This window comes from Macaca mulatta, chromosome 17 (genome assembly GCF_049350105.2).
Source record: "Macaca mulatta isolate MMU2019108-1 chromosome 17, T2T-MMU8v2.0, whole genome shotgun sequence".
Taxonomy (NCBI): domain Eukaryota; kingdom Metazoa; phylum Chordata; class Mammalia; order Primates; family Cercopithecidae; genus Macaca; species Macaca mulatta.
In genome coordinates, this window is record NC_133422.1 from 36,460,061 (window position 1) to 36,604,239 (window position 144,179).

General features: G+C 36.7%; 1 protein-coding gene and 2 pseudogenes across 1 annotated transcript; all 3 read left to right on the top strand.

Moving 5' to 3' along the window:
* Nucleotides 1-63,926: 63,926 nt before the first annotated feature.
* On the top strand, nucleotides 63,927-73,798 carry LOC100425403 (proline-rich protein 20E-like). The gene is made up of 3 exons (XM_015121149.3): nucleotides 63,927-63,977; nucleotides 66,123-66,740; nucleotides 73,766-73,798. Exons 1-3 carry the CDS (start codon nucleotides 63,927-63,929, stop codon nucleotides 73,796-73,798), a joined length of 702 nt encoding a protein of 233 aa, XP_014976635.3.
* On the top strand, nucleotides 73,795-106,417 carry LOC100425490 (proline-rich protein 20E pseudogene; annotated as a pseudogene).
* A 474-nt stretch (nucleotides 106,418-106,891) lies between these two features.
* LOC697783 (proline-rich protein 20E pseudogene) lies at nucleotides 106,892-118,605 on the top strand (annotated as a pseudogene).
* The last annotated feature ends 25,574 nt before the right edge of the window (nucleotides 118,606-144,179 follow it).

The window sequence follows — 144,179 nt, forward strand, 5'->3', positions numbered from 1 at the left end:
TGGCACATGCCTGTAATCCCAGTTACTGGAGAGGCTGAGCCAGGAGAATCACTTGAACCCGGGAGGCGGAGATTGCAGTGAGCGAGATTGCGCCACTGCACCACTCTAGCCTGGGTGACAGACCGAGACTCTGTCTCAAAAAAACAAAACAAAACAAAACAAAACAAAACCGGAGGGTATGCTGTTTGATGTTTTCAAAAAACATAGCTATTTTTATTAAACTTGTTTTAGAAAAATATTTGATTTAGTGGAAAAAAAAGAAAAATAACCAAAAGTAGTAAAGAGAGTTTCCATGTACCTCACACTCAGTTTCCACTGTTATGAATGTCTTACATTCATAATAGTGTAAGTAAGTAAGTATGGTACCTTTGCCATAACTAATGAAACAACACAGATACCTTATTATTAACTACAGTGTTCATTTGAATTCAGAACAATATTCAAGAAAAAATGTTGCTTACTGAAGAGCATCCTGAGACCATTATTTGATTTATTATTTTTATCTTAAGAGAAATAAAACTAAATTAGATAAAATAATAAGGAGCTATATTATTTCATATAAATCAAAGGTCAGACACTTTAGAGATTGATTGATATATAGCTTGTCACAAATATCCTAGTTCTAGGTGTTTCATGATGATCCCAGGCCTCCAACCTCATAAGATGGCAGAGTGGCAAAAAAGGAATATCACTAGGCTATGTGCCTCTCTCTTCAAAAGTAAGATAAAATGTATAAGAAACACCCAGTAGCCTTTCTCTCAGTCTTAATGAACAGAGTTGTAATATATTCCTGCCTGAACAAATCGCTTGGTGAGAGAGGTGAGCCTACCATGAATAACAGCAATAGATAAACAGCAACAAGATAAAATGATGAGCTTTTGAGACTTTCAAGGCAACCTGCTTACTGAAGAACATGGCCGCTTGCCAGGTACAGTAAGTCAGGAATAAGAGCAACAACCAACAAAAAACAAGAAAGATGTATGTCTTTCTTACATCAATTTCAATTAACGTAATGTATGTTTATTTTAATGTTCAGTCCCACCAAGCTGCTGGCGGATTCACTGATTATAAAACCAGTGGCTTTCTTCTCTCCAGTTGTCATCTTGCTACAAAATGTCATCAAATAATTTTCCTGAATAAATTAGAACAAATTACTTCTATATATCTTCATATGTCACAGCAATTTTTTGGAATAAAATAGATGCCTTGACATTTACTAACATTAAATTTGCCTTAAGTTTGCCAATGTATTTTCAAATTGTTATACAGTGGTACAGACTGTGATGGTATCCTCTCTATCCATTAGCATGGTATTACGAATAGAAGGGGCTTGACACATACTAATGGATTTAAATATTAACTTGTTAATAGTCTGCAATACTTTCACGATTTACATTTGATATGTGTCCCCTCAAAAGTAGTTGCAATAAGGCTTGACATAATAAAATCTCTCTATTTTTGCCCATGTTGGAAATCTACATCTTTTCTGAATTATTCATTCCAGAATAGTCTCCACTGCTGCTATTTTCCTACACTGCATTCTTTAGTCATGTATTTTCAGACATCCTTGAAATACTTCTGCAAAAGCTTAAAATATTAAAATGATAGAGACAATTCCTAAGACAAACATAAAAATCACACTATTGGGATATAAATGATTACTTTTCAGACAAATTCTATTGTGTGTTGGCAGTTGATTATGTCATTTGCACTCTAAATTTTTTCTCAAAAAGATAATTGAAATATTTATGATTTCTAACATGAATGAGTATATACAGCATTATCTTCACAGTTTTGTTATTATTTACTTATTTCTACAAATAATACTAGGAATAAAAAACACAAAATACACAGCATAGATCATTAAGAAGAGAACATTTCCGAATGCTTATATCAGACACAATTTCTTCCCATAGAAAGTTACTACAAAATTTTAATTTTTTAGCGAATAATATTATAAAGGAGAATCTCCAATTGTAATGTAATATTTATTGCAATCTTATGAAGTGTCTGTTAATAAGTTAGGAACCATAGTGAGAAGAGGGAATGTTTTCAATACCCTGGAAATTATTTGGGATATCCTCATGAGTAAGAGCATTTATAAGGATACTTTCATGCTAAAACAATTTCAAGTATTATGCCCACATTGTTTTATTGAGGGCAGAGAGGGATAACAGAATATTGCTGACATTAATGGTACACTATTTTTAAGGTGTTTTTCTATCTCTTTTTTGTGTAATAATGCACCTAGTTCCTGCAACACATCTATAAGCAAAGTTATATTCTTGTTCACATTTTGCCTGTAAAGCCATGGAAGTGGCCGGTTGCGGTGACTCACGCCTCTAATCCCAGCACTTTGGGAGTCCAAGGCGGGCAGACCACGAGGTCAAGAGTTCGGGACCAGCCTGACCAACGTGGTGAAACCCCATCTCTAATAAAAATACAAAAATTATCCAAGTGTGATGGCATGCACTTGTACTCCCAACTACTCAGGAGGCTGAGGCAGGAGAATCACTTGAACCGGAGAGGTGGAAGTTGTAGTGAGCCAAGATAGCATCACTGCACTCCAGCCTGGGTGACAAAGTGAGACTCTGTCTCAAAAAAGGAAAAAAACAAAAACAAAAACACGCAAGCACAGTGAAATTTAATCATGCCACCCATAGTAAGCTGGTCAAAGTAGGAGCTAAGGCCTTCTCAGTCCTATACAGAGCTTTTACATGAATTAGAACAAGAAAAGCATATTTTCTTGGTTAAAGTGATTCTAAATGAAGTATTATTGCTGAATAAAATGTATGTCAAATGCAAATTTATGCCATATAAGTTATAGGAAAAGATTGAACATTAAAAAATCAAATTTAATCAAATCTATTAAGAATTCAAAGCCACTAGGAGATATATTTTCATCAAATAATTGCATATTTTCTGTTCTTGAAAAAAATGTATCATGAAATTTTCAGTGCTACTCAATATCTTTTCTATAGAAACTATCACTAGATTCTAAAGACTTTTTGTGACATTAAAACTTTTAAGTTTTTGATAAATTTATTTATTAGAATCAATGTTTTCCACAGAGACCTATACTGGCAAATTTAGATATGTTCTGAAATGCACAAAGTATTCAAATAAATATATATTCATTAATGTAGATGATATTATATCATAGAGTAATTTCTTTAGTTTGTAATACATCAATATATGACCAATACTAAATATTCAGCAGTTAAGTTCAGTTTTACAATTTTACTTGGTTGGAGAAATACATAATTATCATAAGTTTTCATTTAAATATGTAATCAACAATACTGGTAAAATTATTTATTACATCTATAATATATTTGCATATGATAGCAAATAAAATAAACTTTGAAACTTAACTTTTGATTATAGGTAAGTTGATGATGACATTCAGAGTTAAAATAAATTGTCTTTGTCAATCTTAACGTTTCATATGTGGAGAACTTGGCATCAATATCAAGAAATTATGCAAAAAAGTTGTGCACATTGTATATTTAACTGAGATTTTTAAAATAATAAAATAAAGTCAACTTCTCCACTATGAATCCAATAATGTTTTCAAAATTATGTTTAATAAATAAATAACTCCAGATACGGGATTTTTAAGAAAAAATAAAAGCAAGAAAAATTAATAAATTAATATATATGTTTGCAATTCACTCTAAAATTTTATCAAGTATTATTTGGAAACTTTTATACAAAAATCAGTAGTGTTTGAGACAGCTTTTGTGCACTGTTACCTAACAAGGTAAGATAACACAAAAATTGTAAAATTTTTCTCCTAAGATTTGTGAGGAGACACTTACTTATTTTCCCACCCTAATTTTGTTGCATCTTTGTAAAAGAGTATTATCTAAATTCTTTAGCCCAGGCTCACTTTCTATAAGTGGGCTATTAAAATAAGCATATTCTTCTTCAATTTTTTAACTTGTTTGTTTGTTTGTTTGTTTGAGACAGAGTGTCACTCTGTCGCCCAGGCTGGAGTGCAGTGGAGCAATCTCGACTCACTGTAAGCCCCGCCTCCTGGGTTCATGCCATTCTCCCGCCTCAGCCTCCCAAGTAGCTGGGACTACGGGCGCCCGCCACCACCCCCGGCTAATTTTTTTTCTATTTTTAATAGAGACAGGGTTTCACAGTGTTAGCCAGGATGGTTTTGATTTCTTGACCTTGTGATCCGCCCTCCTCGACCTCCCAAAGTGCTGGGATTACAGGCGTGACCCATTGCACCCGGCCCAGTTTTTTAAATTTTAAAAAATATTTAAAATAATATTTCGCAATAGAAATATATTTGTAATGGAAATACACAAATTTAACAATATTTGTTTATAATTCTTCATGGCTTATATTGAGCATTGTACTTACACAATCTTGTGATGTTAAGTTTTTATTGCCTAAACATTCATTCATTTTGTAATAAATTATTTTTGAATTTTATCCCTGTATTTAACATCATTTGGTACTGATATTTGCACAAATATGCAAACACTGCTGTGATTTCACCAAAGGAATAAATTCTCACTGGTGTTTATAAAGGTTCTTGGTCAATCCTCTGGGTCCGTGGCATAGTCTCACCAAAAATCAAAAGAAGTTTATTTAGATTCAAAAGTAAAATTTTTCAGGACAAACTTTGCTTCTGAATATTCATTACTATTATTAACAAGCATTTTACTTTATTCATCGCTTTTAAGCATATGTTACAAGTATGCACCAATTCTTTTTTCTATTTTTTTCCATAATCCAAATAAACATTTGGGATAAGATACAGTAATGATAATTTAGCAGCATTTTCTCCATTTGAAAGGATTTATATTGGTAAATTTTTGAAAATTCTTCGCTTACAAATATTTTGGAAATTTTTATTTTTATATGATATATTATTTTCAACAAGATTACCCAGATGTTTATTATTAAATTATATTGCTAAGCAGCTAGAAATGATATATAGTATGTTTGATTTAATGAAATATTAAGTATTTTAATCTCCTGTTTTTTGAAATTCACCATTTTTACTTGACAAAGAGATAAATAAATTCATATCCTGCATTAATAGTGATATATGTGTACTGTGTTCTGCTGACATTAATAGCCCTCATGTTTTTTACTCTCTTTCCTGGCATTCCATCTAATTTCTACAAAAATATATTAAATAATCAGTATTGTTTTATTTCAATTTCTTTTCAAATAGCTTTCTGTTTCTGTGATCTTATCGCTGTAAATTTTTTCCTACAGATGAAGAAAATTATATTATACCTTAGAACTTCAGCTTAGAATTTGTAGAATTTTAAAATATTGAGTATATAACAAGGCACTACAATTTACCAGTAACTAATTACTTTGTGAGAAATTTTCCTAAACAAAATTTAAATATCCTATACTATAATCATAAAGTATTACCTTACATATATATTTACCATTTTATGGGCTACTAGTGGCAAATGAGTATTAGTCATTATGTAGGGACTTAAATAAAATTGTGAACTCATCAATATGCTTCTAAATTTAGTATATAAATATGAAGTTAAATAAATTGAAATATAGGGCATTAAATGTAGCAAATTTTTTAAACTAATAATAGTGTAGTTTGTTACTCCTTAACAATTAATAAATCAGGTGGAAAATCAGAACCTTCATTATATACATGAGTTATTCTTGATAATTTTGATTAGTGAGATCAAATCATTTCTTCTTTTTTGATATGACACATGACTATCATTTAAATTTGTCATAGCACTTATTTTAATTTTGATCAAATAGTCATAATATACAGATTTTGTTAGAACAGATCTTTAATTGGCTACCTAAAAGTAAATTTTTTTCTAATATATACTTTACATTCTGGGGTACATCTGCAGAATGTACAGGTTTGTTACATAGGTTTACATGTGCCATGGTAGCTTGCTGCACCCAACAACCCATCATCTACACTAGAAATTTCTCCTAATGCTCTCCCTCCCTTAAACCCCCACCCACTGACAGGCCATGGTGTGTGATGTTCCCCTCCCTGTGTTCTCATTATTCAGCTCCCACTTATGAGTGAGAATATGTGGTGTTTGGTTTTGTGTTCTTGTGATAGTTTGCTCAGAAGGAATGTTTCCAGCTTCATCCATGTCCCTGCAAAGGACATGAACTCATCCTTTTTTATGGCTGCATAGTATTCCATGGTGTATATGTGCCACATTTTCTTTATCCAGTCTATCATTGATGGGCATTTAAGTTGGTTCCAAGTCTTTACTATTGTGAATAGTGCCTCAATAAACATATGTGTGATTGTGTCTTCATAATAGAATTATACGTACTCTTTTGGGTACATACCCAGTAATGGGATTGCTAGGTCAAATAGTATTTCTGATTCTAAATCCTTGAGGAATCACCACACTTTCTCCCACAATGGTTGAACTAATTTACACTCCCACCAATAGCATAAAAACGTTCCTATTTCTCCATATCCTTTCCAACATCTGTCGTTTCTTGACTTTTTAATGATTGCCATTCTGACTGGTGTGTGATGGTATCTCATTGTGGTTTTGAGTTGCATTTCTCTAATGACCAGTATTGATGAGCTTTTTTTCATATATTTGTTGGCTGCATAAATGTCCTCTTTGGAGAAGTGTCTGTTCATATCCATCGCCCACTTTTTGATGAGGTTGTTTTATTCTTGTAAATTTGTTGAAGTTATTTGTAGATTCTGCAAATTAGTCCTTTGTCAGATAAATAGACTGAAAAAATTTTCTCCCATTCTGTAGGTTGCCTGTTCACTCTGATGTTAGTTTCCTTTGCTGTGTAGGGCTCTTTAGTTTAATTAGATCCCATTTGCTAATTTTGCCTTTTGTTGGCATCGCTTGTGATGTTTTAGTCATGAAGCCTTTGGCCATGCCTGTGTCCTAAATGGTAATGCCTAGGTTTTCTTCTAGGATTTTTATGGTTTTAGGTCTTACATTTAAGTCTGTAATACATCTTGAGTTAACTTTTGCATAATGTCTAAGGAAGGGGCCCAGTTTCAGGTTTTTTGTTTGTTTGTTTGTTGCATATAGGTAGTCAGTTTTCCCAACAATAAAATACCATTTATTAAATAGGGAATCCTTTCCCCATTGCTTTTGTCAGGTTTGTCAAAGAGCAGATGGTTGTAGATGTGTGACATTATTTCAGAGGCCTCTGTTCTGTTCCATTGGTCTATACATCTCTTTTGGTAACAATACCATGATGTTTTGGTTACTGTACCCTTGTAGTATAGCTTGAAGTCAGGTAGTGTGATGCCTCCAGCTTTGTTCTTTTTGCTTAGGATTGTCTTGGCCATGCGGGATCTTTTTTTGGTTCCATATGAAATTTAAATTAGTTTTTTTTTCCAATTCTGTGAAGAAAGTCAATGGTAGCTTGATGGGGATAGCATCGAATCTATAAATTACTTTGGGCAGTATGGCCATTTTCACAATATTGATTCTTCCTATCAATGAGCATGAAATGTTTCTCCATTTCCTTGAGCAGTGGTTTCTATTTCTCCTTTAAGAGGCCCTTCACATCCCTGTAAGTTATATTCGTAGGTATTTTATTCTCTTTGTAGCAATTGCTAATGAGAGTTCACTCATGATTTGGCTCTCTGTTTGTCTGTTATTGGTGTATAGGAATTCTTGTGAATTTTGCACATTGATTTTTTATCCTGAGACTATACCAAAGTTGCTTATCAGCTTAAGAAAGTTTTGGGTTGAGACGATGGGGTTTTCTAAATATACTATCATATGATCTGCAAGCAGAGACAATTTGATGTCCTCTCTTCCTATTTGAATACCTATTGCTTTCTCTTGCCTGATTTCCCTGGCCAGAACTTCCAATACTATGTTGAATAGGCATGGTGAGAGAGGGAGGCCTTGTCTTGTGCCAGTTATCAAATGGAAGGCTTCCAGTTTTTGCCCATTTGGTATGATATTGGCTGTGGGTTTATCATAAATAGCTCTTATTATTTTGAGATATGTTCTATCAATAACTAGTTTATTGAGAGTTTTTAGCATGAAGGGGTGTTGAATTTTGTTGAAGGCCTTTTCTGGATCTACTGAGATAATAATGTGGTTTTTGTCGTTGGTTCTGTTTATGTGATGGGTTATGTTTATTGATTTGCATATGTTGAACAAGCCTTGCGTCCCAGGGATGAAGCCGATTTGATCGTGATGGATAAAGTTTTGATGTGCTGCTGGATTTGGCTTGCCAGTATTTTATTGAAGATTTTCGCATTGATATTCCTCAGGAATACTGGCCTGAAATTTTCATTTTTGTTGTGTGTCTGCCAGGTTTTGATATCAGGATGATGCTGGTCTCATAAAATGAGTTAGGTAGAATTTCCTCTTTTTTCTTTTTTCTTTTCTTTTCTTTTTTTTTTGGGGGGGGGGGCTTCTTGTTAAGTTAAAAAAGCACTTTGATCATTACATACGATTAACACAAAATGAACAATCCACCCCATGACTAGGAAAGAAGCCACTCTTCTTCTACCCTCCTATTTTGACCCTGTCCATCCCTATACATTATGCACTGTTGGCCTCCCTGGCATCTTGTAGGGATCACTGTCTGCCACTCGGGATGACGACTCTTGCCTTGGAGTTTTCAGACTTGAAAAATCCTGAGAGACACCTATGAAAGCACTGAACAGCACTGTACCATTCAAACCTGAACCAGTCTCTGACCTCAATGGCAGAGTATTAAATAAAAAAGTTTGTCCTTCCCCAAAGCTTTTAAAGGATCAATGTTTCCTTTACTTAAGTATGAAACAAAGTAAAGAAAACCCAACTAACTTGCTATAAACAAAGAAATTTGAAATTGTAGACACATCCTGAAAAAAGTCAAGAGCTCTTTTGTCCACAGGAGCCTCCTAGTAATGCCTTGTGTGACTTTCCGGAATGCTCAGGCAGGAATCTCAGATAGGAGTTTTTAAAGTCAAACTCAGCCATGGGTTTGTACCCTCAAATACCTGTGAGTTGGGTAAATGGTTTTCTTCTTGAGGTTCCCACAGCATGGGCCTGATAGACAGTGACTTTTTTTTTTTTTTTTTTTTTTTTTTTTTTTTTTTTTTTGACGGAATCTCTCTCTGTCGCTCAGGCTGGAGTGCAGTGGTGCAATCTCGGCTCACTGCAAGCTCCGCCCTCTGGGTTCAGGCCATTTTCCTGCCTCAGCCTCCCGAGTAGCTGGACTACAGGCACCGCCACCACGCCCGGCTAATTTTTTGTATTTTTAGTAGAGATGGGGTTTCACTGTGTTAGCCAGGATGGTCTCAATCTCCTGACCTTGTGATCCTCCCACCTCAGCCTCCTAAAGTGCTGGGATTACAGGCGTGAGCCACCGCACCCGGCCGACAGTGACATTCTTTACTTACCATGGGTCAGGAAGCCTGTATGGAGACTGCACAGACAAGGTCTGAGGCCAGTTTTCCCAAGGGGCTTTTAATGGCTCTGCAAGTTAAGCTTGATTCCTTAAAGAGAAACACACCCTTCCAGTTAAATCCTTGGTAAAACAACCCAGTTTTTCCAATAGTGTCCTGCTGCAAAATAAAATGAATTTTTATTGCATTGATGCAAACAACCATATTGTTATAAGTTAAAAATACTTACAACCAGTTTTTGAGTTTTAGAGAAACCGGGCAGAGAGAAACAAACATGTTCCAAACTTTGTTTACAGGAGTATACTTTACCTAGTTGTTAAAGGCTGTAGGTAGTTTAAGACAAGTTTTCCTGATTCTGAAAAATAAAATAAGTATTAGCAACGTTCTAAGCATGAATTAAGAATATTGCTTTAGTTTCCTATTAGTTTAGTTCATACTATTAACTTTTGTTCTGCTTGATATTCACAAACGTTTTAGCTTTCATGAGTCCTGTACATTTTTCTGTTTTTAGGAACCTGCATTTAAGTGTACCTGTTAAAGTTCCACAGCTGATTATAAACTATTTTTTAAAGAAGAAGATTAAAACAAGACTACAATTGTTTGTGAATGACACAATGTCCAGGGTGGTTACAGTTAAGAACATGATTGACAAATTTGGTTATTTCCATGGCTTACAATAACCCAACATAACAACCTTAACTGTGATTAATAGCACATATTCAGACACCAGAATCTTAGACACCTCATAGAGTTTTGGAACATATGTTTATATTATTCCCTAAAATTTAACTTGAAGAGTGTTAGACATCATTTTGGCAATTCTGTGTACCAAAACATGTTAAATAATCCTGTTTGCCTCTTTTCCAGGTGTTCCAGGGTCCATCTGTAGCACCCAAAGCTAGTGATCAGAAAAGATAACCTTGAGACTTAAGTTTGATTTTCAGAAGCATGTTAAATATGTTCAAAATTTACCACTTGATATTGTGACCTAGAGTTTTAGGTTACCATGAATTATTGTTTTGCCAAAATGATGAGTTACAATTTGAAAAAGCAAAACCATTCATTAATGTTTTCTATTACATAAAAATCCTGTTTAAGAAAGAAAGTTAAATTTTACCCTTGCATTAGTTTGCTATTAACGTTAACCCTAATTTTTAATAGTACTTTATAGACAGTTCTATTTAATTTTAACCAGTTTGACCATGAGGTGAGATTTTTACATACCTGTGATAATCATGGACCAGTTTTGCTAAAGAACAGATTGGCATTTTAAGAAAACCTTGTTGTGCTGTTATTTCAGTGTTTATTTTACAGACAAAAAAAATACCCTTTTGAATTTAGTTAATATGTTCACACACAGTTTCCTTTGCTAGAGTAATTTTTACAATTTCCTCACAATTTGCTTAAACTTTCCACTTTATTTTATTTCACTTAAGACAATTTTTTATTCCTAGGCAAAATGTACATTTCCATGCCTTTTTCTAATTTTTAACTAAAAACACCTTTTCTTGTATTTTTTTTTTTTACACATCTTGCATGCGAATCCATGTTCAGTAGTCTCAACTACATGTTATAATGGTAACTTTTCTCAATTTTTAACTTTAGTGTAAAACCTTGGAGGTTGTTTTAATTATGTGCTAGACGCAGATAAATTTAACTCCTTTCAGCATAGTTAGGGGAATGGTTACTTCTGTATGCCCCCAGTTGTGAATCAGGCAAATTGATAATTTGTAAAGGCTAAAGAAGCAGTTCACAACCTTAAAACATTTAGCAAACTTAGTATCTGTCCTTCATAATTTAGACGACATTTTTACAGCTTGAAGACATTTGTATTTTACCAATAATTCCTAACACTGTTTTTATTTTTAAAGATTAAATTCGTATGAACTGAAAGGTACTGCAGCTTTTACTTTTTCCTTAAAAATATTTGATTTAAGCACTTATTTTTTAGGCCAATTAATTAAAGCTCTTTATAGACATTATGTACATATTACATATATGACTACACAGACAGACAGAAGAAGATCCAACAGCTTAGGGTGGAGGCTTTTAAAGAGCAGAACTAGGAGTACAGTTTCCAGGGCCTAGTAAACAAGCATAGCCGGAAGACAAAGACAGATTTTGAGAGCGACTTATTCACCTTTAATTACAGGGGTTCCATGGGGAAAATAGAAATTTTTCCCAAAATTGAATGTAGGACACCTTTTCTCTTTTCCCAAGGAGTCCCAGGCCACCAGAAGTTATTCTAGGGTCTTTCATGAGTGGCAAGACAGTGATAAAAGTAATTAAGTTGACTGAGACAAAAAAAAAAAAAAAAAAAATTCAGGAAAACAAGATTTATAAAGAGAAAAACATAAAGACCTTTTAAATATACCCATAGCTTGGATATCCACTTTCAATTAAGCTAAGTGCTCTTTTTCAAACTCAATTTTCACTAATTAAAACTTTACAAAGAATGTAAACAGTGATTCTTACCATTTTTTCCCCAGTTCGTACCATTACCTGTTCACAAGCATGCTTAGGTTAACCAGTTTTCTCTGGGAGAAAGTGTCTGGGCTCAGGCAAGGGCAAATTTTCAACTGGACTGTAGATCTCTTTACTAGCAAAACTTGATATTTGAGGAGGAAATTGTCTGTTAGCCAGAAACTTTCCTTAGAGGACAGAACTCCTGGTATATTGTGTGGGGTTAAACAGTTAAGTTATTCCTCATGGTTAACCCAGTGGCCTCTGGGGACAGCAATGCCACCACTGTAACTACTTAGAGGCAGGCTGACCATCCTTTAGCCACCAATTTAAGTTCTTTGCTTAAGTAACCTACTGGCTATTGAGCCAGACCTCAAGCCTTAGTTAAAACTTTCTGGGCCATTTCCTGATACACAGAGACTGAATGCTTCCCCTATGGAAAGACTGAGGGCTGGTGTTTCAAGTAAGGCTTGCATTAGCTAGTTAAAGGCTTTGAGCCTTAGGTTCCCATAAAGGGGGTGATGGGCTTAGTGTTAATTGTTTGAGTTTCTCTTATGAGGTGGTAGAAAGGGTGAGCCATTTTCCTGTACCCAGGTACTCACAGTCTGCAAAATTCAGTAATGTCCATAAATCCCCTTAACTGTTAAAGGAAATGGGCTCAATCCTTTCCTCACCTGGTGCTCTGGTTCCTTCTGATAAGGTTAGGCCCAGGTACTTTACTTAAGTTTGACAGAGTTGAGCTTTAGATTTTGAGACTCTCTACTCCCTTTCAGCTAAGCAATTGAGGAGAACTTCAGTGCCATCCTAAGACTTCCTTAATTGGGGCACAGAGGACAGTGTAATTTACACACTGTAAAGTTTCACCTTGAGAGTGAAGAAAACTAGAAAGACTTTTAGACAGAGCCTGTTTCAGCAACTTTCTTTAGATATCAGGGGCTACCTGAGTAATGAACCTGTTTTTCTATGGAATTGGAGACAGGGAGTTGCATTTTATTAAAGCTTCTCTCAGTCTTTCCAAAAAGGCAGGGAGATTTTCATTTGGTTTCTGGTTCAACAAGAACAGTTTGGAGTAATTAAGAGGTTTGGTTCTGATTCTTTACAATCTTTTTAAAATGCACATCAGAAAGTGATTTATTTTCCACTCCTTTATGGGATCGCCAGGGTTCCAATTACAGTTTTTAAAGGTGCACTGTTTCTCTTTCTATTGGGAATGGGGATCCTGTCTCTCTTTTACCCTTTTTTATCTTTAGATTTTTTTCTTTCAATGATTTTAGATGGCTATAGGAGATACGATGTTTGTCTCCTAATGTTTCTGCTGCCTGTAAGGCTGCCTTGCTTTTCTGTAACAGTTACGGTTTTGCTTAAAAGTAACATAGTATCTCTCCATGTTAGATCAAACACTTGGGTTAAATTTTGGAAAGCCTCAGTATATCTATTAGGGTTATCAAAGAATTGGTCTATGTTTTCCTTTACTTGCCTAAGGTCTTGTAATGAGAAGGGAACATGTACTCTAGCCGTGTCCCTTCCATCTGGCATTTCTTTTAGAGGTTGGAGTAAGCTGGGACAGTAGGGAGCTTTGGAGATGGTGTACCTGGAGGAGCTGATGGCACAGTTGGAGAGGGCCCCTGATAAGGGAAACTGGAAGGACTGAGACACTTAGAAGGTGCCTCCAATGGTTCCTCCAAAACTTGCTCCTCTGATTTAGGGGAACTAATCTCCACAGACCTGCCTGATATGATTGCTAAGAGGGCTAAGTTGATTGTGCAACGTTTGCAAAGGTCTGAGTTGTCTCGCAGGGCAAAGAAAGACTGTGCATGTGGAACCTCAGACTATTTGCCCTTACATCTACAGAAATGATCTATTTGTTGGATAAGATTAAAGTCCCTACTGCTGGTCAGGTCTATTCATTTCTGAGACAGTAAGAAGGCCATGACCTTGTGCAAAAGAAAATGAGTTTTGGAGTGAAAAGGGTTCAAAATGCACTCCAGATGACTGCAGACCAAAGATGGTTTGCTACCTATTCTAGGAAAGAGACAAGAAAGAGGCATCCCTAAGTCTCCTTGTTCCTTTAGGTGTGACCTAGGGTGCAGAAGAAAACAGTGGGAGTGTCCCCCCCACCAACTGTTCTCCCTCCTTGGTCTCTGGGTACTGGCACCATAATGGCCACCCCATGGTTGCAGATGTGACCCTCAAACATGGTACCAGAGGAACTAATCAATGGAGTTAGTCACTCTTACCCATGTGACTTTAGTCCTCTGCCTGGTGATTACCCTTTGACCTCCTAGATTTGTGTGGCCTGCGTGGCTCCTTGAAGGATGGGTCTTGGGAGAGATTATGTAACAATTGCATTTGAGCAATGCCCCTTAATGGAAAGAGTGTACTGGACTGAGCTTTATACTCTATTATGAACTGGACTAGATAATTTATTCTTAGTTGGTGATTCTGGTTAACTTCCAGACATAAAATCCCCTTTCTATTTAGATGCCATTCTAGTTGTAAGTAGAATAGGTGCCTCAAGAGAACATAAGGGTCAAATGATTGCCTTCCTGCTAATAGAGAGAGTACTGAGACTAAAATTTGGTTTTGGAAGACATTTTTCTCCTCACTGCTGAAAGCAGAGTTATCCTGCTCACAGAAGGGTCATAAAGTTAGGTTTCTAGCAGAGGGATGTTAAAGGGAGAACTGGAAAACTAGAGATTTTTGACAAAGGGCAGATAAGGCTCCCCATTGAGAAGATTCACATATCAGTAGGTGGTGCTGTAAGCTTGGAATACCAGGCAGTAACTTTGCCTCCATACAAATGGAGAGAGAAATCTGACATGGGGCAGGCCATCCCTACAGCATGCCTCTTTGCAGAAGAAAGTTAATTTACTTCATAAAGGGACTATCCAGTCTGATTGGGCAGTTCTGGCTCCTCACATGGGAAAAGAAACAGCCTGTGTGGAGAGAGGGGCATTCACTGGAGGGAGATGTAATGTCCTACCCAACCCCAGAAAGTGCTAACATTAGGAGTTAGTTTTTGAGATCTGGATTATGAAATCCCCCTATCTGTAGAAAGTCACAAAAACAGCATTCCATGTTGCTAAGGTGGTTGCTAAGCCTGCCTAATTGAATTATTTCCCTGGGCTGTTAAAACTCCTGTAGCACTGCATACAGAGAGGGGATGGGAGACATAGTGACAATGTAAAGGAAGGGAGGAGAATCACATTTGCGATACAAAAGCTTGGTGATCCTATGGTTGACACCCAGTCAGGCAGTCAGAGGCTTGGGTCAGTCCAGGAACCTTTGGAAAACACCAGGGTGTAGCCCTGGACAGAAATCTTCAGTTGCTCCAGGATGTCTTCCAACCCCATGCGATGGCAAAGTTCTCCATGAAAGGAAACTGGTTTGGAAAGAGCCAACATTTCCAGCACCTTGAGGGCACTCGGGGATTGACTAAGTCCTCCCCAGCAAGCTTCACATCTGAATTTTTATGACCAGTGGCTAGCCTTTGTGGCTCATTAATCAGCTGATAGATGCCCCATTTTTTTTTTTTTGGTTGATGTTGTTTTTTATAGTTCTTGGAAACAATAAAAATTGAGATCAAAAAGCCTCTGAAATGCAAGTAGAGAGTCCACTCCTTTACTCACCCCTCCAATGAATTCACCTTCAAGTCCTGGAAGAGCCTCCAAAATGAAGTAGCCTCATTGTTTGGGGAAAATATCAAAGTTCTTGGTCTTAAGGCCAAGGAAATCGAGTCTCTCTCTCTCTCTCTCTCTGTCTCTCTCTCTCTCTCTCTCTCACACACACACACATACACACACACACACACACAGAGTGAAATTGGAGCAGAAGTTTAATAACAATCAAGCAGGTTGCAAGGTGGTAGTAAAAATGTCAGGGTTTTTATAAATGAGCTAGTGAGGAAGGGGAGTCTTATCTTCCTAGGGCTTGAAGATTTAGTTGGGATCAGGTGAGCAGCCTGCATACAGCAGAGTTTTTATTAGCCTTTACCCAATTCCCTGATCATCTAAGCATACTTTTAGGATGTGTTGCTCTGTGTTGCTTTGTTTTGCTTATCAGGGAGGGAGTTTCTGTGTCTGTTTTCAGACATCTTCTGGCAGCTGCAGGCATCACCATCCCCAATCCCCACTCCCCACATCTGCTTCTAGTTTCCCTATCTTACTGTGCCTAAAGAAAAATAAATGTACTTATTAAGGCCCACAGTTTTTACTGGAACCCATTGTATGAGTGAGACATTCGATGATTACCCAAGAAACTCACCCCCACCCACATCCTTCTGTGCCCAAGTTGTTTATCTGTATTTTACAATGTAATATTCTTATCTGTTCATGTGCAGCCTGAGTTTTCCCAAGATTGTTTTATTTTCTGCCTGTTGCTGTGACTTTTCAGGCTGGCTGTTTCTGCAAGTCTGTATTTTTCCAGTGATTTTTCCTTTCCTTCTACCTCACATATATGTTAAAACACACACACACACACATACATACACACACACACATATATATATATATCTCCAATCTAACTGCAATGAATAAAAATAAAAGTTAATTCCATGCACAAAACAAGAAAAAGTCATGAGGTTACCCCATATTGAGTCTGGATCTAGGCAGTGAGGATCAATTATTATGTCCTGTACTGTACACATTAGAACTTTGCTTCTTTTAGGGCAGATACTTGAAAGGTACCGGTAGTAGTTCTCAGAATTGGTGAAATAATGTTATTTAAATTAAAAGAACATTTATCATTTATTTTTCTACCTTATATCTTCTGAGTTTCATATTTTTTTCTCTCTTGGGTTTTATTTTTCTATTGTCCTCTTTCATTTGGATCTTGATTATAGTTACTGCTGTGGGTTAAATTGTGTTACCATAAAATGCTATGTTGAAGTTTTAAGCCCTGGTACCTCAGAATGTGACACTATTTGGAAATAAGTTCTTTACAGAGGAAATTAATTTAAAACTAGGTACTAGGGTAGACCCTAATTCAACAGTGCTTTTTAAGGTGGGAAATTTATTCATAGAGCTGAATAAATTTCAGCATGGAGAGAAGATAATATGAAGACACACAGGAAGAAGACGATTGTTACTGAAGTGATGTTTCTACAGACAGAAAAAAAAATCAAGAATTGTTGGCAAATATCAGAAGTTATGAGGCAAGGAAGAATGTTCTCCTAGAATTTTCATAGCATGGCTCTGACAACACCCTTATTTTGGAGTTGTAGCCCCCAGAACTGTGATACATTGCTGTTGTTGTAAGCCACCCAATTTTTGAGACTTTGTTATGGCGGTGCTAGGAAACAGGTATAATTACTAAGCTCTTTATTACACCTCATATGCTTTAAAAGAAAGATACTTTAACATTAGGTTTTTTAATGGTGATTCCTAAAGAACAGAGGTTTGAAACCTTCAGGAGCCAAATAAGTGTAGACTGTTTTACATGGCAGTATTTGGAAATGTATTAATTTATATCAGATCAAAAACATTTTGTAAATTTGGCTCAGTGCCCACACGTCAAATATTTTTATGTTTGCACTCCAATATTTCCCATTCTCTTTTTCCCTACTTCTATCCCTCAATTCAAGAGTTTCTATTTGAGCTTACCTGTGTTGTAGTACAAGAGAAAATGATGATGACGGTCATTATCCAACTAATAATCTAAAACGATCATGGCCATTATCCAACTGACTTTTCATATTTCCCAATAATTGTTGAAAAAAATCCAAAAAATAATTTTTGGCATGAGAATGCAATATGTGGTTTGTCTTCAGTGATTTTGGCTTGCTGCAATACAAAGAATTTAAAGATTTCCCTCTGGTAATACTACTGAGATTACATTATTGCATGACAGTAGGGATTTCGCAGATGCAAGTAAGGTCTTCAATCAATTAACTTTAAAATGGCAATATTACGAAGATGGACCTTACTTAATCACATGAGTCTTTTAAAAGTAGAGACCATTTTTTCTGATTGTTAGAATAAGTGGAAGTCACAGAGTTGCAAAAATTGAGAGAGTCAATCAATGTGTGGGAGGTATTCCATTACTGAGCAGGGTCCCACAGTGCACTGACCTAAAGCAGCCTGTAGTTGTTGAGAGTGATCTCTTGCCAACAACCATGAAAAATACAGAGGCTTTAGTCTTAGCTCCACAGGAGTTAAAAATTATGTAAACAACTTGAATGAGTTTAGAATCATACCATTTCCCAAAATAGCTTCCATATAAGAATGCAGCTTGACTTACCTTGACTTCTGCATTGTGAGACCATAAGCAGAAAATCAAGTTAAACCCATCTGCATTTCTGGTCTACAGAACTATGAGAGGATAATGATTGCTGTTTTATGGCACTTTATTTGTGGAAATCTGTTGGACAACAGTAGAAAACTAATATACTTATTTATTATTTCATTGAATACAATTAAATTTCACTTTTTTTTTTTGGATTGCAAAAATTTATTAAAATTGGAGACACTGTTTTAATCTTCTTGTGCCATGAGACTCCATCAGGCTGTCTACAAAGACCATTGGGAGGCTGAGGATCACTTGAGCCCAGAAATCTGAGGCTGTAGTAAGCCTCAAAGGGCCACTGCACTCCAGCTTGGGTGAGGCAAGACCCTGTCTCAAAAAATAAGACAGACTTTTAGCCACATTTCCAGACTTCAATTAAAATGCTACATGGGAATGCAGAATATCAAATTTCACTTTTAAAATAATTTCTATATGAGTTCGAGATAAGGATTTGTGGGAGAATACACACATGTTCGTATATTATTAAAACATTAAATACATAGGAGATTCTAGATGTTACATAATTTTTAACATTTCCTACAGATTGACTACAGTCTCCTGATGTCAAACACATTTTGCCTCTCTCGTTTCCACAGTTTATAGAAAGGTAGCTAAGTGAATGTTAAGAATTTACTTGTGATAATGTAAATTCTATTGAGGGCAAAATATGTAAAATATTAATATATACATGTATACATGTGTCCTTGCCAGTGATTGTTTAAGCTCAGGCTAAAATAAAAATTTCTATTTGTATTCAAGTGGCAGCATGCATTGGTAAAGTAATACTGGGTTGGAAATTAAGATACAAATAATTAGAATTAACTCTGCAACTAATTTGATTTCTGAAATTAAGGCAAATCATTTAAATGTTTTGGGCTTTTTTTTTTTCCATAGGTAAAATAAAAGCAAATTTAGTTCTATGACTATAATATTAAGGAGTGTAAACAGCTGATCAATCCAAAGAATAGTCAGATTATAAGAAAAAAGTAAGCTGACATGCAATATGGTTCAGGCAAATGCCGATTGGGTTGGTTATATTATGCTAACTGTCATAAAAACTACTTCCCAACATGTATACAAGTTCAAACACAGTAAATATTTTTCTTCATCTACCAGTAAAAGTAAAATGGTTACAAATGTAAAAGTAAAATGTTACAGAATCACATCCCTGTTACTTTGGATGAGGAGATTCAGAAAACTAGGCTACCTCTGTTTTGTAACTCCCTCAACTTCAACATGTGATTGCCAAGATGACATTATTTGTTATCCTCATTGTTTCTGAATTAAGAAAATAGCGAAGTGCAACGGGTAGTTTTTATGGGCCAGGGATGTGCATGGCACATAGCATTTCTGTTTAGTTTTTGTTAGCTAGAACTTAAACACTTGACCACATTTAATAAAAAAGACAGTGAAAATGTAGTCTTAGTTTATAAACAGGAAAAAGAGGAAATTGGATTGTAATGAACAGTAGGCAAGTTGAATCAGGCCACCTATCTATTCACTGAATATCTCCTTTTTTCCTTCTTCTTATCTAAAATACATCTTCATGTTTCTTTCAGAAGGGAGGAAACTCAGTCTCTCATCCAGTTACTGAATCCAAGTAAAAATTTAGAACCACTTGTCAATATGATGTCTTCTTCATCAAGTCGCGATACAGCTCCTTTGACTAAAGCAATGACCCTTAGACTAAATCATAGTTTACTTGCCTTACATTAAATATACAATGGGGATGAAGAAACAAGAAAACAAGGAAAACTACCAATCAAAAAACAAAAATGGCAAAACCAAAAATAACATCTATTAATTATAAAACTGTTCTAGCAGGCATTGCAAAGGCAGTTACTTTGGCAGTGGAGGAAGATCTTTGTGCAGAGTATGATTTTTTTTTCTCTGTAAATAGACCACGTTCATTGTGTTCTGGGGCCCATAGATCTACCCTCTTGGATGTACTTCCTTATTAATAATCACCCATCAACATGTCTGAAGTGAGAAGTTGGGAGTGTTCTCTCCTTGCAAAAGGGAAGATATTTGTAGCTATTTCCTCACTGCATAAATTAAGTGGTCCTATGATTGATGATATTACAGTCTTTTCAGTAATACAAATCTGTTCCACTTTGTTACAATCATTACCAAGTACTGGTAAACAGAGTACTTTTCTGGATCGTGTTTACGTCTGCTTTATTCTATTTTTTTGTTGTTTAGAATTTTGGTAAAATATATATTCTAAATATTTAAATTGTGAAATTAAATAAGTTTTGATATAGGTATACATCAATTATATTATTACAACAATTAATATCATAAATATATTACCATTCCTTCCAAGTTTCTTTGTACTTCTTTATAATCCTCCCTCTTTCTTTCATCTTCACTCCAGCCACATTGCCAAGGAATCACTGATGTGTTTCTCAAAATAGATTAGTTTTTATTTTATATAATTTTAAACAAATATAGTTATACTGTGCAGACATTTTTGTTTGATTTGTTTCATTCACCGCAATTATTTTGAGATTCATTCAAATGATTGCATATATCCATAGTAGTTCATTCTTTTTTTTATTGCTTAGTAGTATGTCATTGTATATATACAGCAAAAATTGCCTTTCTATTATCCTGTTGGTGGTTATTTAGATGGTTTTCAATTATTTCTTTTTACCAAAAGCTGCTTTAAATAGAGTATGTAGACATTGGTTGTGGACATATGTTTTTATTTCTTTTTTTAACTTTTTTTTTATACTGATGGAAGAACCCATCATCACAGTTTGTTTAAAGTTTGTGGTCACATAGTAGGTGTACATATTTATGGGGTATATGAGATATTTTGATACAGGTATACAATGTGTAATAATTACATCAGGTTAAATGAGATAGTCATTCCCTCAAGCATTTATCCTCTGTGTTACAAACAATCCAATTATACTCTTTTAGTATACTTTGAAATGCAAAGATAAATTATTATTAACTGTAATTATTAATAACTTTAATTATTTTGAAATGCAAAGATAAATTATTATTAACTGTAGTCACCTGTTGTGCTATGAAATACTAGATCTTATTCATTCTAACTAAATGTATTTTTGTACCCATTAACCATCCCTATTTCTCCAACACCTCACTACACTTCCCAGCCTCTAGTAACTATGATTCTACTCTCTAGCTCCATGAGTTCAATTGTTTTAATTTTTAGATCCAACAAATTAGTGAGAACATGTGAAGTTTGTTTTTCCATGTCTGGTTTATTTCACTTATTATAATGACTTCCAGTTCCATCCATGTTGTTGCAAATGACAGGATCTCCATCTTTTGTGTGTGGGGGGGTAAATAGTACTCCAGAGTGTATATGTACCACATTTTATTTATCCATTTTTCTGTTGAAGGACACTTTAGGTTGCTTCCAAATCATGACTACTGTAATTCGTGGTGCCATAAATATGGGAGTGCAGACACACTTCAGTATATTGATTTGCTTTCTTTGGGGTATATATTTAACAATGGGGTTTCTGGATTATATGAGATTTCTATTTTTAGGATTTTGAGAAAATTTCATACTGTCCTCCCAGTAGTTGTACTAATTTACATTCCCAACAAATGTGTACAAGAGTTCCCTTTCCTTCACATTATTTCCAGCATTCATTTTTTGCCTGTTTTTTTTTGAGGGGGAAAAAAGCTATTTAAATTTGGGTGAGATGGTATCTCATTGTAATTTTGATTTCCATTTCTCTAATGATCAATGATACACCCATTTGATATACTTGTTTGCCATTTGTATGTCTTCCTTAGAGAAATGTCTTTTGCCCATGTTTTAAGCGGATTATTACTTTTTTTTCCTTTGTGTTGTTTGAGCTCCTTATATATTCTGGTTATTAATTCCTTGCTGTTAGACAGATAGTTTGAAAGTATATTGTCTCCCATTCTGTGGGTTGTTTCTACACTTTGTTTATTCCCTTTGCTGCAAAGAAGCATTTTAACTTGATGTTATCCCATTTGTCCATTTTTGCCTTAGTTGCCTGTGTTTGTAGGGTATTACTAAAGGAGTGGTGTTGGCAATTCAAGATGTATTTCCTACTCACTTCAGTGCTTCCTTAGTAATATGAAGTTAAAACCAGGTACTTTGGTCATCTGAGTTTTAGTTCTTATGAAGGTAATTTTTGTGTAGGTAGTTGTCAAATTTAGTGTTCCTGTGGGGAGGAAGATAGGTTCAGGCTGCTATTTGGTCATCTTGCTCCACCCCCAATACTGCTTTCATTTCTCTTGTGTAAAATATGAAGAAGGTAATGGTTACAATATATGGTATGTGTGTGTTTAAAAATATTTAAGAATCCTACAGTTTATTTTCCAAAGGTGTTGCATCATTTTGCATCACTTTTTAGAAGTAGATGAAAGTTCTAGTTGCTCTCCATTCTTTACAACAATTAGCAGAGTTGGTCTTTTTAATATTAACCATTCTAATAATGGCATTATGATATTTCATTTTTGTTTAAATTTGTATTTCTCTAATGACAAATGATGTCAAATATGCTCTATTCAATTGTCATTCTTAGTCCTTTTTTTGAAGTGTCAGTGCAAATATTTTGCCCAATTTTGTAGGTTTTTCCATTTTCTTATTGCATTTTGATTTTTAAATAAAATCAAGTTTTTTTATTTGAGACCTGAATTTCAAATATTTTCATCCATTTTTTTGTATCTGAACTTGTTCTCAAAATGTCCTTTGAAAAACTGAAATTTTAACTTGAAGAAGTTAAAATTATCATTTTCCCCCCATTTTGCAGCATGCATCTTTGGTGTTACATATAAAAATACTACACCTCACCTAGTAAAACAAAGTCAGTTTTGTATGTATTTTCTTCTAGAAGTTGAACACTTGTAATGAAATTATTCTAACTGCTTAAATGCCCATTTTTATTAATTGTATCATTTGTATCATTTCTGGTTTTGTTTCTACTGATTGATTATCTCCTCATAAGGAGTTATATTTTCTTGATTTTCTGCATATCTTACAATCTCTGGTTGGATAAGAGAGATTGTGAATTTCACATTGTTGGGTCCTTGATATTTTCAAATTTTTCTAGTTATTCCAGAGTTTTGTTATGGGACATTGTTAATTTACATGAAAATTGTTTAATACTGGTTAGACTTGTTTTCATTACTTTACAACAGAGCAACTATTAGTCTATGGCAAAATTTATCTCACTATTGAACCAATATTTTTCTGAATACTCTCCCTGAGCCTTGTGAATTACAAGATTTTCCTTTACGGCTGAAAAAAATAGAAACTATCCCTGGAATTCTGTGGGCACTAGTGGTTGCTGACCTGAAACCTTTGTTTTCCATAGTTGTAGTTTGTTTCTTAACATTTTTATACCCTGATAAAGACTTAGCAGAAGCAGCTGAAGACTCGACTGGGACTTTTTACATTTCTTCAATTCTCTCTCTCTCTCTCTCTCTCTCTCTCTCTCTCTCTCTCTCTCTCTCTATCTCTGTCTCTCTAACAGCTCTTGTCTCTCCAGTACTCTCTTCTGTGAATTCTAGCTCTCCAGTCCTGTCCAATCTTCCATCAGATCTTTACTTCAACATAGGACTCCAACTGGATTCTGCTACTCGGCACTGAAGCTTGGAATACATCCCCAGACAGTAAAAAGGAAAGAAATAGAATATTCCTCATCTGTTTCTCCTTTTAAAAATAAATCTGAGGTGCTTGATATCCAATATGCAAAAAACATGGTTCTATGTACTTTGTTTATTTCATTTAATTGTTCTATGGAGAAGCTAAATCCAGTACTTGTTACCCCACCTTGGTCAGAAGCATAAATGTGCTCTTTTTCTTCTTTGACTCTTTCTCTCAACTTGGCAGTATGTACCTTTATTCTATTTAAAATTATTTGTATACCTTCCAAGCTTTCAAAAATTAAGAGTCTACTAAATGTTTTTTTCAGGGTGCAACAGGAGGTTTCTGCTTTCTAGTCTGAATGTTTCCTTGCTTTCCACCATCCACCCGCTAAACTGATATCATCTATTATAGAATATTTTACATTAGCACGTTACTTCTTGTACAAATTTCTGTATTAATGAAAATGGGCACTTTGATAAAAATTATATAAAGTCTGATTGAATATTACAAGGTGGCCATTCCTTTTTGGCATATGCGTTTGTGAAGTGATTTGGAGATACATATTTCTTCAGTTATCAGGCTCTGCTATATTCAGTACATGATTTCCTTCCATGTCTCATCGTCCCAGGTAGCTGGAATGGAAAAATAGATCAGCAGAGCACACATGGCAAGTTTATAAGCATTCAACCTGAACGTACAATATGTGGTTGCTACTCATATTTTATTCTCTTGAACTTACATGTAAATATAAAAATGTCTGGAAGTTATCTTTGTCTATATTTGTGTGACTACTCCATATTCTATATACTCTACTTATAGAGTATATTTAGAGAGTATATAGAATATATAGAGTATGTAGAATATATAGAGTATTTATAGAGTATTCACACAAATATAGACAAAAATAATAATTTTGATCATTTTACTTTCTGATCTGAAGGGCTAGCTTTGTGTTTGTAACATATGTGTTTTTGTAACATTATTTTCCAACTTTCTTTTCCAAAACAAAGACTTCTTCATCACATTTATCCTACAAATGTGATTGTATTTTCTAAGCATTCTAGGATATAAGTGTATTCGCTAGGTTTCTACAGAGAAGTACAAAATATAGGAGTTAGCTAGACAGGTGGATCTAGATAGAGGATAGATAGATAGATAGATAGATAGATAGATAGATAGATAGATATTTAATGTAAGGAATTGGCTCACACAATTATGAAGGCTGATAAATCCAAAGAACTCCAGTTGGTCAGCTAGAGATCAGGAGAATTAATGGTGTAGTTTTAGTCCAAAGGTCTGATAACCAGGAGAGCTGACAGTGCACTGCCAATCAGGGTGACTGAGTCAGACCATGGAATAGTCGACATTTATGTTCAAGTGTAGAGGCAGTGAAAAACTGATGTTCCAGCCAAAGGCAGTTAGGCAGGAATACTCAGCTTTTTTATTCTGATTGAATAAGACCCATACACATCAGAAAGGAAGGACCCTATTTTCCTCAGTCTACTAAATCAAATATTGGTCTTATTCAGAAGCACTCTCACAAAAACACCCAGTATAGTGTTTGACCAAATATCTGGTAAACTCACAGCCCCAGTCAAATTGACACATAATGTTAATTACCACAAGATGTATTATTCCATTATGGTTATGCCGTAAGTTAGTATTTTGTATTCATTAGTAAAATCAAGTTGAACCACCTTCCAGTGAAGTTATACACATTTACTTTTGTTGGGAAAATTATAAAGTGAAATGTGAAGATAAAAACAGTGATCGATATGGCACAAAGCATGTACTATGAATCAATATTTTAAAAAAATATTTTGGCTCAAATTATTGCCAATATTATTATAAACATGTGTAATGTAAATTTGTCTATGCATATGGCTTTTTTTATTCTTTAAAACTGTCACTTATAAGAGTTAGAGTCTTGGAAGAGTCTCTCAGGAAATAAATCTCTCAAAAAAATAGCAAATTATTTATGTCACAACTGTCATGATTCATAAATTCAAGTATTCTCTACTGTATTTCCTGCCCCATTTTCAGAATCAGCCATGTAAAATGATACTTAGCTGTTTGTGAGTGGTGGAGGGTGAGGGAGGGGAAAATAAACTATTGTTTTGTAATTCTACATTGATATTAAACTGAAAAACTGCAACTAAGAAACCTAAAATAGATTTAGTAAAGCAATAAATAAATTTTGGATGTCCCTTTCAAAGGATTCAAAATATAACTTACCTAAGAAAAAAATCACAAACATGCATTCCTTCAGAGAAAAAAATACAATATATTATTTTATATAAAGTGTATCAGTGGAAACGTTATTTATACCTACTATTCTCATGGACAGAACATTTGAGTTAAAAACAAAATCAATTTAAAATAATGTTATTTATTTTTGTATTTTTAATTCATTTGATTCACCATTCTGTAACCAGAATATATCACAAGTAAGAGTCACCAGAGAGGAAAACCAAGTAGAAATGCAAGAACATAAACAATATTTCTCAATATATGTTTGATAATCTATTAGCAGGAGTAGAAAGAAGAAAGGATCCAAAACATTAGCTACAATGTTCATGATCAACAATTTTTTTTACTGGTAGTACAGGGCTATATAAAAATGTTTTATATTCTGGTATTGTTTACTACTATTTCTTTCTTTTTTTCATAAATGAAATTAGTTTTTCCTTCTGTTGCTAAATCATGTGAAAATGCCAGTGAAGATTTTCATCGTATTTGGAATACAATTTATAATGATTTCATTTAAAATATAGTTCCAATGTTATAAATAATATTTACTTAGGAAGAGACAGAGGAAATATCCTTTAAGTAATAGGCAGCTTCTCCAAATCAGTTGAAAGTATGTTGCCTGTGAGGATGCCAAATATAGGTTAGAAAAATGTGTGTCATATATATTTTGTAATCCAGAGATAGATAAATCAAATACATTTTCAATATACACACAAAAAATGATAGTCATAATGGTAGAAACCAAAAAGGCCAGGCATTGTTTTCTAACTGAGCATCTTCTCCTTTAGGAACCTCATGCAGGACATTCAATATTGAGGGGCATCAGGAATTGATTGACGTAGTGATAGATAAAGGTTGTTTAGAGCAGGAAGGCTGGGTATACAATGCCCTAGCCCCAGTAAGTATATCAATCAACTCAATTACCCTAGGCTTATTTTGTGTTTCACCTGAATTTCTGGACTATTATCTCTTCTTCTGGAAACCCGACAACTTCAATTTAGACTATATTAGGATAGAAGGAAAAAGTCAGCACAGATACATTTTCTTTATTCAAATAGAAAAAAAAATGACAAAGGGCAAGACAAAGTGTTATCCCGATGTCAAGTATTTTCCAAAGTAAAATTTCTTCATAAAAAGTAGGAGGTATTTTTTAGCAGAACTGGACCCCTTGTTACTTTTTAAGTTCTATACTCATTCTACTCACATATTAAAACCAGGAGATCGAGATTCTTAAACAATGGCATGTAAATTTAGAAATAATGTTACTGGTTATCAGTCAGTAGCATTTAAATTTTAACTTCGTGAAAATGGCAAAATATTTTTAATGATATGAATATCATAAAATTGATCATGAATCTGTTTCAAAGCTGTAAAATATTTACATTAATAAATGAAGAGGTTAGCATTTTAATGCACATAATTAAAAAGGAACCCTCTTTAGGCCCAGAATTCAGTCTAAAATTCCATACCACTGAGATGCTTCTCTATTTAAAATAAACTTCAAGAGTTTGCAAATTATATTCAGGAAATATTCAGGCATTGTATAAATACATAGGGAATAAGAAAGGAAAGTTTCTTCTTCCTGATTTCTTTGAAGAACAAACACAACTTGTTGCAGTCATAATGACATCTGTGTTCTCCCAAGTAATTGAATTTTTTGACGAATTACGCATAAAGTATAACATTATTTTAATATGCTTACAAATTGAGTAATTTGTCAAATTTTGTATGACACAATGCACTCCTTGTAAAATGTAGGCTTTAAAATGTGTAGTTCAAAGTAATAAATGATGATAGTATTTTTTGTGTATATGAAAGGAAAGAAAGTTTAAAACATTAAACAACATGGAACTTATTCCCGTTGAGACAAGTTGGACTTCCAAAGCGCGCGCGCGCGCACACACACACACACACACACACACACACACACACACACATAGGAAAAAGAGTAACAAGAAAACTTTGTGCTGTCTTTTACTTTTTTCTTTATTTTGTGTAAAGGATATGAAATATCAAACCATGAAGTCAATGATCTCTCAGGGTTTGTAGAATTCACTATGAATGTATACCTTTATACACTTTTTAATATATTTAGTTTACATTATCAACTCAGAGAAGTAGGTAGAATTTCTGTTCAATTCCTTTAGTGAGCTACAAAAAAAAATCCTATAATATGGATACTTGGTATATAGTACCTGATAAGGAAGATAATGTTCCAATTTAAGATAGGACATAATGCATTCCATTCAGGATTTTCTATTTGCTTTCCTTCTTAATAAAAGGCAGTATTCTCTCACATGCTTTATGTGTATGTACTCAACATGCAGAGAGACTGTAGCATATTCTGAATGATGATACAGAAAATCAAAATTATCTGCATAGGATGCAGAATGTTTTCAAAGTTAGAAAAATCACTGCCGAGCTGCACTCTGCTCCATATGCTGTATACAGAAACAAAGCATTTATTTTCTTAGAAGCAGCCAGAAATGCCACAGAATTCAAGCAAGAAAATGCGATGTCTTTCAGGTACTTTAGAACGGTTCTTTTTCAGCACGTTAGCGGTTCCTGTAGCTAAGAAAGAAGAGAAAGCGTACATAGCATCCTTCAAATTACATTGAAGTAAAAAAAATAAAATGTTTCAAAGTTGAATTTAGGTGTGTCTGATTTTTAGGTGGTTACATTTCCTGGATCTTTTCATGATAGGCTAAATCAAGGTCACAAGAAAATTGGAGTAGATCTTACAGAAGAGTTATATAATTTCATCCCTAGATTATTATCTATGGTCAATACTTGAATGATATACCATGCGGCATAGGCAAAACAAATAGACACTTGTACCAATTACTCAGTATTACATGGATCTTTGGAATAACTTAGTTTACATGGATTTGCATACTTCAATATTTTCACAGAGGGCAGTCTGAAAGTGTTTGGACTTTAATTTTTTAGATAAAGTACTTCAACAGTTTTACATATTTTTCTTTGATACATAAAAGTACAAAGTCTTAGCAGATAATTACTAGATTAATATTTTCTAAGTGAAAAGTTTATAGATGTTTAGATGCCATTTCAAATGAACTGAAATTTACTTTTGTGTTTTAAAAATGTAAGTTAATTTTAATTCAAAATGTATGTGTTCAAAATTCGCAGATAATAAATTATTGATGTACTTTTTATTGCACATAAACGGCAATTTCTTAAAAATGATAGCACTCTACAAAAGCCTAATAGTTGTTCTTTTATGTTAGATTTAATTAGCAGACTTTCAACTCAGTGATATATAGCCACCAAATCTGTTTTCTTGCTGAATCTCCATGGGCCTCCTGGGTTCTACAGATGTACAGATTGATCTGGAGCCTTCAGGGAGAATTGCATAACAGATTGCCTCCTTTCTGGTTAAAGAATACCATGAAAACTACTGAAGTTTATGTCTTTTGACCTCATTATTGCTTTAGTTGCATTGTTAATATTCTTGATATAAACTCTAAAGCATTATATCTAAAAGAGTTACTGAAATTACTCAAATAACAGGCAGAATCTAGCTTGAAAGTGGGTCTAATAGCCCCAAAACCAAAGAGAGAAAGAAACAAATTCCTTAGTTATGTTTTTCTCACTTTCTTACTATTCATTGTCAGGTGAGAGTTAATGGTAGCTACAGACATCTATTTCTAGCTAGTAAAATAGTGTCTATCATCAAAGAAAAGTAATTGAATAAGCTAGAGACAAAAACTGTTCATTTGAAAATTTTTATTACATAATAGTATATTTGACTTATGTAAACATACAAAGTTTATTACATATATACAAATACATATATATTCACTTTGAAAAAAGGACTAATAAAATTGATTGTGTATTGTCACATTATCATTGAAAATACCTATGTGACTCTTTTTTTATCTATTTATCCTGTCTAACCTTCTGTCCTGTAAGTTTTGATTGAATTTCATGATGTTTAACAGTAAAAAATAAGGCCCATTTGTCTCAAAAAAAATCTTACAGAAACTGGGTTTCAAAGTCAAGTCTTTTTTTTTTTAATTTAGTTTTTAGTTTTAGTTTTTATTAGATTTTTAGTTTTAGTTTTTAGTTTTATTTAGTTTTATTTTTAAATGAATAGGTTCAAGGGACCCAACAAATTATAATTTACTCAACTTCTTACACCTTACTGCAAGAGAATAGGAGATACTCTCTGCTATATACGTGAGGAAAAGAGATGCAGAGCACAGATGCTGAGGTTAGGGATGGGAGTGGTGAAATGCAAAGTAGTTATTTCTGTTTACACTGCTTTGGCTCAGACTGTCTGGAATTTTAAGCAGTATCGTGTTGTACGAAAATTAGCATGGGCAGATAAAATATATGTTAAGTTCTAAAACGGCCAAATAATCTGACTAATTTATTCTGGAACCAAGACAGAATTAACAAAAGCTTTTATGACTACTTTACATTTTTCTTAGAATGTATTTTTGAGACATAAAATTTCTTATGAATTATAATTCAATCTGGACATCTTAAGAGTACTTTTTAAAAAAAATAAAACAATCATCATAGAAATGATTTTGGTTTTCTGTTCTTGTGATAGTTTGCTAAGAATGATGGTTTCCAGCTGCATCCATGTCCCTACAAAGGACACAAACTCATCCTTTTTTATGGCTGCATAGTATTCCATGGTGTATATGTGCCACATTTTCTTAATCCAGGCTGTCACTGATGGACATTTGGGTTGATTCCAAGTCTTTGCTATTGTGAATAGTGCCGCAATAAACAAAACCAAACACTGCATGTTCTCACTCATAGGTGGGAACTGAACAATGAGATCACTTGGACTCAGGAAGGGGAACATCACACACTGGGGCCTATCATGGGGAGGAGGGAGGGGGGAGGGGGGAGGGATTGCATTGGGAGTTACACCTGATGTAAATGACGAGTTGATGGGTGCTGACGAGTTGATGGGTGCAGCACACCAACATGGCACAAGTATACATATGTAACAAACCTGCACGTTATGCACATGTACCCTAGAACTTAAAGTATAATAATAATAATAATAAAAGAAATGATTTTGGTGACCTGCTGCAGTGGCTCATGCCTGTAATCCCAGAACTTTGTGGGGCCAAGGCAGGAGGATTGCTTTAGTCAGGAATTGGAGACCAGCCTGGACAACATAGTGAGACCCCCAAAATCTATAACAAGTTAAAATAAAATTAGCCATCCATGATGATATGTGTCCATAGCCCTAACTACTCAGGAGGCTGAGATGGGAGAATCAGTTGAGTATGGTAGTTTGAGGTCACATACTATATCTCCCCACCACATTCCACCCTGGGAGACAGAGTGAGTCTTTGTCTCTATTAAGAAAAAAAAAAAAATGAAATGGTTTTTAAATAATTAAAGGGACATCCTAAGTTCACCAATGTTTGTTATTACTGAAAGCACACTGTAGAAAACTCCTGTTTTAGTTAAACCTGCTATTTATTCAAATAAATACAACACAGTTTTAAGTTGCATGATTCTCACAATCTCGTTCTCTTGCTTGTACTGGCCCCTTGGTTTGCATGTCTCTTCTTTCTTTTTTAATTAAAATTTACATTTTCTTCATAGCTCAAATCAATTTCTAATTTTCATTTAATAGCTTATTCAACCAAAGTTAGACTTTGTTCTTCAAGTAACTGCCTTGTTACATTCAATTTTTTTTTTATAGGACTTAGTTTCACATTCAGATTGTAAAACACTGCAGACAATGTCTGTTTTTATAATTTCTCATTTATCTAGACCTAATATAACTCTTGATTCAGCATGTATTAATGCTCGCTGTAGATAATATTAAGTTAGGATGAATCTTTGATTAAACATAAATAATTGCTTTAATTTATTACTAATTATGCTTATTATGGAATTATTAGGCATATTTTGTATGAGGGAAGGGAGAGAAAGTGAAAAAGAAAGATATTCAGAGAAAAAGAGAAGAATAGAGAAGACTATTTTTGAAAGTATAAAAAACTTTTGAAACCAATCTTTTTTAAAAAATAATCATCAAAATGAAATGCTCATTTTTTCATGAAGATGATACAATCTTATTTAATAATTTAAGCACTATTAACAATTATAAAATGTTTTAAAGATATTTTAAATTTTTCCTATTATTAAATCGATCTCTCTCTCTTTTCATGGCTGCATAAACAAGAACAAATGTTCACCTGTTTTTACATGCACAGATATAATTGAATACACCTGAGAGCTTTCTATGCACTATTCTCATTTAGCAATGTCTGTTTTAGGTATACTTTGATATCGCAGGTTGAAGACAGGGCTGAAAGTTAGCCAGAAGAAAGTATGAAAGCCACAGGCTTATTTATAACAAACATGAATAAAAACAAAAGATGCTATTGTGGGGATAGTGGAAATAAAGTCAGAGATAAAAGGGAGTTATGGAAGGTCCAGGATTAACTTGTTAGTCATGGTATGTAAGAACTTTAGATTTTAGTTTAAGTTGGTAAGAAAACACTGGAGAAATATTTTTAGCAGAGGAGACTCATGGTTTAATATTTATTTTAAAATAAATGTTGCATATATGTGTGGAGGAGTAGACTAAAGATGTCTTAAAAAGTACTAGAAGAAGTAAACTGCTATACATCTTAATTCATATCTCAGTAATATAAAATTATAAAAATAAAAATAAAGAATTGTCCTTATGATGTCAAACACAAGGTTGTGAAACTATCTATGTTGATTAAAATTAAAATGTCTTTCAAAACTATCTATGTTGGTTAAAATTAAAATGTCTTTCATCCTTAGTAGCTTTCTTCTCTTTTATGCGCATATGTATGTAACATTTAGTTGTTTTACTTTTTCTTTTTTTCCTTTTGCCATCTCCATGTCTCTTGGAGTGAAAGACTTCCTGAAAATTTATTCTGCTCTTCATCCAGATTCCTATATTCACACCAGAAGCCTTTCTCAGGCCATGTTTTAATTTATAGACAGTTCTTGTTTTTCTTCCATGAGCCAAATAAATACATTTTCTTTACAATGTATACAATCTATAATAATAATGAGAAGTGCATGGTAAAGGGGAAGGAGAGTGGAGACAATGGGGAAGGCGGTGGAAAGTGGGAATAGAAAACCCAACCCAGCAGTCCCAACTGTAGTCTTTTCAATTTTGCTCCAGTGATTGTTCCACCCACCCTTCTCTATCTTTGGACTCAGAGTCAGGAGCACCACCTGAGTTTTCTCAGAGAGGTGTCGTATTTTAAATACTTTAAATTATAACACGTACTCTTTTATTCATATATTTAGTTTCCTTTATTCTACCTAGAATATCTACAGTGAATTTGAATCTGTGTCCCTGCTTTTTCTATTCCATGGAGTTATGGTTTTTTTCAAAGAAGTGTAGTTTTTCTAATTTCAAAAATAACACAAAAGAGACAGGGAACTGATGTGAGTGTTCAGTCCACTGATGCAAGCAGAACACTAGTTCTCATTTGCACCCTGTTTTTAAGTGTGCCTCTACTCAAATAGACTTCTAGAAACAGAATGTGTGGCAATGGTTGTGAACACAGTTTGTGATATACAGCAGTAACATATAAGAGACAGAGAAGCATTGGAAGGAAAACAAAACAATGATAGATGTATTTCATCATTTTTTAAGGTTGGAATGATCAGATAAAAAGGTTGCTACTGTAATTAATAATTTTGTATGGTTTAATGTCTTTGAATGGCATTTTTCCAGCTTTATTGACAAAAATTTTATATATTTAAGGTATACAACATGATGTTTTGGTACATATATACTTTGTGAAATGAATACAGCAATAAAATATTAACATATTATCACTCACATAGCTATCTCTTTTTTCCTTAATGAAAAGATTTAAGATCTACTCTTAGGAAATTTTAAGTATACAATACACTGTTATTAACTACAACCAAATGCTTTAATGCATCTATTGAGATGATCACAGATTTTCATCATTTATTCTGTTAATGTGGTATATCACATTTATTGATTTGCATATGTTGAACCATCCTTGCATGCCTTGAATAAACCCAGATTTATTGTGGTATATAATCTCTACAATGGGCTATTAAATTTGATTTGTTAGTATTTTCTTAAAATATTTTGTATCTGTATTCATTAGAGATTTGGGCTGCTAATTAAATCTTCTAGTATCTTTCTCTGGTTTTGATATCAGGATAGTGCTGGTGTTACAAAATAAGTTTGGAAAAATTCTCTTCTCTCAGTCTTTTGAATTACCATTTACATGGAATATCTTTTTTTTTTCTTCAATTTTTTCACTTTTAGTCTATGTGTGGCATTAAAGATAAAATGAGTCCCTTGTAAAACGCTATTATTAGATCCTGTTTTAAAAAATCCATTCTGCCACTGTTTTTTGATTGGAGAATTTAAATTTACAATAATTTAATTTTAAGTTTAATAATTATTTCAAATTTAAATCCATTTAAATTTAAAATAATTATTCATAGGTAAGAACTTGCTATTGTCTTTTTGTTAATTGTTTTGGAACTATTTTGTAGTGTCTTTGTTTCTTTCTCTCCTGCTTTTCTTTTGTGATTTGATTATAATTTGTAAGTATATGCTTTGAATCCTTTCTCTATCTTTTATGTACCTACTACATACTTTGTCTTTGTGGTTACCATGAAGACCACGTTAAAAATCTAATAGTTATGGACCAGGCATGGTGGTTCATGCCTGTAATGCCAGCACTTTGGTAGACCAAGGCAGGTGGATCACCTGAGGTCAAGAGATCGAGACCAGCCTGGCCAAAAAATTAGCTGCACATGGGGGTGGGCACCTGTAATCCCAGCTACTCTGGAGGCTGAGGCAGGAAAATCACTTGAATCTGGGAGGCTGAGGTTGCAGCGTGTCGAGGTCACACCATTGCACTCCAGCTTGGGCAACAAGAGTGTCAAACTCCATCTCAAAACAAACAAACAAACAAACAAAAACAAAATTAACCAGGCACAGTGACACATACCTGTAGTCCCAGCTATTCAGGAGGCTGAGGCAGGAGAATGGCTTGAACCAGGAGGCATAGGTTGCAGTGAGTGAGCCAAGATCGCGCCACTGCACTCCAGCCTGGCGACAGAGCAAGACTCTGGAACAAACAAAGGAATTGTGGGAGGAGGGTCACTCCTATTTCATATTTTGCCATGTGAGAACACAGAAAGAAAGCCCTCATCAGATGCTGGCCCCTTAATTTTGAACTTCTCAGTCTCAGGAAATGTAAGGAATAAATATCTGTTCTTTATAAATTATATAATTTTATATATCCTGTGATATCAGCGTTAAATTAACTAAGACACTAACTAAAGCATTTATTAAAGTAGTAAATATTTAAATAATCATATACATAAAAGAAAAAATAAAATTTAATGTTCTCAGACAAACAAAAATATCATTATAAAGCAAAGTAACTATATTTAAGATTGCCATTTAAGAGACATTTTTCAAACTTAATTGTTTAATAACTAAAAGAATCTTTAAAAAATGACTTGATAATTATACTGTTAAATTTCTTTAGCTTTATTAAGTATTTTTTCTTTTAAAAGAAGATATTTGTCAAATATTAAGGAAAGTAGCCACAATTCCAATAACTGCATTTTTTGCTTATATTTCAGTAAACATACAATTTAAGTAGAATAGAACACAATTTCATTGAGATAGACCTAAATACATGAAAATTAAATATAGCTGGGTTGATAATTATAATAGCAGAATTTTTTGTGTAATAAACACCAACAGACTCACAAAATACTATAGTTATGAAAGTTTAGTTATCAAAATTTTTGTATTTTGATATACGTGTGTGTGTCTTTAAAACAAAATACATATATTTAAAGCATATCCATATGTGTGTGATCATGTGTGTGTTTGTGCATACACATATACATATATATATACACATTAAACCTCACAACACACATAATGCTGTGAAATTTAATGATCTTTTAAAACGAAAGCATATTTTACATGGATTCCTGTATTGTTACTCATCAGAATATCCATTTTTACTCATTTGGATATGTCCTATATTAAATTAATTTTTAAGAACTGGGGATTAAACTACTAAATTGTTTTTATATAGCCAAAAAGAAATGCAGAAATACGCTGCATAGACTCCTTGATTTACAATACTGTTTACAAATAGAATGTTCCTTTGGAAGAAAGGAATCTGAATAGGGCACTCTGTAATAGATTTTCATTTGGGTGAGTTACAAAATGCCCTAGACCTTAGCAATACATCTTAATGACATAAAGAAAACTTCACATGTGTATTATTGTTATGCACACAATAGTAATTCGTTAATAATTGTGTATGAACATCTATAATGCTGATATTTTATGCAACCATGCAAATTTATGCAGTACTGTCAGAATAACAAAGCTAAATTATACAGGCAGACTACTTAACTACAATGATTAATAAGCAATTTCAGACATTTACGTTGTTTTTAAGTAAATGTTATGCAAATATGCTAGAATCAAGAAGTAAAAGCTAAGCAAACATACTAAACCTTCAAATAGCTGCTAACATAAATGTTAATCTGACACAAATACACTTGTGTTATTTATTTTACTTGTCAGACACTTTGTGACCTATGTTAAACAGAAATCACCAGTGTGCTAGGACATTACAGACAGAATAAATCTACATATTTTAGCTGCCATTATTTAAAAATTAAGAATAAAATGGAATATAATGAAATAAACCATATATTGAAATTATATCTTTCTTCTGAAACTTATTTCTACAGCTCTGAGTTATGTTTGATGTACATTAAATTGTATAATGTAAAAATCTATTGTTTGATATGTTTTAGCATCAATATACACCCATTAATTCAACATCAAAATAGTAAAGAACATATACATCACTCTCAAATTATTCTGCCCTTTGCAATCAATCTCTTCCGCCTCTCCATATACCTTCCACACCCACATTTCCTAAGAAATTGTTGTCTAATGCCACCATAGCTTAATTTGTATTATATAGAATTACAAATCAATGGAATCATACAGGTTGTACTTTATTCTGTTATTTTTCACTCTGCATAATTATTTTGAGATATAAGCATGTTGTTGTGTGCATCAATATTTTATTCCTTTTTTCTTACTGAATAATATTTCATTGTACATACTATTCAAAATTTATCTCTCTATTCATCTGTTAACAGATATTTGTGCTACTGCAGATTTACAAGCACACATGGTGTAAATAAATTTATAAGTTCTTTGTATGGCCATATGTTTTATTTCCTTCAGGTAAATACCTAGGACTGAAAAAGTATGTTATTGGGTTTCAAATATTTGGTGTTTTTATAGATTTGCAGAGGTTGATTTCTAATTGAATGTCATTGTGATGAAAGAACATACTTTAATAATAATAATTATTATTATTATTTGAGATAGAGTTTCACTCTTCTTGCCCAGCCTGGAGTGCAATGGTGTGATCTCAGCTCACCACAACTTCTCCCTCCCGGGCTCAAGTGATTCTCCTGTCTCAGCCTCCCGAGTAGCTGGGATTACAGGCATGTGCCAGCACACCCAGTTAATTTTATATTTTTAGTAGAGATGGGGTTTCTCCATGTTGGTCAGGTTGGTCTCAAACTCCTGACCTCAGGTGATCCACCAGCGTTGGCCTCCCAAAGTGCTGGGATTTTAGGTGTGAGCCACTACGCCTGGCCAAGAATTACTTTTTAGGATGTACAAAGTTTTGTTTTGTGGCCCATAATGTGGTCTGTTTTGTAAAATATTCCAAGTACACTTGCCAATAAGGTGTATTTTGATAGTGTTGAGTGGAGTGTTCTATAAATGTCAATTAGATCAAGATGGCTAATAGGACTATTTTGGTACTGCATATCACTACCGATTTCCTATATACTTCTTCTATCTATTAGTAAGAAACTGATGGAAAATTGCCTCTATAATTGAGAATTTATTTACATATGCAGTTCTATTGGTTTTTGCTTCATGTATTTTTAATTTACATTTTTAGAGACAAATCCAATTATCATGCCCTCTTGATTGACATATTTATCATTATTAAATGATCATATTTATCTACATTAATACTCTTTCCTCTGAAATCTATGTTGTCTTATTCTAATATTTTAGCTGCCATTTTTTAAAAATTAAGAATAAAATGTATTTTTAAAAATTATTGTTCACATAACATATCTTATTCCATTACTTTTATTCTATTTTATCTGTATATTTAATGTTTCTTATTTGGTAGCACATAGTTGTATATTGCTTTGTTTCTTATCCACTTGTTAATTTCTGTCATTTAATGGGATCTTTGAATAATTTATATTTAGAATGTTTATTGATATGATTTATTTTAAATTTATAACTTGCTTTTTGTGTTTTTCTCATTTATTCCTTGTTCCTCTTTTCTAATTGGTTTTGGATTAACTGAGAATGTTCAAATATTCTAATATATCTTATTTGTTAACCTATTTGTCATAACTACTTGCTTTTTAAATTTACTGGTTGCTTTTGAGTTTATAATATACTCATTTACTTTATGATCATCTTGATTCTATATTAAACTCCTTCATGTATAATATAAAATCCTTACAATATTATTTTTGTTTCTCCCCTCCTGGCCTTTGTGTTACTGTGGTTATATATTTTAATTCCACATATTTTGGTCTTCCATAATCATATTATTTATTTTAATTTAAACAGTTGTTTTAAAATACATTTAATTATTTTAAAATTCATTTTTATGGTTATTACTTATGGTGGTCCTCATTTATTTTGTAAACACACATTTCTATCTGATATTATTTTTCATTCAGCTTTAAGAGATTCTCTTAAGAATTTTTAACTGTAATTCTGATGTAATAAAATGTTTCAGCTTTTGCATGTCTCAATAAATATTTCATCTTTGAATTTGAACAATGCTTTCATTGAGTATGGAATTTTGTATTGGCAGACTTTTCTCTGTTAATTTGAAGGTGTTCTTCTGCAGTCTTTTTGTTTGCATTGTTTCCAATGAACAAATTAATTTATTTAATGTTGTTCCTCTGCATACAACATATCTTTCATCTCTGACTTTTTTAAAACTTTCACTTTGTCACTGATTTTGAGAAATTTGATTATGATGAGCTTTGATGTACTTAATATTTGTTTTTGAAGTATGATGGAGGATTATTACACTTCTTGAATCCATTGTGTATACTATTATCATCATATTTAAAAATACTTTTAGGCATTAATTTTTAAGTTTTCTGCTTCAATGCCTCCTTTTTTGTAGAGATTCAAGTAACACATGTGTTAGATCATTTAAAGTTGCTCTAATGGCTCACTGATGATGTGATTAAAAAAAATCTTATTTCCTTTTCTGTTTTATTTCAGATAGCTCATGTTGCTATTTTCATGTTTTCTAATCCTAGTAATTTATTCTTCAATTTCATTGTTTAAGAAATCAAGTATTTTTTTTAAATCTCAGATATTGTTGTTTTCATTTCAGTAGATTCACTTTGGATCCCTTTTACATTTATTTCTCAACTTAACATATTTCAGTTGTAATAATTGTTTCTATTCCTCTGTTCACTAATTCTAAAAGCTAAATATTCTTGGTGAGTTTTGAATGATTGATCTTCACCTCAGAAGTCTTCCAAGCTCTATCTCGATTTCCTCCTGTCTGTCTGACAGTCTGAAAATTCATTCAATGCAGTAACATGGGGGAAATTGTAGAGCTTACTTATTTATTTTCTATTTATCATTTATTATTCTTTTTCTGATATCTAATTTCTTGAAAACTATTGTTTTTTACATTTTTCATAATCTTTTTAGTTGCTTGATGCAGGAAGATTGAGCTGGTTTCAGTTACTCCATTGTGGCAAAAAAGGAAAGGCATGCCTTTTATGCCAAGTCTTTTATAAATTATTGAATTGAAGAGTCAAGAACAAAATAATTTTATGTAAAAATATTCAACAATATAGTTTTTATTGTTTAAAAATGTATTGATATTTACTATTGGCAACAATTTAACCATTCCTGTTGTTTAACAATGCCAAGGTATTTTTAGAAATGTGAAGATAAATGTTAATCATACTTAATTTGGCTACTTTACATTATAAAAAATCAGAAGGATGAGTAGATATAACATTACTCCAAATACCATTCCCCCAATAATATAGTGGCTTAAAACATATAAACAATTCTGTTAAGAGCTAGAGGAAATTTTGCCTAAAATTTAATAAACATCTTTTCTAGGGATATTGAAGTAATTCTAAGGCAGCTACAACTTTAGGGATGAAGATCCTGAAGGAAAGAGAATTGGAGAGAAACAAGACCAACACTGAACTTTTTAGTCTTAGAGCATTTTAAAGCCAAGATTGTTAAAAAATTGAGCAAAACCTGATTGTGAAACTGAACATTTATATTCATCAGACTCACAGTCTTAAGAAACAAAAGTTGCTATAAAAAAATCCAACAAAGAGATGTTTGTGCTAACATCCAAGTTGTTTAGTTGAAATTTCTGCACAATTATACTTAGAATTGGGAGCTGAACCAAGATTGACACTCATCCTTGGGTCAACTAAGTTTCTTACTGGATTTAGGTGATTTTCCCCTAATTTGGCTCTCTGGTATAGAGTTAGGTAAATTCTCATTAAGGGCAGATAACACTATCCTAAAGCTCAATAGTTTTTTACATCAAATAGTTGACATCTAATCAGAAATCTAACAGCCCTTCCAAGAGAGAATACCACAAAAGGAAAAAAGGAGAGAATAGAAACAGTCAGAAATGACATCTATAGTGGAGTTTTCATATATATAATTTAAAATGGTGTGATTAATACATTCCAGATGGAGATGACAAGATAGAGAATCTCATCAGAGAGCTGAAATCTATAACTAAGAATCAAATGGCCAACCTATATTTGAAATCAAGAATAGTATAATTGGAACAGCATGAAAAGAGAATTAGTGAATGAGAAGATAGGTGAATAGAAAATATACAGTCTGAAAGACAGAATTTGAGAAACGAAAGTACAGAAAAGGGTATAAGAGATGTGTGGGACATGGTGAAAGGTCTAATTTATGTGTATTTAAACTAGTAGGAGAGGAAGAGTGCAAAAATGGAACATATGCAAACTTTGAAGAGAAAATGGTTAGGAATTTCCCCCATATTTTGAAAGACTTTAAACCACATATTTAAGTAGTTCCACACATAAAAAAAAGGATGAGTAGAACGAAAATCACACCTAGGCACATCAAAACAAAACTATCGAACTCCAAAGATAAAATAAAAATATTGAGAACAGTAGAACAGATGATAGAAGGAAGTCATTATTTTTTAAAAAGCAATAATAAGACAAATTTTTTTCTTCCCAGAAATGATGTTTCCAGGGAGAAGAAACATAACAGCACACAAATGCATACATGTCATTTTCATATTATTGAGAGAAAATATACTGGGATTTATAATTCTATAACTAGGCAAATATTTTAAACTATTGAAGTTAAATAAAATATTTCCAGATCATTGGAAGAGAAAGTAGGAAAAAAATCAGAAAGAATTCATCTCAAGAAGAATCATAATATAATGTATTATGGATAGAATGTTTTATCCAGTGCAAATATTCCCACATAAAACGAGTTAAAGAGTAAATTAAAGGGAAAAAATATAAGTGTATCTAAATAAATATGAGGTACAAAGATAATACTAATGCTCTTTTATGGGACTAAAATATATAGATAACTTAAAGTCATAACAAAAAAAACCATCAGAGTACAAAAAAAAAAAAGTTTATGGAACTTCTGTTCTTATAAGACCCTTGTATTGAATAGAAATGTGGAAAAACTGCTAATAAGTTAGAATTTACATTGTTGCATTAAAATGAACTAATAAAAAGGAGAAGAATGAACAAAAAGAAGCTATGGTAAGGGAAAGTTTGTTATAAAAATGCTTAATCCAAATGTGTTCTAAAGGGGAGCTACAAAATACAGAACAGGGGAGAAAAACAGAAAACACATGCTTAAACTAAAGCTATAAGCCAAAATATTAACAATTACATAAAATGCTCATAGCATTAATTATAAATATTGTCTGGACCAAAATTTAAAGAGAACCCTAGCACATACAACTTATAATAGATACACACATAGAGAATTAGATAAGAAGTTTTAAAGTAAAATCATAGCCAAAGACATATCATCAAAAAAATCTAACAAAAATAAGTTAATTTAGCTCTATTACCAATATAGCAAGTATAATTTAAGGCAAGAATGGCATATAGGAAAAAATATGCATATGTGAAATGATTAAAAGTTTAACCCTACTATCTTATAAAACAATAATAAATCTGCATGTAACTAGCACTATGGTTCCTAAATGTATAAAGAGAAACTTGACAGATATTAGAGGAGAAATAAAATTCATAATACCAGCACTCCCAGTCACAGATTGAAAAAAAAAAACTATAAAGTTTAAAAAGATAAAATATTTGAAAAACCCAATTAAGAAAACTTGCATAAATGCCACAAATAAAACTATGCAAAAAATGAGAGAATAGACATTTTTTGCAATACCTCATGGAAAATTTAACAAAACTCATGAAAAGTAGATATAAAGAAAAGTCTCCACAAATTCCAAAAGGACAACATAATAGGAAACATTTCTCTTGACCTCAGTAACATGAGATAACTTTAAAAATGTCTATATAATTAGAAAATGCTAAAAAGTTGGCCTAATTACAAATGGAGAATTTATTATAAAACATTTTCAACTATTATAAAAATGAAATTTAACATATTAAAAAGTGTGGAAGGAAGCTAAATCTGTGCTTAAAGAAAAATCCGTAGATCCTAATGAATGTATTATAAAAGCTGAAAGATAAATACACTTCTCAATATTTAACAATATAGAGTTAGAGAACAGAGAGAGTTAGAGAACAAAGAAAATCAAGGGCAAAAAGTAAACCAAGGAAATGAAAATTCCTATGAGACAAAAAGTATAAAATATTATTCAGACTGGTTAAATATCTAAATATGTGACTTCTAAAAGTTACAGATTTGAGGAAAGCATTTTCAACTGCTCTCATTAGCAAAGGATTTCTCCTAGAATATATTAGGTCAAATTCATTAAATTGTTGATATTTACACATTTTGAAAAGAAAATACTTTCCTAGACCTCAACCTACTAACATGGCTCTCCTAAAATCAATATAAACACAAAAACAATAAAAATAGGCAGAATACATGTATAGGAACTTCACAAAAAGCTATATAAAATGATTAAGAAACATATGGAGTGTGTATAACTTTTAGTCATCTGAAAGATACAGGATGCGGAGTAACTAAAGGTCTGAACATTGCTGTTGGGAGTTTAAATTGGGAATGTCACATCGGAAACCCCCACTGTATGTCCTAAAGTTGAACATATACTTAGTGGTTTTGAATCAGAATGCAACATTCTGTGTGTGTGTCTGTGTGTGTTTGTGTGTGTGTGTGTAAAGACATTCTTAAGAATGTTCTTTCATAGCACTGCAAGACAGGAAGCAATCCAAAGCTTTTGAAAATATATATGGATAAGTAATATATGGTATATTTTAGAACAAAATAATATAAAGCAATGACAATGAACAGACAACTCCTACATGCGACAGCATAAGTAAATTGCTATATATTAAACAAAATAACTCACCCTAAAAATGATATCGTGCATAATCTTATTATTATACATTTAAAAACAAGCACAATTAATGAATAGTGCCTTAAATCACATTAAGAGTTAACTTTAAGAAGTAAGAAGTAGAGTGACTGGGAGAAAATATAGAGTAATATTGAGTCCCAGGAATATCTTATTTCTTTAAACTTGTTGATGTTCCAAAGTATATTGAATTTGAAATAAATTCATTGAGAATATATTTATAATTTTTCACTTTTTATATGTAAGTTTTATTTAGCATAAAAACTTACTTTAAAAATACTTTTCTCTCTTTTGTGTTTCCTTTTATTATTGACATCAACGTATAGTTCCCTGTCTTCCTATTTATCTTGCCTTCAATGAAAAGAATGACTTACTGCTATAGCAAACAAATTTAAATGAGTATTAATAGAATAAACCATCGAAACATTTTTCACTGAAAGGAAACAAAGCCTCTATAAAAATGCATTTAGATTTGCCTCTGTTATTACATTCCTCTAAAGTGAACATAACAATTGATGGATAAGTGGAAAAGAGAGGAAGAAGGGGAGAAATCAGAAAGGGAGAGATGAAGAAAGGAGGGAATGAAAAAGAGCAACTGATATTTAAAAAGTGGAAAAATTAATAGAATTAAGAAAAAAAAACTAAAAAATAGTAAAACCAAAAACTTTTCATTTCTTTTTTTTCACTAATATAAATAATATTTAAAATTGTGATAGTCACATACATGGCTATAATCTCTGTGTTGATTCTTTTTCAATTTTACATGCTGCCATTTGACAATGGCTTTCTTTATCAAATAAATCTTTTTCCTATCTCATACTCCATTGATAGAAACTGTATCATTTTTTTATTTTTCAGGTAAATCTCTCAGCCCACATTTCAAATTAAAATTTTTACTTCTGATAGAGTTTATTGCTTACAGAGTTTTGTATTTTTTTTTTAATTTATTTTATTTTATTTATTTATTTATTTTTTGAGACACAGTTTTGTTCTTGTCCCCCAGGCTGGAGTGCAATGGAGCGATTTCTGCTCACTGCAACCTCCGCCTCCCAGGTCAAGTGATTCTACTGCCTCAACCTCCAGAGTAGCTGGAACTACAGGAGCCCGCCACTATGCCCGGCTAATTTTTGTCTTTTTAGTAAAGACATAATGTTTTTAGTAAAGACAAAATGTTGGTCAGGCTGGTCTCAAACTCCTGAACCCAGGTGATTCACCCGCCTCCAACTCCCAAAGTGCTGGGATTAGAGGCATGAGTCACCGTGCCCAGCTGCTTACAAAGTTTTAATGACACTTTACTCAAAACTTCTTGTATCAACATGGTTAATATATAGGCTTGTTTCCCCTTCCATTTTAAAGCTGCACATTTTTGAAACTTTTTAGCAGTGTATTATCTTTGGCAATGAGTTGACTATTTCTATGAAGAATTTATATTTATCTAAAAGATTTTCAAAATCCCTAATTTATCTGTATTACTAATTAAATATATTCAAAAAGACATTTTTAGATTTTTTTGAAATATTCATGAGATTTATTGGTATGGATTTGAAAATATAAAAGGTATATATTTACTACTAGTATATAATATTTAGTAGTCATTATATTCCAATAATGATAATCACCATGATTTTAGTAGAAAAAAATCAATTTAAAAATGAAAGTCATTATAATTACAATTTAGGACAAAACCATTGCATAAAATGTGTTAAATCTTATTCATTCTAAGTCATATTTCATTTACGTTAAGAACCATATTTTGCACATTGTGCTATTTTAAATAGTGGGATGCATCTGACAATTGTTGTTGCTTTACAATCACTGTAAGACTATTAATAGTTATAACAGAGCTGTCATTACCTGCCATGTATGACCTTGGTCTTAGCTATTCATATTGTAATTACTTCAATTGAATCTTGTATATTGTCGAAACTACACATGTCAAGTTTGATAACATTTAAAATGAATTTTAAAATGTCCAACTCTGTTTTAGCATTGAAACACAAAATGTGATTGTGTATGCAGAGACACAGAAGCAGAACCCCAGGGCATAAATATGACATTAGTGAAGCAAATATTTACTGGTGAAGGAATAGTTGCAATTTTAAATTTTCTTGAAAACAAAAAGCAAAGCAATGCCTTTATGGGACATGAAAAAAGAAGACACTTTCAAGTAGAAAAGTTATCCTGTTTTATTACCCTAAAACATGAAAATGTATTTTCAGACACTGGCCATGGGAAAAAAAAATGAAGCAAAGAAAATTGTCAAATTCCCAGTAATATTTGAATAAGAGAAAAAAAATAGAGGCTACTGTAAACAATTTATGTATTGTTTAGGTTATCAGTTTGATATCTAGTATGTTATCTGACAACTTCCCAGAGACTGTACTGAACCAGCTTAACTTTCAGAAACAAGTAATAACTTTGAGGAAAATAAACATAGTCAAATAAAATATACTGATGTAATGCTTGATGTAATACAAGCATTACAACTTGAAAAAAATGAGTTTCATTGACTGCAAGAAACTTTGGACACAATAATTAAATACATATCTAAAAATACTGGATAAACAATATTCTTGATAGCATACAATACTATATTGTGTAGAAACAAAAGATTGTTGATTGTTATCGAAAAAATATAGAAGATTTAGACTATGAATGAAAGGGGAGGTTTAGATATTTCTTACTCAGTTTTTCATGTATATTTATTCTGTTTATATGTGCCCCAAATTGGTATTTTTTTAAACTCCAAGAAATTTAAAATAGTTCATTCAATAAGTATAAAATATCCATCCAAATGCATAAGTGAAAAAATACATACACTAAAACTGCTGGTGAAGCATTTATTTGTGAAATTTCACAGACATAGGAGCAGTAGCAGAAATGTAGGCTCTCCATGACCTATTGCATTTTGGAGGAGAACCTACTAATCTCACCAACCTAAATAGATATCGGAGAGCAGGAAAGACTCAGACATTACAGCTTTTCAGCTGCATAGCTAAGGAAGCATTACTCTCTCTCCCCCAAAATCAGCTCATGAAATTTTATAATATATGATATGGCATAAACATGGCTCCAGTTTTACACAAAAATTCCAGCACTCTTTGTTGAAGAAATACCAGCTTCTCTCCTGCATGATCGTAAGCCTGGCATCTATGTTTTGTGAATTATAGCAGGAAGACATGGCAATCATATCATTGGCTTTCATGAAAGAAAACAAAGCATTGGAATATAGCTTAATGTAGCTTAATTATTCCTTTCTTAAATTTTAATAAATTTATAAAAGGATCCATTTTATTATTAAATGTATGTTAGATTTGATAAACGTGGTAATTGAAGCAGTGGTCTGTATTGTTTCTCCACTGAAGAAACTTGAGTCACATGACTTCTTTTTTCAATATTTATTTATCTTAGTAATAAAAGCATTCTAAACTTGCTCTAAAAATAGTATTTAAAGAGGAATATACAGCATCCTTTTTCATTTCATATATCACTGCATGTATAAACAAACTGGTACAGGTTGAGCAGTCCTTAAGTATCTTTTGTTTATCTTTGCTTATGATGTTTCACATAAAGTGGGGATAGGGTGCCCTATTCAATAAATGATGCTGGGATAATTGGCAAGCCACATATAGAAAAATGAAACTGGATCCTCATCTCTCACCTTATACAAAAATCAACTCAAGATGAATCAGAGATTTAAACCTAAGACCTGATACTGTAAAAATCCTAGAAGATAGCATTGGAAAATCTCTTCTAGACGTTGGCTTAAGCGAATATTTCATAACCAAGAAGTTAAAAGAAAGTGATACAGAAAAATAAATAAATAAATGAGACCTAATGAAACAAAAAGCTTTTGCACAGCAAATGAAATAATCAGCAGAGTAAACAGACAACCCACAGAGCAGGAGAAAATCTTCACAAACTATGCATCTAACAAATGACTGATATCCCGAATCTACAAGAAACTCAAATAAGCAAGCAAATAAAAAAAGCCAAAAAAAAAAACCCATCAAAAAAATGGGCAAAGGAAATGAATAGACCATTGTCAAAAGAAGATATACAAACAATCAACAAACATAATAAAAAATACTCAATCTCACTATCAGAGAAATGCAAATTAAGACCACAATGAGATACTACCTTACTCCTACAAGAATGGCCACAATTTAAAAATATAAAATAATAAATGTTGGCATAGATGTGGTGAAATGGGAACATTTTTAAACTCTTTTTTTTTTTTGGAATGAAGTTTCGCTCTTGTTGCCAGGCTGGAGCGTAGTGGCATGATCTTGGCTCACTGCAGCCTCTGCCTCCCGGGTTCAAGCGATTCTCCGGCCTCAGCCTCCTGAGTAGCTGGGATTACAGGCACCTGCCACCAAGCCCAGCTAATTTTTGTGTATATAGTAGAGACAAGGTTTCACCATGTTGACCAGGCTGGTCTTGAACTTCTGACCTCAGGTGATCCACCTGCCTCGGCCTCCCAAAGTGCTTGGATTACAGGCGTGAGCCACCGTGCCCCGCCAACAATTTTAAACTTTTATACTGCTGGTGAGAATGTAAACTGGCAGAACCACTGTGGAAAACAGTATGGAGATTCCTTAAAGAACTAAAACCAGAACTACTACTTGATCTAGCAATCCCACTGCTGGGTATTTACCCAAAGGGAAAGAAGTCATTATATGAAAAAGACACTTGCACACACACATTTAGAGCAGCATAATTCACAATTGCAAAAACATGGAACCAATCTAGGCACCTATCAATTAATGAGTGGATAAAGAAAATGTGGTATATATTCACCATGGTATACTACTCAGCCATAAAACAGAACGAAATAATGGCCTTTGCAGCAACTTGGGTGGAGTTGGAGGCCATTATTCTAAGTTCTCACTTATAGTGGGAGATAAGTCATGAGGACAAAAAGGCATAAAAATGATATAATGGACTTTGGGGACTCAGAAGGGTTGAGGGTATAAGGGACAGTAGACTACACATTGGGTATGGTGTACACTGCTCGGGTGATGGGTGAACCAAAATCTCAGAAATCACTATAGAACTTATCTACGTAACCAAAAACCACCTGTTCTCCAAAAACTACCAAAATAAAAATAAAAAGATTATCTAAATTACTAATAAAATTAGCCTTAATACAAAAAAAAAAAATAAAGAATGACTAGAACCTACTATGTAATAACATTAAATGTAACATTTGTTAAATATTTTTTCAGTGTTTCCCTGCCATGTTGTTTATGAGCTTTTTATTAAAATGTTTCGTTCATTTTACCATTTTAAAGTTAATTTCTAATTGACAATTTAAAAATGCATATATTTATGGTGTACAGCATTTTGTTTTCATATATGTATACATGGTGAAATGACCAAATTAAGCCATTTAATATATGTATTATTTCACACACTTTTTGTGTGATGAGAACACAAAATATATTCAACAATTTTCAAGAATGCAATATAATGTTATTAACTCTGTATTATGTATAATAGATGTTTTATAGATCTCTTACAGATAATTTTAGTATGTTATATTAGGACTCCTAAACCTGGTGATAGAGTCTTTAAACTACTGCCATGTGATTATCGAAGGTTTTCATTTTAAAAATAAATAAAGATCTTGATATGTGTAATTAAACTTTGCCTAAGTAAATTTATTCATATTGCATTTCATTTTTATCAATGGAGCAGTATTATCTCAGGATCCAGGATTAAAGATCTTCCAGAAAATTTAGTGATATAATTTCTAGGTTTGCACCTAAACTGTAATACTTTATAAAATACTATATTCTCTTTGAAATTCCTGTAATTGCTTCAAATAAATGGTGACTGAGAATGTCTAAATACTTTTCTCAAATTATCTGTTTATACGATGCACTGTTGGCCAGATGAGAGGGCTATAAAATGTTAAAATACTTAGGCAGCCTATTCAATTTAATGTGATGCTATTCTTTTAATATTTAGTACAATATTTTAGATGTAAGCAGTTGAAATCTTCCCATATTATTCATCCTTATCTCTGTATGTTAATATTTTGGCATTCTCTGTTACTAACAAAAGTAATCTAATTTGTTCATTCACTATTGTTGGATTATTTTGGTAGATATCAATAGTTTTAAAGATTAAAAGGTAGGTGGGGGCATGGCTCCCTTTCCTCACAACTGAGATGGTGAATTAGCAAATCTACTATTAAAATTTGTCACAAATAAAAGCAGGTATTGACAGTTTTACACAGGAAATAATTATGTCACTTTTTCATATAAGCTGCATAAAACTACAGGTTTCTAAGAAATAATTTTCAGATTTTGTATTATTTATAATAATATAGGTAGGTGTGAATACTATATTTTATGACTCAAATAATCTTCTATTTAGGTGATGAAATAGAAATTCTTGTTCACAAGAGAATATGGACTTGATCAGAGTTCTAGGCTTATGGCACAACTAAAAAGGATAAAAATAGTGTTTATATTCTGACATTATCAATTTTTCAAATTTTATAGTTGTAGTTACATTTATCTGTCTCAGAGAGTAGAGAGGTTAAGTAACAGCAATTGCTTTGTTAAGGGACTTCACATAGACGTCAATAGTCAGTTTATCTTTTTTTCTTTCTTTTTTTTTTTTTAATTTGGACGGCGTCTCACACTGACTGTTACCCAGACTGGAGCGCACTGGTGTAAACGTGTCTCACTGCAGTCTCTACCTCCTGGACTTAAGGTATCCTTGCACCTCAGCCTCTCATGTAGCTGGGACCACAGGTATGTGTCACTATGCCTGGCCAATTTTTTGTGTTTTTTTTTTTTTGTTTTTTTTTTTTTTTTAGAGACAGGTCCTCACTTTGTTTCCCAGGCTGGTCTTGAACTTGTGGGCCCAAGTGATCTTCCTACCTGAGCCTCCCAAAGTGTTGGAATTACAGGCAAGAGCCACCATGCCCAGCCTACTAGCCAGTTTCATATACTTACAAAGAAATGACTTTCATCAAACAATTTTGACATTATTTGACAAAAATAATGAAAACAACATATTGGAGGAATTTGAGGCATTATGAAAACATTGTTATGTGATGCTTTCTTGCTCCTTAAATACAAACTTTAGGAAAAAGCAGGATTAATTCATAGGTATTTATTAGTTGAACTAATAAGCAATGGGAGATACATCTAGAAATCTTTTAGAAATTATATAGGAAGATCTTACCTAAAAAACAAATGAGCTACACAATTCGGAAAGTGTCACACAAACTCACCATTGATTAGAAAATATTCTGAGCATTTTAGGATAGTATTTACTTTGTTAAGTACTGAGTTCACAAATGATTTAAATAGTGTTTCCTACATTTAAATATAAGCGGATTGAAGAAGCCTTGGAAATGGTACTAGTAGCATGATTTGTGAATCTCCTTTCCTACCCGTTAAAATGAGAGAGAGAGAGAGAGAAGGAAAGTAGAGCAATTAGCCTATTAGACTCCTTAATGAAGAAATGCATAATTTACCCTGCTTGTCAAATATGAGTACATGAGATATGATAGCTACGCCATTGATAACTATAAGAGGAGAAACCAAAAAGAAATATAATAGCTTCTTTCTGGTTTATCCTCTTATAGTTATCAATGGATCTGGGTTATAGTTAATGGAGTAGGGTTTCTCCTACTCAAGAACCAGTATGGTTTCTGGTGGTTATTGAGTAGGAGAAACACTAAAAGAGCCTAAAAATACTAACTAGAAATCATGCAAGTGAAGGTGAGAACAGCAAATGAAAGTGGAATGTGGTTGTGCATGTACATAAGTGATTTCAAGAAAGATTGTGACACAAGGGTGTGTTTTACAACTAGAGAATTCTAAGCCATATAATCTTTCTATTTTAATATAAAACCTATAAGTAAAGAGAAACTGCTAATAGTAAATTCAAATTGATCAAGGCAAGGACATTACAGAAAAATAACCAAGAGCTAAGAAAAAGTTGAAGAGGGTTGGACAAGAGAATCGTTAAGAAAATAGGAGGTCATTTATTTTATTACTCTTCAAAAACAACAAGAGATGTCATTTGAAAACCATGAAGCTCCTTCGTTGAAGACGCTGGGTATTAGACCTTTGTCAGATGCATAAATTGCAAAAATGTTCTCCCAATTTATATGTTGCCTGTTCACTCTGATGATAGTTTATTTCGCTTTTCAGAGGCTCTTTAGTTTAATTAGATCATATTTGTCAATTTTTGCTTTTGCTGCAATTGCTTTTGGTGATTTCATCATGAAATCTTTGCCCGTGCCTATGTCCTGGATAGTATTGCCTAGATTTTCTTCTACAGTTTTTATACTTTTGTATTTTACATTTAAATCTTTAATCCATCTTGAGTTAATTTTTGTATAAGGTGTAAGGAAGGGGTCCAGTTGTAATTTTCTGCATATGGCTAGCCAGTTCTCTCAGCCGGCACCATTTGTTAAATAGGGAATCCTTTTCCCAATGCTTGCTTTTGTTGAGTTTGTTGAAGACTAGGTGGTTGTAGTTGTGCGGTCTTATTTAGGACTTCTCTACTGTGTTCCATTGGTCTATATGTCTGTTTCTGTACCAGTACCATGCTGTTTTGGTTACTGTAGTCTTGTAGTATAGTTTGAAGTCTGATAGCATGATGCCTCCAGCTTTGTTGTTTAGGAACTTAAACAAATTTACAAGAAAAAAAAAACAAAACACTAAAAACTGAGCAAAGGACATAAACAGATAATTCTCCAAAGAATACATTCATGCATTCGTGTGGTCAACAAATATATATTAAAAAAAAAAAAAAAAAAACTCAACATCACTGAACATTAAAGAAATGCAAATCAAAACCACAATGAGATACGATCTCATGCCAGTCAGAATGGTGATTATTTAAAAAGTCAAGAAACACAGATACTGGTAAGGCTGTGGAGAAATAGGAACATTTTTACACTGTTAGTGGGAATGTAAATTCGTTCAACCATTGTGGAAGACAGTGTGGTGATTCCTCAAGATCTAGACCCAGAAATACTACTTGATCCAGGAATCTCATTGCTGGGTAGATACCCAAAGAAATATAAATCATTATACTACAAAGATACATGCACACATATGTTCACTGCAGCACTATTCACAATAGCAAAGACATGGAATCAATCCAAATGCCTATCAATGATAGACTGGATAAAGAAAATGTGGTACATATACACCATGGAATACTATGCAGCCATAAAAAGGAACAAGATCATGTCTTTTGCAGATATATGGGTGGAGCTAGAAGCCATTATCCTCAGCAAACTAATGCCGGAACAGAAAACCAAACACCACATGTTCTCACTTAGAAGTGGGAGCTGAACGATGAGAACATGTGGACACAGGAAGGGGAACAACATACACTGAGGCCTGTCGAGCATTAGGAAAAACAGCTAATGCATGCTGGGCTTAAAAGGTTGGTTGATAGGTGCAGCAAATCACTATGGCACATGTTTACCTATATAACATACCTGCATATCCTGCACATGTACCCCAGAACTTAAAAGAAAAAGAAAAAGAAAATCCCATGAAGCTAGAAAAGTAATATGGACTCACTTCTTTCTTTAAAATGACAAGAAAACTGTTTTCACACCAAAAGTAAGCAAGAGAAAAGTATTTTGATATATTTGATATTCTGAGGTAAAGTTATCAAAGGCAAAATGAAATTAAGAACAGAATAACACCCTTACAGTTCATGAAAGAATTCCAGAAAGATGTTGATATACAACAGATTTTTAAAAGTTTGATATTTTATAATACAATAAAATTAAATTAAAAAATATAGAACCAGTAAAAAACAATAAATAAATATCACAAAAACTTATAAATCAATTGATAAGATTACAACATTCTAAAATAGAAATGTTAAAACTCAATAAAACAATAAAATAATGTGTAAAATAATTATAATAAACATAAAGACAACTCCAGAACAATTTAAGAGTAAATAAATTTAATACATGAGTTAAAAGAAACAAAACTGAATAGTAGTACAATGTTAAACATGAAAAGAAGTGAAAAAAGAAAAAAAAGTATTAAAAAGAAGTGAGAGTTTTGGTAGATAGGAAAAATGATACAACATACAAAAACATTTGAGAAAAAAACAGAAATGAATGAAATGTAACAAATATGAATAACATTACAAGAAAGGTTTACTTAAAAAAATAAAAATGAACTGTAAACTATACAGAGTCACGTCACTATATCCCTGGAAAAACAGTCAACTGAGAATGGAAAACCCTGAGACAATTTATAGTAGAAAACTTACATTTTTGAAAAAGTCTCTAAAGTATCCAGATTTAAAAAAAAAAAAGGCCGGGCGCGGTGGCTCAAGCCTGTAATCCCAGCACTTTGGGAGGCCGAGACGGGCGGATCACGAGGTCAGGAGATCGAGACCATACTGGCTAACACGGTGAAACCCTGTCTCTACTAAAAAATACAAAAAACTAGCCGGGCGAGGTGGCGGGCGCCTGTAGTCCCGGCTACTCGGGAGGCTGAGGCAGGAGAATGGCGTGAACCCGGGAGGCGGAGCTTGCAGTGAGCTGAGATCTGGCCACTGCACTCCAGCCTGGGCTACAGAGCCAGACTCCGTCTCAAAAAAAAAAAAAAATTAAGTCATTTTTCAGTGACAGTTAAATCGTCATGAGAGGTTTTGCTAGGAATTATTTATGCTTGAAGAAAATGGAGTACCCATAGTAGATACTCAAGAAAGGAAAATGTTTTTCAAAGTTTTTTTATAAAGGCGAAATTACCTTAAAACTTAACAAATGTACTTAAATATGAACACTGTCTCAGGATAGTGTTCTAACGGGTTCTTTCTGAGTAATTTGCTAAAGAAATTCAGGCAGAAAAATACCCGTAAGAATTCAACGTAAGAAATAATGGGGCCAGGTGCGGTGGCTCGCGCCTGTATTCCCAGCACTTTGTACTTTCAGAGGCTGAGGTGGGTAGATCACTTGAGGTCAGAAGTTCGAGACCAGCCTGGTCAACATGGTGAAACCCTGTCTCTATTAAAAAAATACAAAAGTTAGCCTTGCGTAGTGGCAGGCACCTATAATCCCAGCTTCTCTGGAGGCTGAGGCACGAAAATAACTTGAACCCAGGAGGCAGAGGTTGCAGTGAGTGGAGATCGTGCCACTGCACTCCAGCCTGGGGAACGAGTGAGACTCAGTCAGAATTAAGGAAGGAAGGAGGGAGGTAGGGAGGGAGGGAGGGACCAAGAAAGGCAGTCACTTATCTCTACAGTAAAGTCTAACTTATGGTTATGAGAGAAGAGCAGATTATATAATAGCTACAGGTTCTTGTAAGCGCATTCATATTACAAAGGTTGTAATGTGGAGGTACTGCACAGTGAAAACCATTTGGATAATAACATCTACCAATAAAATTATTGGAAGTTCCCACAAACTAAAACATACGTGTCTTGTGTTAAACTTGAAAATTTAAGGTTAACAGGTTTATATCATGCAAATGAGAATGTCAACATAAATTCATTTAATAAAATATTGCTGCATGGTCTTTTTCAAAAACATCATTGTCCACTGTAGACTATACCAATATTCCTATATGCTAGGTTTAAAAAATTACTGATTAAATACAAAGGGACTTCGGATCCCCAGGTTGATAAATCAGTGGTACCTTCTTGTAAATGGTAAGTTCCCAATACAACCTGAAAAGACAAACTAGAAGTGTAATGAGAAAACCAAATTATTTCATGTGTAATCTTATGAAATTCTGTCCTAAAGTATTCTGGAGACAACTGCCTACTAGGAAAGATGAACACATTTACACATTTTTCCTTTTTTTTTTTTTTTTTTTTAATTTAGAGATTTCCTGAATCTTCCCAAAAGAGCAGTCTGTGACCATTACAGATAGAAGTTGCCTTGTTGTGGGACGGTGAAAGATAAAACAATATCAAGAGTAGACTATGACTAACTTACAAGCAACAATTCAGGCACAGAAAAATGGCAAAAAAGAAAATGTTAAATATTTTATAAATACCCAGGTAATAATGGTGATTTTGATTAAGTTGATTCATCCATTCATATTATGATATGCTCGATATAGTAAAAGCTGTGACTACGGTATTTTCAGATATTTAAGAGGGTTTAAATAACAACATGAATAAAACCAAAGAAGCAAAAATTCTTATTTTCATTTACAGATAGCAGTAGTGAAATGTTTAATCACTAAATGAAAGAAATAATTTTAGAGCAATCTAAATCATCCAACATAAATCAAATACAAGAGCCAGGCGCGGAGGCTCACACCCGTAATCCCAGCATCTCTGGAGGCTGAGGCTGGCGAATCACCTGAGGTTAGGAATTCCAGACAAGCCTGGCCAAGATGGTGAAACCTCGTCTCTATTAAAAATACAAAAATTAGCCAGGTGTGGTGGTGCATGCCTGTAATCCCAGCTACTTGGGAGGCTGAGGCAGGAGAATTGCTTGAACCCGGGAGATGGAGGTTGCAGTGAGCCGAGATGGCGCCACTGCACTCCAGCCTGGGCGACTGAGTGACACTCCGTCTCAAAAACAAACGAACAAAGAAAATCAGAAACAAAAAGAAAGATGATGACATTATGATTATTAGATAACAGTTTTAGAGGATATCAAATAAAAAAATTAAACATTAGCATTTTTCTCCAGGGGAAAATGCATCTCCCATATAAATAATTAGCCTTTCCCAATTGGAGAAATCTCTAGAGATAAAAGCTAATAATTGTAAATTAAATTATAGGTTTTTTAAAAACACTACTTCTCAACACCTAATGTGATCAATAGCTATTAGCGATAGCAGTCATAAACTGGTATTGGCAATTATTTGGATTTGGAGGTTGAGGGACTGGATAGTCATGTGATGTTAAGGTACATTTGGGTAAGAAAAAGAGAAACAATACATGAAGAAGGAACAAAAGTTTTATCATTTTAATCAATTGGCCAATCTCAACCTCGTTTATATTGAGGTGACCAAATGCAATGCGACATTTAATGCAAATTTAAGCAGTAAATATTATGTATAATGCAATTTTACAAAATAAAGTTTAACTTGAATCTAATAAAGTATTTTGTTTTTACCTACCAATTTACAGAAATTACAAGAATTGGGGCAATTTAAAGATCATCAAAACAAGGCAGTTGGATACATTTACACACATCAACAAATAAGAATATTACCAACAAAAAGGAATATTGAAAATTGAACAAGTATGAATGTGTATAACAACCAAATGTGATTGCTCGTAAATTAAATCTTCATGTGAGACAATGAGAAACAAAAATCATTTGGGGGGAAAATTGTTAAATAGGAATAGTTAATGTATTATTGTTAAATTAGTCTTACCCTTGACATAATGTAATTTTCACAATATAAGAGGATATCAATTTTCTAAAGAATTATACTGAAATATTGAGGTGGTGAAAATTATGTTTTTGAAATGTTAATATTAGTTATAGATATAAATGTCTATAGTTAAATATAGGTACAAATTAGTTTTAATTATTCTATTTATTTTTAATTTTTAATTTTTGTGAGTACACAATAAGCATATATATTTATCTGGTACATAAGATGTTTTGATACAGGCATACAATGCATAATAATCACATCATGGAAAATAAGGTATTCATACCCTCAAGCATTTATCCTGTGTTTTGCAAACAATCCAATTATACTCTTTTGGTTGTTTTAGAATGTATAATTAAATTGTTACTGACTACAGTCACCTTGTTGTGCTATCAACTACTTGGTATAATTGATTCTATCTAATTTTTTGTACCCATTAACCATCCCTGCCTCCCCCAAACCACCAGCTACCCTTTTCAGCTTCTGGTAACCATTATTCTACTCTCTATCTCCACGAGTTCAATTGTTTTGATTTTTAGAACCCACAAATAAAGTAGAACATGCAATATTTGTCTTTCTGTGCCTGGCTTATTTCACTTAATATAATGACTTACAATTCCATTCAGGTTATTGCAAATAACAGGATAACATTATTTTTATGGGTAAATGATACTCCATTGTGTATTGGCACCACATTTTCTTTATCCACTCATCTGTTGATGGGCACTTAAGTTGCTTCCAAATCTTAGCTATTGTGAACAGTGCTGCAGTCAACATGAGGCGGCATGTATCTCTGATACACAGATTTCCTTTATTTTGGGTACATACTCAGCAGTGGATCCTATGATAGCTCTATTTTTAGTTTTCTCAGGAACCTCCAAACTCTTCTCCATAGTGGTTGTACCAATCTACACACTCACAAAGAGTGTATAAAAATTTCCTTTTCTCCACAACCCAGCCAGCATTTATTATTGTTTGTCTTTTGGATATAAGTCATTTTAACTAGAGGGAGATGATGTCTCATTATACTTTTGATTTGCATTTCTCTGATGATCAGTGATGTTTAGCATCTTTTCATATGCCTGTTTGCTGTTTGTCTTTTTTTGAGAAATGTCTATTCAAAACTTTAGCCCATTTTTGAGTCAGGTTATTAGCTTTTTCCTCCCATATCGTTGTTTAGGCTCCTTATATATCCTGATCATTAATCCCTTTTAGATGGATAGTTTGATAATATTTTCTCCCATTCTGTGGGTAATCTCTTCACTTTGTTAATTGTTTCCATTGTGTTACCATTACTATTGCTTTGGTTGCCTGGACATGTGGGGTATTGCTCAAGAAATTTTTGCCCAGTCTTCCAGAGAATTTCCTGAATGTTTTCTTTTGGTAATTTCATAGTTTCAGGTCTTAGATTTAGGCTTTAATTCATTTTGACCTTATTTTTTCATACAGAGAGAGTTAGAGGTCTAGTTTCAGTCTTCTGCATATAGACATCCAGTTTCCTAGTGCCCTTTATTGAAGAGTTTGTCTTTTCCCCAGTGTATATTCCTGACACCTTTGTTGAAAATGAATTCACTATATGTGTGTGGATTTGTTTCTGCATTCTCTATTCTCTTCTATTGGTCTATATGTCTATGTTTATGCCAGTACCATTCAGTTTTGGCTGCTATCACTCTGTAGTATAATTTGAAGATTTGAAGTCAGATAATGTAATTTCTCCAGGATTTTTTTTTTTTTTTGCTTAAGATGGCTTTGGTTATTCTGATTTTTTTGAGGTCCTATATAAATTTTAGGATTTCTTTTTCTATCCATGAAAAATGTCATTGGTATTTTTATAGGAATTGTATTGAATCTGTAGATTGCTTTGAGTAGAATGGACATTTTAACAATATTGATTCTTTCAGTCTATGAAGATGGAATATATTTCTATTTATTTTATGTCCTCTTAAATTTATTTCATTGGTGCTTTATAGTTTTCCTTATAGAGACCTCCACACTCTTTAGATAAGTTAATTTATATGTATTTAATTTTATTTATTTATTTATTTATTTTTTTTTTTGAGAGGGAGTCTCGCTCTGTCGCCCAGGCTGGGGTGCAGTGGCCGGATCTCAGCTCACTGCAAGCTCCGCCTCCCGGGTTTACGCCATTCTCCTGCCTCAGCCTCCCGAGTAGCTGGGACTACAGGCGCCCGCCACCTCGCCCGGCTAGTTTTTTTTTGTATTTTTTTAGTAGAGATGGGGTTTCACCGTGTTAGCCAGGATGGTCTCGATCTCCTGACCTCATGATCCGCCCGTCTCGGCCTCCCAAAGTGCTGGGATTACAGGCTTGAGCCACCGCGGATGTGTGGCTACTGTAAATGGGATTTCTTTTTTTTTTTTTTTTTTTTTTTTTTTTTTTTTTTTGAGACGGAGTCTCGCTCTGTCACCTAGGCTGGAGTGCAGTGGCCCGATCAGGGCTCACTGCAAGCTCTGCCTCCTGGGTTCACGCCATTCTCCTGCCTCAGTCTCCCGAGTAGCTGGGAATACCAGTACCTGCCACCACGCCCGGCTCATTTTTTGTATTTTTAGTAGAGATGGGGTTTCAACGTGTTAGCCGGGATGGTCTCAATCTCCTGACCTCGTGATCCACCCGCCTCGGCCTCCCAAAGTGCTGGGATTTCTTTCTTTCTTCTTTTCTTTTTTTTTTTCAAGTTTTTCATTGTATTTAGAAATGCAACTTAATTATGCATATGGATACGGCATCCCGAAACTTTATTGAATGTATTTATCAGTTCTAATAGTTTTTCGGTGGAGTCTTTAGGTTTTTCCAAATATGTGATCACATAATCTGCAAAAAAGATAGTGACTTCCAAAAAGTACAGTAGAGAAGGAGGTGGGAAAATCACTTTATGGTGGAGAAACCTAATCAACATTGCCCCAGCCAGGTGACCAGGACTAAGCCATGTTGATGGAGTATACTGTAGACAGGATGGGATGGGAATGGCACTTCTCTCTGCAATCTTCCTTACAAAAACACATAATTCCAGTCAGATCATAAGGAATACATCAGACGAATTTCAGGAGCGGACATCCTACAATATATCTGACCAGTATTCAAAGTGTCAAGGTCATCAAAAACAAGGCAAGTGTGAGAAACTGTCACAGCCAAGAGGAGCCATGACTAATTGTAATTGTAATGTGGTACCCTGGATGGGGTCTTGGGACAGAAAAGGTATGTTAGGGCAAAACCAAGGAAATCAGGACCAAACATAGGCTTTAATTAATAATGATGTATTATATTGATTAATGTATCAACAATTATTATTGCCATAATAATTATGACAAATGGACCACAATGTAAGATTGTAGGAACAGGGTAAATTTAGGGCAGATGAGAACTTTCTGTGTTTTCTCCAACTTTTCTGTGAGTCTGGAACTACTCTAAAATAAAAACGCTTATTTTTAAAAATCTATTAAGCACATCATTAGTCATCAAGGAAAGGCAGATTAGAGCCTCAATGAGACACCACTCCATAGACACCAGAGTGGCTTAGAGAAAATGAATCAACAACACCAAGAGTTGACAGGGAATGTGGAGCACCTAAAACCCTCATACATTTCAGGAAGGAATGTAAAATCTCACAATCAATTTGGAAAGCAATTTGATAACTTTTTAAAAATCTAAAAACAAATCTTGATATCTGACCCAGAAATTTCGCTACTTGTAGATACTTACCCAAGTAAAGTGAAAGCATATGTGTATGCAAAGTCTTGTACATGAGTGTTCTTAGCAGTTTTATTCACAATAGCCGCAGACTGGAAACAACCCAATCTGTGTCTGTCAGCTGGTAGTGACTGGATAAACAAACCGTGGTTTATTTGTGGAATGGAACACCACTCAGCAATGAAAATGAATGTATGACTCACGTATTCTGCAACACAGATGGACCTCAACACCATTATGTCAAGCAAGAGAAACCTGGTAGAAAGAGGACATACTGTATGCTTCCATTTATGTGAAACCCTAGAACAGGCAAAAATAATCTGCAGAGACAAGGAGTAGATCAGTGGTTCCCTGGGGCAGAGGATGGGGGAAGGGAGCTGATAGCAAAGGGACACAAGGGAACTGTTCCAGTGATGAAATTATTCTTATTTTAATTGAGGAAGTGGTTATCCATGTCTACATGTTTATCACAACTCACCAAATTGTGTGCTTCAAATGGATGTATTTTATCATGTGCAAATTGTACCTTAATAAAGTTGAATTTTTTTTAAATCAAAAGCAACAACAGAAACAAAAAATATTGAGAATCTAACTGGAATTGCATTATTTATACACCTGTGTGTGTGTGTGTGTGTGTGTGTGTGTGTGTGTCCCAGACTGGAATGCAGCCATGCAATCTCGGTTCACTGCAGTCTTGATACCCCAGGCTCAAGCAAGCCTCTCACCTCAGCTTTCCTAACGACTGGGACCACAGGCAGGCACCAGCACACATGGGTAATTAATATATATATGTAGTAGAGATGGAGTCTTGCTATGTATCCCGGGCTGGTCTCAAACTCCTGTGCTGAAGTGACCCTCTCACCTCCATGTCCCAAAGTTCTGGGATTACAGACATGAGCCACCATGCCTGGCCAGAATTTTTTAAACAGCACTATGGGAGCAGGGTGTGGTGGCTTATGCCTGTAATCCCAGTGATTTGGGTGGCCGAGGTGGGAGAATTGCTTGAGGCCAGGAGTTTGAGATTAGCCCGCGCAACATAGCAAAACCTAAACTCCACAAAAAATAAAAACAAAAACAATAATAATTAGCCCGACATGATGCCTTGCGCCTGTGGTCACAGCAACTCGGGAGGTTGAGCGGGAAGGATCGCTTGAGCTCAGGAGTTCCAGACAAGTCTGGGCACATACCTAAACCTCATCTCTACAAAAAGTACAAAAATTATCTCAGTTTGGTGGCGTGTATCTGTAGTCCAGCTACTCGGGAGGCTGAGACAGGAGAATCACTTGAACCGATTCTCCTATCTCAGTCTCCCAAGTGGCCGCAGTGACCTGAGATCACGCCACTGCACTCCAGGCTGGGCTACAGAGAGAGAACCTGTCTCTCTAAAAAACAAGCATGTAAACCAACCAACTGACCCACTGTGGGTTCCCCTCCAGCGTCCTGTGGCGTTTCCTGCTGTCTTCTTTCGCCTGTGTGTGAACCCAGAATAATAAATGCCAGTGGTGTGTGTCTCACACCCATCTCCAGCCCCATCACCATCTCTCTGAGCTCGGCTCTTTTTACAAAAGGCCACTTGACATCCTCACTTGGCAGCTCAAAAGCTCCTTCAACCCAGTGTGCACAAGCCAAGCTCTGTATCTTCCCATTCAGAGCAGGTTCTTGGTCCACCTCTGTCTGAATGAACGAGCTGCCAAGACTGCAGTCTCTTCTCCAAGGGCTGTCCACACTGGATCTCGCATTTTCTTGTAAATTTCTCTTCCACGAGGGAACTTTCTCCTCCTCTGCCTTCCAAAGTCCTAGGCTAATAGGACACTGCACCCAACCCCCGAGGGATGCAATAGCCTTCTTCCCTCTCCCAGGTTATTCTGTGCTACTGGGGTTGGCTCTCCTTCACAGCCAGGCTGGTCGTTTTGGAAATATTAACTCACTGCAGGACACCGTTCCATGGTTTTTGCTGCCTTGGAACAAGACCAGCTCCTGCGTGGCCCCTGCCTCCACCTGACACCACCTCTGGGTCTGGCCCTGGCCTCCCCTCCATTTCCAGAATGGGCCGGGCTCCCTTCCAGTCCGGGTCTCAGCACGCTTTCTTCACTCCGCTGCCTCTCTCCCTGCTTCTCCCAACCCGGTTCAGGTTGACTAATTTCAAATTTTATATTCCAGATTTCAGCCCAAATTTCCCCACTTTGGGTGTTTTCTTTGACCATACATAGATCTAATCTAATCACATCTTCCTATTAGCCAGTTTCAGGGCACCACACCACCCTTTTGGTGGCACTTAAATGTAATTATGCATTGTTTCTCAATGATTAGATTAATCAATCAACCATTGAAGTCTATAAATGGCGGCATATCAGCAGAGCCCCATTTGACAGGCAGGGGACTGCCCCAATGCACCTTCCAAGCCCAGCCAGGCCCGCCCCAGACGGCCCCCCTCTGACCACGCCTGTCTCTTACGTAATTGCCTTGCTGCCATATAAGAGGGACCGCGCTGGGCCTCCAGCAGTCCACTTTCTGCTGGGTTCTGAGCCAGAATCTGCTGCGCGCGCCCTCCCTCCCTCCCGCCCGCCCGCCTGCAGGAGGACGACCTCAGAGCCACAGCCCTGAACCTGTGGACAACTCCAGCTCCTTTGGCCTCTCTTCGTCGAAGAGTCTCCAAATTTTCAGATCTCTGGAGCGAGCTGTAGGAAGATCAGGTGTGTGTGTGGGTGTCCCTGAGGGGTGAATAGAGCTTGGATGGGTGCAGTTGGGGACAGAATCTTCATTCCCTAGAAAGGCCATGGCCACTCCCTTGACTTTTCACCCGTCTTCCTAAATCCGTTCTCTGTCCTCACCTTCCTTCCCTCTTCCCTTGAGGAGGAAGCATTCCTCCAAAAGGCCTACTTTAGTCTCCCCTCTCCCAGCTTTCCTGTAGGAACGGGGATAAATTGAACCGCCTGTAGGCCAATCCCTGCTGGCTACTAGCTTCCCCTCGGAAACACTTTACTGTGTGGAAATCTCCCACAGCCACAGCCTTCACACAGTTCTACTGGGTGGCACGTGGGCTCGGTCGGTGCCCAGGCAGCCAAGTGCTCAGAGGATTGTAGGCATTGGAGGCCCTAGAGGAGGGTGTGTGGTGGGGGTCTGCATGGCTGCCTGGAGCTTAGGAAATGAGGCTCTGTTTTAACTCTACTGATGTGTTTTTCTCCCCACCGCCTCCCGTAGATTCCTCATGGAGGAACCAAGGCGTTCAAAGCGACTTCGCTCCATGGACCCTAATCAAGGTACATCAAACGCCTGCAACTCTCTTTTTAAATTTTTCTGGATTTTTACTTTACCTTTGGTATTGACTTATAGAACTTACAGAGGCAAATGTGGCATGCTATGAAATGCAGCAGCTCCTGCTCCTTCTCAGTCTCCTACACCTTTGGGAACACCACCTCCATCTGTGTAGCCAATTCTTTCAGCATTCCCTCTCACTCTTTAAATAACATGCCTACACTACTGCTATTTCTTTTTCCTTTTAGAGTTTACTTACGGTCTTCCCTCTAGGATAGAGGAATATTTAGCTGTAGTTTACACACTGCCACCACCACCACTAATCACCCAAGCACCATGCAACACACAGCCCAGGACACACACCCTCTGTTCCTCCCCACTGCCCAGGAGCAGAGAGAATATTAGGAGGATTACTTTCCACTTCTTGCATAACTTGAATTTCCCAGGACTTAATACTTGCCTTGGGTTTTTATGGGCTTACTGATCACTAGTTCGTTACCCAATTCTTCCACAATTGTTTAAATTCAAACTCAATCAAGCATTATCTGTTTCACTTTCTCATAGCCTGCTTCAGCCTGGGCTGTTTGCTGTAAGACAGCTCCCAGCTTCCACATCATCTGGGAAATTACTTTCCCTTTTTATAATTGTATCCCATTTCCCAAATCTGGTGTCTTTTTTTTTTTTTTTTCCTTGTTTTACTGTTTCTCTGTAGTGGAGCAAGTCCTCACACTACATCTTCATCTATGATAAATCCGTACTTCCACCTTGTTCTTTTCTGTGGGAATTGGAATTTTACAACTATTGCCACATTGTTCTCCAAAACATTTGCCTTCATACACTGAGTATCCTAAAACTTTTAATCTTGTCTAGTTTGACAGATGCATAACAATAAAGCATCCATTGAAAGGAAAGTATATAAGATCTTGCTTGTCTGAAACATCTTCATTCTACCCTTCCTGATTCTTAAGTGAAACTTTGGTTGGATATGAAATTTTAGGTGGGAAATCCATTTCCCTTGAAATTTCGAGGACATTTTCTGTTATTTTCTAGATTTAACTGCTGCTTTTGAGACGTCTGATTTTTGAGACATGTTGAATCCTAGCCCTTTCCATGTGATCTTTCCTTTCTTTCTCTTTCTCCCTGTCTTTGGAATCTTTTAGAATATTTTCTTTGTCATCAGCACTCTGAAATTTTATGGTGATATGTCTCACTGACAGTATGCCTCTAATTTTCTTATAGTTTATCCTTCTTTCCACCATTTTAGATTTTTGCTTTCTTTTCTGGCAGATCTTCTCAACTTCATTCTCAAATTTCCACAGAGATTTTTGTTTCTTCTTTCATAATTGCAATTTCAAAAATCCCTATTGTCTGTGAGTATTCATTTTTAAAAGTATCCTATAATTGATTTATGGGTAAAATTCCTTCTATCTCTCTAGGAATATTAGCTATAGATATTTTTAGAAAATCTCATTTCTGGCATAAACTGTTTTCTCCAAGTTGGCTTATGTCATCTCCTCCAGCAAGACATTTTGATCATCTCCTTCCCAATACATGTTAAGATGCTTGCTTGATCTAGATACTAATCTAAACATTTCACTTTTAGTAACTCAGTTCTTGTAAGGATCTAGGGGTTGGCATGGTATTATACCAGTTTATGAAAAGGGGAACCGATGCCCAGGTAAATTAAGCTGCCTGAGAATACAGCCCAGGCATTCTGGATCCAGACCCACCTCCCTTGTGACACCCTTCAACTCCTAACTGGTCGCTCATTAGCATCATTCATTTTTTGGTGTTCTGTTTGTCTGTCCTACTGAAGTTGAACCTCAGTGAGGGCAGGAAGCATGCCATTTTTATTCCAATTCGATCTCTCTAGGGAACTGTAGACTCATTTATTCATTAGCAAAATGCAGATCATAATATTCGACTGACAAGGTTGTTGCAAGGACTTGCAATGGAAAGCTCATGGAAAGCGCTGTAGGCCCCTGGGCAGACAGAACTCCTGAGGGCTCACCTTGCAGGCCTCTGCTGACCCTCATTCTGTTCGCCGGGGTTCCCATGGGCCCTCCCTCAACCCCTCACCTCATCTCCCTTCCCTGAAGGCTTCCTGGGCAGCCCATATTCAATCTCCTTACACTCTGCTTCTCTTTTTGCCTCAGGTGGGTGTCCTACAGAGCCAGGCTGCTCTATTGTGGACCGTGAAGACTCCGTGGAAGCAGATGGGCCCGCAGAGCCAGCCCAACCTGCAAAACGGATTGCTTACGTGAAACCCTTGAGACGGGAGCCCCCAGCTTGCACAGAGTTGGCTCCTCCTACAGAGAGAGGCCAGAGGCGGGGAGGAAGCCGGCGGGTAGGGCGAGGGCGAGGGCGAGGCCGTGGCAGAGGGAGTGGGCCCCGCAGGGACGCTGGCCAGGGACAGGGGGCAGAACACTTGCTGGGACCAGACATGCACATCCAACTGCACCACCATGGAGAGCCAGGCCACCAGGGGGAACCGGAAATCAGGCAGACCTCAGCCTTCTCTTTTCCTGAAACAGCTCCTGTCCCTGGAACTGTGCAGGAAGGCCCTGGCCCTGATGTGGCCCATCCTGAGGTGGGGCGTCAGGAGCCGCCCCCTGCCTCTGAGCCTGAGGCTATCAACGGGCAGCCCATGTTGACCCTCTATCCCTGCATCGGGTTTAGGGCTCTGGGTGGCTCAGCTGTTTTACAGGTCATTCAAACCCCCAACGGCACTTATGTGCAAGGGATCCCAGTGTTCGTCGCCGACATTGTATGGTGGCGTCTATCTGTCACCCACATTGTTCCCAGCCTCCCTTTCTTCCACCTGGACTTTCCTCCACCCCCAAACTCCAGCCCCATTTCTGCTCCACTCCTCCCCTCCCATCCCAACCAAAGCTCTCACCTTGTGTTGTCAGGATGGAACCTCCACACCCTCCTCCCAAGATCCTGACAGTATTCCATCTGCTTCCAATGCCCCTCTTGTCCCTGCTTTGTACCTTCTGTCAAAGTTACACATGCATGGAGTTCCTCAATGCTTGGTAAAACAGGCCAGCAGCTCCCCTAATCTTACTGTGCTTATATTAAATGCCAATTAGAGATACTTGGGATGAAAAACAAGGTTGTTGGAATCCAAAGTTATGTTGATGGTTTGAATCACAGAATAGATAGGACTGAGGAACAAATCTGTAAAAACTGGATGTTTAGGCAAGAGAGAGATGGACAGTGCAACAGAACAGTCGTCCTGAGGACCAGAGGTCATCTAACATGGAGCTCTCCCGGGAGAGCCAGAACATTTGAATGACAACAAAATACAAGGAAATCATGGCTAATGATTTCTCCCAATGGAAGAAATATATGAATCCTGAGCAGGATACAAGAAGAACACCCACGGAGAGTATGAGGTATGGTGAAGAGAACATTGCAAAAGCTGCCTGAGAGCTGAGACCTACAAAGAAAGCAGAATCAGGGTGATGTTAGACTTTGCCTGACAGCATGGATGACTATGGAAAGCAATGGTGCAATATCCTCACAGCTTTGAGAGGGAAATGACTCTGAATCTAGTGTTCTATGAGCAATCAAAGAAATTGTTAGGGAGAGAAGGAGGCAGGCGGTGTCAGCTCAAGGGCAAGGCCACATGAAGGGAGAAATGGCATACAGAATAAGGCAGAATCCTACTCACACTGGACCTGAAGCCTGAGTTTCTCCTGAACTTAGAGTACACAACTTATAATGTGCAAGCTTCTAAACCCCCTTTCTGTATAAGGCCATTTGAATGGAACTGTTACGCACAGTGAAAGTACAAGTCATGTTTTTCAGCCGGGAAAAAACCGAACCAGACAACCTGGAAGAAGTGGGATGCAACAGGAGTCAGTAAGCAAGGAAATTAGGAAACTGTGTTATTAAGTCAAGATAAGTATGATTCTGGAAGAAAGATGGGTGACCTAGAATTAAAATTTCAGAAGACTTTGACATAGACAGGTGGGGCATGGGAAAATTCAGAAGGAGCTAGAAGTTACTGAAATTCTTTTTTAGCACCTGGAAATGATATAGTGGCTGAATTTATATTCAGCAATGAAATTCTAGACTCTGACACATTTTTAAGTCTCAATGTAGGTACCCATTGGGAACCACTAAATGAATTGGAATAGAATGTAAAATTTCAAACAGATTGAGGAAAAAGGGGATCAAAGAACATTTGATGAATCAAACAAAAGGTGTGTGGTGGTGGGAGAGGCAGGGGGAGTTAATAGAAACAAGGAGAGTGCGTGACTCACTGAAAATGCTAAATAAGGAATCAGTAAATTGATGGCAGTTTCCTTGGCTTCCTACTGGTTTTAATGGGAGTATTTTAAATGTTTCACCATTAACCAAGATGTTTGCTGTGAGTTTCTCATAGATATTTAAGTTGAGGTAGTTCTTATCTTTTCAGAGTTTGATAAAACCTGTATTGTGAATTGGATTTTCTATTTTATTAAGTAGGTTTTTATTAGCTGATTTTCACTCATTTGTAAATGTCCAAGTAAAATAAAGATAACTTTTTACATCAAAGATTTTTTTCTTGTATATTCACTCCTTTTAAATAAAACCTTCTGTTAGAGTTATTTTATGCTACAGTTCTTTTACTAAAATTTCATAAATTCCAAATATAAAATGTGTTTACTAAAACCAGAAAATTAAAGTAGAGAAATAATGTCTCATGTCTCTGTTCTCCATTCCTATTGTATCTTTCTCCATAATCACACAAGTCTATACAAACAAACATGTACATTAAGAGCATCATTTGTGGCTTGATTTTACAAACACCTGGCATGCCATCTGCCAGGGGTCATGTTGAAGTGGCTATAGGGTCCACACAGGTAACGCAGGTGTGATTAGGACCAGCACCTCAGTGGAGCTCATGCCTCTCCAGAAAAGGCACAGGCGACTTCGTATTGAAGCACTGCATGGATCACAATGAGCACTGTGCAGTGGGAGCTACTCCTTGGCTTGCCATTGGGGTCTGTCATCCCCAAGCCGAAGCACCCTAGCAGTCATCATACACACATGTGCCACTATCTTCTTGCTGTATATCTGTCTGAAAAAGGCACAGGCTTTAGGTTGTGCAGGTGATGGTCTGCTGACAGACTGCTTCCAGGATGTTTCTGCCACAAAAATACTTCATTAAACATTTGTACATGGAGTAAGACAGGGTCTCATTCAGTCACCCAGGCTGGAGTGCAGTAGTGCAATCACAGCTCACTGCAGCCTGTACCTCCTGAGCTCCAAGACCCTTTGGCACCAAGACCCTTTGGTAATTTGTCTTGGTTTGTTTGTTTGTTTGTTTATTTAGAAACAGATTCTCACTCTTTCACCCAGGCTGGAGTGCAGTGGCTTCAACTCACTGAAACCTTCGCTCCCTGGGTTGAATGTAATTTTTGTGTCTCAGTCTCCCAAGTAGCTGGGACCACAGTCCTGTGCCACCATGCCTGGCTAATTTTGTGATTTTAGTAGAGACTAATAACGCCCAACCAGTTTAAAGACATTAGGTTGTACCATTTTCCTCTAATGCATCTTTTCATACAATGCAGCCTCAGCCAAACCTCTTCTTTCAAAATAGTTTTCCCACCAGAATTTCTGTAGAATTCATATTATTTATTCAATGAATGTTTGGTAGAATTAACCAGTAAAACCATGCCTGTGGCAGCGTTCTCTTTTGGAAGATTGCATAGTACTATACTACTTCATATATAGTGTAAGGACTACAATGTTATACTTCCAGTTCCTCTCCCCTTGGGGCTTTGGTTGTTATAGATTTTATTTTTCATGTTCGGAAACCCACTACATTTTACTTACTATTTTTGTTTTAGACAATTATCTTACACACTAACGTTGGGAGGATTGAATGCATGAAGATGTGAAAAGTACTGAAAACAATGCTTAACACTGGGCAGTGTCCAATAGATGTCAGCTATTGTTAGCTGATACATGTTTCTGATCTATCCTTATCAACTAATTCACCTATTCCTTTGCCAATACCATACCATTTTGATAGCTGGGAAAGGCTCAACCCACTATTCTTCTTTTAATGGCTTTTTTCCTCTAAAACTTAATTCTCCATAAAAAATTTAAAACATTTCACCACTTTCAAGACAGAAAAAAAGAAAGCAGCATTCATTTTAACAAATGATGTTAGAACAAATTGGATAATTAAAAATATAAATATCAACCTTTACTTTGCAATCCACACAAAAATTAACAAAAATGGTTTGTTAACCTATAGGTAAAAGCAAAAACTATAAAACTTCTAGAAGAAAATATCACAAAACTCTTCATGACTTTGGAGTAGGCAAAGATTCCTTAGATGGGACACACAAAAAAAACATGAATTGTACAAGAAAGCATTGATGCATTTCATGCAACGGGCACTGTGATTTGCCACCAGACCCTTCTTCAGAAATAAAAGATTTGTGATCTCAGTTGTGAGAATTGCCACCACTAGACAGCCCTCAGCCCTTGCAGATGGACGCTAAGGGACTACCTTGGCTGAAGACACTCCCCATTCTTACCCACAGGCACACCCATCCGTCAGGAAGCTTGCATCCAGCGATGTTCATTGGGGACATTAAAACCTGGTCCTATTGCCACTACTCAGAACAGCTCTAGTAGGTCAGTTCACTGTCAGAACATCCCATGGGGTCCGCTGAGGCAGACCATTGAGACTGTGCGGTCCTGTTTCTTTCCCTCCCACATCCCTAACAGATGCACCTCACATACCTTCTGTACTCTAATTTTCAACTCAGTGTTGGTTTCCAGGGAATTCCAGCTTGAGACCTTGGGCTTTATTAAAATTAAAATCTGTTCTTTGAAAGACAATGTGAAGAAAATGAAAAGGCAAGCCATAAACAGGGAAAATATATTCACAATACATATATTAATCAAAGACCTGTATCTATAACGCACAAAGAACTCTTACAACTCAATAATAGAAAGTCAACCCAATAAGAGCCAGGCGCAGTGTCTCATGTCTATAATCTCAGCACTTTGGGAGGCCACAGTGAGCAGATTGCCTGAGGTCAGGAGTAGGAGACCAGCCTGGTCAACATGGCAAAATCCTGTCTCTAATAAAAATACAAAAATTAGCCAGGCATGGTGGTGGGCCCCTATAGTCCCAGCTACTCAGGAGGCTGAGGCAGGAGAATCATTTGAACTCAGGAGGCGGACATTGCAGTGAGCCAAGATTGTGCCACTCTCTCCTTGACTGTAATGTTTCCACTGAAAAGTCTGCTTCCAGTCCTATTGGAGCTCCATTGCATGTTATTCGTTTCTTTTCTCTTACTCCCTTGAGGATTCTTTGTTTATCTTTCAATTTTAGGAGTTTGATTATTAAATTCCTCGAGGTACTCTTCTTTGGGTTAAATCTGCTTGGTGGTCTATAACCTTCTTTTAACTAGATATAGCTATCTTTCTATAGGTTTGGGAAATTTTGTTATTATCCCTTTGAATAAACTTTCTACCCCTATCTCTTTCTCTACCTCCTCTTTAAGGCCAATAAGTCTGAGATTTACTCTTTTCAGGTTATTTTTCTATATCCTGTAAGTGTGCTACTTTCTTATTTCTTTTTCTTTTGTCTCCTCTGACAGTATTTTCAAATAGCTTGTCTTCAAGCTCACAATTTTTATTCCTGCCTCATAAATTCTGCTATTAAAAGATTCTGATGTGTCCCTCATTATGACCATTACATTTTCAAATACAAAATTTCTGCTTTATTCTTTTTATAATAGTTATTTCAAACTCTTTGTTAAATTTATCTGGTAGAGTTCTGAGTTCCTTCTCTCTGTTATCTTGAATTTCTTTGCATTTCCTCAAAACAACTATTTTGACTTTTCTGTCTGAAAGGTCACATATCTGTTTCTCTGGGATTGTTCCCTGGTGACATATTTAGTTCAGTTGGTGATGTAATGTTTTCCTTGATGGTCTTGATACTTGTAGATATTCTTCTGTATCTCGACATTGAAAAGTTAGCTATTTATTGTAGATTTTACAGTATGGGCTTGTTTGCACCTGTCCTTTGAGGAAGGCTTTCCAGATATTGAAAAGGACTTAAGAGCTGTAATCTGAGCTGTATCTGTTACATGGGGCACCCTGAGCCCAGGGTAATGCTGTGGTCCCTGAAGACTCATATAGTTACCACCGTGACAGCCTTGGACAAGATCCAGAATTTCTCTATTACCAGGCAGAGACTCTTGCCCTCTTCACTTAATATCTCCCTCTAAAATGAAGTCTCTCTATTCTGAACCACCTGAGGCTGGGAGTAGCTTGATACAAGCACTCTTGTGGTCTCTTTCCTCTTCTCAAGCAAAAGGAAGGGGTCTCCTCTAGGACTGTGCTGGGTCAGACCGGAAGCCAGTACAGCATTGAGTCTCACCCAAGGTTCCCTGTAGCTACTCTCCAGCTACTGCTCATGTTTGCTCAGGGTCCTGGGGCTCCATTATCAGCAGTTAGAAAAGACAGCCAGGCCTGCGTCCTTCCTTCAGGGCAATGAGTTCCACCAGGCCCCAGGCAGGTCTAGAGGTGCTGTCCAGAAGCCAGAGATGATCATAGTAAAAAATCTTAGGCATCAGCTTGGTGTTTTATTGTACTGCAGCTTATCTGGCACTCAAACTACAAAACATATTTCTTCCCACTCTTCCCTCCTCTTTCCAAAGGCAGAGGAGTCTCAGGCTATGGCCACCATGACAATGAGTTGTCCTGCCAGACTACCACTAATGTTCCACTGAAGTCCTGGAATCGGGGGCCCCAAGACCCGACTTAGTGCTCCACATCCCTGTGGCTGAGCTAGTACCTGACGTCCAAAACAAAGTCCACTTTACTTGTCCCTCCTGTTTTCTTAAATGGAAGTAGTCTTGCCCCCTAGCAACCACAGATAATAATGTGTGGAGTCTCATCTGAAGCCAGTAAGTCTCAGAGTCTCACTACCTGGGTATCAACTGCTGGGTATTCAGCGCCCAACACCTGTTCAGTTAGCAGGTGGTGAATCTGGCCAGGATTGGTTCTTTCCCTTCAAGGCAGTGGGTTAACTTCTGGCCCATGGTATATCTAAAATTGTTGACCAGGAAATAAGGCCTAGAAAAGAGGCTTCACAGCTCTAACTGGTGCCCTGTCTGGCTGTAGTTGAGCTAGTATCCAAGTGCAAGACAAAGTCCTCCCCAGTTTTTCCTCTCTTCTTCTCAAGCAACAGGAAGGGGTCTCTTTTGAAGCCATAAGCTGGACAGCCTGGGGTTAGGGAAGAGGTGATGCCAGAGCTCTCTTAGCCACCCAGTCTGATGTCTCAATTGGTCACATGCTCCCAGTCCACTGGCTCTGGGTCCAGTTCAGCACTAGGACTCACCTAGGAGTTGCAATCCATGTAGCCTAGACTGCAATTCAAGTTTATTTATGGCCCCAGAGCACTTTAACTTCTGGTGGCAAGGCTTGCAGGAACTCAAGTTCCAGCCACTGGGATCAGGAATTCCCCTCCTGCTGAGGCTGGTTCAAATATTCCCTTCATGTGTGGGCATCCCCTGAGTTTGGTCCAGGTTCACTATCTGCTATAACAGGGCAGCACTGAGTTCCAAGACTCACAATTGCCGCTCACCCCGTCTCCCCAGCACACAGAATTCCTCTCTGCACCACATCACCACAGCTGGGGCATGTGGGAGGACTGACATTTGTGATTCAAGGCTATGTTTGCACCTCTTCAGTGCCTCTTTCAGTAATATGAAGTAAAAACCAGGTAGTGTTAGTGCTCACCTGATTTTTGTTCTTATTTGTGTGTAGATTGTTAACTTAGTGCTCTTGTCGGAGGGATGACCGGTAGAGTCTTCTATTCTGCCATCTTGCTCTGCCCCTAAATTAGTTTTACTATACATCCTTCAGTTGGATCATTTATATTTGAAGAAATCTAAAATATACATACACAAACTCGCACACACACGTGCATATATATATATATATATATACACACACACACACACACACACACACACACCCCACATGGTAGTTATGTTTAATTAAGATTAAAAGACTTGAATCAGAGATATTTCAGCTGTTATTACTTCTGACCATCAGTATAAGAGTTTCTTAATTTGCATAGTATATATTATACATTTTTAGTCCATTGAAATGGTATTCAAGTTGTGGTTTGTAGGGAAATATTGTTCAAGCACCCTCACCTTCCTTCAATAAAGTTTAAGATCCTGTACAAATCAGAAAGTGACGCTTCAGAATGATGCCCCAGGCATGTATGTATCCCCATCCTGTCCTGTGTTTTGTCAAAAAGAATAGTCTCACATAGTTAAGTTAAAATATAAACTAAAATCGGCCTCCAGAATATTCTTACAATAATCTGAAGTAAACCTTTCGTTCAAGGTGCTTTTCAGAATGGTAAAATGACACAGCTGAGGCTTTTTCAAAATTATAGGCCATTTAAGTTGCACGCTTACTTGCTAATGTGTTTGTGTGTGTCAAATATCATTCTAGACTTGCTTCCTGTTAGTAGCAGATTTGAGTAGAGGGGGAAATAGAAGACCTTTATCCTCACTTGACTATAATTATTAAATTTTATTTATATATGACAAAAGAAAGTGATAATAGATCTTATTACAAAAATTGTTTTAGCTCAGTTTACAATATTCTTAAACTACAAATGTCATTTATTTCCTTTGCTATTTCTCCCTTCATCTCTAAATATCCTGCATTTTCAACACTTTGTGCCTAGTAAACATCCTGCAGCTTTACCTTAGTATTATAGCAACAGATTTTATTTTTAGTTAGAAAAAAAAATGTATTTAAATGATCCAGTGATGGCTTATTTTATTTGTCAAAACAAAGATTTACTTCCCTAATTGTTTCAGATATATATACCTGATAAAAATCTAGAAATAAACAGGCTAGTGAAAATGCTAATTCTATGAAATTAGAATCCATGAAATTTATTTCAATTTCTTATTTGAAAACGATCAGCACCTGAGAAAACCATGCTGCACAAAGTAGGACTATATTATTTACTGTTAAATGTAATTTAAAAACATGTAAAGTAGACTTCTTCATTACCTGTGGCTATTGTAGTAAGTAAAGTATATTAAATGGAAATTAAATCAATAGATGAAAAAAAAAAAAAACAACCACAGATATCTACGGGACGTATATATCTAAAATATAGGCTATTAACCTTTATGGTGGAAAAAAAATACTAACCCTTAAGCAAGAGCCAATTATATATCAGTATTCTGTTTTAGAAAAAGTTTATTCCATCTTTTAACTTAAATATGAAGGATGCGACTAAATCCATTCCACAGTTCAAATTTTGTGCTTTAAATAAGCAAAGTACTTGTAAGTCAATGTCATGAGCACATTTGGAATGTCTTGCCAGTGTGGTAAAGTCAACTCAGTTTGTAGAAGTCTAATCCTGATATTAATTTCATTATCCCCTGGAAAACGAATCTTACTTCTGGGAATCACATATCATTTTCAGCCAAAGTTGAGTGGCTAATAGGGTTGTGTATCATTTTTTCAGACTGAATAAATTTTTTCTTCTTAATTAATCATCTTAATGAATGCCCAGGTCTCTTCACCTTCAGTTCTGAATATGAATCAATTTCAAACACAAGCTTAATGAGAAAGAGACCAAGTAAAATTTTGCCTTGGAAAAAAAGTAATGTGCAAAGGGTCAAAATACTCAATCAGCACTGTCCTCATTAGAATCATTTGAAAAAATGAAGACTAAATACATTTTAGAGTAAAAGAAGTATATTATTTCATCCATATAGTCTGCTGTGCTTTGTGAATTCTAATTATTAACATTATTAATAGTTTGTTTATTCATGTATAGAGAAAACTATTGCTATTTCTCTTAGATTGCTTTCTGATGTGTGACAAAAGAACACTGATATTTGTGGTAAAATTTATAGCCATATTTCTATTTGTATTTCTTTGAAAATCCAACAAATTAATTACCTTTGTGCCCAAATTAATCAAATTCATCTACCACATGATTTGATCAAGAGACACGCCTACTCATCTTTCTTACTCTAATCCAAAAATTAGAACAATAGCTATTGGAAATGATTAACAATTTAAATAATACTACCTAAATATTGGCTTTTAATTCACATTACTGATGATGCAATATAATTTCACTCTTCTTGAAGGCAAGTACATAAGAGTCCATTTGCCACGCTGAAAGATTTTGGTGATGAAGATAAGGTTTCAATTGATTACAGCTTTTACAAAGATTCATGTGATTCATTAATGACAATCTTAAAACATAACTCACAATTGTTTGACTTTTCATATATTTAATTGTAAATCACAAATACGAGCTTAAACTTGATGTGTTTTTAGTTTGGCAACAAACTTAAAATAAGTATAAGTGAACCTACTGAACACTGTCACTATTGGGCACCCACTGAGGCCAAATACTCTTCAAGGGTCATACTTCATCTAAACAACAATTATTCAAATTGTTTTTATAATCATATTTTATAATCACTGTATCTATTCGGTGTTCTGAATAATTAACTCAAAAATTTTCACTTAAATGTGACAGTGATATTATAATGAAAGTAAAAATATAACCCCCAATTTGGAAATGGGAGCACCAAAATCTAGAAAACTTACGATTTGTCCACATTTATATGAATAAGAAATTGTCAAGCTGCAACATTAACTGGGCTCTAGGTTCTATAACTTGTGTTTATAATGCTGCTGCTACTGATTATGGTGTAATAATCAATTGGATGAATGTAACAACCATGAGAAAATGATGTCAATGATATTAAAAATAATAACACAAAAAGAAAAACCAAACACTGCATGTTCTCACTCCTAAGTGGGAGTTGAACAGTGAGAAAACATGGACACAGGGAGGGGAACATCACACACTGGGGCCTGTCGTGGGGTGGGGTCTGGGGGAGGGATAGCATTAGGAGAAATGCCTAATGTAAATGATTGGTTGATGGGTGCAGCAAACCAACATGGCACATGTACACATATGTAACAAACCTGCTTGTTAGGAAGGTTGTTAACAGGGTTTACATAGGTTAATTCATGTAATCCTTACAACCTCCCATTGAGGCAATTTTGCAGATAATTGGAAAACTAAATCTTGGGAAATTTAGTTAATAAATTTGCTCATGCTTTCATAGCAAGTATGTGAAATAAATTTGAATTCCTATCTAGGTTTCTTGGATACAAAGTTCATGCTCTTTCCACTATGCTATATAGTTTTCCTAAGAGCACATTGAACAAAGCACAATATCTCTAATGATATATTTGTAGAATCTCTGAATGAAATTTGAATGCTGATCATTTTTAGCCAACTACAGAAATACAGAAATTACTCTGCCAGTAAACAACATGTAACCAATTCAAGTGATACCAACGAGTTTTTAGAAATTATACACAAAAGCCTTTTCATAAAATGGTTGATTTTTCCCAATACACACATCTGGCTATCTCACAGCCTTTTTAAATAGAGAAATATAATTTTCAGAAATGTGGGTTTACAAAGCACGGTGGTCATGAACTCTTCTCCATATTTCAAAACTGGGCATCCAGACACAGAGTTCCTCTGGGCTGCTGGCCCAGTGAATCACGTCACAAATATAGTAATGGTTGAATATACTGAGTGCCAAACTAAACTCCTAATGTTCTATTTCAATCCAGCAGATTCTATTGTGGCTGATTTTGGAAGAAGGGCAAGTTGGCTTACTGCCATATTTTTCACTCAACCCTGTACTGAAGGCAAGGAGCCAGAATTTGAGAGAAATCTGTGGAGATTTTAATTTTTGCTCTTATATAATTACATATTATATTAATTGAACTCCACTTATAGTTGGAAAACTATTCAAAAAGGGATCCTGCTGCTTCTTATGTGCAGACAGGATGGAAATGATTTTACATTTGGAATAATTACTTTATGACCAGTTGAATCAATAGTCGGCAGGATATATGAGTGAGGAGGCAATTGATTCCCCAAATTTAAGTAGCAGAAAACAAGGCTAAAGGCAGTAACAGTCAATTCATCTCAAAATATTTTATAATAAGGCCAGAAATCACAAATACTAATGGTAGTTAAAAGATTACTACCTACAGTCGTCAGATCTAAATCTAAGGATAGCGTTTAAGCTCAAATAGATTCATTGGTAGTCACTGGCGTAGTTAAATAGAAGAGAAACGTGATGACAAAATGCAAATACTTGCATTGCAAGCATGGGCATAATTCATTCTGAATCAGTATATATAGTTGTCATTCTCATATACAAGATGTATTTGGTCGACAGTCACGTCTCCCAGTACCTGGTTTACTATTGACTTCAATTTAGGTAATCACAGTGCATCAAAAATAATTGGAACCACCACACAAGCAAAAGTTTAATTATTATCATATCTTGTCAATTGTTTTTAATCTACCTCAATTTTTATTTCAAACAACATAATAGAAAGTTACCTTTTTCAACTTTTACAAATGTAATGATGTCTTAAACAAAGTAGCCAATATTTTTCTAATAACCAAAGCTCAATTTGCCTGATAAGAATTAGTTTATTTCAGAAGTGATTTTAAAGATGATGAAAAAATGATGGAAAGGAAAAATAAAATTTACTGTCAGTTAGATGATTCTAGCACTGAAGAAAATATTACTAGGATTCTGCATCCTTAATAGTTATATAGTTCATGAAGGTAATTGATGTCCTCAGACAATTCCAGAAATTCACGTGAATCTAGCTCTGAGTTATTTTGTTGGATTTAATAATTTAGAAAATAGAAGTAGAAGAAAATATTTTATCAAAGAGATTTGAATTTAGGGATGTAAATTATGACGATGTGAAGTAATGCATATGTTGGTTGGCTCAATTTGGCCATAACACAATGTATACATGTTTCATGAAAAATGTACATGATAAATGTATGCAATTTTTGCCAATTAAAAGCATTACATATATATTTATATATATACAAACATACACACACACTATATATATACCGATATATGCACACACACACACAGCTATATTTATATATACCTATATATGAGCATATATATACTCACATAGATTAACATATGTAAGGTATATATATAAAGGTATTATATAATAATTACATATGATATAATTTATAATTATATAATATTAAGTAATATATACATAGATATTATATGCCTTATAAGGTATACCTTATAATACTTTTATACCTTATATGTCTTTATATAATAACTTTATATATATCTTATATATACTTCACATGTACCCTCATATGCTATAAATATATTACATAATATATACATACCTCATACATTATATAATAAATATTAAGAATATACTATATTAATATGTAATTATAATACCGTAATAATATGGTATTATATACCTAATATAAGGTATATATAAATGTATTACATAATGCATAATTATAGGTATATACAGGAAAAAAGCAACTGATATAAAAGGACTTACATAATAGCTTCTACATATAGGGAAGACCCCTGTGTTGAACACATATTATAGTAAGTATAGGTATATACACTTAAATACATATGTGTGTGTATACATATATATACACACACACGCACCTCGTATATAACTCATATATATATATTTTTCATATTTAATTAGGGTGGTAATATAAATTGAATATTAGGGTCTGAGGTGCTTCTGTTACTGACTGCTATTTTATGTAATTTAGTCTATCTGCCTATTTACCTACTTGTTTATCATTTTTCTATTTATTTATATGATTAGTTAGTTTTCAAACTTCAGGCACACCAATAAAATTTAGGCAGTTTGTTACTATTTTTGTACGAAAAATTCTAATTATTTTGAATTTGAAAGAAAATCGGGACTTAATTATCCAATTAAACCTCAAGTTTTACAAGGACTGTTTTTCAAACATATTTTGTTATAATTTGATGTAGGGTTGATAGCTAACAGGAAGAAAAAAGAGATCAAAGTATTACAAAATTCTAAGTAGGTTCAGGACTGATTTGCAGCAAAAGTTGCAAAAGTGTGTTGTTTTTAATCAACAATGAAGATATTACGATGCTGATTTTTTTTTAAGTAATAAAAACTACTAAAGTAGTTGTATTTTAACCCTTTCAGGTGAGTTTCCCTGACAGGGAGTAAGACTATCCTATTTGAAATAATGATTTCTGAATATGGTGTCATCTGAGGAATGGTGACTTTTAATTAGCACATAGAAGGAGATTTACAGAGAAATTTTGAGTTGGCAAAAGTGTTTACTAAGAAGAGAGGGTTGTTTCCAAATGGCGTTTTAAAGAAGACTAAACAAGTATGTGAAAATACATATATTACAAAAGCATCAGACTTAGCAACAGAGGTATCAAAATTCTTAAAGGTCAACTCAGGAAGAAGTAGGCAAATATGCTACTTATAAACAAGAAGTTTTGAGGATTTGAGACTAGCAATTTATGCTGGAGAGAAATAATAGCAACAGACGATGAGAAATGATAAATCACTAGAGAAATTGTTCATATTTAACATCCCAATTATGAAAGGCGTGATTATGATGCTTCTCTCATATCAGAATATACCAGAAGAAGCATGACCAAAGAAATAGATCCTTTCTGCTATGAATCTAGTATCAGTGTACTAAAATTTTAAAAATTCTCATTTCTATCTTGAGATTAGTAGAAAAACTAGAATTGCAGGGGTCAAAATTCTGTTTTTAAAATAAATAAAAATATTTTCCTACTAGCAAATAATACATTTTAGGATAATTTCAAGAAATGACAAAAATAGGCTGGGCGCGGTGGCTCAAGCCTGTAATCCCAGCCCTTTGGGAAGCCGAGACGGGCGGATCACGAGGTCGGGAGATCTAGACCATCCTGGCTAACACGGTGAAACCCCATCTCTACTAAAAATACAAAAAATTAGCCGGGCGAGGTGGCGGGCGCCTGTAGTCCCAGCTACTCGGGAGGCTGAGGCAGGAGAATGGCGTGAACCCGGCAGGCGGAGCTTGCAGTGAGTGGAGATCGCGCCACCGCACTCCAGCCTGGGCAACAGAGCGAGACTCCGTCTCAAAAAGAAAAAAAAAAAAAAAAAAAGAAAAGAAAAGAAAAAAGAAATGACAAAAATATTGAAATTCTCCAACTAACCACCAAATATGTCAATGGCCAGCACCCTGAACAAACCAGTGAAGATAAGGAAGAGATTATAACAATTAAATTTTATTGTTCATTTTACTTTGTCAATCCTTAGAATTTAATAACTCCAATAATTAAATGCTAACTGGAATGTTAGTATAGAAATCTTATATGTTAGTATGTTTATTTAAAATAATGAATGCATGTTTAAATATAAATTACTAAACATGCTATAGAATTGTATATTCATTTAAAATTATATGCCTGATATAACATAATAGTGCATTGACTTTTAGCCATGTCATCACTCTTTTTCTCTTGGAGTCTTTTATTTCCTGTAGTTTGGTTCTGTTAATTGGCAGTTTACCAACTGTCTACATTGTATTCTTTCATGAGCTCTATAAACATTTCTATTTGGAGATAGCATCATATGATATTCACTTACAAATGTGATAAAATAAATGGCTACATTGTGCAATGCATCCAGCCTACATGGGGTTTAGTAGTTTTAAAGCCAAAGTTATTTGTGTTCCACATTCTGTGAAAAGGGATGTTTCAAAATCTGAGAAGAGAGCCTACTTTAAGAAAAAATAAAATTCTTAAATGATGGTGCTAGTTTTTATGGATCCTTGAAAGGAATAATATGACATGCTTGTAAATGTTACTGAGGCAAACATGAGGCAGTCTGTGCCTGAAGAATAAAATTGAGGCATATGTTCTTTCCATCCCATCAAACCCAGGATTCTAAGGAATATATAAATCTTATGTGCAATATATAACTGTTTTTCATCCAAGCAAAGCAAGTCCTTGATTCTGCCTAGTCTAGATGTACTTTGTATCTATTTAATTTTTAGTTGGTTGGCAGGAGGAGTAGGGAAGAGGATTGTAAGGATCAGCATATAAAAACTTTTGCCTCCTGCATGTTTATTTCTTTATATAACTGATAGCTTTTAATGGAAGATTCTTGTGTTTTAGCCATCTTATGTGATTATCAATGTCATGTACGTTTCATTTGACTTTTATTAAAGTATCTGTAAGAAAAATGAAACAACTAATCATGTTTTTCCATTCTAACTATATTAATACATATAGACAATCTATAATATTTGAAGTAACTTGACTTATTATGTGACTATCAACATTATAAATTCATAGCATCTCAGTTTTGGCACAGTTTGAAGATTCTTTACATGCTTTCTTGGACTAGTGGCTTTACATTCTATACTGAAGAAACAGCTAAGATACCATGTACATATACCTCTCTCCTTTCTAGCTTATAAATTTAGCTACACCTACTGTTATCTCATCCACACCACAACCTCAACACAGACAGGGGAAAAACAGTGCAATAAACATTTTCATTTCTGTAATTGCATAAAAATCAATCTTTTTTATATGAAGAGTAGGAAACAGTATAGTGATGTCAATTAAGGAACAAAATTTTGCCATTTATTTTTAACTCAGAGAATTTCTATTATTTGGGACAGGAATTCTTGATGATCCAAAATCTTTGGCTGCTCATTTTGTTATACATATGTGTTATTTAATATATGGCTGTAACATGCATGTGTGTACATGATGTATAGATATGTGCGTGTCTTCATTTATTTTTTTATTATTATTATACTTTAAGTTCTAGGGTACATGTGCATAACGTGCAGGTGTGTTACATATGTATACATGTGCCACGTTGGTGTGCTGCACCCATTAACTCATCATTTACATTAGGTATATCTCCTAATGCTATCCCTCTCCTCTTCCCCCACCGCACAACAGGCCCCGGTGTGTGATGCTGTCTGCCCTGTGTCCAAGTATTCTCATTGTTCAGTTCCCACCTATGAGTCTTCATTTCTTATTTGGTTTACAGTATTACCACCAAAACAACAATTTAAAAAATGCTGAAGCTTCTATACTGTCTGCTTCTGAACTACTATTCACAGTTGATATCCACAAATTCTTAATAGGTTTCTTCATTATGCATAATGAAAAAATATTGATTTTTTTAAAACAAAACTTTTCCTTAGTTATTTCCACACTTTCTTTATTATTGATTTAATATTTTAATGACTTTTTATTATGAAAGGGGTCATCTCCATCTTTAAATTATTTTAACAGCTGCTAATATATTGCATTTGCTATTTGATACTTGCAGTATCTCAATAGAACAATCTTCCTTTTCGTGAGAACAGTCACTACAAAATTTCCTGCAAACTTCTTACAAAAATAATATTGAGAACAAACTGTTGTCTTCCTGATTTGATGAGAGCTATGGGTTGGATGTGGTATGTCCCTGCCAAAACTCAAGTAGAACCGTAATTACCTATGCAGCAATGCTGGGAGGTGGGGTCCAGAGCCAGGTGTTTGAGTCATGGGGCCAGATCCTTCATGAACAGATTAATGCCCTATGGCGGAATTAAAGTCTCGCTCATTCAGGAGTGAGTGCTTGCTGGCTCAGGGCTAGATTAGTTACAATGAGGGTGGGTTGTTATAAAAGCGAGCCAATTTTCCTAGATTTATGCTTGCTTCCTCTCTTACCATGTGATCTCTGTGCACATGTTCTCTTGGTTTTCTGGTTTTATAGACACAATGGAGTATTATTTAGCCACACAAAAGAGAACAAATTTGACCATGTTTTCACCCAGCACTAAGTTCTCACCAGCAGCTGGTCAGATCGAGTACTATGCTCTTGAACTTTCCCACCTGCAGGATTTTGAGCTAAAAAAAATTCCTTTATAAATTAACCTCTGATATTCTATTACAGCAATGCAAAATGGGCTAAGACAATGAGAATCTATCTTTTTATTAAACAAAGAAAGAAAAAACAACTTGCTATTTAATGTATGACTTTAGCTAAAATTGTATAGAACACTTTGAAAATTGATATTATAACTTAAATAAAATAAAATTCAATAACAAGTGTTGTGGCCTACCATATATAGATAAGCTCCCTAATTTTAATAATATCGAGATGAAAATGAAATAAAATGGTTTTGTTCATTAGTACACCCTGATTTAATAGGGTAAATACATGCAAACAAAAGTAACACAATATGTGGTGAATGTAATATCAGTTCCAATTTTTCCTGGAGTAGTTAGGAAAGAAAAGTCAAGATAAAGTGATCAATTGTTGAAAATCAAGAGAGTAGGCTGGGTGCGATGGCTCATGCTTGTAATCCCAGCACTTTGAGAGGTTGAGGCAGGCAGATCACTTGAGATCAGGAGTTCAAAAACAGCCTGGCCAACATAGTTAAACCCTGTCTCTACTACAAATACAAACAATTAGCTGTGTGTGGTGGCAGATGCCTGTAATCCCAGCTACTCAGGAGGCTGAGGCATGAGAATCACTTGAATCCAGGAGGTGGAGATTGCAGTGAGCTGAAATCACAATCATATCACTGCACTCCAGTCTGAGCAACAAGAGCAAAACTCCATCTCAAAAAAAAGAAAGGAAGAAAGAGAAAACGAATAGAAAATCTAGAGAGTATTGTTCCCTTGTAATGTCCAATTTCTATTATATAGAATATTTACTAAAATATTATGGGGAAATGGGAACAACACATTATCCATATAGTGTGATGAACTGGACCAGGTAAAGGTAATTAAAGTTTCTTTGAATTATATAGTATACACATATGTGAGTTAATATAGCTCTGGATAAAAACATGAGGACAGTAGTCTTTAATGTCTCTTTCTAATTAAAATTAAAACAAACTGATTCATCACATATGAGAGTCACATACCAAATTGCTGATCTATTGCCATTATTCTAACAAAGATGCCAGTAGTTACAATTGTGGCCTGTGATTCTGTATAAGATCTATCTGAAGTTTTGCAGGAACCAGACTGGATTAAACTGTGATTTTACAGGAACTAATGCCCTTGCATTCCATGAGTCTTTGAAAGTGGGACTAATTTTGCCATTTCTGCCAGGATTGATTGTGTTTTGAATTTACATTCTTAGCTGTGCTGGGTGAGAGTTTTGGAGGTTTTCCCTGCCTTTTCTTTCATTACAGCTTTTACTAAACAATCAGGGATCAATGTAAGATTTATATATTACACATATACTCTAAGTATGTACTTAGGGAACAAGGAAATGGTTTGGGGCAAGGGTTCTCCCCATCCATTGGACCCATTAGGAAAGGAAACTGGTTCAGGGCTCCATTTATCATTTTGTCTCCATGTGGTCCTACTATTAAGGTAGGTACATGACGTTATTTGTGGTTTCCTGCAATTAATGTCAGCCAAGAACAACATCCACCAAATATATTTTTCTGCCCTTTCCTCCTGTTTTCAGTATGTGGTAATCTGATAAATGACCATATGCACCTCTAGGGAAGGATGGGGTCAAGGAATGCTATATGTAGACCTCCAGAGTTTACAACCTTCCATTCCCTGGTAAACTGCCGGATCTAAGAACTGGCTCAAATTTGGATATCGCACAAGGAAATTTGAACTCTTTATTGAAGAATCTAATATTTGATCATGTCTTGAACTTTCTTGGCTATGTAAACAAAATAACTTTCTCATTGACCATCGATCTATGCCTTTTAGGAAAACTGTGTTCAATTAGCCATTGTTACAGATCCTTCTGTATCAATGTTCCTATCAACCATTTCTAGTTCGCAGATTAATAAGAGAATTGCATCCAACAGGTTGACAACAGTTAAGTGCCATTTTTACCACCTCTGTAAATCCATAATCCCATTATACCAATTGGCATTTAAGCCACCAAGTTCTAGTGGCACCTGTTGTGTACCACCTGGTCTCCTGAGCAGAGCCACCACTGAGTTTCTCAGAGACGTCACTGATCCCATCTCACTATTCTATTAGTTATCCATTTATGAAGGTAGTTTCCTTTGGGTCCTCCTGAAAAATGTAGTTGGCTGAGTTGTCTTTCCCAAGGAGTAAGGATATTGTAGTGTATATTCACCAATGTTTAGTAATTAGTAATTATGGGTTGAAAGTGACTTTTAGAGGTTTAACTCCCTCTCACTTTGACTTTCCCTGAACATGAACTATGCACATTAATAAAACTACTGAAGTCCTTGGGCAGAAATTCAGTTGTTTTCACTGAGAAGTTTGCCATGTACAGAAATATGAATGCTGACATAATATGGTTAAGACACCAACAAAGATAGCTATAACTTTTCAGATTTTTTACCAGTATTCTCCATTACATAGTTATCTATTGTGCTTGTATAATATTCTTTAAACATCTATCTGTATGCCGTAGGATGGTAATTTAATCATTTCTAAGTGATTCATAGTACTTCATAGCAAATACACATAACATGTTATATATTGATATTTTAATGCTAGACGACAAGATTCTTTCCATCTATCTGACAAAACAATAAATGATGAAAGACCATTGTAACTCAAGACCTATTGCACATTTGCATGAGTTTTCCTCAAAAATAAATATATCCAAAAGTAGAATATTGAATAATAGGAAATTATTATCTGACTTCAATAATTCCTATCAGATTTTTCTTAAGAATGCTTGCATCAATTTTTACTTCTACAAGTAGTGCACAGTTACTCATATTTGCTACTACTGAATTTTGATTTTTTTTAAATTTTGTGGTATTTTATTGCCTTTAAATTTGCCCATATCTAATTACCATGTGCATTACCTTTAATCATTTGCATTAAAGTTTTAATTTGAGAAATTGCCATTCATATCCTTTGTATGTGTTCATTATTTTCCCGACATTTTTTGTTGTCTTGCAGTATTTCCTTGGATTTTCTATTTATTCCTTTTATATGTTGAAAATGCAAATGTAGCATTTTATTACACATTGCTTATAAAGTCCAGAATATAGTCCTAAATAACCTGCCATACAAAGAATTAAAAAAGTAACAAAATCTCAAGAGAAAAAAAAAATCAACAGAAATTAATCCTTGATATTATACAGATAATGGGTTTTCAGACAAATATTATAAAATGAATATTATTATAACTATGATCTGTGAAATTAAGATAAGCTCATTTGGAATGAATAGAAAAAAAGGCTTTCAAAAATAACATAAATTAAAAGTATGCCATATGGAAATTATACAATGGAAAAGGAGACAATTTAAAATTAAAAAATAAACTAAATGGGCATAATAGTAGAATGGAAACCATAGAAGACAACTCAGTTAAAGACAAAACAATGGAAATTGCCAATCTGAAGAACAGATAATATTTTAAAAGAAAAATATCTTAGAACTCCAGGGACTTGAGTTTCTGATATCCAAGAGAATAACATATGTCACTGAAACATCAAATGTAGAGGAGAATAAAATTTGGACAGAGAAAAATACTTGAAGAAATAACTTCTAGATTTGGCAACACTCATAAATTTAAAGATTTACAGAAAACACTCATATAACTTCCAAAAGGATAATCTAAAAGAAAACCGCGACAAGACAAATCATTATAAAATGACTGAACACAAAAGATAAAGAAAACAATTTGAATGCATATAGAGTAAAACATAGAGCAAAACAGTGTCTACCAGGGGAAAATGGTTCAAATGACACCAAATTTCACAACAGAAATCACATAAGGCAAAGACATTTGGAAAGTATACATAAAACTCTGAAAGGAAAGAACTGTCAAATCCAAGTTTAATATCTTTAAAGATATTATTTAGGTGAAAGAAAGGGATTCTCAAATGTCAGAAAAGAATTAGAAAATTTTGCCAATAAAATTGTTCTCTAGGAAACACTACAGGCTAAAGGTAAATGATACTTGAGGGAAACGTGCATCTTCTAAAATGGAGAAGGAGTAGCAGAAATAGTGAATAGCTATGTAAGTATAAAAGACTATTATTTTCCTCTTAAGTCTTAAAAAATATATCCAGGATTGAACAATTATATATATTATATACACATACATATAAATATTATGTGCATATATATGTATATATATCCCCCAAAATATAGAATTGTCACATAACTTAGAAATTCTGTTTATGTATGTAAAACCCTGGAAAATTTAAAATTTTATCCTGCTTATAGAAATGTACATTCTATTTATATAGTAGGCAAACTACATTTTATATTTATATTGACCTATAATTGAACTTTCATTCCAGTGATCTATCCAAATGGTGTAAAAAAATTTTTTTGAATGGCAAACAAGGTTTTTTTTAAGATGCTTTATATATACACTTTATGGATACAGTAAAGTTTTATCAGTTTCTGGATATGAGATATAAATGAGCAATTTTAAATTGTGAGTCTGATTGTAAATTGGGGAGATTTCAGTGGCTTCTGTTTTAATTATATTAATAAATAACACAAGTCCCCTTTTTTTTTTGCTTCTAAACCAGTTTCTCTTTTACATGTACACAACAAGGAATAGAACGTTGCCTGCACATTTGTTGGAGGATATTCTTTTCACTCAACGATGGTTGGACTCTTCGTAAAAAGACCGAAATGTTTGCGAGCAAGAGAGACACAGAGAGAAAGAGACACAGAGAGAGAGAGAGAGAGAGAGAGAGAGAAAGAGAGAGAGAGAGAGAAAGAAAGAGAGAGAGACTTCAATCCTTTCCAATTTAACCGGTTTTATGCAATTAATTATTATTTTTTGTGCTTTACATCTAGTTTTAAGCATAAACCTAGGATATTTACCTTTAAATGCCTACCTGTTTTAAGTTATTATCAGAACAGGGAGATCTTTGTTCAGGCAGATTGTTTTGCAGGACAAAAAACTATAGTCCACTGGTGTGATTTGTTAGAAAATAATTTCATGATTTTAACAACACTGACAGAAAACAAAACATTAAAAACTTGATGGCAGTTTGCAACATTTCACTTTTGGTAAATTTGGCAGCAGCTGCCTGTTCGGGATATCAAAGCAATGCCAGTCAAAAGGCAACTTATAAAGAGAAAAAAACACAGTAACAAATGGTAAATGACGAAAATAAAACAAGTAATAAGTAACTGAGGTATACTACTCTCCATTTCTTCTCATGCTTCCATCACAGATTTTAGTCCTGTGAAATCAGTCCATTTGAAAGTCATTCACTTTCAATAAACTCAGTTGGCCATGATATTCGTGAGAATTGTGAATATAGATCAAATACATTATACTGAATTTTCTCTATATGGAGTAAGCTGGCTTTTTTTTTCTACAATAAAGTTAACCTGCTCTCTGGTACCAAATGCACTTTTATATTCGTTTTCATAAACAGCTTAAAGAACATTTGGATACTATACATATTTCTATAACGTCATAATAATTAGATTCAATGTGTTATCAGAGTGTGAATTGTTGAAGTTAATGGCATTTTAATGTTCTTTATATTCTCAGTGCGAGTCCCAATTATAGAAATTTTCCACCCTGGGACTACTAAGAATCCCCAGTTTCAGTATTTGAATGTCCCTCTAGACTCTGTCAACAGGATGCAGAGCTTTTACAAATTGTGACCCTTCAAATTTCACCCTTTTTGCTCACATGGCGAGAACATTATTGTGTCCATCAGTTGTGACCATACAGGCTTATATTGTTTTAGAAAATGATCAACATTTCCTAGAACATCAAGCTGGTTGTTTTTCTCTTCCGTTCCTTTCTTTCTTTGTATTCAGTATCAAAGGAAAAGTGGAAAGAGTAATAGCAATAACGGAATTAGGCAGAGATATAGCTTATTCATAATTACTTTCCCTTTTAATTTAACTTCCAAGTGTTTCCCAAGCATATATATTTTAAAAGCACTATTAATGCTAGTGGAGAAGGGAAGTTATTAGGATAATTAAAAGATCATAAATGTTTTCAAAGATATACTGGAAGGGAAGCAGGAAATTAAAACTACTTCAATAATGGATTATATTATTTTTCTCAGCAACTAATTCATTCTCTTCCCTGTTAGAAGATCAACATCCCCTCCCAATGTCACATGTAGGCGGAGTATCCTTCCTTACCTCATTTTCTGGCATTGTCACGTGACTTTCTGGAACCAATGTGAGCAGTAGTGACAAGGTGCTAGTTCTGAGCTGAGACTTTTAAAGGAATCTCATGTTTTTGACCCTTCTTGCCCTTTTCGCGTGTCCTGAAGGGCAACAAGTTCCAAATAAGGGCTCAAACTTCAACATTAATTTCAGAAAAACAAGTGTGGAGTAAATTCAATAGCTGAATGTCAATTGCTGATGAGTAGTATAATCTGAAAATAAACCTTTTGTGTAAATCACTGAGATTTGAGACTTATTTGTTAATGAAACAAAACTGAGTAATACTGTAGTATTATAATACATCACTGAATGTTCAGTTCTATTTAAAAGCTTGGACAACCTGAAATTATGCCTATACATTTTTGTTTGTTACTGTTGTTTTTGGTCAATATTTCAAAAGACCTTTAAGGGGCATGAGTATATGTACGGAGATAAAATAAAATAAAATAATCCTTTAGACACTAAACGCCATTTGAAAAACTGAAATAACCAAAAAATTATATCTGGTAAATTTTTTAATGGTTTATACTTGATTACAATTTGGTCTTTACTGTACAGATTAATAAAGAGTTTAAATTACGTATTTGTTTTATCAACTTGAATATATTATTATTTATTTCACAACTGGGTTATGTTACTTTGGGGAATTTGCTTTTTTTTTGATATTGACTTTAATTTTCCTCCAATTCTTTATATGACTAATTATCTTCATTATAAATTACATAATGAACACATATAAGCAACATTGATAGACAGAGCTTTTGATAGACAGAGCTTTTAATGAGATAGCAAACAAAATATCATCTGTCATGTTTCCTGAAAAAGAAGTCAATTCTAAAATTAGAATCTTCTGACTGTGATTTAAGAAGAAATGCAATAAATCTCTTAACACATCAATTAAAGTTTTACTCTTTTCTCATGTAGTTGAGAGTTTGAGAGTTTGTCTTCACTATGGAGTTTCTTCTAAACTTCAAAGTTGAGTCCTAGAAAAAAAAAAAAGAAAGAAAGAAAAGAAAACGTGCAAACATGTCTTGGAGAGCTTAAAAAACACTTCCTTTTTTAAAAAAAATGGTTTTTGCTTTCTGAATCATGGCATTGGCCAACTCAGCATTTTGATATTTAATGAAAGGCCTTTATAAGGCAATTATTGCCTTTAACTTGCCTTTCATATTAATTTTACTATAACTTTATGCTTCTCCAGAATCTCATAATGTAAATCAGTATAGTGAATATTGCTAGCATTAAAATCAAGCATATTTTTGTAGTACATTTTCACATTCTTATCAGAAACAATGCTAGTTAGTTGCATTTTTAAATCTTGTTAACCAGTTACAATCCTTTAAATGCATTTACCTGAGTAAATATATCTAATAGCTAATGACTATTCAAGCAAATATATCTCAATAAAAGTATCTGTAATTCTATTTATTTGTTCATTTGTTTTATCTCTTCTGTGTTTTTGTAACGAAGCCTATATTTCATAAAAATCCCAAGACTTTGTTTTACTTATTTTCTTTCTCTTTGTTCTTTTCTTTCTCCATGCATGTTTACTTGCATGTAGTAGTTTCAGTAGGGAGTAGTCACTAGTAATTATTAACTTCACATCCCAGCCTCCAAGGGCTGCCCAAAGGGTTAATAAACTTGTTGGTCTTTCAAAGAATAACGAACTTTAGACCATGCAGACCTCCTTGATGGCATCTAGAAGTTGGATTAGGCCAAGGGACGCAAACAGCTTTGATTATAAGGTTATCTCACTCCACAGATACCTACCTTACTCATGAAAGCCACCAAATATGTTCAAAGACAGGTAGAATTTGAGAGATTTCTGTCTCCTGCCCTCTTGTTTTGGCCAAATTGAATAAACCTCTCTCTGCTCCTAGGTGCTGAGGTGTCAGTTTTTGTTTTACTATGCATCAGGAACATTAACCTAAATTTGGGGATTCCACAATATTTTGAACCAAATACATACGTTTCCCAAAATTGTTTATTACTTCATAATTTTTCTATTCAGACAGTGATAATTGCTAAAAACTAAGGTGCCCCCAAGTGCAACATTGTTTCTAGGTCGTAAACACAATGTGAAGCAGAATAGTATCTGTTTTGCTCAATACTTTACCCCTAGTCCCTAGACACTGCTTAGTCCATAGTCATTAAAGGGTCATCAGTGGAAGGACAACAAGAAAGAAAGAAAAGAAAGAAAGAAAGAAAGAAAGAAAGAAAGAAAGAAAGAAAGAAAGAAAGAAAGAAAGAAAGAAAGAAAGAAAGAGAAAGAAAGAGAGAGAGAGAAAGAGAGAGAGAGAAAGAAAGAAAGAAAGAAAGAAAGAAAGAAAGAGAAAGAGAGAGAAAGAAAGAAAGAAAGAAGAAAGAGAAAGAAAGAAAGAAAGAAAGAAAGAAAGAAAGAAAGAAAGAAAGAAAGAAAGAAAGAAAGAAAGAAAGAAAGAAAAAGAAAGAAAGGAAGGAAGGAAGGAAGGAAGGAAGGAAGGAAGGAAGGAAGGAAGGAAGGAAGGAAGGAAGGAAGGAAGGGGAAGAAGAGGAAGGAGGAAAGAAGGGAGGCAGAAAGGTGAGGATGAACCAGGTTAGATATTGGGTTGTCAGTCAATTAATACAATCATGTCTAATACTTCTAAAAACACAGAGACAGAAAATTCACAAGTATCAACATTAGGTACTATTGCTTATTTTCTCTCTTACCTGCATGAAATTCAGAACTTTTAAAAATGTTTGGGATCTTAATTCAGATGCAAAATACACAGATTTAGCAATTATATATGAAATACCGTATAGTCTTCCATGCCATCTTCATTACCCCATCCACCTTATCCATCATATCCTCCACCTCCCACCTCTGTGTGTGCCCTTCCATCCCCTGCATTAAGAACTTACTATCTGTGGAGGGATATCCACAGGATAGAGGATTCCTTCAAAGCAGGAAGCAGTGAAGTTTGCATCAGGAATACTTCTCCCCAGTGGTACAAAAACTGGAAGGATTGTGGGATGAGTGGAGTAGGGGTGAGGGAATTTTTTTTTTTTTTTTTTTTACTTTTCAAAAAATTATACTTTAAGTTCTGGGATACATGTGCAGAATGTGCCAGTTTGTTACATAGTTATACACGTGCCATGGTGGTTTGCTGCACCCATTAACCCGTCATCTACATTAGATGTTTTTCCTAATGCTATCCCTCCCCTAACCCCCCATCCCCCAACAGGCCCCACTGTGTGATGTTCCCCTCCCTGTGTCCATGTGTTCTCATTGTTCAACTCCCACTTACGAGTGAGAACATGAAGTGTTTGGTTTTCTGTTCCTGTGTTAGTTTCCTGATAATGACGGTTTTCAGCTTCATCTATGTCCCTGCAAAAAACATGAACTCATCCTTTTTATGGCTGCATAGTATTCCATGGTGTATATGTGCCACATTTTCTTTTATAATTGAGTTGTTTGGAATTGCCAGAACATGATACTATCAAACATATGGGATTTTAGAATCTCTACTGCTCCCAATTCTATTTGCTACACATGCTATATTTATTATATTATATAATAAATTTATATATTTTTATTGATTTAAAAGGAAAAAAAAATAGCTTACATATGTTATTCTACTTTTTCATTATATCCCAGTTACCTGCCCATGACATCCCTCAATTGCTACTTCCTCAAGGAAGATACTGAAGATCATCAGGTTTTATTTAGACACTCCTACTGCAGTAAGACCACCTATTGTGTTTAGTAGCTCTAGTAGGGAACCCATGATTTTTGTGCTACTTATGGACTTGCTAAAATAATGGACATTTTGAGAACTTTGGATCATAAATCTTCATCTTTTCCACTACTAGTATGTTCATTTTCCTCAGATTTGCTCAAAATATACTTTTCTTAAATCCTTGTACCCACAATTAATCCTGATTTAAATAAGGTGATCATAAAAATTGGGGATTTATTTATTAATATTGTAAATTTAATACATATTTAATATTATGAAAACATATACATATTTCTATATAAAATCATAGCTTAATGTGCAAACTAATACTTCCCTGTCAGTAATTATACCTGTGATTTCCCAATATTCAAATCATAATAATAATTTCTCTAAGACATGATACAAAAGAAAATGATTATACATACAAGGCAGATGAACATATGCTGAGATCATTATATTCTCCTGCAGAGCTATATTTTGTCATTTGCTTGAATTAAAAAGAAGATATGAACTAGTTCTTCTATTTCACTTTCTGGTAAGCTTTTAGCATTTTCTACTTAATTCAGAAGGAATGGTCAAAAAAGTTGCAGTTTAAAGTATCTGTTATCAAGGTGTTATGTAAATGACTGGGATATTTACAACTAAATAAGAATAGATATGCTTTTTTTTCTGATTTTGATGATTCAGAATCAGGAAAAAATGCAAACCTCTGATATATTACAAGCTTTAGATTTAGAAACTCATTTGATCATATTTTTAAAATAAAAACAAAAACAAAAAGAGGACATAAAAGCAACTGGAATCTACCAAAACCTTAAGAATATAGCATTAGCTATTCTGGTAATTTAATAACAACTGAAAAAGCAGTTGTGCTTATTTTATGATTGATCTAAATCTGGTAGGTCAGTTATTAAATATATATATATATATAACATGCAGTAAAATTACCTACTGTAGGATGAATTTCAGAAAGAGAAAGAGAATCCTAAAGAATCTTAAAGTCAGTAGAATCAGAAAATGATAGTGTACTAGATTGAATAGTGTCCACTCAAGATTAACACCAACCTCAAAATCGCAATGTGATCTTATTTGTAAATGGGTCTTTGCAAATATAATTGGTTAAGATGCGGTCACACAGGATAGGGTGGTCCCTATATCCAATACTGGTGTCACCATTAGAAAGCCAGGCACACACACACACACACTGGGAAGAAGACCAAGGGAGAGAGGAGGCAGAGATTCCAGTTATTCAGCTGCAAACCAAGCAACACAAATGATTGAAGTCTTTCTTCTATTGATTTTTATAGTCTGAGGACTTACATTTAAGTCTTTAACCTATCTTGGGTTAATTTTTGCTTACGGTGATAGGCAGGTTTCCTTGTATATGGTGATAGGCAATTTCATTCTTCTACATATGGCTAGCCAGTTATCCCAGCACCATGTATTGAATAGGAATTTATTTCCCTATTGACAGAATACATTTTCTTTGTTTCAAGACACCTCATTTGTGGCAATTTGTTATGGAATCCCTAAAAAAAAGAAACAGAAATGGTCATAAGGACGTCTTCTACTGGACCAAAACGAACTGAAACTGAAGTGATATCTGAAAAGTGAAAGTTAAAAATAATGAATGAATTTACATTATTATTTTTGGTACTATAACAGTATTTTCTTTTTCAATCCTATTATTCTCTAGATAGAGGCAAGAAGATATAGATTTAGAGAACTCATATATTCTATATGGGTATATGAGATATATGCAAACATGTGTGATATATATATATTTAGCTATATAAAAATTTATGCATCAGAGTGTATGTTTGTTCAATTTCACCCTAAAGTATGAAAACGAATAGTTTGAGTCTTCTGATAAAAATGGCAAATTTATTGACTGTATTTATTAATGTTTCTTTTCACAATCTTACTAATGTAGCATCAAGAATTTTTTAATTAGTTAAAATTTTCACCAGACAATAATAAATCTGAGAGCCAATTAAAAATTTAAATATGATTTCAGAAGATGGAAATCAATAATTTTTGGTAACTGACTCAAAAAAGCAAAGAAATGTAAAATCGACTTGCCTATAAGGCCAAGATAAAGAGTCTTGAATATCATTCTCAGTAAGACTATTATTGCTGTAGATATGTGAATAAAACCTTTGAATTTTTAGGTACTGTTTTCCCAAAGGTTTAAGTGTGAAGTGCAGCTGAAAAGAAGAGGACTGGGTAGAAATCATTTAGAGACAATGACGGAATCCCAAATCCTACTTCTAGTTCAGATGGATAGGCAATTTAATTCCCCTGAAGCCTCCCCTAGGCAAAGAGTAAATGATTATTATTGAGATGAGGGTGGGCTATAAAAGGTTTGGACTAGAAATATAAGGAAGAGCTCAAGGAGGAGGGAATTGGAGGGATAAGATGTCAATAAAAACAAGGAGATTCGTTGAAATTTTCCATACTGAATAGTTAGTAACACTGGCCCCTTCCCCTGCTAACATCTCAGAATTCTCATAATTATAAGCAGATTGGAGGCATTTTATCTGAATTAAATTATTTAAAAACCTGCTTAAAAAAAACCAATACTCACTGACTTCTGAGTCTCTTTAAAGCAAACAATTCGGTTCTTGACCTTCTCTCTATCCTGAAATCTGAAAGAAGTCAAGCTCAGAACCACATTTAGAGTTTTTGAAGAATGAACAAAGGTCCAAGAATCAGCAGGCCCTTGAGAATAAATTCAAATAAAAATCAGTGACATAATTAAAGAAACAGAAATGCAATTATACCAATCTAGCTGTCAACTACATTTAATAGTATTAACAATGAGAGCACTAAATAGTAATTTAAAAAACTGATACTCTTTTTCAATGATGATAGAAGTGGAAACGTAGGTTGAAAACTAGTAAAAGAAATAATTTCTTATTTTCCATAGTTGGAATTCAATAAACAATGTCTAAATTGAAAACTCCAGGCACAAAAGTACAAACGTTATTTGACAATATGACACTAATTCTTAAGCAAATAGATACAGGAATAAGAATAAAATATACGCTTAGGGACCATGTGAAAATATTTGTTTTATTCAAATGTTGCAATATTATTTCAATAAGTGTACTCAACTTGCATTCATAAATTAAACTGTATTTTTATAAGAACAGAGAATTGAAGTATAAAGGAGGAAAATAATGGATAAGAAATAAAACACATAAAATTGTTTTGCCTTTGAAACTAATAGTGGTGTAAAGTTTAAAGATTTACTCCTAATCAGCAGAAATCTTCATAATTTAAAATGTTCCTGGCAATAGCTGTTGTTATATTTATACATATTTATATAATATTTAGTCACCTATTTCAGACTGCAAATTTTAGATAAAATGACCAAATATATCATATAATTAAAGCTAATGTTGCTTTAAAGTGGTTTAGATTCAGTAACTATAGTAATGTTCAAAATAAAATTTATAAACAATTAAAAGCATTTTCAACTTTACACACTTCACTTGCCTCAGAATTTCTGATGCCTTAATTGAAGCTCAGAATATTAAACCCCAAATGAAATTGCTCGTGATTTTATTGCACACACTAATTAAACCCCTACCTGAAAATACTTTGAAAAGCATTATCAGGCCAGGCACAGTGGCTCACTCCTGTGACCCCAGCGCTTCGGGAGGCCGAGGCGGGCAAAACGAAGTCAGGAGTTTGAGACCAGCCTGGTCAATATGGTAAAACTCTGTCTCTACTAAAAACACAAAAAATTAGCCTGGTATGGTGGCAGACACCTGTAATCTCAGTTACTTGGGAGGCTGAGGCAGGAGAATCGCTTGAACCCGGGAGGCAGAGGTTGTAGTGAGCTGAGACAGTGCCACTGTGCAACAGAGTGAGACTTTGTCTCAAAGAAAAAAATAAAAGAAAAGAAAAGCATTATTAATATTTGCAGCCCCTTGTGATAAAAGTTTTAAACTTTAATATATTCAATAAATGTATGTATGTATATAATAAAAATTTAAATATTGTAGTAGAAACTACAATCTTTATATTACAAAAGAGAATACATTAACACGTTTTGAGAAGTTACTTGTATATCAGAATTGTTTGCTGACCAATTTCCTACTGAATATTATTACATAATTAAGTTTGCAATCCAACAAGAAAAAAAAAAGTCTTTTGAAGTCTAGGATTAAATGAGTAAAGAAAGGCGGGAGAATACAGAAGATATAGAATGGAATAAAAGATCTGACGTCAAAAGTGTTTATTTACTCAAAGAATTGCAGAAAAAGCCAAGGCTATAGAAAGAAATCAAACAATCTAATGAGGTAGTTCAAAAAGATAAATTTCTCAGTTTATAGTATTTGTACAATTAGAAAAGTTGGAAGAAAAGAGAAATGGCAAAATAATATCTACATAAAAATATGTGGATAATACAACCAGTTCACAACTTTAAAATGAAGCTAAGAAATGAATGCCTTTGAGATGGAATTTTCATTAGAACATGAAGGGTAGTATTGTCCTCCTGGGCAGCTGTGTAAGAAAGTTCTATAGAAAGTCAAAGGACAAAATACAGAATAGAGATAAACTTTACAGTTTCAAGATGTAGATAATTTGATTTATGTCAGATTCTCATTATCTTCACATTACTCGGGGCATGGGGATGGCAGAAAAATGCCCCTTTTAAACTTGAGAAATATTTTTCTATAATTACTTTTCCTAATTCAAAAGGTGACACTACTTTCTGATTTTATTAAGTAGGCATAAATTTACAAAATGACTGAATATGTTTAACATGTTCTGTGGCATGACCTGACCAAATTCCAAGTTCATTTAGAAGTACTTGTGTAGATTTTGTCTGTTGAAAATGTAATAATATATACAACGATTTAGAGAATATGTTTATAATATATTAGAGAATGAGAAAATGCATCAGAAATCACCAAAAAAGTCATTATAATACAATATCTTCTGTGAATATAGTTTATATAGATTACAATTTCCTGTTCATAAATGTGACATATGAAAATAAACTACAAGTCACAAATATAACAAAATAAGCAAGCAAGAAAGGAAGCAAATATAAATGTTTGATTTGTGCATACCACAGATTTTACACAATTTCATTATCATATAAATAGCTTACATATATAATCTTCCATGCATTAATTTTGATAAACGCAACAGTAAAAATTAAGATTAATAGAGTTTTCCTTGAAAGGTTTGCTACAAGTTATATCTACAGCACTTTTCAGCATGGTTATGTTGTGCTCTGAGAAAGTTTGTATCTATTAGTGATTTACGATATCTGCTTACTGATGTTTTTATAGACTTCTAAACTGTAAAATTGCTTTTTTATATTCTTAACTTTTGATGCTTAGATTTAGATTTTGGCAAGTTATGAATCTTTACAAATGTGCTGATCTAGAAGAATAAAAGTGTATTGAACATTAAAAGATACTAATTATAAACACTTAAATACTCATAAATACTACACTAAAGCCTACAGCTGCCTGGTTATGCTTTCTTTGTTATCATTAATGCCATTACTCAAACTATTTTTACATTACCAAATTAGTCATTTATTAATTAGGTGAACATTTACCAAACAACTTCCATGATCTGGCCATTGAGTCAGGAAGACAAATATATAAAAAGATAATGCATTTCCAAATTTAGAATATTTACTACCTACTTGCAAAAACTTGTATAAGCAAACATTTGTAACAGATTATTATACGTACCATAGTAAAAGTAAGTTGGTAGTAGCATGGGAGCATATTAGTAGAATGACTACTAACATAGCCTGGAAACCAGGGAAGACTCTAAGTCTCTTGATAGATGAGGTAATGTCAAATTTACTTGGGTGTGGATGGGGGTTTTAGAAAAGAGAAACCATATGCACAAGTTCAGACACTGCAAGAGAATATGGTATGTTTCTGAAACTTGAAATAGCTGAGTGTAGAGTATTGAGTGTTAGGGTAAGTTTAACTGGAAATGTGGCTTAGACGTCTCATGAAGATAAGATTATAAATATTTGTAAGTTCTGGCTATATATTAAATATTTAGGACAAAAGAGAGATATTGAGAAGTTTTAAACAGATAATAAAGCTTTATTATAGATGCAATTAGAAGATCAATTTGAGAAAATATATTCTGGAGTTACTAAAACCAGACATTATTATTTAAGCTCAATATTGGGAATCTATACAAGAAAACTGTTTTGGGAAAGAGAATGGGTAAATTCAATCAATAATTAAGTTCAGCACTAAAAGCAAACCAATTATATGTGAAGAAACTATATTATTTTCTTAACCGTATTAGATGATACTATTCTACCATAAATTTCTAACTGGATTTCCTTATAAATGGCTTCTAACAAAACATTAACAATTGAACTCATTATCTTCCCAAATAAAATAACTGCATTTTGACTTTCCCCCTTCTACCTGTCTTCATCCTTTTCCATGCCACCACCTTAGTAGATGGCTTGAATTTATTTAAATTAAAACTTTAAGGAGTTTTTCTATAAAAATTGCAATTCAATTTTCACACTCAGGATGTTTAACACATTTCTTTACACAATATTATTTTCCAGTATGGAATTAATATTCAAACTTTCCAAGCAGTCCTAGTAATGCCCAACCAGTTTAAACCCATTTAGGTTGTACCATTTTCCTCTAATTCACCATTCCATACAATACAGTCTCAACCAAAATCCTTCTTTCAAAATTGTTGTCCCACCAGAACTTCTGTAGAATTGGTATTATTTCTTCAATGAATGTCTGGTAGAATTAACCAGTAAAGCCATGCCTGTGACAGGGTTCTCTTTTGGAAGTTTGCATAATATTATACTACTTCATGTGTAGAGTTAGGACTGCAATGATATGCTTTCAATTCCTGTCTCCTTGGGACTTTGGTTGTTATAGATTTCATTTTTCACATGTTCTAAAACCCACTATATATTACCTATTATTTTTGCTTTTGACAATCAATTATCTTACACATTAATGTTGGGTGGATTGAATGCATGAATATGTGAAAAGTACTGGGAACAATGTCTGGCACATGGCAGTGTCCAATAGATGTTAGTTATTGTTAGCTGTTATATGTTTCTGATCTATTCTCATCAACTAATTCACCTATTCCTTTGCCAATACCATACCATTTTGATAGCTAGGAAAGGCTCAACTCACTATTCTTTTTTATGGCTTTTGTCCTCCAAAACTTACTTCTCCATATAAAATTTAAAACATTTCACCACTTTCAAGAAAGGGAAAAAAAAGCAGCATTTATTTTAACAAATGATATTGGGACAAATTGGACATCCATAATTAAAAATATTAATCTCAAACTTTACTTCATAATCTACACAAAAATTAACAAAAATGGTTTGTTAACCTATCAGTAAAAGCAAAAACTATAAAACTTCTAGAAGAAAATGTTGCAAAACTCTTCATGGCTTTGGAGCTTATGAAACCCCAATAAGGATGAGAATATGCAAATAAACATAGAGCATCCTGCGGTGCCAGGGAGCAAGGAGCAGCTGCAAACCAAACCAAACGAAAAGCCACAGTGATGGGGGGTGACAAAAGGACACAGAGGCTAACTAAAGGAGCTCCAAGTGGTCAAAGCTGGAAACTTTGAGTAACAAAGTAATTAACTAAATAATTAATAATTAAATATTTAAGTAAAATAGGTAATGAAATAATTAGCTAAATTATTAAATAGTTCATCCCCTGAAGTATTGGATTATAAACCAAAGTATACAATAGATGTCCATAAGTCCATACTGATATAAATAAATGATTTAATAAATAAACACATGGGGAAGAACAGGCAAATCCTCCACACAGGAGAACTCCAAATAATTGAGGTAGCTATTCCCCTGCAAGGAGATAAAGCATAACTTCCCTTTTTTAAAGTATAGACTATAGGTAGTGACTTGCAAAAAGCACAGTAGAGAAGGAGGTGGGAAAATCACTTTATGGTGGAGAAACCTAATCAACACTGCCCCAGCCAGGTGACCAGGATTAATACCAGCAGTGATAAGCCATGTTGATGGTGTGTGCTCTAGACAGGATGGGATGGGAATGGCACTTTCCCTCTGTAATCTTCCTTACAAAAACATATAATTCCAGTCAGATCATAAGAAATACATCAGAAGAATTTTAGGAGAGGACATCCTACAATATATCTGACCTGTATTGAAAGTGTCAAGGTCATCAAAAACAAGGCAAGTGTGAGAAACTGTCACAGCCAAGGGGAGCCATGGCTAATTGTAATTGTAATGTGGTACCCTGGATGGGGTCTTGGGACAGAAAATACATGTTAGGGCAAAACCAAGGAAATCAGGACCAAACATAGACTTTAATTAATAGTGATGTATTATATTGATTTATTATTGTTGATAATAAATGTATCAACAATTATTATTGCCATAATAATTATGACAAATGTACCATACTGTAAGATTCTAGGAACAGGGTAAATTTAGGGCAGATGAGAGCTTTCCGTGTTTTCTCCAACTTTTCTGTGAGTCTGGAACTACTCTAAAATAAAAACACTGATTTTTAAAAATCTATTAAGCACATCATTAGTCATCAAGCAAAGGCAAGTTAGAGCCTCAATGAGACACCACTCCATAGACACCAGAGTGCCTTAGAGAAAATGAATCAACAACACCAAGAGTTGACAGGTAATGTGGAGCACCTAAAACCCTCATACATTTCAGGAAGGAATGCAAAATCCCACAATCAATTTGGAAAGCAATTTGATAATTTTTTAAAAATCTAAAAAAAGCTCTTGATATTTGACCCAAAAATTTCACTTGTAGATATTTACCCAAGTAAAATGAAAGCATATGTGTATGCAAAGTCTTGTACATGAGTGTTCTTAGCAGTTTCATTCACAATAGCTGCAAACTGGAAACAACCCAATCTGTGTCTGTCAGCTGGTAGTGACTGGATAAACAAATGGTGGTTTATTTGTGGAATGGAACACTACTCAGCAATGAAAATGAATGAATGACTCACGCATTCTGTAACATAGATAGACCTCAACAACATTTTATCAAGCAAGAGAAACCCAGCAGAAAAGAGGACATACTGTATGCTTCCATTTATGTGAAATTCTAGAACAGGCAAAAATAATCTATAGAGATAAGAAGCGGATCAGTGGTTTCCTGGGGCAGAGAATGGGAGAATGGGGCTGATGGCAAAGGGACACAAGGGAACTGTCCCAGTGATGAAATTATTCTTATGTTTATTGAGGAGATGGTTACCCATGTCTGCATGTCTACATGTTTATCAAACTCACCATATTGTGTGCTTCAAATGGATGCATTTTACTATGTGTAAATTGTACCTTAATAAAGTTGAATTTTTTAAAGAACAAAAGCAACAACAAAAATAAAAAATATTGAGAATCTAACTGGAATTGTATTATTTATACACCATTTTTTGTTGTTGTTGTTTTTGTTTTTTTGTTTTGTTTTGTTTGTTTGTTTTTTGAGACAAGGTGTCACTCTGTCCCAGACTGGAATGCAGCCATACAATCTCGGTTCACTGCAGTCTTGATCAACCAGGCTCAAGCAAGTCTCCCATCTCAGCTTTCCTAGCGACCGGGACCACAGGCAGGCACCACCCCACAAGGGTAATTTTTTTGTTGTTTGTTTGTTTGTTTTTGTAGAGATGGGGTCTTGCTATGTAGCCCGGACTGGTCTCAAACTGAAGTGATCCTCTCACCTCCATCTCCCAAAGTACTGGGATTACAGACATGAGCCACCATGCCTGGCCAGAATTTTTTAAACAACACGATGGGAGTAGAGTGTGGTGGCTTATGCCTGTAATCCCAATGATTTGGGAGGACAAGGCGGGAGAATTGCTTGAGGCCAGGAGTTTGAGATTAGCCCCAGCAACATAGCGAAACCTAAACTCCACAAAAAAATAAAAGCAAAAATAATGATAACTAGCCGGGCATGGTGGCTTGAGCCTGTGGTCCCAGCTACTCGTAAGGTTGAGCGGGAAGGATCGATTGAGCTCAGGAGTTACAGACAAGCCTGGGCACATAATGAAACCTCATCTCTACAAAAAATACAAAAATTAGCCCAGTGTGGTGGCACGCATCTGTACTACAGCTACTTGGGAGGTTGAGACAGGAGAATCGCTTGAACCGAGTAGTTGCAGTGAGCCATGATTGCACCACTGCACTCCAGCCTGGGCTACAGAGCGAGAATCCCTCTGTCTAAAGAACAAGCATGCAAACCAACGAACTAACCCACTGTGGGTTCCCCTCCGGTGTCCTGGTGGGTTTCCTGCTGTCTTCCTCCTTCTGTGTGTGCACTCACAGCAATAAACGCCAGTGGTGTGTGTCTCACACGCATCTCCAGCCCCATCGCCATCTCTCTGAGCTCGACTCTTTTTACAAAAGGCCACTTGACATCTTCACTTGGCAGCTCAAAAGCTCCTTCAACCCAGTGTGCACAAGCCAAACTCTGTATCTTCCCATTCAGAGCAGGTTATGTAAGATCTTGCTTGTCTGAAACATCTTGATTGATTCTACCCTCCCTGATTCTTCTTCTTCTTCTTTTTTTTTTTTTTTTTTTTTTTTTGGAGATGGAGTCTCGCTCTGTCGCGCCGGCTGGAGTGCAGTGGCTGGATCTCAGCTCACTGCAAGTTCCGCCTCCCGGGTTTACGACATTCTCCTGACTCAGTCTCCCGAGTAGCTGGGACTACAGGCTCCCGCCACCTCGCCCGGCTAGTTTTTGTGTGTGTGTATTTTTAGTAGAAACGGGGTTTCACCGTGTTAGCCAGGATGGTCTCGATCTCCTGACCTCGTGATCCGCCCGTCTCGGCCTCCCAGAGTGCTGGGATTACAGGCTTGAGCCACCGCGCCCGGCCCCTCCCTGATTCTTCAGTGAAACTTTGGTTGGATATGAAATTTTAGGTGGGAAATCCATTTCCCTTGAAATTTTGAAGACATTTTCTGTTATTTTCTAGATTTAACTGCTGCTTTTGAGACGTCTGATTTTTGAGACCTGTTGAATCCTAGCCCTTTGCATGTGACTTTTCCTTTCTTTCTCTTTCTCCCTCTCTCTGGAATCTTTTAGAATCTTCTCTTTATCACCAGCACTCTGAAATTTTATGGTGATACGTCTCACTGACAACATGCCTCTAATTTTCTTATGTTTTATCCTTCTTTCCATCTTTTAGATTATTGCTTTCTTTTCTGGGAGATCTTCTCAACTTCATTCTCAAATGTCCATGGAGATTTTTGTTTCTTCTCTCATGATTTTAATTTCAAAAAACCCTGTTGTCTCTGAGTATTCATTTTTAAAAGTATCCTATAATTAATGTATGGGTAAAATTCCTTCTATCTCTCTAGGGATATTGATAGATATTTTTGGAAAGTCTCATTTGTGGCATAAACTATTTTCTCCAAGTTGGCTTATGTTAACTCCTCCAGCAAGACTTTTTGATCATCTCCTTTCCAACACATGTTAAGGTGCTTGGTTGAAATAGATACTAATGTAAAGTTTTCACCTTTAGTAACTCAGTTCTTGTAAGGATCTAGGGGTCGGCATGGTATTATACCAGTTTATGAAAAGGGGAACCGATGCCCAGGTACACTAAGCTGCCTGGGAATACAGCCCAGGCATTCTGGATCCAGACCTATCTCTCTTGTGACACACTTCAACACCCAACTGGTCGCTCATTAGCATCTTTCATTTTTTGGTGTTCTCTTTGTCTCTCCTACTGAAGCTGAACCTCAGTGAGGGCAGGAAGTATGCCATTTTTATTTCAATTCAATTTCTCTAGGGAACTGTAGATTCATTTATTCATTAGCAAAATCGAGATCATAATATCCGACTGACGAGGTTGTTGCAAGGACTTGCAATGGAAAGCTCATGGAAAGTGCTGTAGGCCCTTGGGCAGACAGAACTCCTGAGGGCTCACCTTGCAGGCCTCTCCTGACCCTCACTGTGTTCCCAGGGGCTCCCCAGAGCGCTCCCTGAACCCCTCCCCTCATCTTCCTTCCCCTAAGGCTTCCTGGGCAGCCCATGCCCACTATCCTCACACTCTGCTTCTCTTTTTGCCTCAAGTGGGCATCCTACAGAGCCAAGCTGCTCTGTTGTGGACCCTGAAGACTCCTTAGAAGTAGATACACCCGCAGAGCCAGCCCAACCCTCAAAACCCATTGCTTACGTGAAACCCTTGAGACCGGAGGCCCCAACTGGCACAGAGTCGGCTCCTCCTGCAGAAAGAGGTCGGTGGCGGGGAGGAAGCCCGCGGGCAGGGCGAGGCCGTGGTAGAGGGCATGGGCCCCGCAGGGAAGCTGGCCAGAGACAGGGGGCAGAACGCTTGCTGGGACCAGACATGCACATCCAATTGCACCAACATGGAGAGCCAGGCCACCAGGGGGAACCGGAAATCAGGCAGACCTCAGCCTTCTCTTTTCCTGGAACAGCTCCTGTGCCTAGAACTGTGGAAGGCCCAGGACCCGAAGTAGCCCAGCCTGAGATGGGGCATCAGGAGCCGCCCCCTGTCTTTGGCCCTGAGGCTGTTGCCTGGGAACCCATGTTGATCCTCTATCCCTGCATCAGGTTTAGGACTCTGTGTGGCTCAGATGTTTTACAGGTCATTCAAACCCCCAGTGGCACCTATGTGCAAGGGGTCCCCGTGTTCATCACCGACATTGCATACTGACGTTTATCTGTCACCCACATTGTTCCCAGCCTCCCTTTCTTACACCTGGACTTTCCCCCACCCCCAAACTCCAGCCCCATTTCGGCTTCACTCCTCCCCTCGGGAACCCTCACTTTGTGTTGTCAGGATGGAGCCTCTATGCACTCCTCCCAGGACCTTGACAGTAGTCCATCTGCTTCCAATGCCCCTCTGGCCCTTGCTTTGTACTTTCTGTCAAAGTTGCACATGCATGGAGTTCCTCAATGCTTTTTAAAATAAGCCAGCAGTTCCCCTAATCTTACTGTGCTTATATTAAAAGCCAATAGAGATACTTGGGATGAAAAACAAGGTTGTCGGAATCCAAAGTTATGTTGATGGTTTGAATCACAGAATAGATAGGACTGAGGAAAATATCAGTAAAAACTAGATGTTTAGGCAAGAGAGAGATGGACAGTGCGACAGAACAATCATTCTGAGGACCAGAGGTCATCTAACATGGAGCTCTCCCGGGAGAGCCAGAACATTTGTGTGACAGCAAAATACAAGGAAATCGTGGCTAATGATTTCTCCCAATGGAAGAAATATATGAATCCTGAGCAGGATACAAGAAGAACACCCATTGAGAGTATGAGGTATGGTGAAGAGAACATTGCAAAAGCTGCCTGAGAGCTGAGACCTACAAGGAAAGCAGAACCAGGGTGATGTTAGACTTTGCCTGGCAGCATGGATGACTGTGGAAAGCAATGGTGCAATATCCTCACAGCTTCGAGAGGAAAATCACTCTGAATCTACTGTTCTATGAGCAATCAAAGAAATTGTTGGAGACCATCCTGGCTAACACGGTGAAACCCCCTCTCTACTAAAAAATACAAAAAACTAGCCGGGCGAGGTGGCCGCGCCTGTGGTCCCAGCTACTCGGGAGGCTGAGGCAGGAGAATGGCGTAAACCCGGGAGGCGGAGCTTGCAGTGAGCTGAGATCCGGCCACTGCACTCCAGCCTGGGCTACAGAGCGAGACTCCATCTCAAAAAAAGAGAAATTGTTGGAGAGAGAAGGAGGCAGGCAGTGTCAGCTAAAGGGCAAGGCCACATGAAGGGAGAAATGGCATACAGAAAAAGGAGAAAAAGGCAGAATCCTACTCAGACTGGGCCTGAAGCCTGTGCTTCCCCTGAACTTAGAGTACACAACTTATAATGTGCAAGCTGCTAAACTCCCTTATTGTACAAGGTGATTTGAAAGGATCTGTTATGCACAGTGAAAGTATAAGTCATGTTTTTCAGCCAGGAAAAAGCCAAACCAGACAACCTGGAAGAAGTGGGATGCAACAAGAGTCAGTAAGCAAGGGAATTAGGAAACTGTATTATTAAGTCTAGATAACTATGATTCTGGAAGAAACATGGATGGCCTAGAATTAAAATCCCAGAAGACTTTAACATAGACATGTGGGGCATGAGAAAATTCAGAAGGAGCTAGAAGTTACTGAAGTTCTTGTCTAGAGCCTGGAAATGATATAGTGGCTGAATATAAGAGCAATGAAACTCTAGTCTCTGACACATTTTTAAGTCTCAATGTAGTTATCCATTGGGAACCACTAAATGAATTGGAATAGAATCTAAAATTTCAAACAGATTGAGGAAAAAGGGGATCAAAGAACATTTGATGAATCAAACAAAAGGTGTGTGTGGGGGGGTTGGGTTTAACAGAAACAAGGAGAGTGCATGACTCACTGAAAATGCTAAATAAGGAATCAGTAAATTGATGGCAGTGCTCTTGGCTTCTTCCTGGCTTTAATGGGAATATTTTAAATGTTTCACCATTAACCAAGATGTTTGCTGCAAGTTTCTCATAGATGTTTAAGTTGAGGTAGTTCCTATCTTTTCAAGTTTGATAAAAGGCGTATTGTGAATTGGATTTTGTATTTTATTAAGTAGGGTTTTATTAGCTGCTTTTCACTCATTTGTAAAATGTCTAAGTAAAATAAAGACAACCTGTTACATCAATAATTTTTTTCTTGTGTATTCAATCCTTTTAAATAAACCCTTCTGTTGGGCTTATTTTATACTACAGTCCTTTTACTAAAATTTCACAAATTCCAAATATAAAATGTGTTTACCGAAACCAGAAAAAAAAGGTAGAAAAATAATGTCTACCGTCTCGGTTCTCCATTCTTATTGTATCTTTCCCCAGAATCACACAATCTATACAAACAGAAGTGTACATTAAGAGCATCATTTGTGCCTTGATTTTACAAACACTTGGCATGCCATCTGCCAGGGGTCATGTTGAAGTGGCTATAGGGTCCAGGCAGGTAATGCAGGTGTGGTCAGGACCAACACCTCTGTGGAGACCATGCCTCTCCAAAAAAGGCACAGACGACTTCGTATTGAACCATGGCATGGATCACAATGAACACTGTGCAGTGGGAGCTGCTTCTTGGCTTGCAACTGGGGTCTGTCACCCCAAAGCCAAAGAACTCTTGCAGTCATCCTACACACATGTGCCACTATCTTCTTGCTGTATATCTGTCTGAAAGAGGGACAGGCTTTAGGTTGTGCAGGTGATGGTCTGCTGATAGGCTGCTTCCAGGATGTTTCTACCACCAGAATACTTCACTGAACATTTGTACATGGAGTAAGACGGTCTCATTCAGTCACCCAGGCTGGAGTGCAATGGTGCAGCTCACTGCAGCCTGTACCTCCTGAGCTCAGGCGGTCTTCCCACATCAGCCTGCTAAGTAGCTGGTACTACAGGCAGGGACTAAGACCCTTTGGTCATTTCTCATGGTTTATTTATTTATTTATTTATTTATTTATTTATTTAGAAACAGTGTCTCATTCTTTCACCCAGGCTGGAGTGCAGCGGCTTCAGCTTACTGAAACCTCTGCTCCCCGGGTTGCAGTGATTCTCATGCCTCAGCCTCCCAAGTAGCTGAGACCACAGTCTTGTGCCACCACGCCTGGCTTATTCTGTATTTTTAGTGGAGACTACTAATGCCCAACCCGTTTAAAGCCATTTAGGTTGTACCTTTTTCCTCTAATTCTTCTTTTCATACAATGCAGCCTCAGACAAACCTCTTCTTTCAGAATAGTTGTTCCACCAGAATTTCCGTAGAATTGGTATTATTTCTTCAATGAATATTTGGTAGAATTAACCAATAAAGCCATGCCTGTGGCAGCATTCTCTTTTGGAAGATTGCATAATACTATATTACTTCATATATAGTGTAAGGACTACAAGGATATGCTTTCAGTTCCTCTCTCCTTGCGGCTTTGGTTGTTATAGATTTTATTTTTCATATGTTCTAAAACCCACTATATATTACTTACTGTATTTGCTTTAGACAATTATCTTACATACTAATGTTGGGAGGATTGAATGCATGAAGATGTGAAAAGTACTGAAAACAATGCTTAGCACAGGGCAGTGTCCAAGAGATGTCAGCTATTGTTAGCTGATATATGTTTCTGATCTATTTTCATCAACTAATTCACCTATTCTTTTGCCAATACCATACCATTTTGATAGCTGGAAAAGGCTTAAATCACTATTCTTTTTTATGGCTTTTTTCCCCCTAAAAATTAATTCTCCATATAAAATTTAAAACAAACCACTTTCAAGAAAGGAAAAAAAAAAGCAGCTTTCATTTTAACAAATGATATCAAAACAAATTGGATACCCATAACTAAAAATATAAATGTCAACCTTTACTTTGAAATCTACACAAAAATTAACAAAAATGATTTGTTAACCTATAGGTAAAAGCAAAAACTATAAAACTTCTAGAAGAAAATATTGCAAAATTCTTCATGACTTTGGAGTAGGCAAAGATTTCTTAGATGAGACACAAAAAACATGAATTGTACAATAAAGCATTGATGCATTTTATGCAATGGGCACTGTGATTTGCCACCAGACTCTTCTTCAGAAATAAAAGATTTGTGATCTCTAGCTGTGAGAATTGCCACCACTTGACAGTCCTCAGATCTTGCAGATGGTTGCTAAGAGACTGTCTTGGCTGGAGACACTACCCGTCCTTACCCACAGGCACATCCATTCACCAGGAAGCTTGCATCCAACGATGTTCATTGGGGACATTAAAGCCTGGCCCTGTTGCCACAACTCAGAACCGTTCTAGTAGGTCACTTTACCGTCAGAACATCCCATGGGGTCCGGGGAGGCACAGTATTGAGAATGTGTGGTCCTGTTTCTTTCCCTCCCACATCCCTAAAAGGCACACCTCATACTCTAATTTCCATCTCAGTGTTGGTTTCCTGGGAATTCCAGCTTGAGACACTGGGCTTATTAAAATTAAAATCTGTTCTTTGAAGAAAATGAAAAGGCAAGCCATAAACAGGTAAAATACATTCACAATACATATATTAATCAAAGAGCTGTATCTATAATGCTCAAAGAACTCTTACAACTCAATAATCGAAAGTCAACCCAATAAGGGCCAGACACAGTGGCTCACGTCTATAATCTCAGCATTTTGGGAGGCCAAGGTGGGCAGATCGCCTGAGGTCAGGAGTTTGAGACGCGCCTGACCAACATGGCAAAATCCTGTCTCTAATAAAAATATAAAAGTTAGCCAGGCGTGGTGGTGGGCTCCTGTAGTCTCAGCTACTCAGGAGGCTGAGGCAGGAGAATTGTTTGAACCCAGGAGGCAGAGGTTGCAGTGAGCCAAGATTGCACCATTGGAGTGACCCGAGATAGTGCTATTGAACTCCAGCCTGGGTGACAAGAGCAAAACTTTGACTCAAAAAAAAAAAAAAAAAAAAAAAAGGTGACCTCAATAAAAAAAGTAAAAGTTTAGAACAGAAACTTCTCAAAAGTATCTATGGGTGTGGTGAGTGGGCACATGACACTCCAATAAAGATGACAATATGCAAATAAATATGGAGCATCCTGTGGTGCCAGGGAGCAAGGAGCAGCCCGAAAGGAAACCCAACCAAAAGCCACAGTGATGGGGGGTGACAAAAGGACACAGAAGTCAACTAAAGGAGCTCCCAATGGCCAAAGCTGGAAACTTTGAGTAACAAAATAATTAACTAAATATTTAATAATTAAATATTTAAGTAAAATATTTAACAAAATAATTAGTTAAATTATTAAATAATTCATCCCCTGAAGTATTGGATTATAAACCAAAGTATACAATAGATGTCCATAAGTCCATACTGATATAAATAAATGATTAAATAAATTAACACATGGGGAAGATTAGGAAAATCTTTCACAAACAGGAGAACTCCAAATAATTTAGGTAGCTATTCCCCTGCAACGAGATAAAGCATACCTTTCCTTTTTAAAAGTATAGACTATTGGTAGTGACTTCCAAAAAGTACAGTAGAGAAGGAGATGGGAAAATCACTTTATGGTGGAGAAACCTAATCAACACTACCCCAACCAGGTGACAGGGACTAATACCAGCAGTGATAAGCCATGTTGATGATGTGTGTTCTAGACATGATGGGATGGGAATGGCACTTTCCCTCTGCAATCTTCCTTACAAAAACGTAGAATTCCAGTAAGATCATAAGGAATACATCAGACAAATTTCAGGAGAGGACATCCTACAATGTATCTGACCAGTATTCAAAGTGTCAAGGTCATCAAAAACAAGGCAAGTGTGAGAAACTGTTGCAGCCAAGAGGAGCCATCACTAATTGTAAATTGGTACCCTGGATGGGGTCGTGGGACAGAACAGGTATGTTAAGTCAAACTCAAGGAAATCAGGACCAAACATAGACTTTAGTCCCTAATGATGTATTATATTGATTAATGTATCAACAATTATTATTGCCATAATAATTATGACAGATGTACCACACCTTAAGATTCTAGGAACGGGGTAAATTTAGGGCAGATGAGGACCAGATTTTTGTGTTTTCTCCAACTTTTCTGTGAGTCTGAAACTATTCTAAAAAAAAGAAAAACAGTTTAAAAAATCTATTAAACACATCATTACTCTTCAAGGAAAGGCAAGTTAGAACCTCAATGAAACACCACTCCACAGGCACTAGAGTGGCTTAGAGAAAAAGAATCAGAAAGATTTTTCTTTTTTTTTTTTTTTTGTAGAGATGGGGTCTTGTTATGTAGCCCGGGCTGGTCTCAAACTCCTGTGCTAAAGTGATCGTCTCACCTTCATCTCCCAAAGTTCTGGGATTACAGACATGAGCCACCATGCCTGGCCAGAATTTTTTAAACAGCACTATGGGAGCAGGGTGTGGTGGCTTATGCCTGTAATCCCAGTGATTTGGGAGGCCGAGGCGGGAGGATTTCTTGAAGCCAGGAGTTTGAGATTAGCTCAAGCAACATAGTAAAACCTAAACTCTACAAAAAAATAAAAACAAAAATAATGATAATTAGGCGGGCATGGTGGCTTATGCCTGTGGTCCCAGCTACTCGTGAGGTTGAGCGGGAAGGATCGCTTGAGCTCAGGAGTTCCAGATAAGCCTGGGCACATACCTAAACCTAATCTCTACAAAAAATACAAAAATTATCCTGGTGTGGTGGCGCGCATCTGTATTCCAGCTACTCCGGAGGCTGAGACGGGAGAATCACTTGAACCGATTCTGCTGTTTCCACCTCCCAAGTAGCCGCAGTGAGCCGATATCACGCCACTGCACTCCAGGCTGGGCTACAGAGCAAGGACCCGTCTCTCTAAAAAACAAGCATGCAAACCAACCAACTAATCCACTGTGGTTTCCCCTCCAGCGTGCAGGTGTGTTTCCTGCTGTCTTCCTCCGCCCGTGTGTGCACCCACAGCAATAAATGCCAGTGGTGTGTGTCTCACACCCATCTCCAGTCCCATCGCCATCTCTCTGAGCTCGGCTCTTTTTACAAAAGGCCACTTGACATACTCACTTGGCAGCTCAAAAGCTCCTTCAGCCCAATGTGCACAAGCCAAGCTCCATATCTTCCCATTCAGAGCAGGTTCTTCATCCACCTCTGTCTGAATGAACGAGCTGCCAAGACTGCAATCTCTTCTCCAAGGGCTATCCACACTCGGTCTCGCATTTTCTTGTAAATTTCTCTCCCACCAAGGAAGTTTCTCCTCCTATGCCTCCCACAGTCCTAGTCTAATAGAACCTTGGGCCCAACCCCGAGGGCTGCAATAGCCTTTGTGCCTCTCCTGGGTTATTCTGTGCACCCGGGGTTGGCTCTCCTTCACAGCCAGGCTGGTCATTTGGAAATGTTAACTCACTGCAGGACACCGTTCCATGGTTTTCTGCTGGCTTGGAACAAGACCAGCTCCTGCGTGGCCCCTGCCTCCACCTGACACCACCTCTGGGTCTGGCCCTGACCTCCTCTCCATTTCCAGAATGGGCCGGGCTCCCTTCCAGTCCGGGTCTCAGCACGCTTTCTTCACTCCGCTGCCTCTCTCCCTGCTTCTCCCAACCCGGTTCAGGTTGACTAATTTCAAATTTTATATTCCAGATTTCAGCCCAAATTTCCCCCCTTTGGATGCTTTCCTTGACCATGCTCAGATCTAATCTAATCAGATCTTCCTATTAGCCAGTTTCAGGGCACCACACCTCCCTTTTGGTGGCACTTAAATGTAATTACGCATTTTTCCTCAATGATTAGATTAATCAATCAACCATTGACTCTGTAAATGGCGGCATGTCAGCAGTGCCCCATTTGACAGGCAGGGGACTGGCCCAATGTAAATTCCAAGCTCAGCCAGGCCCGCCCCAGCCGGCCCCGCTCTGACCACGCCTGTCTCTTACGTGATTGCCTTGCTGCCACATAAGAGCGACCGCGCTGGGCCTCGAGCAGTCGGCTTTCTGCTGGGCTCCGAGACAGAACCTGCTGCGCCCGCCTGCCCGCCTGCCCGCCTGCCCGCCTGCCCGCCTGCCCGCCTGCCCGCCTGCCCGCCTGCCCGCCTGCCTGCCTGCCTAGGGTAGGACGAGTTCAGAGCTATAGCCGTGAACCTGTTGACACCTCCAGCTCCTTTGGCCTCTCTCCTTCGAAGTCTCCTAATTTTAAGATCTCCGGGGCGAGCTCTAGGAAGATCAGGTGTGTGTGTGGGTGTCCCTGAGGGGTGAATAGGGCTTGGATGGGTGCAGTTGGGGACAGAATCCTCATTCCCCTAGAAAGGCCATGGCCACACCCTGCCTTCTTACCCCTGTCTTCCTAAATCCGTTCTCTGTCCCCACCTTCCTTCCTTCTTCCCCTGAGGAGGAATCATTCCTCCAAAAGGCCTACTTTAGTCTCCCCTCTCCTAGCTTTGCCTGTAGGAACGGGGATAAATTGAACCTCCTGTAGGCCAATCCCTGCTGGCTACTAGCGTCCCCTCGGAAACACATTTAAGGTATGGAAGGAAGTCTCCCACAACCACAGCCCCCGACCCCAATCCCCACCTTCACACGGTCCTCTTGGGTGGCACCGTGGGCTTGGTCGGTGCCCAAGTAGCCAAGCGCTCGGAGGCCTGTGGGCATTGGAGGCCCTGGAGGAGGTTGTGTGGTGGAGGTCTGCATTGCTGCCTGGCACTCAGGGAATGAGGCTGTGGTTTAACTGTACTGATGTGTTTTTCTCCCCACCCCCTCCCGCAGATTCCTCATGGAACCAAGGCATTCAAAGCGACTGCGCCTCATGGCCCCTAATCAAGGTACATCAAACGTCTGCCACCCTCTTTTTAATTTTTTTCTGGGTTTTTACTGACTTACAGAACTTAGAGAGGCAAATGTGGCATGCTATGAAACGTAGCAGCTCCTGCTCCTTCTCAGTCTCCCACATCTTTGGGAACACCACCTCCATCTGTGTAGCCAATTCTTTCAGCATTCTTTCTCATTCTTTAAATAACATGCCTACACTACTGCTATTTCTTTTTTCATTTAGAGTTTAATTATGGTCTTCCCTCTAGGGTAGAGAGATATTTAGCTGTAGTTTACACATTACCACCACCACCACTAATTACCCAAGTGTCATGCCACACGTACCCCAGGACATACACCCTCTGTCCCTCCCCCACAACCCAGAAGGGGAGAGAATATTGGGAGGATTACTTTCCACTTCTTGCATAACTTGAATTTTCCAGAACTTAATACTTACCTTGTGTTACTATGGGCTTACTTATCACTAGTTCATTCTCCAATTCTTACCCAATTGTTTAAATTCAAACTCAATCAAGTGTTCTCTGTTTTCACCTTCTCACAGCCTGTTTCAACATGGGCTGTTCGTTGTAAGTCAGCTCCCAGCTTCCACATCATCTGGGAAATTACGTTCCCTTTTTATAATTGTATCCCATTTCCCAAATCTGGTGTCTTTTTTTTTTTTTTTTCTTGTTGTACTATTTCTCTGTAGTGGAGCAAGTCCTCACACTACATCTTCATCTATGATAGATCTGTACTTCCACCTTGTTCTTTTCTGTAGGAATTGGAATTTTATGGCTATTGCCACATTCTTCTCCGTCATACACTGAGTGTCCTAAATCTTTTAATCTTGTCTAGTTTGATAGATGCAAAACAATAAAGCATCCATTGAAAGGAAATTATTTAAGATCTTGCTTGTCTGAAACATGTTCATTCTATCCTCCCTGATTCTTAAGTGAAACTTTGGTTGGATATGAAATTTTAGGTGGGAAATCCATTTCCCTTGAAATTTCGAGGACATTTTCTGTTATTTTCTAGATTTAACTGCTGCTTTTGAGACGTCTGATTTTTGAGACTTGTTGAATCCTAGCCCTTTCCATGTGACCTTTCCTTTCTTGCTCTTTCTCCCTCTCTCTGGAATCTTTTAGAATCTTCTCTTTGTCATCAGCACTCTGAAATTTTATGGTGATATGTCTCAGTGACAATATGTCTCTAATTTTCTTATATTTTATCCTTCTTTCCATCATTTTTTATTTTTGCCTTCTTTTCTGAGAGATCTTCTCAACTTCATTCTCAAATTTCCGTGGGAATTTTTGTTTCTCCTCTCATAATTGTAATTTCAAAAGCCCTATTTTCTCTGAGTATTTATTTTTTTAAGTATCCTATAATTAATTTATGGGTAAAATTCCTTCTATCTCTCTAGGGATATTAATTATAGATATTTTTAGAAAGTCTCATTTGTGGCATAAACTATTTTCTCCCAGTTGGCTTTTCCTGTGTTATTGTTCTGTCTCTAGTGTTAGAGCCTTACCTCTGATGTTTGGTGATCTCTGATTGTTGCTTATGTTTTAAATAAAATCGGACCCAGGAAGAAGCTGATGCCAGCTCCAAGCCCATGGGTAGGGCTAGCTGATTGAGTTCCACAGCATTCATATGTTTGGGCTTTCAAATTGGGCAATAAGAGGGTGGGTATGGTGGCTCATGCCTGTAATCCCAGCACTTTGGGAGGCCGAGGGGGGCAGATCACTTGAAGTTAGGAGTTCAAAACCAGCCTGTCCAACATGGCGAAATGCTGTCTCTACTAAAAAACAAACAAACAAAAAAAGCCAGGCATGGTGGTGGGTGCCTGTAATCCCAGCTATTTGGGAGGCTGAGACAGAAGAATCACCTGAACCCAGGTGACAGAGGTTGCAGTGAGCCGAGATGGGGCCACTGCACTCCAGCCTGGGCAACAGAGTGAGACTCCATCTCAAAAAAGGAAAAAAAAAAAAAAAAAAAGGCAACACCAGATGTGAGTTTCGTGGGACTCTTCCTAAGCAGGTTTCCCAGGGAAGAATCTTTACATGATCGTAAATGCCTACTCTTTCACTGATAAAATTTCTATAGAAATTTGTCTAGTCCCAGGCTTCCCATTCTGTTCCATTTCTCAATGCTGTATCTGTCTGAACACCTCCCCTCCCGGCTAAGCTATCCTATAGCCACCATAGGCTTTTTTCCTCCTGGGAGCCATGCAACTACCCCATGACCCTCTGTCCCCTGTAATCCTCTCCCTCCCTGCTATCCCTACTAATCCTCTCCTGCCTTTGCCTTGCAAATCCCATCCATCATCCTTGATCACCCAGCTTATGTCATCTCCTCCAGCAAGACTTTTTGATCATCTCCTTCTCAACACATGTTAAGATGCTTGCTTGAACTAGATACTAATGTAAGCATTTCACTTATAGTAACTCAGTTCTTGTAAGGACCTAGAAGTCGGCATGTTATTATACCAGTTTATGAAAAGGGGAACTGATGCCCAGGTAAATTAAGCTGCCTGGGAATACAGCCCAGGCATTTTGGATCCAGACCCACATCCCTTGTGACACCCTTCACCTCCTAACTGGTCGCTCATTAGCATCATTCATTTTTTGGTGTTCTGTTTGTCTGTCCTACTGAAGTTGAACCTCAGTGAGGGCAGGAAGCATGCCATTTTTATTCCAATTCAATCTCTCTAGGGAACTGTAGACTCGTTAATTCATTAGCAAAATGGAGATCATAATATTCGACTGACAAGGTTGTTGCAAGGACTTGCAATGGAAAGCTCATGGAAAGCACTGTAGGCCCCTGGGCAGACAGAACTCCTGAGGGCTCACCTTGCAGGCCTCTGCTGACCCTCATTCTGTTCGCCGGGGTTCCTATGGGCCCTCCCTGAACCCCTCACCTCATCTCCCTTCCCCGAAGGCTTCCTGAGCAGCCCATGATCAGTCTCCTCACACTCTGCTTCTTTTTTTGCCTCAGGTGGGCGTCCTACAGAGCCATTCTGCTCTGTTGTGGACCCCGAAGACTCCGTGGAAGTCCAGTCCACAGAGAGCCACGCAGAGCCAGTCCAACCCTCCAAACCCATTGCTTACGTGAAACCCTTGAGACGGGAGCCCCCAGCTCGCACAGAGTCGGCTCCTCCTGCAGAGAGAGGCCGGCGGAGGGGAGGAAGCCGGCTGGCTGGGCGAGGCCGTGGTAGAGGGCGTGGGGCCCGCAGGAATGCTGGCCAGAGACAGGGGGCAGAACACTTGCTGGAACCAGACATGCACATCCAACTGCACCACCATGGAGAGCCAGGCCACCAGGGGGAACCGGAAATCAGGCAGACCTCAGCCTTCTCTTTTCCTGAAACAGCTCCTGTCCCTGGAACTGTGCAGGAAGGCCCTGGCCCTGATGTGGCCCATCCTGAGGTGGGGCATCAGGAGCCACTCCCTGCCTCTGGCCCTGAAGCTAATGCCCGGGAGCCCATGTTGACGATCTATCCCTGCATCGGGTTTAGGGCTCTGGGTGGCTCAGCTGTTTTACAGGTCATTCAAACCGCCAATGGGACCTATGTTCAAGGGATCCCAGTGTTCGTCGCCAACATTGCATGCTGATGTCTATCTGTCACTCACATTGTTCCCAGCCTCCCTTTCTTCCACCTGGATTTTCCCCCGGCCCCAAATCCAACCCCATTTCTGCTCCACTCCTCCCCTCCCATCCCAATCGAAGCCCTCACCTTGTGTTGTCAGGATGGAGCCTCCACGCCCTCCTCCCAGGGTCCTGACAATAGTCCACCTGCTTCCAATGCCCCTCTTGTCCCTGCTTTGTACCTTCTGTCAAAGTTACACATGCATGGAGTTCCTCAATGCTTGGTAAAACAGGCCAGCAGCTCCCCTAATCTTACTGTGCTTATATTAAAAGCCAATTAGAGATACTTGGGATGAAAAACAAGGTTGTTGGAATCCAAAGTTATGTTGATGGTTTGAATCACAGAATAGATAGGACTGAGGAACAAATCTGTAAAAACTGGATGTTTAGGCAAGAGAGAGATGGACAGTGAGACAGAACAGTCATCCTGAGGACCAGAGGTCATCTAACATGGAGCTCTCCCGGGAGAGCCAGAACATTTGTATGACAGCAAAATACAAGGAAATCGTGGCTAATGATTTCTCCCACTGGAAGAAATATATGAATCCTGAGCAGGATACAAGAAGAACACCCATTGAGAGTATGAGGTATGGTGAAGAGAACATTGCAAAAGCTGCCTGAGAGCTGAGACCTACAAGAAAAGCAGACTTTAGGGTGACGATAGACTTTGCCTGGCAGCATGGATGACTGTGGAAAGCAATGGTGCAATATCCTCACAGCTTCGAGAGGAAAATCACTCTGAATCTAGTGTTCTATGAGCAATCAAAGAAATGGTTAGGGAGAGAAGGCGCCAGGCGGTGTCAGCTCAAGGGCAAGGCCACTTGAAGGGAGAAATGGCATACAGAATAAGGCAGAATCCTACTCAGACTGGACCTGAAGTCTGAGCCTCCCCTGAACTGAGAGTACACAACTTATAATGTACAAGCTGCTAAACCCCCTTTCTGTAATAGGTGATTTGCATGGACCTGTTATGTACAGTGAAAGTACACGTCATGTGTTTTAGCCAGGAAAAAGCCAAACCAGACATCCTGGAAGAAGTGGGATGCAACAAGAGTCAGTAAGCAAGGAAATTAGGAAACTGTATTATTAAGTCTAGATAACTATGATTCTGGAAGAAACATGGATGACCTGGAAGTAAAATTCCAGAAGACTTTGACATAGACATGTGGGGCATGAGAAAATTCAGAAGTAGCTAGAAGTTACTGAAGTTCTCGTCTAGAGCCTGGAAATGATATAGTGGCTGAATATAAGAGCAATGAAATTCTAGACTCTGACACATTTTTAAGTCTCAATGTGGGTAACCACTGGGAACCACTACATGAATTGGAATAGAATCTAAAATTTCAAACAGATTGAGGAAAAACAGGATCAAAGAACATTTGATGAATCAAACAGAGGTGTGTGTGGGGGGGAGGGGGTTGATAGAAACAAGGAGAATGCATGACTCACTGAAATAACGAATCAGTAATTTGATGGCAGTGTCCTTGGCTTCCTCCTTGCCTTAATGGGAATATTTTAAATGTTTCACCATTAACCAAGATGTTTGCCGTAAGTTTCTCATAGATGTTTAAGCTGAGGTAGTTCCCATCTTTTCAGAGTTTGATAAATGGTGTATTATGAATTGGATTTTGTATTTTATTAAGTATGCTTTTATTAGCTGATTTTCACTCATTTGTAAATATCCAAGTAAAATAAAGATAACTTTTTACATCAAAGATTTTTTTCTTGTGTATTCTATCCTTTTAAATAAACCCTTCTGTTAGACTTATTTTATACTATAGTTCTTTTACTAAAAGTTCGCAAATTACAAATATAAAATGTGTTTACTAAAACTACAAAAAAGGTGGAAATATAATGTCTACTGTCTCTGTTCTGCATTCCTATTGTATCTTCCCCAGAATCACACAGGTCTATACAAACAAAAGTGTACATTAAGAGCATCATGTGTGCCTTGATTTTACAAACACTTGGCATGCCATCTGCCAGGGGTCATGCTGAAGTGACTGAAGGGTCCAGGCAGGTAATGCAGGTGTGGTCAGGACCAGCACCTCTGTGGAGCCCATGCCTCTCCAAAAAAAGCATAGGCGACTCTGAATTGAAGCATGGCATGGATCACAATGAACACTGTGCAGTGGGAGCTGCTTCTTGGTGTTTGTCATCCATAAGCCAGAAAAGACCCTCACATGCATCCTACACACATGTGCCACTATTCTTGCTGTATATCTGTCTGAAAAAGGGACAGGCTTTAGGTTGTGCAGGTGATGGTCTGCTGACAGACTGCTTCCAGGATGTTTCTACCACCAAAATGCTTCATTAAACATTTGTACATGGAGTAAGACAGGGTCTCATTCAGTTACCCAGGCTGGAGTGCAGTGGTGCAATCATAGGTCACTGCAGCCTGTACCTCCTGAGCTCAGGCAGTCTTCCCACATCATCCTGCTAAGTAGCTGGGACTACAGGCAGACACCAAGACCCCTTGGTAATTTCTCTTGGTTTATATATGTATGTGTTTATTTTGAAACAGAGTTTCAATCTTTCACCCAGGCTGGAGTGCAGTGGCTTCAGCTCACTGAAACCTCTGCTCCCCAGGTTGAAGTGATTCTTGTTCCTCAGCCTCCCAAGTAGCTGGGACCAGAGTCCTGTGCCACCATGCCTGACTAATTTTGTATTTTTAGTAGAGATGGAGTTTCACCATGTTGGCCAACTGGTCTCAAACTCCTGACCTCAACTGATCTGCCCACCTCAGCCTCCTAAAGTGCTGGAATTACAGGCATGAGTCAACATGCCCAGTCAATTGAGGTTTTGTTATGTTGTGCAGGCTGGTCTTGAACTCGTGAGCTCAAGCCATCTGCCCACATTGGCCTCCTGAAGTGCTGGGATTATAGGTGTGAACCACCACACCTGGCCTTTTTTGTAAGAAAACTTTGTGAAATAAATTCTCAAAGTGAGATTCCTACACCAATTGGTATGGCCATATTTTATTTTATTTATTTACTCTTAATTTAATATTTAAGTTAAATTAGGATCCAGCGTGTGTTGTTCCCCTCTATGTGTCCATGTGTGTTCACTGTTTAACTCCCACTTGTCAGTGACAGCATTGTGGTATTTGGTTTTCTGTTTCCATGTTAGTTTGTTAAGGATAGGGGCCTCCAGCTCCATCTGTGTTCCTGCAAAGCACATGATCTTGTTCTTGTCATGTCTATGTAGTATTTCACACTGTATACATTGATGGGTATTTCAGTTGATTTCATGTCTTTGCCATTGTGAACAGTGCTGCAATGAACATACTCATGCATGTGTCTTTATAATTGATTTATATCCCTTTGGGTATATACCCAATCATGGGATTGTTGGGTGGAGCCATATTTTATTTTAATAGATACTAAGAAATTGTATTCAGATTAGGTGGCATCAACACCAATTCCAACAAGCAGTGATAAGGGCACCTCTTTTCCCCACTGTCTTCCCAGCAATAAATGTTGGGATGCTGTAATTTTTTTCCAGTCTCTTGGATAAAAATGTTATCTCATTGTTGCTCTAATTTGAGTTTTCTCCTACTAATGAAGTTCAGTATCTTTTTGTGGATTTATTGGACACTATTATAATCTTTTCCTGTTAATTGTTAATATATCATTTTTGCACAGTTTTTCTGTTGGAATGCATATCTTCTGCTTATCAATTTGTAGGAACTCATGTGAAAAGTGCGTAAGTTCTGCAGGTGTTTTCCTCATTCCAGCCTTTCTCTTTTGGCTTGGCGTGGGCTGTGTGTGGCCTGCCTGTGTGCCCAGCCTCAGTTCATACCAGACTCCTTCCTTTGGCCCTGCCCTCTAGGTTGGTTTTCGGATTCCTGGCCTGGGCTCTGCTCCTTCCACGTGACAGCCAGAGGGCCACGTCTGCCCACCTTGCACAGCAGTGTGGAAAATGATTTTCTAGTCATTTCAAGATCACCCTCAGTCATTTCATGATTTGATCATAGTTTATGATACACTTGGCCAATTCACAACTTCACTGCTAGCTCAGTGCTCCTGTGCTCCTTTTTCTTTGGGGGGTGGGGGGTCATCCACATTCTTAGAAGGGCTTGCCAAGATGCATGCATCAGGAGGCTCTTCCTGTCCTAGGAAGACATTGGCCGTCTAGATCCACTGCTGAGAGATCTTTCTGCTTCTATTCATGTCACACTGTGTCCTCTGATCTTCTTCCAGATGACTCGAGTCTTTCCAGAAGTACTTAGATGACCCTCCTGCCATCAGGTGCATGGGGACCCCCTGTCTGCTTCAGGTCCCTTTTCCAACATGCCCCCCAAATCCATTTACCTCCACTCTTTACTCACAGATGGCAGGATTCTAGCTCACGATCCATTGTTCTGCTTTTCTTTGCTCTGTCATTTCCCTCCCAGTTCCACCCACTCTGGGCTGGAGGGGAAAGTCCCATGCCCCTCTCAAGAGCCTCTGTCCACATCCAACACTCCAACTCTTTCCCTGACTCCCTTCCTCCCTCTAGCTCACAGGATCTCACCATGTCCTGCAAGTGGGGGACTACTGCCCAGATGGTCAAAGATCTTTTTATGCCTATTCTCTGTAGCAAAACTTTCTCCCCAGAATGTGCTTTGGGACTTTGGATTCTGATAATCAAAAACTAGGATTTTAAGACTCAATTTTTTTTCAACTATTTGATTTCAAGAATATATTTTGAAAGTGGTTTTAAAAACTACATACCCAAGCAGCACAGAATTATTTCATTATTTTTGAATTTAAAGTGGTGTCATAGCCTTGCCCCACTGTTGGACTGCGAGTGTAGAATGCTATTAATGGGTCCAGAGCACTGGGAGAATGAATGGGGGGTAGCAAGTGGGATCACATTTTGTGGCTCATGACAGAAAACAAAGGTAAAACTGGCTGAAACAAACCTAAGTTTATTTCTCTCTCACATGGAAGAAGCTCTCTGGTTTGTAGTCTAGGTCTTATATGCAGCTTTAGGGTCTTTCATCTTGGTACTACATTTTAAGATGTGGCTTCCAGACTCATAGTCACCTCACAGTCCAAAATAGCTGTTGGAGCTGCAGACATCATGCCCTAGTTCTGAGAAGCAGGAAGTAGAGGAAGAAAAAACAAAAAACATAGCAGTAACCTCTGAGTCATCACCCTTAGAACAGCCCTCCTGGAAGTCTAGCTTTTATACTCTTTCCCTTCTAGCTTAGTGGCCCAAACTGTTACATGGTCATGATATAAGAGTTAAGAAAAAATTAAAACATTATTTAGGTGGAATTAAGGGTAAGTTTTCCTTTTAATGAATGGTTTCCTCAGTAAGGTTTCCTTTTAATGAAAAGCAGGCCCCAAATCGTGTTTTCTAACAAAGAGCAGCCTGTAAAATCGAGCTGCAGACATGGCAAGCTGGAAGCTTGCACAGGGGAATGCTGGCAGTTGTGCCAATAGGAAAAGGCTACCTGGGACTAGGCACGTTCAAAAATGCAGCTCTATCTTCTCTTCTCTTTGCCAACCATGTGTACAGTAAGAAGCAGAAAACATGGATTTGGCCAAGTGGAAAACCCATTTACATAATAAGATTAGGGTGGGGTGGCCAGTCTTCCCCTCACACTATATAAATGTCACACCTGGTCCAAATAATCTGTGGGCCCTACGTAAATCAGACAGTTCCTCCTCAAGCCTGCATATAAAATCTGGTGCAGTCTGCCGCAGGCCAGCTTTTCCCTTTCAGATGTCCCTCTCTCTTGCAAGACAGAGAGCTGTTCCCCTTTCTCTTTCTTTTGTCGATTGTAACTTCACTCTTAAACTCACTCCTTGTGTGTGTGTCCGTGTCCTTAATCTTCTTGGCGTGAGATGACAAATCCTGGGTATTTACACCAGACAACGATGTTGCTTTCAGTCATACCTGCTGCAAGGGAGAAAACGAAACAAAAACTACTAGCTGCCCCATTGTTGTTCCAAGTATTATAAGGGTCTGTCTTAAGGAAGAAGTGCAGAGTGGATACAAGGTAGCAAACAGCAAGCCCCTATATGACAGCAAATTAGATTACAGGGAAAATAAACATCTGTTAATACTTTAAACAAATATTCCACCACAAATCATTTTTGTCAGGCACCCAACTGTTAGTGATATTTTGAATAGAAGTGGGTTTGTTGAACATTTAATTTAAGGAAAATATATTTTTACAATGCTTACACAAAACTAAGGTATCCAAAGAAACATGTCTCCATTTATTCATTTGTGGAGAAAGGAGGGGCATATCCATTTTGGGGAGACGGTTAGTTCCTCAATGACTTTCTCAGTTTTATTGGAATTGAGCACATTACTATGAGTCTGTTTGGATGTATGTTTACTCCTGAGTCAATTCTGTCCCCAATGCTGCTTCCAGGCTGCTACCCCTCTGCCATCTTGTTGAGTGGATCTCAACTTTGCATATCCATGGGAATCAGCTGGGAAGCTCAGAGGTGGAGAATGGCCAATCTATTTCAAACCACTTCAGTGGGGTGGATTTTATCAGTTTAGGGTGTGGCCTGGGTAGCAAGGTGTTCAAAATCTCTCCAGATGACTTGCACTGATGACCAAGGTTGACAATCGCAGCTCTGGTTTCAAAACTCCACTCCTCTGTACCAAGAGAAAGAAGTCCCGTCATAGAAACACAGGCAGCTGGGGACCAGGGAAGCAGAATGTGTCAGTTCATGCTCCTCAAATCCAGGGAATGGATGCCCTGGGCCCTAGGACACTTTTTTGCCCCACCCCTGCCCCCGAGGAGAAATAATCATTGTGACAGAGCTGGGTTCATTGGAATAAAAGACCATGATGCTATCAATCCTCACCCTGCTATGACCATCTTTAACCTTGACTACTACTTCTTACAGCTTTCTTTCAGAAAGAGATGTCCACTGACATAAACATCTAATGTGCTTGATAGTTGTGTTTTGGTTTTTTTTTTTTTTTTGAGACAGAGTCTTGCTCTGTCACCCAGACTGGAGTCCAGTGGCACAATCTCGGCTCACTGCAAGCTCTGCCTCCTGGGTTCATGCCATGCCCCAGCCTCAACCTCCCAAATAGCTAGGACTACAGGCGCCCACCACCTTGCCTGGCTATTTTTTTTTTTTTTTGTATTTTTAGTAGAGACGGGGTTTCCCCATGTTAGCCAGGAAGGTCTCGATCTCCTGACCTCATAATCTGCCTACCTCGGCCTCCCAAGTGCTGGGATTACAGGCATGAGCCACTGGGCCTGGCCGATGATTATGTTTTAAATTATAAATTGATAAACATGTTTTGGTTTAGAAAAAAAAAAAAATTCTTCAAGACTCATGTCCCTCTGCCCTGTCATTAGCCAATTTGTTCTGTGTTTTTCTCACCATCTTCCTCCTCACTCCACATCTTGCCACCACATTGGGTGACCTGTTATCTCCACCTGGTCTCTGCCAGACCCAGATCACTCAATCCAGCACATAGAAAACTCTGCCTCCATTGTTCCATTCAAGCCTCCTGACAATGATGGAGGGATGAACTTACTTGAGGAAAGTTCAACGGGTCCCTATAAGACCTCATGTGACTTGACTTCTCAGCAACCTTGAACACACTGTCCATTTCTGCCGTCTTGAGTTTTTCCTCCCATGGAGTCTGCAGTTCACCCTCCTCTGTTTCCCTTTTATTTTTGAAGCTGCTCTTTCACATCTACCTTGGAGTTTTCCCTTAAATATTGGTGTGTGTTGGGATTCCATCTTGGGCCCCTTCTTCCCTTGTAATTACTCACACCATCTTTTGGTAGCCACATCGACACACTAGCTTCCCTCACTCCCTATAGATGGAACCAAGCACTGTCTCTGCAGTGACATCTCACAGATCACTCTCATTTATAACTGCACTCAAAATATCACACCCTTGCACATGCTGCAAACTTCACCTACCCTTGGCCTTCCACAGGCACCTCAACCATGGTGAACTTCTGGGTCTTTATCTTTCTGTCTGGTCTGTATCGCCTCCCCTGTCATCCACAGCAGTAAACAGTTACATGGTTCACCCAGAAGCCCAGGGAAAAACCTGGATTCTCCTCTTCTCCCTATCTTCCAAGCCCAACAGTCAATCTCTAGGTTCTCACACTTTTACCCTCTAGATTCCCAACTAGTGCACACCTGTTTTCTTGGCCTTATAGCGGCTCCCCCAAAAGGCCACTGTCAACTCCCCTTCTTAAGGAGGTGTTTCTGCTTACCAATGACCACCCCCAGCCTTTGCCACTTGCGGTCCACATTTTTACCTTCCAACTAGAGTTGGTCACCCCATTTGCTGCTAAAATTCTTCACCACTTCCCCTTGCTTTGGGATCTGAATCACCTCTGTCCCCACCACTTGCCGGTCTCATCCCTTGTCACATCCCATCCTGCTATCCATCCTCCACTGCCTCTGTGGCTGATGGCAAATTCTTGTCCTGTGTGCAGGAAGAATAAGGTATACAGACAAGTGGAGGGTGAGCAAGATGAAGAGGAGCTTTTCTGCATGTTAGAACAGCTCAGAGGAGATCTACAGTGGGTAGATCCTCTCTGTAGGCAGGCCATTCCATTGAGTGTTAAGGTCCAGAAGAGAGGAGGTCTGGAGTGGGTAACTCCTCTCTGCTGGCAGGTCATCCCAGTGAGTGTTCAGCTCTCAGCAGAGGGAGGCCCTGGAGAGGATAGTTTCTCTCAGCAACTGCTTATCCCAATGTCTGCTGCTCTCAGCAGAGAGGAGGCCCTGGAGAGGGTGGTTCCTCTCTCCAGGCAAGTTGTTCAAATGTCTGCAGCATTCAGCAGAGAGGAGGATCTGGAGAGGGTAGCTCCTCTCTGTCCCTGGCCATACCATCATCTGCTCAGCTCTGGCTGAGCCCAGGGATTTTATGAGCCTTAGAGAGAAGAAAGTGTGAGCCAATTGTTCCATGGGCGGCCATGGGTGGGCCTGGAAAAAGCACCACACATTCCCCCTCTGGTCCATAGGACTGGCAGCCTGGACCCCAGCCTTCAGTCTCTCCCTGGATTGAAGGTGGGGCCTCACTGGGAACCCTCTCTCTTCCATCCAGAAATCTCTCTGCCTCCTGCTGCCATTCATGGCTCCCAGACTCAGCCCTGACTTTGCTCTGAGATCAAAGTAGATGCCAACAGCAGGGAGAAGCCAGTCAGCAGGAGAAGGCACTTCTGAGCTTGTGAGGGCAGGGGGCGCCTTTCCAGGCACCCAAGAGTGCAGGAATGCCTGAGTCTGAAGCCAAGGTTTGGGCAGCTGTAACTGTACTGGGGGTGGGTTGAGGTTCCTGACTACTCCACGGAGTGGGAGTCCTGGGTTTGCAGCTATAGTTTGGGTAGCTGCAGCTCTGCCCAGGAGGGTGGGGCTTCTGTCTGCTTCTGGCCTCCCAAGAGCACAGGGAGGCTGGGATCTGCAGCCATAACTTGGGTGACTACAGCCCTGCCCAGGAGGGCAGTGATCCTGCCCACACCATAGAGTTGGAGGCACAGATCTGCACCTGAATTTGGGTGGCTGCTGTGGCACCCAGGGAGCTCCTGCCCCAACTCAGAGGGATGGGGCTTCCACTTGTCCCCAGCCCCCACCAACTGCATGGAGCATGCAACCCCAGCCACACCTTCCTGCTACAGCCAGCATGATAGCAATGGCAGGTCATCTGGAGTGTCTGCTGCCAACCCCCACCTCTGCGGTGGTACATCTAACTACTGTTAGGATAGGGCTGATGAACACTCTTTACTGCTTCATGTTGACAGGGGGTATTGTTTGGGGGAAAATGACAGTTAGATCTCTCTCAGAGGCATATCCAAGGGTCCCAGGTAAAAAGGGAGCCAATAATTCAAGGCTCCAGTGTTGCATGATTGTTTGAAGTTTCATGGTTTCTAGGCAAGAAGAAACACATTTTACAAGGAGGTTAAAGTTTGCAATGGGCTACAGCTGTTTCACTCTGGTGGAAGAAATTGAATCTTGGATGCGGGCAATTAAACTTTAAGAGAGAGATAGATGTTTAGGTGAGTATTTAATACCTTGGGAAGGGGTCTTTGACAAAGATGCTTTATGATGAGGAAGAGAACAAAGGTGAGAATAAGAAGCATAGGATATCAATGGAGTGTTAATTATTAGTATTTATCTTTTTAAAATTTTAGCTTGGTGTCACTGATTTTTTCATGCCTATACTTCAGGTGCTCTCATGGGCTAATGGAACCAATTTGTTCAGTTCCCCAGGCCTTAACTAGGGTATAATGAATCCAAGAATTTATTCCAGTGATCTTCACTACCGTAGGAGTAGGAAGAAGTACGGTGTAAAGTCTCTCCTATTCCTGGCCTAGAGAAAGAGAAAGTGAAGGAAGTGTCATTACCAGTACTAAGTCTGCTGGATTGAACAGAGTGATGAAGTTCATGGGATTGAGAGTCCAACATTTGTTTCAGTTCTTGTTGGAAACAGACCAAAGAAATGATATGTTTAATTAAATCAAAAGTATCTTGGTATAGCAAGAAATCACTGGTGAGAAAAGGCCATCCATACATCATTTCAAAGGGACTTATACCCAGTTTCATAGGGTTGTTGCTAACACATGTAAGGCTATGAGGAGAAGAGTAATCCAGGAGAGATTAGTGTCCTGAGACAGTTTTCTAAGGTGCCTTTTTATGATAACATTTGTCTTTTTTAAATTTCTTTTTACTTTCCCTGAGGATTGTGGTCTCCAAGCACAATGAAGTTGGTATTGTATGCCTAGTGCCCTTGAGAAACCCTGGGTGACAGTTGCCTTGAACAAGGGGCCATTATCACTACGATCACTATGGGGGTACTTAGGAAGTCCAAAGTTAGGAATTATCTCAATAATTAGTACTTTTGTCACCTCAGAGGCTTTCTCTGTCCAGCATGAAATTGCTTCTACCCAGTTAGTGAAGGTATCTACCCATACTAGGAGGTACTGGATGCCCCTTGTTTTGGAATATGAGTGATATCCATTTGCCGTTCTTCCCCATTAACCCCTCATTTTTTGTATGTGTTCCAGGGGAAAAGAAGCCGTCGATGGAGGGATTATTTTTAAGGCAAGTCTTACAAGAATTAATGGCCTGTTTGACCATTTTTAGCAAATTTTTGCCTGAGAACAACCTTTGAGCCATATAATAGGTTTTATACTTACCTAGTTGGAAGGCATGGTGGAGGATTTTAAGAACTTTCCATTGGCTGGAAGCTGGTAAATGAAGTTTGCCATCCTGTGATTGCAGTCATGCTGAGGACTGAAGGGTATATCCCCAAGAGGTAGTCCATTTATCTCCACAGAAGAATACTGAGGTTTTATTTCTTTTAAGCCCTCTGAGATCTGAGGTGGCTCTACTGGTTCAGAAGTCTGGGGCCCTCTCATTACAGACTTAGCTGTTTGGTCTGCCAACATATTTTCCTCAGCTATTGTATGTGGCCTTAACAACATGTTAATGACAGTTCCCATGGAAGGAAAACTGAGGATAATAATTTGTTGATTTCCCAATGATATTAATGGGAGACCCACTGACTGTGAAGAAGTCCTTCTCTTTCCAAATAGTGGCATGGGCATGGAGGACTTGGTAAAAGCATGAATAAACAAGAGGTCTCCCCAACTACGACTAAGAGGTTGGGGTTAAAGTTTTTCCTGAGACTCTCCTCATGGTCATGCTAAGAGAGGAGGGAAAGCCTGGATCAGAGAGGAGAGCTGTATGGCCTAATCCAATGTCCAGGAGGAGGTCTACTTTCCTCCCTTTGACTTCCAGAATCACCCGGGGCTTCTGGATGGTAACGGTAGTCTGGACCACTGGAGCTGGGGAGAGGAGCCCCAGGACCCATCAATCCTGCTGGACCATTTGAGAGACTGGCTCTAGACCCAGGGATCTCTGTTTCTGGGTACAGTACACCCTCCAGTGGTCCCCATTATAAATTGGACAGGGTCAAAGTGGCTTTCTCCTGCTGTTCAGACAGTCCTTCATAAAGTGCTCTGGCTTGCTACATTTGTAGTAGCTAACCCCTGCAGGGGTTATTAGAGCCTCTGCCTTTTGCTTGTATCTTCTTTCTTTTTTTTGAACTTCCTCCTAGTTCCTATATTAAAGACCAAGGTGGCTACTTTCAGGAAGTTCTCCAAAGTACTATTTGGTTCTATAACCTGTTTCTGTAGCTTCCCCTGATATCAGGGGCTACCTGTGTGATAAACTTATCTTTTAGGATTAGCTGTCCCTTGACTGAATCAGCAGATAGAGAGGTATGCTTTACCAAGGCCCCTCTTAGCCTCTCAAGGAAAACAATGGGATTCTCATCTAATCCCTGGCCTTTTATGGATGGCTTGAAGTAATTGAAAGACTTAATCCTGGTCCTCCATAAGATCTCCAGTATACATACCTGAAAGTGTTTCTTCCTCCATTCTCCCATTTCATCATTGGGGTCTCATTTAGGGTCCATCAATGATACTGCTATTCTTCCAGTCAGATAAGTTTCATCCCCTTCCCTTGCCCTTTATGAGATGCAAAAAGTCATCCCCAAAATTATCTGCTGTTTTTAGAGTGGCCTTTCAGCAGGGTTTCGGGTTTGATTCACAAGCAACATGACATCATTTCAGGAGAGTTCAAAGACTTGAGTTAAATTCAGGAAAGCCTCTATATACACCTGTCAGGATTATCTGCAAACTTGCCAAGATCCCCCTTAATTTTCCTTAAGACCTGTAGAGAAAAGGGGACTTGGACCTTAATGGGACCATATTACCAGACATCTGTTGGAGGGGCAGGAGTGACACTTAGACCTGCCTAAAATATGGGTTTTTAGGATGAGGCAAACTTGGAAGAAAACCTGATAGAGAGGAGTTAGAGGCAGTTGATTCCTTAACTGGAGGTACCTCTGGGGTTTGCTTCCCTAATTCCCTGAGATTGCCCCTTGCAGCCTCTCCTGAGGTGGATATTAGGAGGACTGAATCAATTCTACAATGTTGGCAAAACTCTGGACTACCCTGCAAGACAAAGAAGGGTTGCACAAATGAGGCCTCAGGCCACTTGCCCTCCCATTTCCAGAAAAGGTACAGCTACAGAATGGTATTAAAAAAAATGCTTCCTTCCTGAGGTTAAGCTTCTCCTTCCTGCATAACACAATTTGGCCACACCTTTGTGCAAAGGAATATGAGGCACTTTTTCTTCAGAGTCTGAGGGTCAAAGTAGTCACAGTGATTCAGGATATACTCTAGAGGAATGCAGGCTGAAGAATGTTGGTTACCCATCTGGAAAAGAGGACAGAGGAGGAAAAAGTTTTCTTCCTCTCTCTTTCTAGTCTGAGGGTCAAAGGGGTCCCAGTGATTCAGGATGCACTCAAGAGGAGTCAGGTTGAAGATGGTTGGTTACCCACCTGGAAAGAAGGAAAAAGGCATCATTTTGTTATTTTATCTTTCCAGTGAATACCTGGGGTACATAAGGAAGATAAAAAAATGGCATCCTTTTTTTCTGCCAACCTTATATTCCTGAGTCCCGGTGATCTGTGCTGGTGCCAACCATGGGTGCAAGCGTGGCCTTCACCCATGAAGCAGGAAGCCATAGCTGGCAGGAATATTCACACTCACCTGAGCTGTGCCTAAGCCTTCCACTGTCAATAACCTTTAAGTTATCTAGACGGTATCTAAGCCATGAATGTGAGCATGACCTCCCTCCATGAAGCAGAAGAGCCTAATCAGCAGGAATTAGTTGTGCTCACCTGTGCTGTCCTGCTAGACTTATGCTGTCTTTTGCCTTTGTATCCCTCAGATCTAGTTTTCCTTTCTAGGGCCTCAAACTGAAGCTTGGGAAAAAAGGTGTCTGAGGAAGGCGTATGAACCTATTGAATTAGTCCCAGGTGGCCCTCATCAAATTGCAGCCAGGAACGAGCAGGGCAGCCCTTCCGTTGTTTCCCTTTCACAAGCAGGCAAAGCTGTGGGACCAGGTCCTCCTCAACCAAGGGAGAGAAAGGGAGTCCCTGGAATTGGGGATCTGGCCTAACAATGTGCCTCCCAAAAGGACAACTTAAGTGCAGGGGAGGGGAAGGTGCTTAGGGAAAAAGGCCTCTTTCCCTATGCATGTGGGTTCCTCTAACAGGCGAAGGAAAACTCAATTGTTATATTCTCCTTGATTCTAAGAGTAGACAGACACCACATTGTTCTCATTTGCACTCCTGATGACTAAGCCAACTGCTCATTCTACCCAATAATATTTCTGTAGTTTACAACATTATATACATTAACATTGTATGTAAATAAGAGATAGGAACCATGATAGACATGAAAATAAGAAAGAAAGAACAATAGGAAAGACTGGAGGTCCTAGTACTGACACCCTAATGGGCAGTCAGGGACTAAAGTTTGTCCAGGGACCTTTGGAAAACTTTGAGGTGTAGCCTCGGCCAGATACCCTCAGTTTCCCCCGGACCTTCTTCTGGCCCCATGTGACAGCTAGACCTTCATGAAGGGAAACTGGGTTGGAACAAAGCCAACATTCCCAACATCCAAGATTGATGGGGGTTTGCCATTGTCCTCCCCAGCAAGCCTGTCCTGTGTATCCTAAGTCAGGCAGCTGCTCCCTCTCTTCCTCTTTTCCTCTTTCTCTTTCTCCCTCTCCTCTTCTATCCTATCTTTTAATCTAATATTCCTCTACCTAAACATTCAGTATCAAAATTCTTCAAGTATTTATTTTAGGCTCAGTAAAATTAAACAGTCCAGATAGTAATTATTTTAGGCTTTGCAGGCCATATGGTTTCTGAGGAAACTACTCAATTTAGTCTTTATAACAAAAATAGCGGTATATATTATAGAAATTAATGGCATGGCTGTGTTCCAATAAAACTGCATTTACAAAAACAGACAGCACCCAGATTTGGCCAGCAAGTTGTAGTTTGCCAATCCCCATTTTAGGGTCTCTCTTTCTCTCTCTCTTTCTCCTCTCTCTTTCTCTCTCATTTGTAAGTTATGATATCTTTCCCATATGTTAAAATACATATGAACTCTGACCACCACTTAACAATATACATTGAGTCCAAAACTCTTCTGAGCTCTAGTCCTGTTTCCAATCAAACATTTGGTATTTTTCCACACGGATGTATCAATGGACCTCAGACAAAATATATCACAACTGCAATGTATGATTTTTTTTTTTTTATCAATTTTCTCTTCTTTCAACTTCCCAATATAAATATGTGGTGATACCATCCAGCTGTTATTGAAAATAAAGTACAGGCTCCTTTGGCTCTTCTCTCTTCATGAAGCACCTCTGAATTACCAAGGTATATTGATTTAACATTAAAATGTATCTCAAATTCGTCCAATTTTCTCCATTGTAATTGTGATTTCTCTAATTTAATCTACAATTATATCTTGCCTGTAATGCCTCCTATTTGTCTCTTCACTCTTAATACACTACCTATTATTCTATTCTCCTGAAGTTAAGTTATACTCACAAAGTGGAAGGAAGTAAATTCAAATCATCTTCCTTCTTAAAATTATTTGATCTTAGTACAAAATACAAACAAATTTCCACCTGTCACCTACAAGTTCTGTCATGATCTGGAAATTTTGTAGTCTCTTCCTGTGTCAGTCTTATGCCACTCATTAATTCACATCCGGGTTATCTTACTAGCTTACTTTCAGGTGATGTAATCCATTAAACTTTTTTTCTTACTTCTGAGACAAAAACATATGATGCTTCTTCAAACTGCAATATCCTTCACTGATCTTTTCTGATAACTTTCTATTTATCCTTCAGATCTCACATTATATACAGATTTCTCAATCATGCATTCCAAGAGCCTCAATCCAAAGTTCGTATCCCTGTTGTAATTTTCATATTGTTTATATTTTCCTTAGATAAATTGCAAGTTTGTTATTATTTTTCATTTGATATGTGTTTAATTTCTTTCTCTTCTTACAGTGTAAGCTGTAGCAAAATAATTCTCATTTTTATGTCTATCATCATTGTATGCCAAGTGCTTTAAAAAGTGTAAAATATAATAGGTTTTTAATAGTATTTAAAAAATATTTGTCTGTACAAATAATTTAAACATTAACCAGGTGTGGTGGTGCACACCTGTAGTCCTAGCTACTCCGAGGGCTAAAGTGGGAGGATCACTTGAGCCTACCAGGTTGAGGCTGCAGTGAGCCCTGATCATGACACTATACTCCAGCCTGGGTGACAGAGCAAGACCCTACCTCAAAAATAAAAATAATGATAATAATTGATATTTAAGCAATAATCCAAGATAGGAAAATAGCTTAGTAATTTATAATATGTGGCTTTAAATAACTAAATTTTTTTTTTTTTGAGATGGAGTCTCGCTCTGTTGTCCAGGCTGGAGTGCAGTGGCCGGATCTCGGCTCACTGCAAGCTCCGCCTCCGAGGTTCATGCCATTCTCCTGCCTCAGCCTTCCTAGTAGCTGGGACTACAGGCGCCCGCCACCGCGCCCGGCTAGTTTTTTTTTTTTGTATTTTTTAGTAGAGACGGAGTTTCACCGTGTTAGCCAGGATGGTCTCGATCTCCTGACCTCGTGATCCGCCCGTCTCGGCCTCCCAAAGGGCTGGGATTACAGGCTTAAGCCACCACGCCCGGCCAACTAAAATTATTTTATTCTTATATAATAAATTTAAGGACAGTAACATAAAGAAAAAAAACACCAAATAGGTGGCCAAATATTCTGTGCAATTGCAATAAATTACTACACAAATCTCCGTGTAATGGGGAAAAAGAATCTGCCCAAATTATCTTTTAAATGAAGGAAAATCTGATAAAGACATGGTGTGATTTCACCACAAAAAATTCTAATTTTTTCCTATTGCTTCACCTCTTTCCCAGTGTTTGCTTATTATTTTACTTAACAATTTCTCTTGTTTTGCTATTGCTGTTTCTATATATCAAATTTTGTGTGAAGTTAGATCACTAGAATCCCACCCCTTAATTTCCATCCTCTATTGACTAATTTATAATTCAATGAGCATTACTGGACATTAACTCAACATTTTTAGGGTTAAAATCCCTTAAAATTGAATAAATGTGAAAAGTGATCCTTTACAAATGAAAGCTGCTATGGTGCAAAAGGAAAGTCTGAGTCTATTTACACAATAGCACTTCACAGGCCATATCTCTGCTTTTGCTTTCTGTTAGTCTCTAGTATTTTAAAATGCATATCATGTAAACACTCCTCTAAGAAGAAATAGGAATACATTTTTAATAAATTCTTAGCCAGATTTCCAGTTTCAGTGACAAAGACTTTGCTACAAAAGTGTCACTGACAAATTATATTTAAATAAATAAACTAAAATCTATTATTAAATGACTTGCCTCCTTTTCTGGAACGCAGAGTTCATGTTTAAGTTTCTCAGGAATTAAATAGCCATGCATTTTTAATAAAGCATGGATTAATATACCAATCATTTGAGAGTTATTGACACATCTATATCTGTACAATAGTGTCTTATTAAACTATTTCTGCTCTTTTCTTAATAGGGTTTATACATTCGGTATTAATAATAGATGAACATTTTTAATTCATTTCTACTGTTGAATCCTATTTGTACTTCTGTAGGAACAATGTTAAAACTGATTTTATAAAACTTATTTCTCATGACACATATGTATAAGAGTTACTGTTCTTTAAAAAAAATTTCTGTGTGACTACAATTCCCAAATTATTATAAGTAAATTATTCATTTGTTAACTGCCAGACATAACTACTTTTTCTTGCACTGTTCTCCTTGAAGGTGGCCTTAGAAATGATATACTTATCATTATCCAAGGAATGTGTACTATCTGCTAATCTCTTAGAAGGAGACATTACTCACCTTGCATACTGGTTTTCACTGAAATGCTAATAAATTTAGCCTACACGGCTGAGGTAATCTTTATTTTACATAAATAAGCAGGAACATTTACAGTTTTCTAATAGTGGTCAGGCAATTTAAATCTTCAATGTCCACTCCGCTTTTTAATTCACAATCACAGTGACAACAAAGGAATAACCCAGAATCAGTTTGTCTATGATATTAGGATAAAATGACCCTGAGTGACATATGAGTTCTGTCATATCACAGTCTCAAAAATAAGAAATATATTTCATTCTCAAACAGCATTCTACTTATAAAATGCAAATTTAAAAGTTACTTCTTTGATTTCAATGTCCAGTTAAATAGACGTCAAATTTTTTGCATTTATCCTATTGACATCAAAACATATTTCCCCAGCAATGTTTGTCAGGTTGTTGCTTTCATAAACCAGAAACAGTATAAACAATTGTGAATTGTCAGATTGTTAGAAAAATTTATTATTGCTAAAACAAGACAGAAAATGAAAACAAGTGCCAAATAAAACAAAATAAAAACAAACAAACTCAGTATCTGCCGTTCACTACACAGATGTTTGCCGAGCACCCATTTCATGCTGTGCAGCACTTTGCTAGGAAGAGCAGAGAGAAAATAAATGGAATCATCACCTTCCTGCTCTTAGGGACTCTATAGTGGGAGAAATAGAAAGAAACAAATATTCAAAGCAACAAATGTATATTACAAACGATATGCTCTATGCTCTGTGATACTCTCTTAAAATACCGTGTAATGGATTTTAGGTTTCTGATCCAGGGAAGGGCTCTGAAGAAATGGCATTTAAGTTGAAGACTTGAGGATAAAGGGTCAGTCAAGTATACTAGAGGAAAAGAATATGCCAAGAAGAAGATATAATATGTGCACAGGGAGCAGATACATACTATTAAAATTATTTTATTTTTATTGCTATTATTGCTATTTTTAAAATTGACATTCTTCCCAGATGCATTTCATTCTATTATTCAAGAAACGTTACACTTGGCCGGGAAGGTCAAAAGCAAACATGGCAGACAAGTATGGGTGCTATAGCTCACCTAATCTGTGTGCTTCAACATGGAAGAATCTTCAGCGGATTGACATACTAAAACAAATTACGGATTGAGTTGGTCAGGAGAAATGGGAAGAGTCATAAGTAGTGCCTGTAATGTGGCTGAACAGAAGTAAAGAGCAGTTCACCTCCTCAGGGGTCTTTCCAGATACACTTGAAAGCTAGGACTGAAGTGCTTCAGCAGGACAGTGACATGGACTGATTTATGTTTTTAAATAAATAAACTTTGTTTTTCAGAAGGACTCTGACTACATGTAGAGAAAGACTATCTTGAGAAGAAAAAACAACAAAAACCACATAAATACAGACAAAGCAGTTTAAAAATGTAGTTTTCTAGGTATTCAACGATAGGTGTCTGTGATAAAGGATGGCAATGAAAAGTATAGCATAAAAAGGACTCAAAAGAAGTTTAGCAGGTAGTAGCACTAACATGAATTAGTAATTTATTCAGTGGAGATAAGGCCAAATTAAATTGCATCAATATCTCATTTAAATATTTTATCTAATATATAAATGCATATTTACAACAACATGACAACAGTATATAGCTATAGATTCTGAAACTATGCTTATTTTTAAGTTCATATTTTCAAAATTTACTTACAATGACTATGTATCAAAACATGAAATGTATTAAAATATAGGAAATTTTGTTGAAAGCGTCACCTATTCTGTTCTTTATATTTTCCTACTCAGTAACCCAAAACAGCAATTTGCAGAATTTCTAAGGTAATAATTCTAAATAAGATGTCCCTTATTTTCTCCTTCATGAATGAAACCCAAAACTTCATCTTTATTAATTGACTCATTGTCTATTTGTGCCAATGTCCCTGTCAGGAGAATTCGTGATAAATTATATTATTTTTGACGTCTTATCTGTCTTTTTTTTTTCATAGCATATATTTCCCACTTGAGGTACCCATGTGATTGATTAACTTTATGGGCAGTAGCACGACACATATGAAAAAGTTAATGTCAAGGGAAGAACATGGATTCTGTGAATCCCTGATATCCAGACTGTAGCTACCAGAGAGATTTATTTGGCTGGCCTCAACCCTACTGCCCTGGTTCTTGGAAATGAAATGCACCCCTGAATACCATCATGGATATATAATTACAAATATAGTACAACCTCTGATTGACACAGAATATAATCTATGTTTCTTATTGGATTTACATCTGAGTCTTGGTTTTTCTGTTCATTTTCCACATGGAAGTAGTCTTCAGCTCTGAACTCCAAGGCCACACCCCTGGAGTGGATGCTAATTCTAAGAGTTTATCTCCACTTGTATTATGCCTCAGCTGGTGCTAATCCTGTCACCACTCAAAAGAAAACTCTGGAACTAGGATTTTGGCATCTGCTATACACAGAGAAGCATTTTTTTTTTTTTTCTAGGACTCCTTGACTATATTATTGTATTCCCAATTTTGAAGTTAGGTGACTTGCATATTGATAATATCCATGATTAATCTTAAGTTCCCCATGTCTTTTGTTCTTTGAGAGCTTGTTTTATGAAGGAATTGAAGTTGGATCTAGGGAGATATGATACATATCAAATTCCAGATCTTAAGGGCATGTATCTAAATTCACACATAGCATTCAGTCTCTGAAAAAGTATCATTTTATATCTAAGTTTTAGATTACATAGACCTATAAATCAGAGCACATCTAACTGTATCTTAAACTGCATTAGGCCAAACACTTTCTTTGCCTGATTGGAAAACTGTGCACATAATATAATTCCAAGATGGTATAAATATTTTCTTAAAGACAGTTTTTCTGATTTGGCAGGTTGTTTGAAAGGTGTTGTTCTCATATGTTTTCACACATTCTCTATAAAAGATCTACCCCAAAGTGGGGAAAAAGTGATGCTATCTATAAAACATATAAAAATGTGTGTAGTCAATAATTTTACTTTTGTGTTTCTGGACTGCCTAATATAAAATATTGGCATATTGAAGTTTTAAAATACCTGCTTGCCATCATTTTTTTTTTCAGTTTTTAAACATGTTTAACTGTATTCCTTTGTGCTTTTTTTTTTCCTTTTCCAGCTGAGAGAAAATGGCTCATTAATTCTGAATCAATCTAAGGTCACAAATTTATTAAGTGGGGATAATAGGTGTAGGGCTTCTGATTTATGGCGCCTTTTGCAAGTTCTATGCAGCCTACTTAGTTTCTGCAGTCCTCTCTGACATATTCATTTGCTTATGGTCTCCTATCACTTTCTATTCTACACGTGTCACTCAGAGAACTCCATTAACACTAGTGTAGTTCTTAATTACCTCTTTGTTAGTATGAGTGGTTTGCTTTACAGATTCTTTCTTAATCAGATAAAACATTTCTAGGTACAATTTAAAGAGATTTTGTTTAACCAGATCCCTGAGCTAATAAATATCATGTTTAAGGTTATTTAAAGGTCTTTTAAATATTTGATGGTGGTATGGAATAAGTTAAACATTTGCTGAAGTTTTGTTTTTATTTAAAAAAAATTAATAGCTTTCTGTTTAATTAGTTTAACCTCATTTACGCAGTAAACAAATTACTTCACACTATAAATTCAAAATGATTTTCTGAATGAACTAAAGCTTCCATAAATAAGAATATCTAAGGCAAATTTTTACAGTAGGAAGTGTTACTGGTAACTAAGGATCAAAAGTCTAAAAGGACAATTTCTTGTATGTCAACACCAAAAAACTCCCAAAGTGTATGTTTGGATTTATTTTTCTGTCCTATTTCTATTTTATCTTAAGAGGAAATTCTAACTAATAGTAACCAGAAAAGAAAAACAAACAAACAAACAAATCTGCCATCAAACTTAAAAATGTGAAAGTAATGTACATGTGTGTGCATCAGTCTTTTTTATTCTTGCTCTTATTGCGTTGTCTTTTCATTTGTGGCAGAAATCTTGTAGATCCTTAAACAAAGCCATACTTTTTCATATAAAAATTAATAAATTAAATTTTCTCAAAAATAAATTTCTATTACTGTATTTTCAGGCTATAAAGTAATAGGCTTCTGAGGCATTATAAGAAGTGTTTTCAGTGACTTCAATGTCACAGATTTCTTTACTTCTCCATGTTGGAATATGAAATCTGAAGTAACTTTATAATAAGATGAAGTTGAGAAAGAGAATGTAGTGATTGAAGACTGGTCCTTTCAGTTTTCTTTAAAGTTATTTTTTCAGTAATATACATCTATTACACTTTTTAATCACAATAAACTTCTGTCTCTACATTACAAATACTATTAATTCAATTCTCATATAGCTGCCGTGTGCATAGTGCCACCTGTTCTGCAACAGCAGAGCTCCAACCGCTGGCTTTTCTCTGTTTTGTGTTATTAATCAAGCACATGTGTAGAAGTTTTTTATTTATTTATTTATTTATTTTTATTATACTTTAAGTTCTAGGGTACATGAGAACAATGTGCAGGTTTGTTACATATGTATGCATGTGCCATGTTGGTGTGCTGCACCCATTAACTCGTCATTTACATTAGGTATATCTCCTAATGCTATCCCTTCACCCTCCCCTCCCAACAATAGAACCCGGTGTGTGATGATCCCCTTCCTGTGTCCAAGTGATCTCATTGTTCAATTCCCACCTATAAGTGAGAACATGCGGTATTTCGTTTTCTGTTCTTGTGATAGTTTGCTGAGAATGATGGTTTCCAGCTGCATCCATGTCCCTACAAAGGACACAAACTCATCCTTCTTTATGGCTGCATAGTGTTCCATGGTGTATATGTGCCACATTTTCTTAATCCAGTCTGTCACTGATGGACATTTAGGTTGATTACAAGTCTTTGCTATTGTGAATAGTGCCACAGCAAACATCCATGTGCATGTGTCTTTATAGCAGCATGACTTATAATCCTTTGGGTATATCCCTAGTAATGGGATGGCTGGGTCGAATGGTATTTCTAGTTCCAGATCCTTGAGGAATTGCCACACTGTTTTCCACAATGGTTGAACTAGTTTACAATCCCACCAACAGTTTAAAATGTTCCTATTCCTCCACATGCTCTCCAGCACCTGTTGTTTCCTGATTTTTTAATGATTGCCATTCTAACTGGTGTGAGATGGTATCTCTTTGTGGTTTTGATTTGCATTTCTCTGATGGCGAGTGGTGATGAGCATTTTTTCATGTGTCTGTTGGCTGTATGAATGTCTTCTTTTGAAAAGTGTCTGTTCATATCCTTTGCCCACTTTTTGATGGGGTTGTTTGTTTTTTCTTGTAAATTTGTTTGAGTTCTTTATAGGTTCTGGATATTAGCCCTTTGTCAGATAAGTAGATTGCAAAAATTTTCTCCCATTCTGTAGGTTGCCTGTTCACTCTGATGGTAGTTTCTTTTGCTGTGCGGAAGCTCTTTAGTTTTATTAGATCCCATTTGTCAATTTTGGCTTTTGTTGCCATTGCTTTTGGTGTTTTAGATATGAAGTCCTTGCCCATGCCTATGTCCTGAATGGTATTACCTAGGTTTTCTTCTAGGGTTTTTTATGGTTTTAGGTCTAACATTTAAGTCTCTAATCCATCTTGAATTAATTTTCATGTAAGGAGTAAGGAAAGGATCCAGTTTCAGCTTTCTACTTATGGCTAGCCAGTTTTCCCAGCACTGTTTATTAAATAGTGAATCCTTTCCCCATTTCTTGTTTTTATCAGGTTTATCAAAGCTCAGATGACTGTAGATGTTTGGTATTATTTCTGAGGGCTCTGTTCTATTCCATTGGTCTATATCTCTGTTTTGGTACCAGTACCATGCTGTTTTGGTTACTGTAGCCTTGTAGTATAGTTTGAAGTCAGGTAGTGTGATGCCTCCAGCTTTGTTCTTTTGGCTTAGGATTGTCTTGGCAATGCAGGCTCGTTTTGGTTCCATATGAACTTTAAAGCAGTTTTTTCCAATTCTGTGAAGAAACTCATTAATAGCTTGAAGGGAATGGCATTGAATCTATAAATTACCTTGAGCAGTATGACCATTTCCACGATGTTGATTATTCCTATCCATGAGCATGGTATGTTCTTCCATTTGTTTGTGTCCTCTTTTATTTCACTGAGCAGTGGTTTGTAGTTCTCCTTGAAGATGTCCTTTACATCCCTTGTAAGTTAGATTCCTAGGTATTTTATTCTCTTTGAAGCAATTGTGAATGGGAATTCATCATGATTTGGCTCTCTGTTTGTCTGTTACTGATGTATAAGAATGCTTGTGATTTTTGCACATTTATTTTGTATCCTGAGACTTTGCTGAAGTTGCTTATCAACTTAAGGAGATTTTGGGCTGAGACAATGGGGTTTTCTAAATATATAATCATGTCATCTGCAAACAGGGACAATTTGAATTCTTCTTTTCTTAACTGAATACACTTTATTTCTTTCTCTTGCCTGATTGTCCTAGCCAGAACTGCCAATACTATGTTGAATAGGAGGGGTGAGAGAGGGCATCCCTGTCTTGTGCCAGTTTTCAAAGGGAATGCTTCCAGATTTTGCTCATTCAGTATGATATTGGCTGTGGGTTTGTCAGAAATAGCTCTTATTATTTTGAGATACATTCCATCATTACCGAATTTATTGAGAGTTTTTAGCATGAAGTTTTTAAAATAAAATTCTGTTGAATTTTATCAGAGGCCTTTTCTGCATCTATTGAGATAATCATGTGGTTTTTGTCTTTGGTTCTGTTTATATGCTGGATTACATTTATTGATTTGTGTTTGTTGAACCAGCCTTGCATCCCAGGGATGAAGCCCACTTGATCATAGTGGATAAGCTTTTTGATGTGTTGCTGGATTCGGTTTGCCAGTATTTTATTGAAGATTTTTGCATTGATGTTCTTCAGGGATATTGGTCTAAAATTCTCTTTTTTTTGTTGTATCTCTGTCAGGCTTTGGTATCAGGATGATGTTGGCCTCGTAAAGTGAGTCAGGGAGGATTCCCTCTTTTTCTATTGATTGGAATAGTTTCAGAAGGAATGGTACCAACTTCTCCTTGTACCTCTGGTAGAATTCGGCTGTGAATCTGTCTGGTCCTGGACTTTTTTTGGTTGGTAGGCTATTAATTATTGTCTCAATTTCTAAGTCTGTTATTGGTCTATTCAGGGATTCAACTTCTTCCTGGTTTAGTCTTGGGAGAGTGTAAGTGTCCAGGAAATTATCCATTTCTTCTAGATTTTCTAGTTTATTTGCATAGAGGTGTTTATAGTATTCTCTGATGGTACTTTGTATTTCTGTCGGGTCGGTGGTGATATCCCCTGTATCATTTTTTATTGCATCTATTTGATTCTTCTCTTTTTTCTTCTTTATTAGTCTTGCTAGCAGTCTATCAATTTTGTTGATCATTCCAAAAAACAGCTCCTGGATTGATTGATTTTTTGGAAGGTTTTTTTATGTCTCTGTCTCCTGCAGTTCTGCTCTGATCTCAGTTATTTCCTGCCTTCTGCTAACTTCTGAATGTATTCAGGAGTTATTCACTAATGTTAGGGTGTCAATTTTAGATCTTTCCTGCTTTCTCTTGTGGGCATTTAGTGCTATAAATTTCCCTCTACACACTGCTTTAAATGTGTCCCAGAGATTCTGGTATGTTGTATCTTTGTTCTCATTGGTTTCAAAGAACATCTTTATTTCTGCCTTCATTTTGCTATGTACCCAGTAGTCATCCAGGAGCAGGTTGTTCAGTTTCC

What these genes read in the sequence shown, in the direction of transcription:
- LOC100425403 (XM_015121149.3), top strand. Translation starts at nt 63,927, where the DNA reads ATGGAGGAACCAAGGCGTTCAAAGCGACTTCGCTCCATGGACCCTAAT. An exon ending in GCTCCATGGACCCTAATCAA is followed by an intron (nt 63,978 to 66,122) that starts GGTACATCAAAC and finishes GCTTCTCTTTTT; the next exon opens with GCCTCAGGTGGGTGTCCTAC. An exon ending in CAGTGTTCGTCGCCGACATT is followed by an intron (nt 66,741 to 73,765) that starts GTATGGTGGCGT and finishes ATTTGTGTGTAG; the next exon opens with ATTGTTAACTTAGTGCTCTT.